At 39.5% G+C, this 132,208-nt stretch overlaps 2 protein-coding genes across 3 annotated transcripts; one reads left to right on the top strand and one right to left on the bottom strand.

The window, feature by feature from the left end:
- Positions 1-43,693: 43,693 nt before the first annotated feature.
- On the bottom strand, positions 43,694-60,457 carry APIP (APAF1 interacting protein). The gene is made up of 8 exons (XM_074852576.1): positions 60,201-60,457; positions 54,569-54,669; positions 51,481-51,529; positions 50,073-50,190; positions 49,006-49,141; positions 46,280-46,447; positions 45,601-45,723; positions 43,694-44,438 (listed from the first exon to the last, which is right to left on the bottom strand). The coding sequence occupies exons 1-7, from the start codon at positions 60,234-60,236 to the stop codon at positions 45,624-45,626; spliced, it is 708 nt and encodes a 235-aa protein (XP_074708677.1). The 5' UTR covers positions 60,237-60,457; the 3' UTR covers positions 43,694-44,438; positions 45,601-45,623.
- A 165-nt stretch (positions 60,458-60,622) lies between these two features.
- PDHX (pyruvate dehydrogenase complex component X) lies at positions 60,623-128,015 on the top strand. Of its 2 annotated transcripts, none has more exons than XM_074852574.1 (11): positions 60,623-60,842; positions 70,728-70,811; positions 74,366-74,466; positions 84,921-85,126; positions 92,159-92,257; positions 97,399-97,582; positions 99,151-99,298; positions 107,574-107,632; positions 112,157-112,315; positions 115,853-115,917; positions 120,774-128,015. In XM_074852574.1, exons 1-11 carry the CDS (start codon positions 60,701-60,703, stop codon positions 121,036-121,038), a joined length of 1,512 nt encoding a protein of 503 aa, XP_074708675.1. In that variant the 5' UTR covers positions 60,623-60,700; the 3' UTR covers positions 121,039-128,015. The 2 variants fall into 2 exon arrangements, with proteins under 2 accessions (XP_074708675.1, XP_074708676.1); XM_074852575.1 differs by having other exon boundaries at positions 112,157-112,319; positions 120,774-121,031.
- The last annotated feature ends 4,193 nt before the right edge of the window (positions 128,016-132,208 follow it).

Below are 132,208 nucleotides of genomic sequence, written 5' to 3'. Positions count from 1 at the left end.
GTTATACACAGCAAATAAAGTCAAAAATCTGTTTGGTGTTTTTGAGATCCTTACGTACCTGTGTAGACTTGAGCTGAAGCAACTTCCTCAAAGTCATAGAAATAGAGTTCCTGAATGCGAATGCATCTGCCAGATACAGGCAGCTGCCCTGCCCTGGGATTGTTCTTTCCTTTGATTTGGCTGTCATGAAGCACTAAACTGCCTAGTGGAGGCACTCTCATTTCTAGTGAAACGCTTTTGTTTTTCCTGGAAATCTTAAAAAAAAAAAAAATAAGGTTTGATTACTTTTGTTTGTTTGTTTAAAAAAACAAAAATTCTTATGAAAACTTGACAGTTTGTACAAAATGGACTGTGGTAAATGAACAGTGCAAGATTTTAGCAAAATAATAATAAAAAAAATTTGACAAAACTTGAGAAATGCGAAGTAACATAGACATTTCCAATTTGACAGAAGAACCCATCCATCCAGTTAATCAGCCTGCCAAGTGGGCTTTTTTTTCACAGAAAATTAAAACTTTTAGCCAATCCCATTCTTCTTGTTGACCAGTGAGAGACAAAGGAGTTCCAGTGGAAGGTGGATATGTGGAAGAAAGAGTTTCAGAAGAAACAGAACAAGCTAAAGGAGTTTATGCTATTTTTTTCCTTTCACATACCATGTCCATATCATCTCTTTTGCAACACTCTTTCATTCTCTGGTTTCATTCTGTAGTTTCAGTCTTCAGTGGCGTTCTTAATAAGTAACTAAAGAGAAAAGAAGCTGAGAAATCTTACCCACCACTGATCTTCCATATCACTATCAACAAAGCACCAAGAAAAGGAGACCTAGCCATCCAGAATGCAGCTGATACAAAGAAAATACATTAGCATCGTTTGAGCTAAGTAACACATGGTAGGAAGGTAGTAACAATTTAGGAAGGCAGTAACAAAAGGATGGCTGCAGCCTGCTAAGACTAATCATCTGAAGATCATCTGTAGTCAATGAGAATTTTTTGTGTTTGCATTTGGTTTTGGGACATGCAGGATATGTGATGCCTGTGTTGAGAGAGCCAGCAGACAAACTTATCACAGGTAAGTGGCACACTCTGCACAGCACGCCAGGAGGAGTACAAAACCTATGCAAAACCTATGCTGGCTCCTCTGTCAGACCAGATCAGTTTGTAGCAACTATAGAGAAGTGTTAATGACTAATTTACTTAGTACTACTGAGTTAGTCCTACTACTTAGGACGAACCTCTCTCTACCTTGGTGTTTGGAGACTTTCAGCACAAAATCAAGAGAGAGGATGACCCAAGAGTTAACAAGATGTAAACGTTTTACCGAACTTGCCAGACCACAACAAAAAGGGGTTTGGATATCTAGAATGACTTGGCACCTGGTACTGTCATCCTCAGGCACATGGAATGATGTGGGATTTGGATGTGTCAGGAAAGAAGAAGTGAGCCTCCCGCTGCTATCTTCTCAAAATAACTTGCTCTCTTCCTGATGCCTAATAGGAACTGGGATATGCCTAATCAGACCAAACAAAAGATGTAGAGATTAAACTGCACCATGCAGTAATGAGATGACTGGAGAAGATCTCTCACATGCAACAGCTTCATTTCCATGCTTAAATGATTTACTTCTTTATTAAGTCACTTGAATCAGCATTTCATCCAAGGAAATTAAATGTATGTGGAAGAACAGTTGGCATCTTGACCACAAGCTATGCTATGGATGTGGATTTAAATACACAAACCTGCAGAGTTAGATATTACTAATGAATTAAGTAGAGCAGAAAAACTGTTTGCATATGCTTACTCTTGCTAAAAATGTTACAGAAATCCTGAAAGGTAAATGAAAAGTATTTAAAAGATGTAAGAAAGCAGAGCAATCACCAAATATAATTTCTCACAACACTGCTGTTTCACTTCACAAGTAGACTATTGATTTCAGCAATGTAGGAAAGGTGGCAGAATTATCTGCTTATAATTATGATCCTTGCAGCTTTAAGACTTTGCTATTTATTACCTGTCATTCTGGAAAAAAAATTTATAGCTTGTGAATATCCCTGCCCTTCCCTGCTCCAGACCAGAAGCAGTCATGATATTTTGGCATGAAAAGTTCTATTTCTAGAAACTTCTAAGGTGAAATTTTGCTTATGATTTCTCTACAGATTTCATTACTATTTTAAAATCAGCTCCTGCCTCACCCCTCCTCAACCACAGGAGACAGGAGGAAGGCTGGAGACACTGTGCTGGAGATGGCAGCAGCCCTGTTAGGCCCCACCTTGGCACACCAGGGATGATGGCACCGCACTGGCACCGTCCGGCGAGAAGTTTCAGTCATCCCTAACATGGGCTGTGAATTGGAGTTGACTGCTGCAGATGAAAGACTCCGCATCCCAGTTACTCACTGCTCAGCTATCCAACACACCCAAGGTTTCAGATTTGTAATAAAACCACATTTTGATCTTGGTTCTCTGGAAAGAGGGCAATTTGTTAACCATGAACTGATAGGATTGCTTCTCGTCATACCAAATCATTCAGCTGTGTTTTGAGTTTTGTAAATTCACCGTGGCACAGAAACGGGAAACTTCTCCAGATTAGAGTTTTCCCTTGCATTGACAGGGGAGACACATGGAATCTAAGATGTGATGTAACTTTTCAGCACAGATTTCAGTTGAATTGTCAGTGAAATGAAGTTGTTAGGAAAAATAATAATTAAGAGGCATTTCAAGTTGGTTATGGGAGAAATCTTCACAAACAGCTATTTGCATTTCTATGAAGCGTTTCAGATTAATATGAATTTAATTATGAACTGATAACAGATTTACTTTGCTGTTGTAAAATGAGGTTGTAGAGGTACACGGAGAATCAGTCATCACAACCAGCTGAGAAACCTTAAACCCTTCACAGAAACTGTCAAGAAGGGGCACACAGAAATGCCAGATGATGTGCTTTGATACTTGAACTTAAAGCAAACACTCTGAAATGAGCCTTACAGTTGGGATCTGAGCACCTCACAGCTGTCAGCACAGCACCCGTCACCCAGATCTGCACATTTGCACAGGGGAAGACCGGGGCTGTCCCAGGACACGCAGGCAGTGCTGGGGTGAGGACATTCCTGTGGCTTGTTTCTGTTAATTCGATACATTTCTGTTCATCATATGGAAGAATACAGTCTAAACAAAAAACCTGGCAGATGGGCAGATTTTATGAGGTAGTTCAAACTAGCAGTGGAAGAATTCTATAAATAAGCTCAGGTGATCAAACATTTTCACAAGAAAATATCAACAAACCACTATTTTTTAAATGCCAGGAGGAAAGATTTGGCAAAGCAAGTGCAGGTCACTGGGGAGCTGCCCAGGAACAACACATGTATCTCTGTGGCCTTTCAGATGCCTCTGAACAAAACCCCAGCAGTGAGGGAGTGCCTGGTGGAGGCTGGGTGCTTGCTGGTACCGTGGCATTTGCTGCAGAGTCCCTGCAGCTCACACAAGCCACCCACCTCCCCTGGTGCTTGTTCAGCAATGCCACAGTCACCTTGGAATCAGGTAGTCGAAAACAGCTGGAGTTTTTTCCTGAGGTGACTTTGTTTCTCTTGGTTTACAGGCTGTGGTCACACGTGCTCTTGGCGGTGACAAGGCACAGCTTTGTGCAGAAGGCGCAGCTGATGGCTTTGCCTTCTTGGTCCTTCGTGTTCAGACCCTGCATCTCCTTCCCAAGGAAGGAAAGCTGCAAAATGTTTGGCTGCTCTATTGGTGGCTGGTGGCATAACCCAATGGTTACCTTGAAATGTGGGTGCCAAACCAAACTCCTGGGAGGTAAACTCTGTCCCCTAGTAACTGTCCCCTCTAGTTTCTGTATATAAAAAGGTAATTTTCTCTATATCTGTCATTTTCTTGTCTCTTTATGTTACACATGGTGATGTCAGAGCAAACTTAATGAGGAGATGGTGAAGTTGCAAAAGGAAACAGTTTATCTGATTGTATTTGTTTTCCCTCACGGTTCTTTCAAAAATAATTATATGTGATTTGTAATATTTGCTATAGCTTGGCAGTACGTATAGCAGCAACAGATCAGATTCAATCTCAGATGAAGCCATCATCCTCAGCTACTGTGTGTGGGAGAGTCATGCAGACAACATTTTCAGCCCATTTATTCAGTTATGTAATGGACTTTTAAATATTTTCCATTTACTGTCTCTGTTTAATTTACTCTAAGTCACAATGGCTTAATGTAAACCCAAGCCATAACATATACCAGACAGCTCAACCATAAATCAGACCAACCTTTGGTCTTCGTGCATTTCTTCTTTAACGAAATAACAAAATGTCCGTTACCTGCCCTTTAAAATGAGACTTGAGAAAATAAATCATTTGGGTTACTGCGTAGAACAAACCAGTTCAGGGAGAGTAGGTCTTTGCCCATAACAAATGCAATAAAGGTTTAGAGACTCTTCCTTTTAAAAATGTTTGCACTCACCTTTTGTTATCTGGCTTCAGTCATGATTGAAAGAGAAAACATGGTGGGGAAAATCACTTTTGCAGTATAACTTTCAAGCAGGAGCACTGGAAGGTTCTTTTTGAACAATTTCCATATGTCTCATTAATGAGATTGGGATTGGTATTTAAATCAGGATATTTACTGAACTAAGCAAAACCTTGGCTCTACTGTAAACCAGTCATAGCATGAGTTCCAGCAGTGTGTGCTTCCTCATTTATTTTCACTTCTCTGCTCAGCTTTTCCATTCACCGTGTGCCTAACACACCAACTGAGGATTTACCTTTTTTTGTTAAACGTGTCACAGGTGAGTTACATTACCTGGGCTCCAGCCTTGGGAGTCAATGGTTTTCCTTCCATCCCCCCTCCCTCTAGGTCCTGCACTGGAGGCACAGAAGGCAAACCACAAAGTTGGGGCTCTAGGGAACGTAACCCAAACCCCGTAGCTTCCACTGAAGAGCAGCATAGCCCAGCGCAGACTGTGCCGGGTTATGCAGCGCAGTCCGGCCCCTCTGCAACACGCACCCATACATGTCCCCCAGTCCTGAGCAGAAGAAGCGACCAAGGAACCTGGTGATGCCAGTAAGAGCTGTGTTTTTAAGCAAAGCGTCGTGGTGCACCAAGGCTTCCCCTGTGCCGGAGCCAGCAGGCTCAGCTTGGGGGCAGCTCGGGGCAGGGTGCAGCGCTGGGGTGCCCTGGGTCACTGTGAGCAGCAGGCTGGGTGCTGGAAGCAGGCTAACCACAAAATTAGCACAGACCCTCTGCACACAGCACCTGGTGCAACACAAATGTGTCCCAGGTGGTTTTACCTTTGCTGTCAAGGGTTGTTGTAGCTCCTTAATTGTCAGGGCTTATCTCTCACACTGCGAAGCGTATTGCTGCTCTAACACTGATGTTGTTTCTGGTGTCTGGATTGGCTTGCACACTTTTGCGTGGTGCTGCCCGGCACTCAGACAGACTGATTCATCTGGTCAGATCTTTTGTCCCAGTAATGGGAAGATGAAAGGCACATGGACAATTACTCCCCTAACTGGTCAGTGTAGACAACCCTGTCGTAACCGAATATGTCAGCTGGGCCCAAGGTAGCTTTCATTTAGCCTGCTCAGGTACTGGTGGCACTTCAACTGGGAGTGTGTGGCCAACAGTCAAACCTGCCTAGGAAATGGGGTAAACCACTGGGCAATTAGCCCACGTAGCACTCCGTGCAACCTCAGCTAGACCTGCAAGCTCCGAGTGAAAGCAGCTGGGGTCCATCTCCACCGTGCTGCCTGCTGTACGCCCTCGGGATGCGCCCTCAGTGCTCTTGGTGCTAACACCCACGGCAGGAAGGTGAGGGATGGCTATGGCACTGGCAAGCCACCTTGCTTCAACACCAATGGCCAGAGCTCAGACCAGCCCCCTACAACTGCTCTCCAGACTTTCCCTGCGGTGCACCCCACACTCTTCTTTAACATATTTCTTCCTCATTAGAAAGCCCACATTAAACTGCGCTAAGCCATACAGCAGACAAAGCCTCTGCCAGCTAACTGATCATCCATGGGGGTGCCTCCCTTTTAGCTGCAGGCAGACTTGGGGACACAGGTCAGTCCCCTGCTGAAGGTCTCCAGAGAGCTGCTCCCAAGAAACCAAGACGCTGCATGGTCCTTCTGCCTGGGGGAGAAGTTGGGCAAGTTCCTTCCATCCCATTTCTGAGGGCCGTGTGCTCTAGTGAGAAAAAGCACAGATGTTTAAACTCCAAGCTCCCTATATTTCAGCCCAAGAGGCTGACCCCAAGTCTGTTGGGTTACGAGTACAGTGCAGAGGGAGAGTGGAAGTGCTGGGCCTATTTCTGTGTTAAGGAAGACAGACTGTACCCTATATTTCTTCTCTGTATTGACTTTATCAGATTGAAATCTGATGGGTCTGGTATATTTGCAAGAGCCTTGTGTGCATTGTTCTGCTGTTTGGTTTTGATAAAATGTGGTATTGTACTTGATGTTCTTTAGCTACGTCAAACCTTGCTTCATGGCTAATGCATGGCATTAGTCCATACCACAAGTTGTGCAACACTTTGCAGCAAAAATATTGATGCTTCTTGGGGATTAAGAGTGTCATTTCAGTGTGAATTTAATGAAAGAAAGGAAGGCAGAATTGAAGGGAGAATAATTTCACTGCAAAATGAATTTTGGCAAGTTGATTACAAGGAAAAAGCCTCTCTTTCTTTGCCCGCTCAAGCATTATGCATTCATCTGTTTCTAGAAGCAAACCTTTTTTTTTTTTGTTTTTAACTTTTATTTTCAGTTTTAATTTCAAACTGAAGCAAAACAGTGATGAGAAAAAAGCAAATACTTTTGGCTGGAAGCCCTTCAGAAAGCACAACTAACCAGATCTAGAGACAGTAGCTGGTCCCTCTCCCAGTGGGTATTTTCAGTAAAGTCTCAAGAATTGGGACAGTTCGAATCAGCATGAACTGTGCAGTGTTTTTCTCACCTGACCAAATTCCTAGAATTCTGCTGAAATAAATGGGGTGACAGTGGAGATGGATTTGGTCCGTTCTGCACAGAGCTGACACTCTTGGGTAACAAAACCTGCTGGCACTTGGGCACCCCAGCCTGAAGGCTGCGTGTTTCGCTGAGCCCCTGGTGAGCTCGCAGTACTGGGGTTTTGGCCTTTATGGCCAGAACATGAGGTTTGTTTCCCCTGTAAAGTGCAAAGCTCCTTCCTGCCTTTAGCAGTGCTGGATTTATTCTGCTCCTTGTATTTCCTCGCCAAGGAGGCCCCCACGTTCTGGAGGGCAAGGACCAACACAGGTGGAATGGACCTGCTTACGGGAGAAATGCTGCCTCCACGTCTCTAGGCAGCAGCAAGGTACTGCTCTCGCATCCACCATTCAGACTCTGATTCACGAGCTCTACCCTTTCGTGCTGGGCTGATCAAAGAGATTAGCAGCATCATGGGCTACCACACCCGTCTGCCAGAGGTTATTGCCCTGCAAGGGGGTGAGGGCAAGGCAGAGTATCAGCTTCTGGTGCTCTCTAGGTCATAGGCTGATACATGCACACAAATTACCCTTTTGACTTTGGTTTGTGTTGTGGCAGTGTGTGGCACTGATTCACGACCCCTCAGCTGCAACTAAATAAAATCTGAAATTTTATTTCCAATGTAAGTTCTTTGAGACTGATTCTGGCTTTTATTTATTTTTTTTCACAAAGCCCAGTCGCTACTGAGGCTGGTAGCTGCTACTCTGATATTAGCACTACTACTATTAACCACAACAGTACTAACAGCAGTGAGTACCTACATGAACCAGACAATGAGTTTATTAGATGCCACAAACACTTTTTATCATGCAATGCCAATGCTTATGTCATAAAGCCTAAATGCCTTGACTCCGGCTAAAAACCGGACTACTGGCTTTTTTCCAGAGAATTTCTGAGTATCCCCAGAATAGCTTCGGGGTCAGAGCGTCGCATGGCAGCCCAGAGCTGGGCTGTCCGAATCTAGCAGGTCAAAGAGGGATGTTCCACACTTACGCAAGAATTTATTCCAGCGAGATCACTCCATCTCACTCTAAAACCAACCCTCATACATACTGGAGGAATCTCTACCCACTAGAGTTTGCATGTGGTGTTTCTGCTCATTTAAATTCCCGAGTCCTCGGGTCATCATTTGCATTGTGTATCTTCCTCTCTTGGTCTGACAATGTTGCAGTATGAAAACACTGAGGCTAATTGTTCTGCTATTACAAAGGCCTCTTAAAACAAAGCAGGTTTGGAGGATAATTCAGAGCAGGTGCTCAGCGTACAGGAAGTTCAGTTGTCTGAGTAACAGATACCACATGAGGTTACTGGCTCTGCTGTTGGTTATGTTAGTCTCTAGATGTTTCAAGCCTTCATAAATAGAGACACAGCTTAGACAATCCCATGAGTATCTTCCATATCTAATGCTGTGAGCATATAATTAATTTATATTTTGCATAACTATGCATGTTTTTCTGGAAGTAGGTCTTCCATTATTTTATTGATACTGCTTTACAGCTGTTGGTATCTTTAGGGACTTCAAAACTGTGTTTAAACACTGTGGATAAATTGTGTTGAAAAGATGGAGAAAACCCTTCAAAGTCCAATAAAAATCTTTTCAAGTCATACATAAACACTTATTTTTTGATGATGTAATCCATCTACTGAATTTAAAAGAACAATATTGCTGTGGCAGAGCTTCATTGATTTTTTTAAGTTTTTAACAGAAATGTTAGTCATGAAATTCTACAGAATTTCCAGGAGGAAAATGAAATTATATGCTTTTATTATGACGATTTATCCCCAGGCTGTAGTAAAAGAAACAAAAACGTTCGCCAGTGAAAGGAGAGAAAGCTGAACATCTCATTGCAGATTCCTTGCAATATCTGTCCTTTTCCTTTAGCTGCAGCTGTTAATTGGTGGCAAAGAAAAGCAAGCAAGGCTGCAGGGGAGTCAGATACAGCAGCAACCATATAAAGGGCCACTGCATTTTTAAATGTAACTTTTTTATTCATATGACATTAAGGATTTTTAAATCTAAGCTTTGATTTTTTCCAGGAAACTTTGTAGTTGCAATCAGAACAAATCTAGGAATGTCAGAAATATTGCTATAAATTATTCAAGAAATACTGAAGCTAAACAAGATGGAAAATAATGGTAGAAATCAATATTAAGGGGTTTTATAGGGTGGTTTTTTGTGCTTACATACATTAAAAATATCTTTTCTTCTTCAATAAAATGCCAGTAAAATAGGACAAAGGAAAACCTGACTATGACGCGGCAAGTGCAAAACAGATCCTCTAGAAGTTGTGCTGTGATTTTACCCTGAAAAAAAGGCTGGAATATTCATGTTTAAACTAGTCTGTGAAATTTAATGTTTGATTCAGCTGGACATTCCAGGAAAATTACTTCCACATAATACCTGAACATTCAACTACAAATGCACTGGCAACTGTAGCAATATCCAGTTACAGCATTCGATAGTCAAGCAACATTGCTTTATGGTAATTACCTTTGATAACAATTCCTTAGTGTTTGTTTTATGTTTACTTTAAAGTAGGCTTATAATAAAGCATGCTCATAATGGCATAACTTTATATATATTTACATACTGTACCTCGTGAATGCAAAAAAAAAAAAACCAACAAAACAAGAAAAATAGTCATACTTAGCAGCAGAAAGGGTAGGGGAAATTTTTTTTTTAAAAAAAAAAAGTAACAAAACCCCCAGATCACATGGAAACGAACACTTATCTCTCTTCCTGCTGTGATGTTCAGATGAATAAACAAGAATTACTTTCCATTTTTTTCATTAACAGATCACTTTGCAGAATTATATATGTCTGGTTCATTACCGAATTGAGCTGTAATTAGGGATTTCCTAGGTGCTGTGCAATGACCTGCTAATTCATAGTGTTACAGTGGCTCTCCCATTAACCCCCCCCCACTTACACCCTCTTGAAGTGCAGGCAGTGTTAGCACCTAACTGATGGAGTAAATGAGTTGCAATTACTGCATGTGAAGAGTTGTTAACACACTCTGCAGTCCTCATTTAGTGTAATGTACCTGTAAGGAGATTTCAGCCCTACCAGAGGATAATTTTGTGGATGATTTCTCTTTTTTAAAGGCCTGCTAGTTTAGCATTCCTTAGTTGATAGAGTTGATCTCCATAAAAATACATGGTACAAATTTGGTAGAAATGATAACTAATGGAGTAATGCTTTTGGAATGTGCATTTATATTGTATAAATCGGTGCCTACTTGCTAACTGCCAGTTAGGAAATATATGGATGTATATATATGTGCATTATGTGAATAGGTGTATTTATTCATGTTTTTAAGAAAGTTTTTAACAAGGAATTCACATATTTATACTAGTTTTAGGAGCATCATAAAGTTACATTTCTTAATAAATAACTTGTTTTCTTCCTAGATGTTATGAATCACATTTTATGTTTCTTAACTACCTAGGAGTAGTTCATGAATAATCAGGCATGCAAAGCTGTCACACTTGGTTAAATAGCTCAGTCCTGTTTTTACTGCTCCAGTCCTTTATATCTTTAATTACCTTTATTTAGCTGATATAAATCACCCTAGAACACATGCTCTCCTAAGGAGACTTATTTCTGCGTGTGTTCTGCAAAGTACCGACTGCACTTTTGGCTGAAGCGCAAAGCGCAACAACTGTGTCTCTTTTTCTTCGGAAATCTTTTCCATACTTAATCCTTTTATCTAGAAAGAACTCATTCTTCCCCCCCCCCCCCCCCCCCCGCTCTTTCTTAGACATATCTCATTGCATTGGTATTCTTGCTCCATTGCCTTCTCATATAGGTACAGACATTTTTGTTTTATGTAAAGTCCCCTGTAAGAACAAGTCATCTTCTACAGCACTTTCACTACTGGAACAAACTTCCTTGGATATGCAGCACAAACTGTGTTAATGAATTCTTCTCCCCTGTTTGCAATCGGATCTGCACTCCTCCACGCCTGAAGAGCTTTGACCCAAAACTGCCCCACGCAGCCAGTCTCTAGCTGACAGCAAGTCGCTCTGTATTTAAGCAAGCAATTCACTCAGAAGGGGGTTGATAACTTCAAACACAAACAACATCACTGTCATAATAAATGCCTGGAAAAGCCATTTGGCAACCCAACCTACTCAACTGGGTAGTTGTAATGAAAAAGTGATGATGGGTTAAAGTCACAGTGACTAGAAAAGCCAGCCGGTTGCTGCCAAAAATACTCTGAGGCTAATGTGAATGTCACTTTCCATTTATTTTCTCATAATCTATCCGTCACAGTGGACAGCCAGGTTTGCTGTAATGGCTAGTGCCTGCAGAGCAAATGTGATTAATTCTGCAAAATGAAAGGAGTGCATCTTCTGCAAAAAGTTAATTAGGCTCTAAAAACTGTCTTGCAACTCTCCAAAGGAAAGACAGACAAAAATACAAAGGAGATAAACTAGCCAGATTATTTCAGGATGGTAATTTAGTCAGATCTATTACTTCAAGTTCTCTCCTCTTTTTTTGCATGTGTTTTAACTTCTGTTCAAGGACTACAGCTGATTATGTATATATGAATATTAAAAAAAATGACTGTAACTGAGAAGATTAAGTCAGGTGTCCTGTATTTCTGATTCTGTAACAGACTTGTGACGAAGAACAAGGTATTTGATGTTTCTGTGTTTTGGACTAAATATACGAAAGGATTCAGAGAAGCTTTCTCTCTCACCTCTTCCCTGTCCCCTCAAGCTGTCATCCTCTTTTCAAAATTTTCCCTTGACACTTCCAGCTCCTGAGTAATATAGCAACATCTAGAAAAACAATATCTACCGTGAAAATATCTGCGAAGGGATAGCTGCGTTATGTCAAACACATCAACAACTCATTAGCACCCTAAGCTTCTGATGCATCATCCGACAGCAGCGGTGCCTGCAATCAGACTGGCAGAGGCTGCTGTTCTGGCTGGGCTTGCTTGTTCAAATTCCTCTTTGCATGTTCACTGCCAACTGTACAAAACTGATACGCCTTTTTGATGAAACAAAGGAAATATTATTGGACAAGCTGCTGATAACCGTGTGTTGTTATTTGCATATCTAAATGCTGGGTTGTGAGTAAGCGCTGTAGGCCTGGGAATGGGTGGGTTTCTGTTGGAGTGACTCAGACTGCACCTTTGCCTAGTATGGGAGCTTTAGTGAATAATAATCACCAAGTATCCTCCCATTGTATGTACACAGAAAGGTAGGAGACACTCTTTCCAGTCCAGGGAAACCTTCATCACTGAGTATATATAAGAAAAAGCAAGCTTTTGCTGTAAAGTGAATTTTTCTTGGTGTTCTGTGAAAACATCAGTAATTTTCATCGCAGAAAGCTCCATTAAATTTTCACAGAGGATTTTAACCAGGTCTGAAGTTTCTGATACCCAAAATTGTTGATACTTATGACCCCACTTGAGTCCACTTCTTTGATTTTTCTAATGCAAACGCGTCTTTTCCAGGCCTCAGACAATGCAGCTAACAAGATCATTCGTGCCCCAACCTGAATACTCTACCCCTTTAACTGGGATCTAGTTCCAATGTTTTCCCCTTCTTTCTCTTCTCTACCTATCTACTTACCTTACCTACCTTTTATAGCATTGCCCCTCCACTTTTTTGGTGATAAATATCAATGTCCCCTGCAGCTCCCCTCCCCCAGCTGCTGTTGTGCTTCCAACATTTGATCTCTTTTGCTAACGAGTTGATAAAGCTGCTCTCTTGCACATTATGCTGAGTACACCAGTGCTAATAGTGCAGGTGTTATACACCTACTGTTTATTTATTCCCTCCAAACTAAAGCACGCACTTGGGAGTCAGCCTGGGTAGAAGAGCTCCAGGTACCACCCTTTGAAGGGAAAATCCCACGTAAAAATCAAAATGCCACAAACTCTTAATGACCTGTAGACCTGTTCCTTGTATAACAGGTGTTTCCGACACTGGAACTTCAGGTGTTTTTTGCACTGCTCCAGGCTTTGGAGATGGTCCAAAGCTGCGCTTGGAAGACCCTGGTGAGACATAGGTGTACTTTGCATGCAATGAGCCATCATGTCACTTGTCCGCGGCCTGTCTAACTCCATCATTTGCTGAAAAAAGGGGTGTTTCCTTCCAAGTCCTCTAATGGATGAAGACCTTTCTCAAGACATTACAGCTCTCCAATCACAGAAGAAATTAATTTGGAAAATGTAGGCAGTGAGGCATGAGAGAAAACTCTCCTGCCCTGCATTCAGCTGAGGAGCAGGTGCTCCCTGTGCCATGGCTGGGCACAGACAGGGCAACACGAGTCCCGTGGCCCCATCACAGCCACACCACTCCCTGGTTGTGGGACTGGGACATGGTGGTGATGCAGGGGGCAGCACGTACCTGGGTTTCACCCTGGTGAGAATTTGTGTGTGTAGCAGTGTCTGTAATCAGATTTGAGGGCTCAGAAGCTCCCTGACTCCCAGTTTGTATGTGCATGCTTTATCTCCAGCTAAGCTGTCCAAGAGTGATGTTATTAAGGAATCCTGGGACAGTGGGGGTTGTGCTCATGGTGGTGAATACCAAGCCATGGAGATGGCCCACCTGGGACTTTTTAGGAAGCACTAGAACCAAGAGAGAAAGGGATAAATAAAGAATGGCAGTAAAGCAGCTGTGTGCAAATACTCAAGCCAGTGGCTGACCTTCTCCCCTGTGTTTGTAGTTCATGCAACACCCAGATCTTTCCACTGGCACGCTGACTGTAAGAGCACTAGTGCAAAAATGGGAGCTGGCTTGTTGTATGAGTGCTGCATGGTAGACACGTTTATGACAAATCTGTGGGAGATGATTCCTGCCCTCAGTGTAACACAGCTAATCATCTTCTCATGGTCTATTCAGCACTTTGTCTTTCCAAATTGCCAGGGCAATTTGGAAAAGTTGTTATGTGAGCACTTTTACCCTACAAAGAAGTTAGAGTCTTAGGCAGTTGATTGACATCTCTGTTTAGTAGTGCCATTTTTAAGAGATAGTTGAGAGGGAGCTGCTGTGCAGGGGTGGTTGCAAAGCAGATGATAGCTCTAACCAGGGCTGAATTCTCCCTGCTGTGTGCCAGAGTAGACCATTTTCATGGTGCCCTGCAGGTCCCCTCTGCTAGGGCTGTGGGAACAACTGGAAAGCTAAGTTTTCAGAGCTCTGCAGAGGGCAATCTTACAGGCAGCAGCGTAGGTGCACCCATGCTGTTGCCTGGTGAGCTTCTGGAGGGTATGAACGCTCTGACCTGGTCTGCAGGAAAGACCGAGTAGGTGATGATGCCCTCTAGTGACTTCCCAGAGAGAAAATAGGATGGTGCAACTAACCAGGGCAGGTTTTTGGTCTAGTATAAGACCTATGATGATAAAGAATTCAGGTCCTCGGTGTTTCATTTTTCTGTCTGACTGAACGCAATTATTGTATTTATTGCCAGCTGCATGTTAAATTTTTCCATCATAACAAGAGTTTTGTGAAATATTTGGCTTGGTACAGTAGGAGTTTTATCTCTCAAGCCTTTTTGTAAAAGAATTCTGACCTACTAGAGTAGGGTTTGCATAAAAGAAAACACACAGCTATACTAGTCCTCTTTAAATAAGGAAATACCTTTTTATAATAATTCAAGGACTATGTTTTCATACAAACCTGCTTAGTCATACTATGGCTGTTTCCTTGCCATGGGAAAACTTGAAATTCAGGTTAAAAAATATAGTAACTGAATTTGTTCCCTGCACTCACTTAGTGGACCTTGCTTAACTTTTTGGGATGCCTTCACAATTTCTTTATTTTTTCCAGCTGAGTTAGGTGGAATTTGAATCAGACGTTTTGTAAGAATAGCATCAGTTACACAGGCAGTGTTTTCTGAATGGATGAGTCACTTGTGAGCAGTGCAGGAATGGTGGATATAAAAGGTTGACAATCACCAGGTTTACATTCAAAGGAGCTCTGATCCACTCACCCCCTGACTTTACTATGCCCTTAGCTTTTCATGAATCCATCCATTCTGCAGAGATGATCTTTGGTCCCACAGTCCCGTGTCTGTGAAACTTTTCTTCTTTCCCCCATAAATGAGCATTACGATTTTTAACACACTGCTTCCACTCACTTACTACCTCTAAAAGAGCCTCTTCTATGAGATCTATCACACATACATGCACTAGTTAACTATAATACTTGGACTACAATGAGTCTTGCTGTTTGGTATCCCTTCTCTTGGGAAGAGAGCTCTTTGGCAGAAGGACTTTTTTTTTTGGTAATGTGCTCTTATTACTGAAAATATGTCAACAGTAAATAAAAATTTCCAGATCATCTAAGTCCAAAAGCTCTAGTAGTTTTCCTGGTTGTTTCATCACAGTTGTTCATGGGTTTGTTTAGCCTCAGTCTGAGGTGAAGGAGTAGGACAATGAAGAGGGGAAAACATATCCCATTTGTGTTTGGCAAAGGAGCCACCAACCTACATCTTCAGTGCCTCTTAGTCGTTCTCAGAATGCATGAAAGTGGCCAAACATATAGTGAACATAAATATTTTACCTTGTACCAAATCTACATCCTCCTTGTTTGCTTCACTCCTTGTGTCTTCAAGTACTTAGTCTGCAAGATCTCTAGGCAAGGACTGTCCTCCTGCTCCATGGGCTATACCCAGCCCAGCGTGGTCCTCAGCCCTAGCCCTAACCTCTAGATCAACACCGTGCCACTGGGTGGTGGATGAGTTTGTGAGGGCTGCATAAAAAGCCTACAGGCAAAGTGAGGAGCAGGTAGTATTGGAGATGGGAGAGGTGAGAAGGGGTGTAAAAGGGGAAGGGACACAGAGAACAGAGGAAATGGATTGAAAAACGTAGGGAAAAGAGAGAGATACATTGGGCTTCCAATTCAGTGGGTTCTTTGTATCTCAATACTTCTCCCAAAAGCTGGGAAGAAGAGGCACCATGTTTGCAAGGACTGAACAGTAAGGAGGGAGATAAAGGAGTGGAAAAACAGAACAAAGAAAAATATGTTGGAAATGGGGCAGACAAAAAACAGGTATGTGTCACAAGATACCCAAGCATTTTATCTTTGCTGTCACTTGCCAAGTGACAATCTGAAATAACCAGAGGGTATTAATTAGATTAGCAGCAAGAATTCAGTGGGTGGAAAAGTGGGACAATCTGCTTATATTTTGCATGTCAGCAAGTATGACTTCTGTGCTAATTCAAGGCATCTGTTTTGCCAGTCCCGGGCGTTCCTTCAAGCTGACAGAAGAGTGCTTTGGGTGGAAACAGATATACTTAATTAGGAGCAACACCAATCTGCATTTTACTACTTACAGATCTCAATTAGAAGAGGGTTAAAAATGTGCTATGAGGTCCTGTATGAACAGGGCATCATGCCTGCAGAACCTCCCCTCTGGCAGGATGAAGTGAGGAGTGAAACATGGGGAGGTGTCTCTATTTATTTGATGTTTGGTGTCCTCAAGTAAGACTGTCAATTATCAAAGTTAGTCTTATGCTTTGATCATACTTTTTTTTGGTGTAGGGACTGTCTCTTTATTATGTACACAAATCCTTTAAAAAACTAAGGCCCTACCTTGTTGATACTACTATAATTCAATTTTTTTTTTATTAGTAGCTTTTTGTGCACAGGTTATTTTTATATAATGTGTCTGAAAAATGGAGTGAGTTCATGCAGTACTGGAGCAGGAGAAAGCAAGCCTCTGCTAATGAGCTTGAATGAGCACATCTTTTTAGGACGCCACTGCACAAGATTAAGATTGTATTATATGGTCTTACTGGCCTTTCTGTCTGTGCTTGTGGACATTCCTTCAGCAATCGCTCTGCCCAATTCCCTCTATGGAAAAACACTCCTTAAGGGTGTGCCTTGCCATCAGTAGAGGACTGTTTCAATACATTTGTTGTTTTTCCACTATACACAGTTATTAAAAAGGGTTCAGGTGCAGGACCCTACACCTGTATATGCCCACAGGGGATAAGGAAGAAAAAGAAAGATTTTCTCCTTTTCAGATGGGGTGATGCAGAAGCAGAAAGACTTTCCTAGATACAGGCTAATTACTGGAGCAGGGATTCATAATAGGATTGGGGAATGCCTCACTGCTGTGTTCTTTTTGTCCAGTGGGGGAAAAAACATCATTGAATGAATTAGTAATTGATTTCTATTAGGAATTGTTGGGGCAGGTGTTATTCGTTTAACTTATCCCAGCATAAGGGCTTACTGTGGACCTGAAAAATTTTGTTTCTGAGTGCTCACAGTCCTCGTGTGTTGATGTGGTGGGGTTTTTGTTTGTTTGTGATTTTTTAGTATGAAGTAGTCATCTCTGAAAATCAAGTCTTTAAAGTATCTCAGTGCAGGTATTCAAATCACAGGGTTTCCAGGTTCCCTGTTTTTCCTTAGTTTTCTTTGGTTCCTGAATGTTGTGGTTGGCTCAAAATCAACCCCCAGGTTTTCTTAAAGGCCATCCTACACTGCCTCAGTTAAGTTTTAACTAAAAATGCTGCTCACTGCAATACTTAGTGATCAACTAAGAACCACTCCCATCTCAGTTATGACTTACTGTTCTGAAATATCCAACAAAAATACTGTAAACTCAACAGATACTGCAAAACAGAACTATAACCCCTGCTGTTCTTCGCATTGGACTTATCAGAAGTTCAGTCCCTGCGTTACCAGTACAGAACCCAGTCAGCTTCTTTTAATAAGGTTTTTATTTTTTCCTTCCTTTGGTCCTTTAAATGGCAGGAAAGTACCTGGTTTTTGCATTATAGTGACTATTTAATACCAGTTCTTCACAACTGCATCTTTTCCCTTATTGTCTATATTGGGAGTATTTTGACTTGCTTTGCTTTTTGGGTCTTTGCTACTTCCTATACAGGGTGACTTTGACATCTGTTTTAATCTTTAGCATTTTATACTTTCAGATCTACAGTTACTTTTATCAGTTAAAGTTCCTTTGTTTGTTTCAGCCAAGTGTTGCACTCTGCCAAGGTAAAAAAATATAGAGAATAGAATTTTGGAAGCTAAGAAAAGCCCAGCTGTCCATATTATTTATGTAATACTCTACTTTTTCAGGATACACTTCACATACCAACTAGTCTTTCAAATACTTCTGTTTAAAAAAACTCCACATTGTTTTTTACTCTTCTTGCTCTGGTTATAATGATGGAGATATGACGGTGCTTGCACTAGGGAGTTTATATTCTAAGCCTGAGATAAGAAACGCCAGTGGGTCAGAGACGAAGAAAATCACAAGATGCCAGCAACGTAAAGATTGTGTTCTGCAGTAGGGTCTGCAGGTAAGGAAGATAAATGGAACTTTTGTGAATGAATGCTTTTTATTATTTATGCTTTTTCTTCATGCTGTATCCGAAAAAGCAGAATAGATAAGAGAAAGTTATCACCTTTCCAAGGGAATCAACACTCAGGAATGGATGGCTCCTCCATTTAAGCAAGTTGTTTTTTGCCTGTTGTTGATATATCACAGAAAGATTGAAAGGAATAGGTCTGTGCAGGTAGAACTGGGAGCAGAGTTTGGCTGCGAAGCCTTGATGACTGGTGAGGGTACACAGAAGGGCAAGGGCCTGTGTTGTATTTGCATAACTGACAGCTGAAAAAACCACTTTCAATTATAAACTAAAAAGTGCACAAGAAACACTGAGATAGTGATTCCTTTAATCCTACACTTTCAGTCACATGATGGCACAGGACCACACTTTGAGGCAATCTGATTTTCTTCCCATAGATTTAGGATTCTGCCACAATTCCCTAATTGCTGTGGAATGTTGATAATAACAAGCAGGGCATTATCACTCCATCTGGATTGTACAGTACTAGAATACTTTGCATTTCTTTAGTCTCATTTACCATGGGGAATTTAGATGTAACCTGACTGGTGAATTTACATGACTAATATTCCCTTTTTAGGAGGGCAGAAATTGAGATAAACACTGCTGGTATTTTTTTCCCTCCATGTTGTACAGACTAAGAAAGCCCGAGATTGGGACAGGGTCTTCAAATCCTTAAAGAGTTTAATTTAATACTTAAAGGGATTAATTTCTTTAACCCCTAAACAACATGTACAGCTTGCACAAAGATCTTCATTCTCACCTTCAGTGTCTTGGGCATACTCTGGGGAAATTCATAGTAGAAACTTCTTTAACGGTGTAACACAGAACAAATTTTCCTAGGCTTTCAAAATACATTACATTTTTAAGACATATGTAAGAATTTGTATGAATACTGAGAACATACATAACCTCCTATTCCTGAGACCTGCTTTGTGAATACGTTATCTGAGTGGTCAGTTTGTGGTTCTACCATTACTTTTTGGGTCTACTTCTGTAACACACAGAATTCACATGCTGCTTAGCTGATGGTTTTGACCACACTGTGAGACAGCAAAACATTTGAACCGAGGATTGTTTGAACCAAGTCAAACTTTTAATGCTATACCACACAGATTATTTCTAAATACCATTTGAGCAAAATATAGAAGGATCCTTACAACTAAATGCAGCATTTCAATTTTTCAGAACTAAGATTTGAGAAAGGTATTGGCTTTTCTGCTGACGGGTGGGATTTACAATTTAAGTGAAAGTGTGTCATGCTGACTACTTTTGAAGGCTTTATTATTTATATATATATTTTTTTCCATTCACAACAGAGAAATACATGGAATGCAGCAGAGTGGTATGGATGGTGATTACCAGACAGTGTCAGAGAAAGAACTGAACATATTAAAGACAAGAGAACCGTGTGTGCGTGTGCTGGTGTTGGCTGGGATAGAGTTAATTTTCTTCATCACAGCTCGTATGGGGCTGTGTTTTGGGTTTGTGCTGGAAACAGCGCTGATACCAGAGGGCTGGTTTCGTTACTGCGGAGCCGTGCTTACACAGAGCCAAGGCCTGTCCTGCTCCTCACCCCACCCCACCAGGAGCTGGGAGGGGACACAGCCGGGACAGCTGACCCCGACTGACCCCAGGGGGGTCCCAGCCCATATGGCGTCATGCTCAGCACATAGAGCTGGGGGAGAAGGACGAAGAGGGGGATGTTGGGAGCGATGGCGTTTGTCTTCCCAAGTCACCGTTAGGTGTGATGGAGCCCGGCTGTGCTGGGGATGGCTGAGCACCTGCCTGCCCCTGGCAAGGGCTGAAGGGATTCCTTGGTTTGCTTTGCCTGCCTGCACAGCTTTAGCTTTACCTATTAAACTGTCTTTATCTCAACCCACGAGCTTTCTCACTTTCACCCTTCTGATTCTCCCCCCCACCCCACCGGCGGGGAGTGGGCGAGCGGCTGCGTGGGGCTCAGTTGCTGACTGGGGTTAAACCACGACAGTCTGGCTTGAACTCTCTCCATGAAATGATCTTACCATGTAAAGGTGAAAGGCACGGGAAGCAAAATGACAGTCTCTCCCTTGCATACAAGTGTACAAACAACTACATACCCTGTGCTTAGGAGGAGAAAATTTTGTAATTACAGGGGTATTCTGTTTCCCTGTAGCACAGTTACCAGTACTTTCAATAGCACATTATACACTGTGACCCTAAAAGTGTGAAATCAGACTCACAAAGAAGTAGCTTTTTGTCTGAATTAGCTGGTGAGAGCTCAGGACCCTGGAGGTGCCTGTATTTTGTATCCCCCTCTCCCCTCCTTCTTATTCCAAAGGATGTGTGCTGGAATGACCAGCTCTTTTCCCACAGTCTATCAGCCAGCTGACGACTGCTACTGACCTTGACCAGACTGGAATGATTATTTATCCATGTAGCTGTGGGAGATAACGTTAGTCCAAGTTCTTGGCCATACTTCATCAGTTTCCAGGCTAATGCATGTAGGCATGATGAACCTATCACAGCTGTGGTTTAATGGGTATAAACAATTAAGTAATTATAAATCAATGAGCTTTGTAACTCTGGTATTATAATAATTACATTTTAAAAGGCACTACTTAGTTACAACTCAGGGATTATTTACAGGCAATAATTAAGGTCAAACTGACTTCCTCCTGTTACAGAGAGTATTTGTATGAGCAGCATGCCAAACATTAATTAATTTAAGGCAAGCCTAATTGCCTAGTGTACTGAAGTGTGTCATTATCCTAGAGAATATGGTCTTGGGTCTACAACTGGTTATATTTTAAAGAGAAAAGATGTCTTTTTTTTTTTTTTAAATAAAAATGCAAATTGTCTTAATGTGTTACTTTTCAGTTAGAATGGTATCATTTCCTTCAGGGTTTTTTCACTCAGCCCACAGGAAAGGGAATAAAGTAACAGGAAAAAGAGTATGGCACATTCCATGTATGAAGCAATCCTATGAAGAAAGAATAGATGGGAAAAATTAGTGCAATCGTTTTACAGGATTATTCCCTACAATATATTTCCCAGTGCTTTGTCTGGTCTAGTTTGCAAAGATGCAAATTATGTCGTTTTTATTGCTTCCCTTAGGGGAGATTATTCCAGTCTAATAACACTCACAGTTAGGAAATTTTACTGATGTTCAAACTGTTTTTCTTTACCTGACTTTACCCCATTGCTCCCAGTTGTAAACTCCCGCAGGCAATTCGGAATAGTTCCTCTCCTTCCTGGGTTTTCGGAGCCAAGCAATACACAAGTATTTCTTTTAATCTTTCATCGAAGTCTATATAAATTGATGGACGTTTGGGCCTTGGAGAGCCTCCAAGTTTGAACACAGCCTCTGATGACTGCCCTGTGTCCACATGTATGCCTGTGCATGGATACACTCGTGTGCAGAGACACGTGTACTCATCACTTGATTACCCCAGACAACGCCCCCACGGTACCCACTGACCGATGAAGCATTCTCTTGCAAATGGATTTCTTTTTCACTTAGAAGAAAAGTCACCTCCAAAGCTCATAGCCTTGAGGAAAAGTGAATTCATAGGGTCAGCACAGAGTCATAATGGTGGGAAGGGACCCCAGGAGATGTCTGGTGTGAGCCACATCACAGAGAAAGGCGAACTATGAATGCAGACCATGTTGTACAGGGCTTAGCCCAGTTGGGTGTCAAAAGCCCTCAAGGACACACGTTCTCCAACTTTCTTTGTGACCTATTTGAACAATCCATTTTCTCACTGAAATATTTTTTCCTTTATACCCAGACAGAAACTAATCTTGTACTTGGTAGTCTTCTGGGATCCACTGTACACTTCTCAGCAGAAACAGCAACTGTGAAAGGTGGCAGTATGAAAAGTGTCTCATGAGCTTTGAAAGGCAGCACAGACTCTCCAGTTTCAGGTCAGAAGAACATTGTCAAGTTACCTTCCCTCTCTGGGTTTTTCTTTCTTGTCTACTCTTAATTTGTTTAAATGATAAACCTGAAAAAAAAAAAATAGTCTTTGGAGTAACATCTTGAGAATGTATGCTTAAAATGCGCTTGTGTTAAAATCCTTTAGAATTTAGTTGTGAGAACCATTTCCTAAAATGTTGAAAAGTTTCTGCTGTTTGATGAAACACCTAATATTACATGATTGTTGGTAGTCACACTGTGCACCCCTTCTGCATTACCTGTATGAAAAGTGGCATCTTTCACAGGAAATACCCTTCCTCCTGGTTCGTGATGCCTACATCAGATCACCTGAGGGACATCTCCTAAGGGGATTCACTTTCAGACTCTGGTGGTACAACTAACTCTGTCACCATGCTTCACTCCTGCTCAGTGCTCCTCTCTTTAATCTGCACTGCTACTGCTGGACAGGCATCCAGCCTTCCCCCGCTCCACCTCGCTAGTGTAAACCTTCTCCTTTTTCATCTCCATTGGCACTGAATAATTCAGTCACCTACTGGTGCCTCTCCCTCAAATACATCAATATATCTCACAGTTCTGGCAGACTTGATTATCACCTTGGACTTGCACTCCTCCTAGATGGAGGTGTCACTGATAAAGATATAATACCTGTCATTTTTGCAACAGCAAGTGTCATGAACATTTTCTTTTTTTTTTTTTTTTTTTAGCTAATAAGCTCTAGTTCTTGCAGTCTTTTGAAGACCCCTGCTCCTTTTTGCTCTCTTCTATGTCACTTCCAGATGCCACATTTGTTGAAGTGCGGTTCCCAGTCCTAGGGTCAGTATTCCAGCTAAAGTCTTACACTAACACTGAAAACAGATATTTCATGTGTCTGACAGGCTGTGCTCTGCTTTACACATCCAAGGGTGACATTAGCCTTTCCCATTTTTTTGTTGTGGCTGCATAATATTTACTCAAGTGCAGCCTGCGCTCACATAGATCTCCTGCCTCCATGTACTCAAAACTATTTTCTGGACAGTCATTCCCCATTCTGTTTTTGTACAGTTGAACACATCTGTGTAAGTGTAGCATCTTCCGCTTGGCCCTGTTATTTTTATTTTTCTTCCAGTTTCTTGATATTTTTATTGATAACTACAACAGTCAGCACGGTTTTCTGAGGCTGTTGTCCATATTTTATTCAGAAGTGTTTATTAAAATGTAGTCGCAGTACTCCAAAAACCATCAGAACAACTTGATTAACACATGTCAGATGTAATTCTGTTTTGTAAAAGTCACAGTATTTGTAGTGGGGGAAAATAGTTTAGGAAGAGATATATGTGTAAAGGGAACAAAATAGAATGCCTGCTTTATAAATAGATGCAATGGAAAAATTACATGTCCTCGTGATATAAAGTTTCCAAAAAAAAAAGGATGAAATATTTCACATAAAGGATGCTTAAGAAGTCATTTCAAAAATGACAAAATGAAAGAGTTATGTTCCAAAGTGACTGCATTTGTTTTTCATTTAACAAAAAAATCGAGTTTACAGTAAGACTCTTTTGTAGAGATCTACAGATACATGTAGAACTTAAAATAATAACTGAGGAATACTGTAATATCCTTTAGCAGAAATATTTCAAAGGGGACAGGCTTTCCAAAATGCTTGGCTTCTTTTTAAGAACCAAAACAACTAGCAGCATTCTTAGAGACTTTTAGCACACATGGCTTTGAGCGCTTCTGAAAATTTGCCTATAGAGGTGGATGCCGAGCACTTGAAAAAAATTATCCTTGAGCTCTTTGGAAAATCTGGCTACATTTTAGACAAATGCCTGTTCTATGATCTCTTGCCCTTTGATATACCAAAGCTTCACATTGCTATTTGATGAACTGCTTGTTGACAGATATTTATCAGTTTTTAGCTGGCTTAAAAAAAAAATAAGGGGGGAGGGGAATCTTGGATTTTGTAGACATGTAGGTAAACTTTATATTTAGAGGGAAAGTCAAACAGCCAGCCAAGCAATCAATCAAATTTCTCAGTCCCTTGAGAGGACCTGGAGCGTACAGTCCAAGTGCAGGCCTGGAGAGTCTTTCTTGCACTCCAACCCTTAGTTACATCAAGGCTTCATGATTTTACTAATGTTATTGAGAAATGTTTGTACGTATTTTTCCACCACCAAATGGGGAGAAAATACAGCAACCGTTTATGCTGATACAGAGAATGATCAGCCAGTTGGGAAAGTACATTATGGGTAAGTACCATAATTAATCTCACTGCAGAATAAATTGTTACTAATAAAAGAAATAGTAAGAGTATGTATACTGAGATGTATTCAATATTTCATAAAGAGCTGCTTTTTAAATATCGCAGACAATTGCTATATTAATCTAAGTTTAGTGTAGCACCCATTTACTAAGGTTTCTGGATCGCATTCATGTTTTTCAGGAATACATTTTGACACAATACATCATTCCTATTTTCAGTCCTGCCAGTGCTAATGTTAACCTGGGAGTTCTTTTCCAGTTTCCCACCCTCTGAAGAGCATCTAAAGTCAACGCAAAGAACACACGTTCCTGGAAAACGCCTTGTGTATTTAATTGACAATTAAAATCTTGTCGTGGCTTTCCTGCATTTCTGAATGTAGACAAAATGCAATCTCATCCAAATCCGGACTGGATCAGCAGGAATATCTTGGCCAGCCTGAAAGTGTCTGAGATTAAGCTGTAAGGCTACCTGTTGAATTACACCCCCAACTGTTACATGGGCAGTGGTCAATGCCTGGCAGACTACCTGGAAGAACACTGTTGCATCCTTTTTCATCCATGTGTATAAAAATGGCCCAGATTTTTGAACATACGCCTCTCTTGCTGTATTCATGGATGTTAAATTTACAAGAGTAGTAATTATTTACGGCACTAGGTGGTTAAACTGTTCTTGTATCAACTACCAGTCCTATCCTGATTAATCAGTATTTAATTCAACATTCCATATCTCTGTTGACCTTTAAAAATATTTTTTGCTACCTATCAGACAATTGTATATAGTAGGAATTATTTTAGATCTTATTTGGATGATTAATTCTTTGTTTTTCAACTTGGTGGGAAGGGTAGACTTGTTGAATGCATTTATCAAAATTACATGAAAGTAGTTTCTGAGCAATAGAAGCAGCAGAACTGTGCCATGGGTGCAGTAATCTGGGCTTCATGATAGAAGAAGACATTAATTCTTCTTTTTAGAAGTTATTTGTTTACTTATTCCCCATAGCTTCTTTCCAAAGATTGTACAAGAGATGGTTAGCTATAGCAGCAAGGTAAAGATATGATTGCCTAATAGATATGGTTTAGGATGAGTTTTAATCTTTACTGAATCGTCTCACTAAATAGTGAATGATATGTAGCTGATGGAAGAGATACAGGAGAGAAAGAGCAGCTGGTGTTTTGACTGATTCTATGATATTGTAATTATGTTTCTAAACCCGTGCCAGGTGCTTTAACAACTCTAGCTAAGTTTTATTTTATGTGGATGTAAATAAATAAAGATTGTGGTTAATTTTCCTGTTTCCTGAAATAAGACTTTATAGGTGTCAGTGAAAACAATGTAATTGAGGCCTAGAAAAAATAGGAGACTTAATTATTGGAACTGTGCAACTAAAGTAATGGGGTGCTTGAGAGGTTGACTGGGTAGCTAGGGAGGATGTGATTTAGCAGGCCATTTATAGCTCATCAAAGGGTCTGTATTTGTCTTTTAATAAGGACATGAAAGCCAGAAAATGACCGAATATAGCCTTTGAATACTGATGCCATGAACACATGGTGCAGAGAATGATTGGGGCTAGCATGGGTGCATGTTGTATGGGTAAGTCATGAATCAATTGAAAATAAGTTGCAGATTGATGACAGAAGCTAAGCAGTAGGAAATGGCAGAATGTAAAAGGGAACAGATTAGATGTAAATAAAAGAGGGGGAGAGAAGGGATTTGCACACAAATTTTTTGACTCAGCTGCTGGAAAGCTTGACCGGCATCATGCTCCATTACTTACTGTGCCACGTCCGTAAAGAGAACCTGAGCAACAAATGTGGTCTGGATTTAAACATGTGGTTAAAGGCGACTCGGTGAGTGAGGGTTCCTGACTGGGGGGAGAGCAAGACTCCTGACAGGGATGCAGGGTTAGTGCAGGCACAGTCAAACCTGGAATAGCATCCAGGGGCCCTGGAGAGTCAGTGGGAGTGGGGCACAGAGGGGGAGAAAGGATTTGCAGCTGACAACGGCACACATATCAATTGTAGAAAATATTTATTATTATATTCTTAAGAGTTTAACTTGATTTAAATTCAGATGTTTATTTTAGTGCAACATAAATCAGATAACACTAACGATAATATGGTATTACCAGCTCCCAAATAACTGTATTTATCACTGACTGCAATTGTCTCCACTGAAAGCATAAAAGTAAGTGGGAAGGAAGCAATCTTGTTCAATCCACAATGGAAAAGACTTGATATTTTTGTTAAATGCAGTTATATTTTCTATTTCACAAAATATTTTTTCATAGAATCATAGAGTGGTTTGGGCTGGAAGGGACCTTAAAGACCATCTAGTTCCAACCCCCCTGCCATGGGCAGGGACACCTTCCCCTAGCCCATGTTGCCCGAAGTCCCATTCAATATATCATTTTAAACCAAGTACAAATTTTTGTATTTAAACCAAGAAATACAACTTCTTTTTTTTTGTATTTGTTGGTTTAAAATGTCCTGTAAAGCCATATGAAATTATAACAGATCTCATAATTTTCCCTTTAAGTCTCTATGATGATGATTATTGTGCAATTTGCATTTCAACATACAGTTATGCTTTCTGGACTCCAGCCCTGCTGAAGCACAATCAACTTCAGGATAAACAGCAAAGAGAGGATATAATTATATGTACTCAGAGGAGATGAAAATTAAAACTGTTTTCCAGTTTATAGATGTTAAATGGGTTTGAGTCAATTAGCAAAATTATCTTTCACCATAGGTTAGAGCAATTAATTTATTGAGGTGAGGAGTGGTCACCTAGTGCAACTTCTTCAGCAGCTGTGCTTCTTTCAGTGATAGTCAGACATCTTAAATCTTTCCTCTGCTGCAGAACCCAGCAGCGGAAACTGGTCCTTGCCAAAATCTATAAAGCTGATGCCTTATTCTCCTCTAAATCCCTTCTCAAAACCCTTTTCTGCTGTGATGCTTGCGAACCGCTCCCATCGGTTAGGCAAGTAGTGAGCTGTAGTGAAGTCTGTTTGTTTTACAGTTATTCAGTCTTTCCAATCCACTCCCACCTTGCGGTTTATCTGTTCCATCCGTCACTTTTATCCTGGCTGATAAAAATGCTGTTAGATCTCTGATGCAGGAACTCTTTCTTATTATTGTTTGCAAGACACCTAACTAAATTAAATCCTTTCACTTGGGGTTTCTAGGTGCAACTATAATACAAATAGTAAATAATAACCCTGTAAGATTAGAATTATCTCTAACCCAAAAATCTGAAAATTACTTCAGTGGTGGGTGATTTGCAGTGCACTGGAGGAACTAAGCAGCAGAGAAGGCACCGGGGTGCCACAACAGAATCTTGTCACCAGACAAATCCTGTCCAGTAATATGAAGGAGCACTAATAGATTTGGGGAACTGTGCAGGTGTAAACCTACACAGCTTGCTCTCAAAACATCATCCAGACTAGAAAGTTAGAACAAAAAGTATTTCCATTGTAAGATGGTTTTTAGTCCAGAGCAAATTAATTTCTCCACACTTAGATCTGATTTATCGGTTGTTACTACCCTCTGTCTGACCACCAGTACAAAAAGCTTCCCACATTAATGGAGTTAGGAACCAAATGTAACCTAGGAGTCCTCGTGTCTGAACCACAGTAACATATCTTGTCCTGCAGCGACAAGTGTTTCATCACAGAAGTGAAGATCCATAGTTAAACCTTACAGGAGAGGTTACGGGTGAAAGTCCTGGGTCATAACCTCATTGTGACTTGGCTTTTAGCATGTCACCTTGGCTGTGGTATCGATAATTGGGTCAAAACCAGCAATAAAAAAGAATACACATGCATCACTAAGCCAGGAGGAGAACACGATGTCTTTGGAGCCCTCTGTGTAACTGGTCATACCTGTTCTAAAATGAGTACACTCTCTGAGATGCATTAAAGGGAACTGACCTTACCTTAGTGTCTAATCATAATAAATGACAGGCTGGGTTAATTATAACTTGGTAATTCTTTAGTTAAACTTTGTACTAAGATTCATTTGCAGTGTATTCTTTCATGCAGAACATAAAAGATGTAATTGTGTGCAGAGTGGGCGTGGTGTTTCCCTAGGTCAGGTGAGGAATGATTTGTTCATATACTTGCCCTGTATGAAAAATCCATGCATGCTGTATATGAATATCCCGGTTTATAGGACTGTTTCTACTAGTTCTTTGCACATTTGTGAGGACACTCACTTTCTTAATGCTTGGGGGTCATTCTTCTTCCTAGCCTGATATAAGGTAGCAAGATAAAGTTGTGTTTGCACAGCGCAGCAACTCCTTAATAAAACCTTCCAGACCCAGTCTAGATGTTCATCCTTCCCCACTCCATACATCAGTATTTCTAAATTAGCTGGCCTGATTACTTCATCTTGTAGTCTTGTAGGACTTGTTTATAAGTCAGGGCCCAGACTTTGCTTCCAGGCTGTTGATTAGCCATGTCAGGGATGAAATAAAGTGATTTGTACTGAACCTTTTTTCACTCAGCTGACTGAAGCTGGTCTTCTGCCTTCAAGAAATCTGTTATAGAGAGTACCTCACTGGATCACTTTTTTGAACCAAAACATACGTGCAGCTTTTGTATGTGCTTCACATGTATGGTTGTTTGGTTGTTGCACCAAGGACTTTGTGTGAATTAACAGAGGCGCTGGGCATGTGAAATGAGACGTGGGCAGGTAAAAGTAGAAGTCACTTTGGAAAACATCAGTATCATTTTTACAGAATAATGCAGTATCCTGAGAAAGGGGGAATACTAGCTAGTCCTCAAGGGTTTTGCTTATTCTTCTGCAAAATAAGATTCTTCTTTTTATTTAACTCCCCCCTGCAAAAAAAACCAAAACACAATCAAGCTCCCCCCCCACCCCCCCAAAAAAAAAAAAAAAGTCCCCACAACAACCCTCTAAAAGATTCTGAACCTGACTTCCTTGGATTGCTGTCATCAAAAACAACAAGATCCTGTTGAGATTGAGATAATTCAGTGTCAAAATTGTAGCTCATTCCCAGCCAGGCATGAAAGACTTCTTCCAGCAGATTGCTCCTCACAGCTGCTGCTCTTTCTGCTAAAACCGGCTCTTCTATTTGTTCTCTCTTCCTACAGCTCTCACAGATTTTTTGATCTGGAAGCCCCTGGTTGTTCCCTACCTCAAGAACTGGTGACAAACCAGTACCATCTCCCTGTGCTTATTCTGGATTTTTTAGAATAACATGACTCTCCCAGTGCATGAAGGAGGGAGGATGAACGAGCTGAGTCAACATCAACACAAAGGTTAAGAATGAAAGCCAAAACTAATCGCTTCAATCGCTGCTGGCTGATGTTTGTTAGTAGTATCTGGGCCAGTACAGGTGAAGAAAAAAAGACCAACAAAAGCCTAAACTCCATTGAACTAGTAGCTTCAGAAGTTTCCATAGAGAGGGAAAAGGAAGAAAAGTAATTACCTTTGCTCCAGGGGATCAGGAATGATGTGCTAGCTGCACCACATACACAGAAACAAACTGTAAAAGTCATCTCTGACCATCCTGTGGAAGACTGGAACCACACTTTTCAAAGCTGCTAATCAGCCACTTTAATTAGTGTTAAACTTACTCGCCCTCAAGGCAACTTTCTTTATTAGTAACACTTCTCTGCAAGTATTTTGAGTTCACAGGCACTTACTCTGCTCTTTGGGGATCTCTGCACTGAGGTCTCATTATCTCAGAAGGGTCCAGGCTGTTTGGCTGCACCACAGAGAAATGCAAGCAATTACAGAGGGAAGAAACTTGTTCTTCCAGCAAGGGGAAAATGGATGGACTGCCACAGGGTGCTCACTCTTTCATGAGACAGCCACTGGTTTTTCTGTTATCAGCCATATTTAGAAAGTAAATGTTTTTCTAAGCTCTGCTATTTTTCTGCCCTTTAGATACTCTTATTCTAAGTCCTTTGTCCTGTATTTTTTTCTAATGTTTTCTTTTTTTGTGTGTGTCTTGATGTCCCCTTGATATCTTTAAGTTTTTGTCATGTTTGACTTTTTCAATAAGTTTCCTTTTTAATTTCCTTTCTTTCCTTTATTATCTTCTGCATATTCCTCCCCCTCTTCCCCAATATTATATTTATTTATTAACTGCACTTAAACAGTCTCAATTGAGCATGAGATCCTATTATGTTGATCACAATCTACAAAGCATAGCAGAAAGGAATTTTATCCTTTCACAGATAAGGAAAACATGGCTCTGGCCAGTCAGTCACTTGACCTAACCCGTGTGTGGAAGCCAGATGCTTCCAGGCTTGAGACCGTATAGAATAGAATAGAACAGAATAGAATAGAATAGAATCATTCAGGTGGAAGGGACCTACAACGATCATCTAGTCCAACTGCCTGACCATTTTAGGGCTGACCAAAAGTTAAAGCATGTTATTTAAGAGCATTGTCCAAATGCCTCTTAAACACTGACAGGCTTGGGGCATTGACCAGCTCTCCAGGAAGCCCGTTCCAGTGTTTGACTGCCCTCTTGGTAAAGAAATGCTTCCTAATGTCAGGTCAGGGTTTATCTCCCCTGACGCAGCTTTGAACCATTCCCATAGGTCCTGTCCCTGGATCCCAGCAGGATCAGCACCTCCCTCTCCATGTCCCCTCCTCAGGAAGTCATAGAGAGCCATGAGGTCACCCCTCAGCATCCTTTTCTCCAAACTAGACAAACCCAAAGTCCCCAGCTGCTCCCCATAGGACATGCCTTCCAGCCCTGTCACCAGCTTTGTTACCTTCCTCTGGACACATTCAAGGACTTTCACATCCTTCTTAAATTGTGGGGCCCAGCACTGCACACAGTACTCCAGGTGAGGCCACACCAAGGCTGAATACAGTGGGACAATCCCCTCTCTTGACCAGCTGGTTCCGCTGTGTTTGATGCTCCCTGGGATGTGGTTTGCCCTCTTGACTGCCAGAGCACACTGCTGCCTCCTATTGAGCTGCTGCTGACCAGCTCTCCCAGATCCTCTCCTGCAGGGCTGCTCTCCAGCCACTCCTCTCCCAGTTTATACTTGTGACTGCGGTTACTCCATCCTAGGAGAAGAATCTGTCATTTGGACTTCATAAATTTCATGCCCAGTTCTCCAGTCTATCTAGATCCCTCTGCAAGGCCTCTTGTCCCTCAAGAGAGTCAACAGCACCTCCCAGTTTGGTCTTGTAATGGTGCATTCAACTCCTGCATCCAGATTATTGGTAAATATATTGAAGAGAACCGGCCCTAGGACTGAGCCCTGGGGAACACCGCTGGTGACCAGCCAGATGTAACCCCATTCACCACAACCCTTCGAGCCCTGCCCTCCAGACAGTTCCTCACCCAGCACACAGTGTACCTGCTCATCTCACAGACGGACAACTTGTCCAGAAGGATGCTGTGAGGGACAGTATCAAAACCTTATCAAAATCTAGAAAAACTGGAGTTTTCATGAGTCTACTGATACAAGGCTATCAGTCATATCCTTTTTTTTTTTTTCTTTTTTTTTAACACACATTTCCTTCTCTGTGCTCTCTCTTTTCTCTTTTGTTTTGTACTTTTCCAGAGAGAACAGTTTATTCTCTATGGTTACCAACCCTTGTCCAGTTTGCTGAGTGGATATCTTTTCACCCAAATCAGTGGCAATGATCTCAGGTTACAGGATGTTTCATCAACTACAGAACACCTGTATTGCATAACTCAAGTGAGTTGAACAGTACACCCATCTTGAAATAACACTAGGCACACAAGTTAATTGCATAGTTACTGTGGGAAAAAAAAAAAAAAACAACAACATAAAAATTAATTATTTGGTGGTAACTATTAAGTGACTCTATCAGCAATGGCAGTAACCTGCTTGTTTAACTTAAGATAACACTTTCAGTGCTTGCGATTTTCCAGTAATCATTTAATTGACTGGTGTGCAAACAAAATGACATTTTGGAAAAATGCTTGCACATAAAATCCCAAGCTAACTCAGCAAGAAAAGGTTGCTCCTACTATCTCCATAAGCATTACTGACAACAGTTACCACAGCTTATTCAAAAATAAATGGGGAAAAGTAAAGTAAGAACTTTCATTGAATTCCACCCATGTTCTGCTGCAGGGCAATGGGGAAAGATGCACAACTGGGGGAGAAGGAGGAAGAGGTACTTGATTGGCATGTATAAATGAAGATCAAATAGTCTTTTTGGTTTTGTTGTCCTCCTCTGCAGTAAATGATTTGGGTGAGGGAAGGTTGTTTGGGTTACATGGTGAAACATATGCTTAGGTCTACTGTATTTACAAAGGAAAAGGACCAGTGTCCTGTCACTTCGAGTTATTACTACGTCTAACTCTCCAAACCTAAACTTCTTATTTGAGAGCAAGATAGAATCAGCTTCTATTAATGGGAGTGGAAATTAGACTCCAAGTTTTTAACATGGAAATGAATATTTGGATGTTAAAAGAGAAAACTGAACTTTAGACTTTCTAAATATTAGAAGAAGAACCATTTTTTGGTCAATTTTCTTGAAAGCAGTTTTGAATCAATAGATTTTTCCAATGGATTTTAGCACCCATGCTTGCACGTGGACAGAAGGAACCTCAGTCGATCTACATAAGGATCAACATCAAAATAAAGCAGGAATGAATAAGAGGTTATGTATTCAAGTCTTTAAGTGGATACTCCTATTCTAAGATAAAAACTTATCAGAGTTAAGCCACTTCTTTAGACTAGAAGGCTCCACCAGTTACAGTGATGCTGTTACATGGGTACAACAAACGCCCTTCCTCTGATACAACACACGCAAAGGCCCTTTTTCTGCTTTTCTTTCATTTGAGCTTAACCCCTTTCTAGTCAGAACAATGTAGTATTTAACACAGTAACATTATCTTATTCACAAAGGCACGGTATATCTCTGTTACTGTAGAAATCGCATTTACTCATTTCTATATGTCAGCATTTGAACCGGGCCTGTTATCGTTTTTCCTGGGTGTCTGGAAAATTGGAATGCAGTGTCTTGAGTGCTAACACATTACAAAGATCTTGCAGAAATAGTACCTACTAGAAGTTCACAGCAGCTGTTCTGTCTGTATTTCGTTAAGGTACTTCATTATTAATGGAAATTCTAAGGGAGTTATTATCCCATAGTAACACATAACAAGAGATTTCAATCTATCATTGAGTCATAATAGCTACTGGCATGGTGCTTTTTTTCAGCAGTAACTGGTTGGAGAGCAACCTTTGGACATGTTCCTGCAGCAACACCCACTCTTCTAGGGAAAAGGATTATCAATGCAAATTACAGGGGTGTGTTTATTAAAGGTTACTAATTTGAAAAATGAAAAATTTGCCAAGATGAATGATTGGTAAAAGCATCTATCATCCATTTCAGGACCAAAAGAAGATTATAAGAATCATGGAAAGCAAAAGATGTTTTGTTAAAAGGGAGGCCTGGAAGCTGTAATTGCTCAATTCTTTAGATTTGTTCCAAAGCACCTATTCAAGCCTGCATTTCAAACATCAAGGACTATTCTCAAGCATCTTAAGTATTTCTATTAGAGGTATCTAATCCACAGGTTTTTCCCTTGTCATCTAAATTTCGCCTAGAATTGTGTACAGTCACCAAAAGCCTCAAGTAACCAAGCAACCACATCAAACCTAAACCTTTTCAGGAACCAGAGCCTTGATATATCTTTGGAGGGTGTGAGCACATCTGGCTCAGGCTCTGAATAAAATATTTTTCACAGCTAAGTGACCTAGAAAAGTAGCTTTTTATGTCTCATGCTATATAAATGACACTCATTCAAAAATCTCCAATACACTTGAACTCCTTCTGCTGAAGGGTCTTCATATCTGCGTCTTCCATGATGGAAGCTTTGCTGAGTGACCGTATTTTAACTTCCTTCTGCTGACTCATCTTTCTCTAGTTCAAGCTAAAAAAGAGTGGGACAGAGATTCAAGCATAGATCTATAAATTAAACATAGATCAGAATTCAAGACTCCCCTTCCCCACGTGAATGATCTGTTCATTGCTTGAGGACTCGTAGGTGCCCACTGCTGTCTCTTTCTGAGCCAGTGAATAGTTTCACAGCATCTTCAGCAAGAAGGAATGAGAATACTCCCTCCAAATTTAGAATAACTGAAGTTTTAGCTCTCTTCATGGAGATGGGAGAAACTTGGTTGCAAGTCCTCATTACGAAAAGGTACCAGGTTTTCCTCATTCTGAATGAGACCATTAACTGCCTGAGTACAATTTGAAAGAGCTGCTACTTCCTTCTCCTCAGGAATAAATTAATAATCCTGCTTACATTTTTCTCAAAGACAGTACTTAGACATCCATCTTGAGGGATGCATTCCAGGCTGAGATTTCTCAAACAGGAGGAGGCTGCTCTCTGCTGTGTTCAAAGATACGGCTTAAGATTAAAGACCTACTCTTCATGTTGTTTGCTGCTGGTTGCTTATTTTACCTCACATACAGCTTGTATTTTAAAAATGTAAATCTTATTATACCTTTGAATAGAAATGCTTGTACAGGGAAGTCCATTACAAGTATCAGAAATCTACCTCCATTTTTTGGATGACACTTTCAAGCTGTTACTGCTTGAAAGATGCATAAGGAAGTACAAAGCCTTTACAGAGCTTACGTGTATCATAGATGAGTCAAAGTCCTGATATTACTTCTCTGAACAGGAATTGATATTTACCCAACTAGGAAATCCACCTTTATCCTCTATGAACTCGACCATGGAAGTCATAGTTTGGGCAAGGATTCACTTGAAGCTGAACTTACCAAATAGGATATTTCAGATAGTCACAAGGGACTGTTTGGGCTAAAGAAGCTCTTTCCCAACCACATCTACAAATCCTGAGAAAGTGTTGTACCCTCTGCTCCTGAAATGATTGTCCTATGCTCAGCCCTTAACAGAGAGCTAGCAAGAGTTCTGCAAGGAAAGCTTCAGTTGCTTACACTATTCTCCATCCTTTTGACATTTTAGTCTTTCTACCCAATGTAAAGAGCATAGAAGACCGTGAGAATTTCCTCTACAGACATGAGTTATATTGAACAGTGCAATTTCAGTGCACAGCTGACAAGGTGAGGAAATACAACTCATGAAACTATCCTGACTTTAACCTCTCCTGGCTAACAGCATTTCCGTGATCCCTGCTGTACTTCGGCTGTCTGACTTTTGTTCATTTCTTTGAAAACAAGTTTCTTCTCTTATTTGCAGAATTTGAGCTCTCTTATTTGCAGAATTTGAGCTCTCTCATTTCTGACATCTGTCACAGGTGACATCTGTAGCACCAGTCTAAGTCTGGCCACTTAAGCTATTTAATTTTGTCATCTTCATGACACTTCTCCTAAGCTCTTCGTGGCTGCTTTTCTCTAACATTTTTATGATTATCATTATTATGATTATTTTTATGTTACATTCCCTACTGTATTACTTTGAATTTCTGGGATTTTAACACGCATTCCCTATGGCTTTTAGCTTTCTCCTTCCTGTATTCCTTTGCACTGTATTCCTTTGTTCTGGAATCCTGTGCTCATTCCTTGTGCTCATGATGGAAACTTTTTACTGCATATGAATATTCTGTTGTACTTCTTTCATCCTGAAGCAGTTCTCATGTATGGACACTTCTTCTGTGGGGAAATATTTGTAAAACAATCCCCTGTGTTGTTAGGATCGATTTTTAATACGATATGAGGAAAAAAAAAATCAAGGAGCTGTAAGGCAGCTAGGAACATTGCAGAGATTTATTTACAGAGCGTTGGAGGATTTCTGGAGGTGAAGCTATGAATGGCCTGTCATTGATAATAAAGGAAGTAAGCAAAGTAGGTTTGGGAATTATTTTTTTTTTTCAGATGGTAAGCCTCCTGATGAATTTCTTCATAGAGATTTCTGCATAGATTTCCACATACACAGAAACATGATTAGGGAAAGCTCATAACTTGGGTAATGCTGTTGTATGGCATAATGCCACAACTTCGGTCTCAGTGTTGCAGCCTGGGAACTTTTATCAAGTCAGAGTTGAACATATATATTATGGAGAGACGTTAAACTTAAATACAGCTGGGATGACTGTCTCCCATCTTTTGTCTCCCTGTGGGAACAGCTTGCAATGTATTGTCATTTCATTTTATTTGGTAATTTCGGGTTACACTAAGTTATCTAAGTTATTGTCTACTTGATCAGCCATTGTTCTTTTTCTGTTCTATTTAGAATTAGTTCCTCATCTTCAGTATGTGATAGATTCCTCCTGAATTTTGGAAATGTTAAAACCAAAACTGTGTTGTATTAATTACTTAAAATGTCTAGACCTTCCCTTTCAAATATAGCAGTCTTCCTTATTGAGGACTAGAAATTTCAAACAGGAATACATCTTAACGTAGGTTAGCAGATGACTTTTTTATTAATAATACTGGACTAACTATTCAGGCTACTAGGATTGCGCTGTTTTAATCATAGTTAAAGATAGGAAGACATAGTACTGTTTTCTAGTAGAGTGAAAGTGTTTTATTAGTGCTTCAACTGCAGCAGACAGTGGTCATCACCCTATTTGTTTAACTGTGCTTATCTACTAATGTTGCTACCATTGCTACTAAATGCTTTCTTATTTAGGTGTCTGAGGCCTTAATTATATTCTCTCTCCTTGCCTTTACTACAATTAAATAATTTGTTATCATAATGTTTGCCCTTCCCTCCGCTGAAACATTATTCCCCTCTTATGCAGTGGCTTGAGGCTTGATAGACTGAGCTGTCACTGAAATGCTATTGAATGGGTTCTCCTCCCTCTATTGCTTTTCAGAAACAGCAGCTGCCCTCTTCCTACTCCTACACATCTCTCTGTATCCCCATTTGTTTTAACCATGGCAAGCAAGCATGACAGTAGCCTTGGGTTTTGGTTTTTGTGGTTTGTGTTTTTTGTTTTTTTTTTTTTTTCTTTTTTTCTGGAAACTGGACTTTTGGGTTCATCCAAATTGAGTAAAAAATAAATAACCTTTCAGACACCTCTACAGCACCCCAGCTGTAAGCCTCTAAGCGTGTTTACATGGAGGAATTATCAGGTTACAAGTGTGAGAAATTCTTTACTTTGGCAATGGGATTCTCCTAATAAAAATGTAAAGCATGCAACTGGATTTAAAATGGAAGTCAGGGACCTCCAGCTCTGACTAAGTATTAATCTGTCCAGAAACATTTAAGTGCCTTGATTTTCAATTGCTAATGTACTTTCTCTTGAGGCCCTTCTGCTAAACTTCTATGTGGACACTCCTTTATTTGTATACAAGCTGAAAAAATTACCTGCATTGTGACATGTCATTTGCTTTGGCTATGTTTTTTACAGGTGTAGTCCTGAACCCTTGTTTTTGTGGCGCATGTGATATTTCAGAAGTTACCATAACCTGAAGATGAGGGCAATAAATAAAACAATGACCCAAGATGATGGGGTAGTTTGATTTTGAATATGTGACACAAGTCATGAAAGGAGTAATTTTTTATTGTATGAACTAAGTTACAGGGGGAGTAATTTTTTATTGTATGAACTAAGTTGCAGGGACTGTTAAGTTAAACTTAAAATAACCCTTTTAAAAGTTGTTGAGGATAATGAATTAGCCAGGAGGAGTTAGAGCCTGCTGCTGTCAACTAAAGTGCTTGGGGACTTGAGATAGAAGTGAACGATAAGAAGCAGCTTTCATGCATTCAAATAAATTACATGTTGGGCTTGGCTTAATCTTGGCATCAGAATGATCTCTGGGGTTTTCCCTACATTATCTTAGTCTATGATTATGCAAATATCCTTTTAATGTAGCGACTGCTTAACAGGAAATTAGTCTCATACTTGCTTATATGCTCTTGCAACCAACAAACATTTGCTTGCAAAATCCTCGTGTGTCTGAGGCACAAAAGGCACATTAACCCTTTAAGGTCCAAAATGTTGCAAACATGCAAATAAGAGGACATGCTCGGATATGTCAGGGATGTAGCAAATGAATCAGGGAAGAGATAGGTTTCCTAACACAAAAATATTTCTGGGTTTGAAAGTTCAACCAGAACGCAAATGGTATTAAGTTTACATTTGGTTTCAAAGATCGCAAGGAAAACAGGGGAAGGGAGAAAAATCTTACAGAAAAGTAGGATTAAAACTGAATAAAACACGGAAACGAGACAAAGCATAAAGACAAAAGAAATTAAACATTAGTGTTAAATGCACAGCAACCTGCTGAGCCCAGGTAGTCTGCCATCACCATGCACACGTATAGACGTACTTCAATGTACTGCAGTGGTGTTGTTTTCAGGAACTGCACCCAAATGGGGACTGTGAGGGGAACCCGCTTTGTCTGGAGAACAGGAACTTTAGAATGGGAATCAGATGTCTCATCTGGAAAGCCAGATGGCTGGTATCCTTTGGGAGGGGTGGACTTGAAGTCACAAAAATTGTGTGGTGTTAGTTGTGGGTACATCTCTGAGTAAGCAGGAAAGCTCAGTTCTTGATTTCTTGTTTTTGTAAATCTCTGCTAGGTGAAATTGTCTTGAGTAACCTTATTTCTTAGACTAAGGGTTTCTAGTATAAGAGGTCATGTTTCTTTTTAGGAAAAAAGTACCAGTTAAGCATTTGATATTAATCTGGGCTACACTAGTGATAAATTGGGAGCTAGTACTCGATGTGTGTGTGTGTGTCCGTCCCCCACCCCGTTTTTTAACACCCCTGATTGAAACACAGAGAGCTAAATCCTCAGAGTTACGGGGGAGCCTGATGAAATTAAGCACCTAACTTTCCAATGGGATTGAGGGTAGTATCTGATTCATTCAAGCTCTTTTGAAACTCCCATCAAAGTGAACTGTTCAAGGCATGACCTTAAGGTAACACTTGAATCAGCCACAAAATCTAGACTTCCAGCTCTTTGCTTCAAATGTAAGACCTATTCTTTCTTCTATATCCAGTGTATTCTGTTTGTAATTATCAGAAATTACCATTAGAGAATTTGGAGCTAATCTAGGGCTCATTAAAGAGCAAGAATTTATACTTGACTATTTGAATAAATTCTTGTTGATCTGGTTTCTGGAGATTAAACTCTGTAATTTTATCTGTCATAGATGGGAGAAACTTGCTAGTACAATAGCACAGTAGAGTAAAAAACCCAACACACACTCGTAAGTACAGCGAGAGTGGGTGTTTGCAAATGCTATCCAGGCAACATGAATTTTCATGATTCCCCATTAAATCCCATCTAGTCAAACATGCTCAGTCCATTTTTGGCATTGAGCACTAGCCAGTCACTATTTTTTTCTGACTGCTGTAGCAAAATCTAGCAGATGAGAGATTAAGTCTGAAGACATATAGAAAAAAATTAAAATTTACTATTTGGAATTTATTTTGTTTTCAATAGATTAAAATCCTAAGAAATAGACAACTGTTGTGGTTCCCCTAAAGGTTTCACCTCCAAATAATTTTGCAATGGTGCACTTGCTATGCTGAACCACTAGCACTCAAACTGAGCAGAAACAGGTCTCTGTGCTAATGATGTCAGCCAAAAAATAGTGAGATTTTATTTGCCATCTGATTTATGTAGTGAATCCTTGGGTAATACCAGGATAAATGCCTGAGAGCTCTTTTTCAGACTCAGGGACTTAGAAATTTTCTCTTTTAAAAATCGTATCAGGTAGCACTCTTCTGGAGTAACATTAAGCTTTTGACATTAAGTTGACTTAAAATTAAACCAAACTTACAGATTCACTGACTTCTATGAAAGCTTTGATTAGCTGGTAGCAAAGCACAATCACAGGCACCTCTATATTCTGTTACAGAAGTCGATCTCAGCTCAGAGGGCTGTCCTTGGACATAACCTAGGTCTGTAAAGCACAACTTTTATTTCATTTTATATGTAGGGAAAGTAAGTAAAAACAAAGCCTGCAAGGGTTTACCTCCCCTTACAACAAAAGGGAACTACAAAGTGGCTTCAAAAATGAAGCATTCTCCCAGTTTCTTTATTGCTTATGAATCTGTAGAGTACATGACTGATAACTCCCTTCAACAGGGATACCTTAACTCATATCAGCTCAGAGGTTTTTTGACCTTAATTTTGAAATTAAGCAGCATTAATATCAAACTACACATTTTCTTCTGTTCCTTGATACAGAATCCCTCTAAAGTGCTCCAGGTTTCTTTTGCCAATTTGTCATCCTCTGTACAACGGCAAAATATTGTTACAGAAATATTTGCAAAAAGTCTGGCAAAAAATAATTTAGAGGAAGGCTACTGGTTTATTTGTACTTTTCCGCTATTCAGTGGGCTTTTTCAGATGTTAATTTTTAAATTACGATTCCAGAGTTAAAGGAAATAGGATGCCAGTTGTTCTGCGGTGTAGATGCTGTGTTCTGCAGTTTTATTTCCTTCTTGGAAAGCAAGTAGGATGTCTGCTAGGGAACTACTTTTATTGGGAAACACTAGAACTTAATTAGTTTTTTGGATGACCCACTTGAAATGGGAATTATGTCATTTTTACATAAGCCTATCTGGTGATACTAAACCTAGATAATCGGCTTCGATGGAGATCAAGTCTTTGCTGTACACATAAAAATATCTAGCTGGCTTATTAGCCTACAATTCACATCAGAAAATGATCTAGACTGAGAAATGATGGGAGTTGAGAAGCTTTAAATCCTATAGGAATTTTTCATATTTTTGTTCTACATAATTGGAGCTGAACTTTAAGAGCTTTCTGAACACTTTGGGAAACCGTAATCATTTCACAGGTTTATGAAGCCACCTAAGCTGTGAAGTCATTGATTTCTTTGTTGAGAGTTCACACACAAACAGATGTAAGAAGAGTGTATTTAGCTCATTTCCATACCACTGAATGGGACTCTGAGCATCCTGGCATTCTATATGAAAGAACTTTATACTACTATAGAAATTTGATATTTCACACAGATTTTAGAAAGGTCAGAGTGGCAAATTGTAGCTGGATAAGTGAACATTTGCAATTAACATGACCTGAGAAGAATATATTTCACAAAAAATACCTTTCCTTGTGAGTGTTCTTTTGTAGTTTGTCACTATACATGCAGAACAAAACAACACCTAGTGTAAAATCTTCTTAATCCTTACAAAACATCAGTATTATAGAATGATACAATTACGGCCTATTCTGAGAGCATCATCAGAATACCACAGGAATTTACTTTTTGCAGAATCTAGCAGTTTGAATAAAGAATTAAAGGTCACAATCAATAGATGGCAACTAGATTCGAAGACTAAGTAGTATTTTCATTAGCATGCCCATAGGGAAGACAAGCTAAGGGAAATACTATCTTCTGTCCCTTCATGTCAGCTGCACCTCTGAAGTCTTGAAAATACTTAGAGATGTGTTTTGTGCTTAAGTGGAGTACAGGATTATGCAGCCTGTCCAAAGTCACTCTCTGATCTAAAAAATAACATTTTTCATCAAAGTTCTTACTGCAATCCACATACACTCACAAGATGTGGAGTCACTGTCAAATATTTGTCACTGACAAACAAGTGCCTAATAATGAAAAAATGATGAATAAACATATAGTCAACAACCTGCAGTAACTTAGTGATAACCACTATTCCACATTAATAATGATGGTCACCCTCCCCCTAAGGTTTAAAGGTTGCACACTGCGGGTACAGCATTACGTAGTCAGGAAGGACAAACGTGCCTACGGGTCACAAGTCACCAATCTTAATGAAACCTCTCAGTCTGTCAGCACAGTGCCACTACCCTTTATGAATTTTAAGAATCAGGTAGCACAAGCATTTGGGAAAAAAGTTCAGAAATAAACTTCAGAAAAGTTCAGTGGCATAAACCAAAAAACAGTCAATGCGATACTTGTGTTCCTAAAACGCGTAAGGAAATCCAGAAAAGAGTGAAACGTGGTTATTCCTTTGATGTAAGAATAGAATGGCAAAGATTTTGTTCAATTAAATTCACTGTAATCAATGCTGGTGAGTCCTACAGCCCAATCATCAGGGGAAAAAACCAAAAAGGCCTATCTGAACTATATGGCAATTCTTCTAACAACTCCTTAGTTGATTTCAGACTGATGGGGATGGAAAAATTTGAAAGCAAAGTTTAGGTATTTCCTGTTTAGAAAATCTGAAGCATCCCAGAGAGGTGAGGATATGTTATCTTGGTAGATGAGTACTCAGCAAGTTTCTGATGGCAGATCATTCTATAATAAATCATTCCTGTGGGGTGGTAACTTCATCAGTTGAGGTCTTGATGTCATCTCTGACAGCTGCTGTTGGTCTGGTGGCAGCAGGTGCTGAACATGCTCTCTTGTACAGCACAGAAAGACAGGCTGTAGCTGCTACAAGGATGGGGAGATAAGAGGGATCTGGATGCTGGCAAACTGGCAGCATAGCAGCAACTCTGGTGGCTCCACCAGCCTGTCATGGCACAAGTGATGACATCTTACTGCTTAGAAACAGCCAGTACCCAGCAGGTTGGATCAGGTCAGCAGGCACTTGGCTTGTACCAGATTTTGTCAGAGACCAACGACAGACTGTTATGTGGGGACACGAATACCCACCAAGCCAAAGCAGGATGTTTTTTGTGTAAGAAGTTCAGCACAAAGCAATTACAGTAACTAGAGAGACCAATGGCATATGCTGTGCTATAATCAGTAGTCTGACATACATAGCTAGAGAAAAGTCAGTGCTCATTAACAGGGGAAAAGTATGTTTCTTCCTGACTTCTTGGTTTAGCAGAATACTTTCCACAGATTTCAGTTCTTTCTGAATTTGCCAGAACATCCGCAGCAAATGCCCGTCCACAAGTAGCCAAGTAAGTCTGAACAGTCATCCCCATGAAACGGGGGAAGCAGTGTCTGCCATTTCTGGCTTCAGTCACCTCCTCTTTTGCCCCAGCCCTGGTTCTCTTTGGACCCACCTCCAAGTTGATTCAACATTTCACCAGTGGTTTATTAGGAAACAATATTTTCTTCCCTTGACTCCTGCAGTAGCTTTCTCTTAGGTTGAAGAGCTAATTCACCCCACAGAAGCTCAAAAAAGTGCCAGAGATGATGCAAGGGGAAGTGGTGAAATGCATGGCCCATAGCAGAAAAAAAGGTCAATTGGTGCTTACCCTGTCTCAATTCACCGTTGGGACTAGAGTCTCGATACTCAATCAGAAAGTTGGTCAATCAAGGCTTAGATTGGTGCCACTGGGGGGCCATTCAAGATTTTGAAAGAAGACAATAAGATACATAAATATGTGAGACTATATTTTAATGAGCAGTATGATTAAATCTATCTTAGGCTGGCTAATTATAGGTCATAAAAAGCTGTTTTAAAGTTGTAATAAACATAACCTTATTGGAAGTGAATGAATTTAAAGAGGTAAAAACCAGACAAGACCCAGAGCAGTCTCTCAGTAACAACTTCTAAATGCACACTATAAAATTATGTTTCCTACTCATTATAATGACAATTAAGAGAATTTAAAAAATACATATGCTACAGGCTTAATTTAAAAAAACCCCTATTAACACGGCATGAATGAATCAACAGTTCAAACAATGCTTTAAACTTTATACTTAACTTCTAATTAGGGGTTGTCCTCACTTTTTTCCCCAAGAATAAAGGCTACTGTAACTTTCAGAAATGGAGACCTAGAAGTTAAATGATGTAGCAGTAGAGCAGTATCAACAAATGCAGGTTGTTGAAATATGAACTTTTAAAGCACGCAAACAAAATGCTGCATTAGTTCTCCGTAGCTTTTTTCAAAGTCTTTTTTTTGCATCTGAATCTTCATTCCCCCTACTGTAGCGTTTGACAGGATTCATAAATAGCAATGATTGTTCAGCTTTTTTTGTTTAACTTCTTTTTCTTCTTGGATGTGTTTCACAGTCAAAACTGACTGCTAACATCTGTCAGTCAGCCAAGTATAACTGCACCCCCTTCTGGTTTTAACAGCGTGAGGTAGAATCTGGAATTTCCATCATCATGTAAGAAACCTGTACAGGAGAAACAAAAGTGAAAATATTCTAAAACTAGGTATTTAGTCATAAGACATAGGCAGAGGAGTATTAATGCCACTGTGTTAGCCCAACCTATGCAACTGCAGGGGCCGAGGGGCAATTTTAGAATGGTTCTTGTGGGCCGTGAGGTAGCTCTGTGCAGGTGTGGTAGCCAGTGTCTCCAAATACCTGTTCATGCAGAGACTCACTTGACAGAAAGCCTCCTGTCCCACTGCGTCCTACTCTAGTGTGGGCATAAAGGCTACTGATCCAAGCACCTGTCTGTTCTGGGGTCAGGCTGCCCGAGCAGCCACTTGTCATCTTTTCCGATGCAAACGTGGTGGGTGGAGATTATCTGATGGGCCAACTCTGTGCAACAAGTTAGCCTATCCTGTTTCATCAGAACACCACTTTGGGTTAGCAACTCCTTTATATTCTCAGTACTGGTATCTTTACACTTGCTTAGATTTTCAGCAAGAAGCGTCCCAGACCCTGAAATGTTACGCTACCACTGTGTTTTGCCATACCGAGCTGTACACTGCTTACCTGAGAATTGTTTCAGGGACCCTTCATGTAAAGTACTGCCTGATCACACTATCTATGTGCTTTTACTTTAAAGTGTTCGTTAGGAAAACTTTCAAAACATTGATCATTGCTACATTAGAAAACAAAGTGTCATGGAAATTTGCCGTATGAGGTAAACAGGTGACAATAATCAATAAAACTTAATCAAATTGCAACCAGACATTTCTGCTGAAGGAAAAGTAATACCACTGAGATGGACTGAAAGCAGACTTGATCCTGCAAGCTGAAGAACAAAAGTAGGTGTTCAGGCACCTCTGTATAGATTAGCTTACTAGACTAAGGTCTTTTTTCTCCATTGGCTTTTTCTAGTAATGCTTGATACAATTTAGTCTTAAAAAGCAATTGCACTCCATGATGTACATAGGTGCTAAAATATGGACAGGACATACTTAACTATTAATACGTATCTTTTTGTTGCATTGTGTGGTAAAGGAGCACACTTCAGGCATAGATACAATTGCAGTGGTAATGGGGCGGAGCAGGGGAGATGTGCAATACTGAAGCAGACTGAAGCGATGGTGTCATCTGTAAGTCTCTCCCTCCAAACAGATCATCTCTACAGATAAATTCACACCTGAACATCAATGTTGCTGTCATTTACAAGATCCCATTTTCTCCTGCTGGATGTTTGGAAGGATCTAGCCCATGCTGCTTCATCTGCACTGCGATATCAAACAAGTAATCGTAACACTCACACCTAAAATTAAAAGGAAAAAAAAGTGAAATGTAAAGTAGGGCTCAAGTTTTACCATGTTTTATGGAAATTAATATTTTTCTTCCTTGAGCTTTACATCACCAATGTGATGGTCTGACTGGACAGTTCTATTATCATTTATTCACATTACTGCGGTATGGAAAGTCCCAGCACTTTTGCTATGTGATCTGGATTTGCTGCATTTCCATCAGCAAATGAAGAAGTAAATTCCAATAAATGGCACTAGGGAAGACTACAGAAACAGTATTGGCAGGTGTCATGTAGAGGCAAGAGATTGCCTGCAGGTTTCATATGAGGAGAGACTTGTCCATATGAAAGGAAAATGCTGGCAACCCTATCAGCCGGCACTGATATGAGAGGAAAACCAAGCGGTGGAATCACAGATTAACCCATTCCCAAAAGCTCCCTACATATTCAGTGAGGCCAGAATTTAATGTTCTGAATCATTTTCCATGGGTTGGAAACACACATGACATCAAGGGCATTAAGATTTTGAGGTATAATGGCAAAAGATACCATATTCCTAAATTGTACTCACATCGTTTTGGCTTTTTCCCATGTTTCTCCCCATACGTAAACTCCGTGACGTCTGACCAATACAGCACAAGAGTCTGGGTATTTTTCCAGTGCACGTGCCATTCTTTCCTTGAGATCCTTCTCTTCTGGTGTATTCTCAATAATGGGAACCACTAGTGTATCATCATACCTAAAAGAAAAAGGAATGCATTTAAAAAACCGCTGTGTTTGGATGTATGGAAGCTTTTCCCTAAGCAAGAGGCTGTGTAAAGATGTAAAGATTCTCAACGCTAGTGATTTTATGCTCTTCCCTTGTGAGTCATGCTGTAACATAAGAACTCTCAGGAACATCTCTCACTCCAAAATGTGTTCTCTGTTGGCAATACCTGAGCTACACTTGAGGCACAAAAAGAAAATAACACTTTGATGTATTAGGTGTAGCTGTTTGTTCATATATCACTTTGTAGTTGGGTCCCTTTACAACTTTTTCAGACTCTCATCATCCTGTATTGGCATCACCTACAAGCTTTATCTCAGATTAAATTATTTAAAAGAATCACATCATGAAGAAGGAAATGAAGCTGTTTGCTGGAGAGCAGAAAAAAAAATAGTTTAGGTAGTCCAAAAAGCCCCTGGAAATAAGATTGTCCTGCTAAGGCATATAAATAGAAAGTAGAGTCAACACATGAAAAATAAATTCTCTGTGATGGAGTCATTGGTGGGCTATATGTGATCTTAAGAGAGCCTGAGAACCCCAGTTCCAAAGACAAGATGATGCATGTTACACAGTGGAACTTGCCTAAGAGTTTCTTCTGAAGGAGGACTGGGATATTTGGCATTGTCTGAACTTTAATTAACACTGGCAGAAACTTGTTTAAATAGTTTTAATAAGTCCCCAGTTCAGGTTCAGATTTATCATTGAGATCACATAGATATTTCATGAGTGGATGCTAGTAGTACTTTTATAAAACACAGAGAGAAAGTAATGGTAAAAATAATACCAAAAAAAAAAGTCTCATCCCTTACACAGTTTTCAATGCTGATGCTTTCCCAAGGAAGTCTATAAAAATAGCGAATGAAGAAAATTAAGTGGTTTTGTAGGTTTACTTCGACTCTTACATATTCTGATCATGAAAATTAGATTTGGAGTGTTTACTACTAGTGAGGCCAAATGAGCCAAGGGATTGGTTTCCTAGGTTCTGCTTTCTACTTGGACATGAGTTTGGAAGCAGGTATAAATACCGTAACTGATTCCTAATCATAACCGTAAGCTTTTTATCAAGAACTAGTATCTAGAAAACCCCCAAAAGACTCTGAATGAGTTAATTACTTGGTATCTCTTTAGTTTCACTGAAATATAAGCAGCCTCCATTTAGTCAAACCTTCATATAAAATATCTCGGGACAGTCTGAGACTTTCAAAGCTATTTGCTACAGATCTAGTTCTCCTTCTGCTGAAGTCAAAGATAAAACTGTTCTGGCACCAGTGGGATCATATTTAGGCCAACAAATACTTCTGATCATCTCATCTGTACCATTTTCCCGAAGAGCTTCCAGAAAAGGTCTGTGTAATTAGAAATAATACACTGTCAATCCCTTTTCTGCAAGGTTCCATTCTGCACTATCAAATTTCTTTTGAATTCAATGGGGAGCCTTGTGTGAGGCAAGACAATGGAATCAGTCTAGTATGGACAAATACATACTTAGGAACCATGTAGTCTGGAGCTTTGATTTCTTTAGTTTTTCTGGTAAATTAACAGGATGACACCAGACAACTCAGAGATATATACAATGAATGATAAATACAACGTCTCCTGACTAACAACTAGGAATGTTTGAAAATTCAACGTGCATATTCAATAAAGAAAACTCCTGTGTTTTTTTTCTAAAACCAGTGTTGATAGACAATTCAATATAAGGGGTGTCTTTTGCCACATTAAAAATACAAATTGACAAGAAGGTAAACCTGGCAAGTCAACCAACACTGATTAAAATATACCTGGGCATAAAATCACACACCAGACATAAGGCGTGCTCCCTTGTCAAAGGGCAATAGTTACAAAAATTAACATCAAAAAGTGGGAAGAATTTAGCATTTCAATTTGTCATCTAATTGTCACATATTATATAAATATTGTTTGCAGATCCCAATTCAACACTCTGTGGGTGGAGTCCTCAAAACAAGCCATCACACATACTTTGGAATAACTCAGCACTTACCTCAGAGCTCATCCTTGAAAAGTAATAACATTATCTTTAATGAGCTGTTTATTCTGAATTTTCTTTCAAAGTCTGTCAAGTAAAATCTGAAACCCTCTACTCTCTTAACATGCCCTAAACTAGCACAGGCAGTGATATGTGAAGCCCACCCAAATGTAGTTTGTACATTATCAATCCAACCTAATTTTGGTTGGCTCCAGTTTCAGCTTAACGCTGTATAGATGCGTTAACATCTCTGTTCGTGAGATATTTGTCAAGACATAGCTCTTTATTTGGTTTGTTTCTGTAGCTCAACAGACCACAGTTGCCTTGACATTACAAGATTTTATCTCACATCTCTTCCATAGGCTTGAGACCTTCTTACAGAAAGCCAGTCTCTGATTTATTACAGAGGTATTTTTACTTCTTATTCCTAACACTTTATATTACACACTTTAACACACGTAACTCAAATGACTTGTCATTTATTTATATTGCTGAAAACAAATGATCACACAGCATGCCTCTTTTTTTAAATATAGAGAAGTACCGGTAATAGCCTCCTGAGGTACACTTCTGGATTCCTTTTATCATCTCCTGGTGAGTAATACTGAACTCACTCCCTGGGTAAAGAAGGGTAGCCATAACAGCAGCCTTGGAATGAGTATGGATCACTGCGCCTGCCCCTAAGAACAGCAAAAGAAGAAAAAAATATATTTTTGGAATTCATTTTAAAATATGTCTATTAAGAAAATGTTTTTCACTTATTTGATTCAATTTCTTTGCCTAGGCATCTTAGCAAATGGTGCTCTACTGCATTAGAGGAAAAAATATACAGCAACCTAAATGAAGCTATGATACAATTACTCATCTACAAAGGATAATTATGGATTGTCTCAGCACACCAGTGTTCATTTTCAGTTAGCGACAAATTCCAGGAGAAAAACTACTTGCACAAATTCAAGGAGAAACACTACTTGTACATCTCTTTACATACTGCAATGACTGAATCACTATTAATTTTATCAGAGTTCGGAGATTCTAAAGAACTCCCAAACTTATTTGAGAGACAAAAATTTGAAGACCTTTACTTTCTTTTTAGGCTAGTACTCTACTTCGATTATGCACTGGTTCTCTAAAAAAATATTTAACGTTATCTTACTGTGTCATGATGGAAAGATAGGTAGACAATAATTATAATTTACTCATAAAGTTGCAATGTTGCCAAAAACATGAAATGAGTTTTCCTCTGGTACATGTGTAAGCTTCTTGTGCAGGAAGATCAGAAGACTCCCTAAATCCTTTCTAAAGTTACAGATGTAAATCCCCCAGCTCCTCCTGCAACCTGCGAATATACTGCATTAAAAATTAGTGCTGAAAAGATGATCACAGGTATAGATAACTACATGAGAAGATTAAAATGTGAATGACTCATAGGATGTTACCACAGATTACCTTCCACTGTACATATTTCTTTGCAAAACAATTTATTCTATAGTGTCATATTTACTTCACTGTAACTTCCACGTATGAAGAATATGGTACTGAATATCGACTTTGTGGATGTGTATATACAGTGTTTCAGTCGTTGCTGAACTGAAAACATTTGCTACACACCTCTCATAGTGTAGGCATTCATAAAAAGAGGCGTGCACTGGCTTTTCTTTAGTTTCTTGTGTGGTGGAGGACCACTGATGTCCTGTTCGTTCATGTCACAAACAAACATATCTTCTGGCTGTAAGAAAGAAGAAACTATTTTGACCTGTGATGACCTGAATAGTTTAGTTTTCCTTCTAGGGAGACAAATATAAACACCACATATTTAATACAGAAAGTGATTCTAACTTTGTAAAAGTGCTGTAACACACCGCATTTATTCTAGCTTCTAATACTACTTACTGACATTGTGTAATGCGAATTAGTATTAGGTAGTCTTTTTATTCAGACTGCTGCCAAGCAGATACTTGTAAAACTAACATTTTCTCAGAAAGGAGACAGCCTGTATCTAATTACAGACAATAGATCAAAAGGAAAAGTAGTAACTGATTCAAAAAATAATGTAGATGTACTTTTCCTTCTCCCTTAAAGAGCCAACAAAGGTCATGAATTAAACCTACATATATTTAACTTGTCGAATTATGTTTTTAAACCTTGTTTTTAGTAGCTTTACATGAATGTTACCTTTGCATCAATCGGCTACTCATAATAGTCCAAAGAATTGTTCAGGGCAGTAATCAAACTTTCTTCTTTAATGTTATTTTAAAAAATCAGCGGGAAATAGCTTTGCAAGAGATTTCCTTACTCACTGTACTCAATCCACTGCTACTGCTAGCAAAGACCAGGCCATCACAATCTTCCCATGTTACCCCTTTGCCTGACCTCACTGCTACCATCCCCAGGGATCACTGCTGTGAAACCCCAAGTTTCTATCAGCGAAGGGATTCCTTTCACTTCTCATTGTATTTACCCTCAGACCTATAAAACAACAAATCCTTTACATATATTCTATTGTGGGGGAGTTTCTGCTGTCATAAAATAGTTATTTACCATTCTTCCCTCTGCTTATATTTTGGGTTTTTTTTGGAAAGGAGACAGATAGACAAGGTCACCTTTTCATTGGGAGAGCCCATCTATTTACTGAGAATATCAAGACAAAGATTTATAACCACTCAAATGAAAATAGAGATGAGGTGTTAATGCTTAATTATGTATGTACCACAGTAACTTGAAACTGTAGCCAGACAGCTATAAAGCCATTCAAGCTTGACAAACAATAAAGCTGGACTTGAGTCTCTCACAGTCTTCTGTGTTACTTTAAAACAAAGAGATCATAAAAACTGGCCACTGAAACACACGTTGGCTTGCTATGCTAGTGGAGTACCGAGTGAAATCCTCAGTTGTTTCAATAAGGCAGTCAACAGTATAACAAGTTTCTAACTTTACATAAGGAAAAATGAAACTCTAAACAAAGGTACTTCCATCCATCTCAAGATGAACTCTGAGGTAAAAATACAGTTCAACATACCTGTATTCTTTCCTTTTGGACTCCTGAAGGAGCGATGTAGATCTCATTCCTAAGAAAAGTTACAGACAGGGAAAACTGGTAAACACAGAGTTGTTGAACTGCACAAGCATTAGAGCTCTCCATCCACTGAGAAGGAAATAGCAAATCTAGCCTCTCATAATTTCATAACTTTCTTGCTCCTTTCATAGACTGACATGTAGATGTTTTCAAAATCGAACTGAATCATACATGGGCATATGAAATCTCTAACTTACAGGGGTACAAAACTCTACTTTCAACTTGACGAGAGATCGAAAACACACATAGGAAGTGCAGCCTTATTTTTCCTACAAAGAAAACCACAAAGCTTCCCGCTGCAATAATTCCAAATTCAGATTCCCAGAATTCAGAATAAAAATGGAATAAGAGAAATTGCAAGCAGATACTGGTCTATGACAAAACAGGTGACAAAACTATTACTAGAAAATCCACAGACTACCTATAACCAATATTAAATATCTGTAGTATTCTACAATGTAAATACTTTTGGTTTTTGTTATAACTATGTAGTTTAGTTTTTTAATGCCTTTATACATTTATTTGCATTGATAAAAAGATAACACTAATTCAATGCAATTAAACAACTGGAATTCAAGTGCATCACTTTTTGTAAGGTTTACATGAAGAAAGAAGATGAAAAATTGATTTAAATTAAAATGATTTTAAGATGGTATCTGAAATAATTTTAATGATAGCAAAAACAAACCCCAGATTATCTCTCTCCATTGTAATCACTATTTGGTTTCAACAGTAACATACTAAATTTAGGAGCACAGAGACATCTAGTGAATAATTAGTCAAGTTACAGATACATTTCCTAAGGACCACAAGATGTTTATATTTCTGGACAAGAGAAGTTAGAAGAGCAACAAAGCTGGTGAAGGATCTGGAGCACAAGTTTTACGAGGAGCGACTGAGGGAACTGGGGCTGTTTAGTCTGGAGAAGAGGAGGCTGCGGGGAGACCTGGTTGGTCTCTAAAATTATCTGAAAGGAGGCTGTAGCGAGGTGGATGTTGGTCTGTTTTCCCAAGTAATAAGTGATAGGACAAGAGGAAATGGCCTCAAGTTGCACCAGGAGAGGCTTAGACTGGATATTAGGAAAAATTTCTTCACCAAAAGAGTTGTTGAGGATTGTAACAGGCTGCCCAAGGAAGTGGTTGAGTCACCATCCCTGGAGGTATTTAAAAGATGTGTAGACGTGGTACACAGGGACATGGTTTAGTGGTGGAGTTGGTAGTGTTAGGTTTATAGCTGGAGTCGCGATCTTAAGGGTCTTTTCCAACCTAAATGATTCTATGATTCTAACTCTTCCAAAAATAAAATGATATAATCTTCACAGTGTTAAAATGGCTTTATCACATTTGTGCTTTTTAACATTCATGAATTAACACTGCTAACATTGCATTAATTTAGTCTTAATTCCTTTGCATGAGCAAGATGATTCAGAGTGCAACACATTGAGAAATCAAGGGGTAATTCAGTTACTAATGGAAGACATGCATTTTTCCTTAATTTTTTTTTTTTTTTTTTTTTAAGAAATTAATCACAAAGGGAAAACCTGATGATAGAATACAGCCTTTAAAACACATGATACCTGAAAAAGAATTCTAGATCCACTTTAAATATTCAATCCCATGTACAAATTGGCATTTTTATTCTGAGTAGCTGACACGAACTGCACACTGAGTAATGCTGATTAGGATTAGCTGGTAAGACCAGTTGTTAGAACTTCAATCAAATTTCAATTGTTCTTTCACTGTTTCCTATGTAACAATTCTAAACTAGTCTGATCTCTGCCTCATAACTATTAATTTTGAAACACAGCTACTGTTACTCTAGGTATAAACCAGTACAGTCACATAGATTACTATTCCTAGACCATGTACAATATTGGTACCAACTCGAATATGTATTTTGGTGTAGTCTGAGCAACCAAGTTCTATAACTGCTGAGGAAAACTGTACTACTATGTTAGTGTAATCTCTGTTGACACCATTTGTCTTGCCACAGCCAACATGAATTGCACTGAAATGATGAACAGGCCATATTTAGCTACTGCTGAGAAATTAGTGCTAGAAAGATCTTTCCACAGATGAAGAGCTTCAAAAACAAGAACTAATCCTCTTATCATTCCTCTCATTATTATTATTGCTGTTGCTTCTCTTGCAAAATCAAGCAGGGAAGTGAAATAACCTGCATAAAGCAATTAGAACAGCACAAATGTTAGCATTTAGAGCCTTTACTTCAGATATATAGCTCTCATATATTTGAGTAGCAATGGCTGTGTCTGCGTGCGAGTGTATGTCAGAAAAATGAGTGAGAGGTCAGACACTTTCAAGTTAGAGAGTCAAAACACCCTGTGACTGGGGACAGAATATCAGGCACTGTGCAAGGTGTTTTGCAGAATGAGGACTTCTGTTTTTTCAGTGGCCACTGAGAGGAGCTCTGTCTCCATTAAAAGCTTGGAAAGTATGAATGGGGAGAGACAACCAAATTAAAAAGTAAAGTGGTGCTCCTTAGTAGTGGATACACACCAAAAAATGTTTTGCTGTTACCTGTCCTGCTTTAATTATATGTTAAAAATATCTCCTTAGAAATTATCTCAGAAGAACAGTAATTTCCTTTCTTAAAGGTAATGTCTTGCCTGCAAAATGTGTAGGGTGGGATTCATGTCATCTAAACACAGGCATGTGAAAGCCCTGTGCCTAGTGTAACCCACTCTAAATTCAATAGTCAGTGAAATGAAAAAGGAGGAATGCACTGTTCCTTATAGACAATTCATCTACCTTAAAAAAAGACAGGAAAAGGACAGAAAAAAGGCACTCTCTGAAGTTGGCTCTCTCCACTGAAGGGACTGCAATGATTAATTCAGACCAGCCACCTCCCTTCTACATGGTTGAGTATAGCGTACTGTTCATTTCCTTCTCTACCTTCTTGCTCACTTGACTTTCAAAGATTTTTCATGGGACTGAAATGCCCTCACCAACTACTAAACACAGTCCCTCTCTCTCTCTAACCATCACATTCTTTCTCGTCCATCTCTACTTACCCATGTTTCAAGCTGATTCCTCCACCAGTTCCTGTTACCCAGCCCAAACCATAAAACAGTCTACAAAGCTCTGGGATAAGATTTCTTGGGTGTAACTTCTCCTAAAAATAAATTAAAGAAATAGATTAAAAATCATCAGAAACATCACAAACCTAAGGATTTCAATTCTGACATTGAGTTTAAAGGGGTAGTACTTTCATACTGCAGTCTATACGATCTTCAGTTACAAACTGACTGCGTGTTTGCACAATGCCCTTTACACTTTGCAGGCACCATTCACATCTCGAAAGGAACAAACAAACCCCCCAGATAAAATGCATGTCTGATTATCCTTTACAGGAAAGGTCTCATCTCACATTTATTTGAGTGCAGTGGCCCAGAGGTATTACACTAGCGAGATTAAGTCATAGATTATTGCCATAAAAAAAGAAAAATAAATGCATCTAACCTGATCCATTTTGAAAAGCTCAACTAATAACTTTTCCCATTGAATCAGTTTTCTGTAGGTTTATTTTGCTTGATTGACAAATTTCAGTAGAACAGCCTTTATTAGTTCTGTTATACAATATTTTTACATAGCAGTCAAAAATACCATAGAAAACATAGTCAAATTATTTGATGAACTTCACATTCCCATATTTTTACAACGTGAGGTTACTTCACAAGCAGGTTGGCTAGAAGGCAAATTGCCCTATTTTAATATTTCTTTCAGAAGGAAAAAAAGTTCTTAAATTTTTCCATATTCCATTGTTTGTTACATCAATAAACATATTTATATTTATCTATTCGGTATCTGTAGTATCAGAGATTCATTCATAGTTAATCTAAACCAGAGTGGCTTTACAGTACAGGCTAAAACTATTTATTGGAAATCCTAAACATTGCTCTGCACTGAACATATAAAACTAAGCAAGCTGTACCTAACAGCAGTCTTTGATAAGCGAGTACTAATCTGGAAAATTAAAAATGTTGAATGATGGAATCATTTACATGAGAAATACAACCAGAATACACAGAGACAACTGTGAGATGCTACTTTAATTCATGCTGTGTGCTTGAATTTATTCATTTGGATGTTGTCTTGAGGATTTCTTTTAGCTTATCTGAAAGAATAAAAAGCCAAAGTCTTCCCCCATTTACCAGTGTAAAAATAAAAATCATATGTGCTTTCACAAAGATCCCGATACAACTGAACCCATCAAATAAGGAACTAAACAGTAGAGAAACAGAGCAATCATTCTATTTACGTCAATTTATCTCCCTGGGATGGGGTGAGATTTCCACCTACATTACCACAGTAATACAGCTGGGTTTGTTTCTTATATGGGTGTGTGACAGAAATCAGCAATTAAGCGCAATAGATGTGCTCCTTGCATTGTTTTCAGGAGAAAAATGTATTAGTTTTAGGAAGGCTAAACACTTAGGTCACCAAATACAGTCCCCTGCTACTGCAGTCATCTCTTACATGATTCTTTTTATATATGCATGAAGCCTGATCAGGACTTCAAACTTCAACTTAACACTGTAGCACCATATTCTTCAGTGGCGCTTGCTTCTGAAGTGATTATATTAAAAAATCATCTGTTCGTTCAAGTGACAGAAACAAGACTCTAACCAGCACTGCTCGAAACTTGTGTAAGAAGATTTTTAAAGCACTGTGAACCTCCACGAGTTCACATTACCTGAAAAAACAGAACAGAATATACAAGAGTACATGAAGGAAAAAGACCCCAAGCCAAACACAAACTCCTATGTTTACATTGAAAAAAATCTGAAGTCTTCCCCATTCACCCAGCTGAAAATAAAAGCCCTCTTTCCCAGCTCCTTTCCACTGAAGACAGTAATACACATCAAGTATACTCTAACCAAACATTCCTCAAATACTAACGACTCTGAAATGTACTGTGAATCTGAAAATATTAATGCATGTGTCGCATGTTTACAAACACAAACCAGGCCCATAGTATGTGTAAATTATGGGTCCCTGGTTTGTTGTTCTGGTTTACTTATACAAAATTAATGGCTGTACATAACTTTTATCTATTTGCCTGTCACAAAACTGAGTCCCACAGTATCTTGTTCTGACTCTTACTCAAAATGACATCACTGTCACTGTAGTACCTAGTAGCACCTACAGCAGTATTTTCGATTTCAAAGAAAAATTATGTCTCTTCTACTTTTGATGGAATAAGCTTATATTAAACAGGTTTACACTGCTATTATTTATTGAATGTACACAGCCATAAAAAACCTATAACACTCCTACAGTTGTTTTGTACCTTCCCTCTTTGATGAAGCCAGACATTTACTGCAAAATTCATATTCATGGGAGAACATGAGTGCTTTTCACCACTGTGAATCATTAAAAATAATCTTTTAAAGTTCAAATTCAGAAGCTACTTTCATCAAGAACATATGAAATAAATATAACCAAGGAATTTTGACTATTTTTCTGAAGAGTTCCAGGATTATAAATCAATCTTCAGAGTTTAACAGCATCTTTCCAGGATCAGTGAATACTGATTATAACCATAAACTATCTAAAGAAAAATATTATTGTATTTCATGTTTAAAATTACTGATAATAAAAATGACAGTTCTTTCCATAACTAAAAAAGGGCACTTGCTGTAATAAACCTGGGAGTAAACATGTGTGAAAGCAGTAGGCAACTCAACAGGATTACTTTCTGTCAAATCTCAATTAGCAGTACTTTTAAATTTGATTTTTAAGTTGAAGTATGGATGCCAGTGGTTATCTCTTCCTTCACATCTTCAACTCAGGATCTGGCCCACTAGTTTTCTGATACAGCTAACACGAACAATTTCGCTTCTTTGCTGCTATGCTGCTACCATCTTAGCCTCAGTTACTACATGCTGTTAGGTATGAAGGAAAATGCCACAAATTTCTATGAACTAAAAGATGTAACTAATTTTTCAATCCATTAAATTATTATTTTGAAAACAAACTTGCTGGCAAATTTCTAAACAGAAAGTGACTGAAAGTACTCACTGAAAATTCAGAATATTTCCATTTTCAAAAAACTATTATTTTATTCTGCAAGACTGTGGTTGCTCAAGGAAAATTAGCTTTTCCTTTTTTAATCCAAATTACTGTACCTAATACAATTTAAAAACCAAAACAAACCCAACCTCCCAACCCAAAAACCCAGAAAATGATGTGGATCTAAGACAATGGAAACCAAGGTGGATCCAGGCTACTTGTGGAACAGACACATCTGTAAAGGTTTTGGGGATAATTTTAAAAAGATGTAAAACTGAACTCCAAAGTGGATGTTTTAAGATATTATAGTAAATAAGCAGTGCCTGAAATACGTACCTCCCTTTCATAAATTGCTTAGAAATCATGTATTTTCCACAGAAATAAGCACAGCCTGCATAGATTAAATCATACCGTTGATATTTCATACTGACAGGTAGTAAACTATGATGAGGTTTCTCTGCATAGCCACGTCGTGGTAAGTTTGATGTGGTAAAACAGATTTGTGCTACACTGTATACAGAAAGTGAGAAAAGTACCCTTAATAAGCTGGTAGATCTCTGCTTAAAATCTGTCTTCAGCATCAAAATGGATCAAATAAACCAAAACGGCAAAAATATTGTCCTGATCCTTTTAAAAAGTTTATTTTCTACAACACCTTCAGGACCATACAAGGATTTTATAATGCAAAAGGGAGTTTTATTAAGTGAGAAAAGAAATAATTATAAGGAAGAGACAGGAAAGCAACGTGGTGAGGATTCCTACTCTGCTTGAAAGCCTCAAACTGTCAATTTTTGTAACAAGTACAGACCTCCAAGTGAAACTGATTATTCATCTTGTGCCTTTTTGGTTTTGAATTGTTTTTATTGCAGCAATTAGAAGCTTTAATAGTTTTTTAAAAAATGGTAAGTGATTACATGTTCTGCACTTAGCTTAGTCACTTATGCCCCATGAAAGGACATTTCCAAGAGAAACCTTTGTTCAGCAGCAGGAACTCACATGAAGGCAGGTATTCTGTTAACACCCACGGAATAAGACAACAAAAGCAAAAAATATGTAGCGTATTCCAAAACTAGTTACTTAGTACCAATACCTTTGCTGAAACATTAAGAAAAAAGTGCCGTTGTCTCTATTCTCTCCCCCCGTCCCAATACCACTGCGACTCTAAAGTTGAAGACCTGAGTGATCCTTGATGATCTAAAGTAAGACTGTCTTAAGCAAAGGGGAACTGGGATTTTGTGAGCCACTCGGATTGTCTCCTAGCCCACTCGGATTGTCTCCTAGCCCTTGGAATCACAGCAAAGCAGAGGCTTTGTTTAACGCAGCCCCTCTGGACAGCCAGCCAGCTTGCATCTCGTTGCAGATGCTACAGGAAAATGCTTCCCGTTGGTGTTGGACTTGCAGAACCAGGAGCGGGGAGGCAGCAGCACGGCAGGAACAGGCAGGGGTGCAAGGCAGCGTCTGAGGCAGGAGACAGGGAAGGTGAAGTGATGGAAACCGCAGCCTGGGGCAAGTCTGACAGGGTTTGGAAGCTCCTGCTTTAAGCTCATCTTTAAAACCTCCAACGACAGTGAGTCGCAAACTCCTTAGGCAATCTGTTTAACTGTCCCAGGTTAGAACTGTTTTCCTAATGTCTAACCTAAACCTTGCTTGCTGAAACTTAAGCTTGGTATCTCTTACCAAACAGTTACTAAACATAAAGAAAGCATTCTTCCCTTTCATCTCTGTGACAGCATTTTACTTATTAAGACAAGTCCATTTGCTCTTTTTTTTTTTTTTTTTTTTTTGGACTAAGATTCTTTCCCTCTTTCCTGACAGGCCACATTATCCAGCCTGTTGATGATTCTCATCTCCCTGCTGTCAGTCGCACACTGTTCCTGACACCCGGGCTGCTCTCTCGACCAGTTCCACATACAAACAGGAGAGGTATCTCAAGCTTCACTCAAGCTGATGCTCCCATACGGTCCAGCACGATGTTTGCTTTGTCCGATGAAGCACAGCACTGCTGACTCATGTTCGGGTTGTGATGACTTATAGTATAGACTTATAAAAAACCCCAATCAAAGACAGAAAAAAACCCCAAACAAATCTAAAAAACCCCGAGAGTTATCGTAAATAAATAAATGGGCCACAAGTCCTGTACCTGCAGCCTGTCAGCTGGCGTGTACCTGTCAGCTACCAACAGTTTGGGAAGCACAGTAAATTTCATAACGTCTCCATAGTCTCTGCTAATTAGTAACTACGAAGGCTACTAGCTAATTGTTAGAGTTAGAAGAATTGCCTCAAGAAGCGCAGTCGCGGGCTGCTCTCCTGCAGCGCCCGCTGAGGGGGCGGCGGGCCGAGCGCGGGGCCGCCCGCAGCGGCCGGGCCGGCACAGGGGGCCGCGGCCCGTTCGCTGTCCCGCCTCGGGACCCCGGCAGACGGTCTCTCCGCACCGGGGAAGGGCCCCGGCAGCGAGGGAGGGGGCGAGGGAGCGCCAGAGAGGGGCCCCCGGGGCGCTCGGCCCCACCTGCAAGCAGGGGGTGTCCAGCCCCGCATGGCGCGGCGCCGGGCTCCTTAAAGGGGACGCTGCCGGGACGAGACGCCCGCGTGCGGGCCCGCCCGCCGCCCCGCGCCCCTCAGGGCCCGCGTTACCTGCGCGGCGTCGCGGTCGTTGGCGGCGGCTGCCATGGCGCCGGCCGGTCGGCGAGGGCGGGGGGTCCTTGCGTGGGGACCCCGAGCGGTGCAGCCCTGTCCCCGCTCCCCGCCCAGGGCGGGAGGGAAGGCAGGAAAGGGCCGGTAGCGGGAGCAGCTGTAGAGCAGCCGCGGGCGCACCCCGAGGGCGGGTGGGCAGGGCCGGGAGAGGCGCGGGTGCGCCGGTGGGAGGTATTCGCTCGTACCTGGCGCGATAGAGGCAGTCAGGCCCGAGCAGGCGAGCGGCTGAGCGCCCGCGGCTGGTGCTGTGGGAGGGCTCGCCGCGGTGCCAGGCGCAGGCGGGGAGCCCGCGGCAGGGCAGGGACCGTTGGTGAAGGCGCTCCTCCGCGCTGAGGCGGCTTGGCCGAGGGGTAGAGGGGGGCGTGTCGCTTTTTTTCTGCTCAGGCAGTGAGAGAGGCAGCCCCGGCGCCGGGGAGGGCAGGGACGCGAGGAGAAGCAAGATGGCGGCTTCCTGGCGGCTGAGCTGTGGCGGCAAGGGGCTGGCGATGTTGCTGCTGGGGAGGGGGTCAGCTCTGGGCGCCGGCGTGTCTTTCCCCGCTCGAGGGGGCTGGAGGCGTCTGCACAGGACCCGAGAGCTGCTGGGTGAGTGATGGTCGGGATCCCGCACCTTTCGTTGTGCTGTGGGCCTGCTGCAGATCCGTGTGGAGGAGCTGCGGCCGTGAGTAAAGGATGAGGGTAGGTGGTGCTGGAAGAGAACTAAAGGCTGAGCAAGGTGGTGGGGAAGCGTGAGCACCTGGTGTTACCAGGTAGGTGTGTAGGGTGGCAAGGCCGAGCAGGGCCGTTGATGTACTGAGCAGGAGAAACTTCGTAGCAGCGACCAACTGGGGAGAGGATGAGAGGCTGTGGAGATGGATTAGCTTGGCAGGGTGCTGTTTGGTTTGGCCTCTGGAGGTACTGGAAGTACAGCAGGAAGGGTGTGGGCTGAGGGGAGAGAATTCGGAGAGAAGAGTGAGAATTACTGAAGAAACAAGCTCTTGCTAACCCTGTGTAATAAAACTATGTGCATTTTACAGTAAAACTCAGTAGTCGTTTAGACACTTGTTAATCATTGTGGTTTAAGTCTAAGTATACCCTTCTTTCCACCACTGGTTGACTTTGCTGCTTTGCAGTATAAAAATATTTTTCTTTGCAAAGCCTGCTGTGTATGATATGGGGAAGGCTAACCCTGTTCTTGAAACAAATGTTATTTATTCTCAATTTTTATTAGAAAAAATTTGCTTCATCATAAAATATGTTTGTCTTTTTGTCCAATGCAGGATTAGCTATCTCTACATTACTCTTATTGAAGATCTCTTGTCTACAGGCCTTCCAGGCAATCTATTGTAGTACTTCATATCTTTATGATGAGAAAGGCTTCATTGCATTTTTTTTTGGTTTGACAATGCTGTTTCCATATCAAAGGAGGTCAAAAAGATGCAATGAACCCGTGTTTTGTTGAGTAAGTTTAAATACAAAATTCACAGTCAGTGGGATTCTCAGATTGTAGTTAATAGGATATTACAGAGGTCTTCTGGTCTGCTCTTCTCTTAAACCCCTGCTTTTCAGTCTGTTTGATAGACAGCCTAAACATGCATTGAATCTCTTCATGGAGAAGGAAGGAGGCAAAAATCTCTGCCCAGACTCAACTTGATTCTTAAAATATGTCACCAAGAACAAATTCTCTTGGATTTTCTTTAAAATAGTAGCTACTGTTTATGTGAAGGTTTTTTTAAGTCTTCCTTCTTTTTTATTCAGAAAGTTGCTATGTAATAACAGTTACTGTTGATGGCAATAAAACTAATGGATGATGACAGGGAGTTCAGAAGTTTCATATGCTCATGGCTCTAATTTCTGTTATGCTGATGAGCTCTGTCTTTGAGATTCTGTGTGAATTGCCAGAACTTCTTCCTTATGCATAATGAAAAAGTAACAATATTTACTTCCCAGTGTACTTGTAAGGACTGCCTGTGCAGTAAAACTAACCTACATGAACGCAATGACTCCTTTTATTAGCATTTTAATTTAACAAGGGAGAATTCAATGAAGGGAATTGTTCATTGTAAGATTGCTTCATTTTTTTTTTTTTCAGACATACTTGAGCCTGTTTTTTGGATGTGTGTGGTCATTAACTGAAAAGTGACTAAAATAACTTTGAAAGGAGCCCATTGTTGTAGCTAGTGTTCTCGTGTATCTGTTGCTGAACAAGGCTCTTAATTGCAACACTACTGGACTTCTCTGAATGGAAGCATCTCTATGCATGAGCATTAAATGAATGCACAGGGGATGGGTAGGTTGGTGAGCTTGGAGGATGAGAAAGGAGTGGAGAAAATGGAGCTGAAGTGCACCTAATTTTTTCCTTTTCTTTGCATAAAAGTACTTGGATTGTAGTTTCACAGTTGCTTTAACTTAAATTCTATTCTGATTTCCACTGCCTATTTTGTGATGAGCCAGATCAGGAAGCTAACTTGACTGAAAGTGTTTTTGGTTTTGTGATCAGGTTGACTTCCAGCAAAATCCATTCCCCAGTCTGGGTAACTGGGTGGCCGCATGAGTATTAGAACTACTGGCAGTATGAATAAAGGTGTGAACCTGAACAACTGGAGCAGAAGACTAACCAGCTCCTTTTGGTTGCATCATGAACTTAAGTTAACATGGAACAAGAGGCAATCAGGCATGGCTTTTTCCCTGAATTGACCCCATTCAAAATGCAATCGTTGCCCCACCTTGCAAAATTAGATTTGTGATACAGCATAGGGAGAAGAAATGCTTTTCTTGTTTAAAAAGCACTTTGATTTTGTAGCTATGAAATTACTTTAAAGCATCCAAGTAATGTTAATAAATGTGTTCTCTTGGAAGTTTTTCAATGAACTTGCTGACTGCATCTGACCTCCAGACAACTGAAAGTAATTAGAAATGGGGTTTTAAAAATCAGTGCCGCAGAATTGCCAAGTCTGCTGAAATCTTCTTGTACATTAGTGTAATGGATGCTGTAACTATTATAATTTTGTTGTATAATTCTGCATAGTTCAGATCAGGCTGCATATATGTGAGGAGGAAAAAAGTTCTGTGCAAAGTAAAGTAATAGAAGTAAAGCAATTTGTTGGTATACTTTGTCCACTTTTTTTGCTGCCATGGTTTTCCATGTTATCAACATTATTTCTAAAGATAAAGTTCTTCCCTAGATAGCCCGATTTAAAAATTACTTGAGATAACACAACACTAAAAAAAGTAATAAGTTCTCTCAAGTCCTCTGTCTGCAAATTTCTTACAGAGTGTCAGGAATATTTTTCTTCGTTTGATATGCCAGCAAAAGCAGCCTAGAAATAGACTTTAAGTTTTGCTGGTGAGTAGAAGAGTTGGGAGAGAGGGGAAAAAAACCCAAACCCCTGCACGTGGTTTTCCAGTGTAGGGATAAATCGTATCAGCTCTCTGCTGATTCAGTTTCTATGTGTGGTTTTTTTCTGAACAACTTGCTGCAGGTGACTGGAGGTTTGCAATGATTTTCTAAATAATTCATATTAGCTTTATGCCGTATACCTTAGTTGCTATATAACAATCAGCATTCAGCTATAATTACCACAAACAATAAAATAGATTAAAAATGTATGTAACTCCCATGTGGGAGAATACAGCAGAATTTCAAATGCTAACACGTAGCAACTATAAGTAAACTGGTATTTTCTTTTTAAATTAAGATCTATGATGTATCTGTTAAATTCTTTTTTGTTTGAATCCATTTGGGAAGCAAAGTGTTTCCATATACAAATTATTTTGTAATTTAAGCAGTATGTTGCACTTCCAGTGAACAGTTTAAGGGAAAACATCTGTGACATCAGCAGTCATCTTGCAATATGTTTTAAGTCTGCAGGGACAATTCACGGAATTTTACAGCCAGATATTTCTTTTTCTGAATGAAATCACCACATAGTATAGTATATTTATATGTAATTATGTTTTGAAGTAAAATGTCAGCAGCCTTCCAGGTAGTAGTAAACTTTGTTACCCACAACTTGCAAGGTCTTGTGTTAGGCATCTTCAAAGAAAGTGGAGCATAGGGCTAGTTCTCAAACTTTATTTTTCTTACAGTTTCTAGATGTACTTGCAAATTTGTGAGGGTAGAATTACACTGAAGTGTCCAGAAGGGAAATAAGGTTATTTGAGTTATAATACTCTATTTACAGCATAAAACAGGAGACTAGAATAGAAAGGTGGATGTTCTTTTGTTTTGTGATGCAGAGTGAGCTATATGGAGATGATGTAAGCTCATTGAAAGGGTTTATATTCTCTTGCCTGCTGAAGCTGCTGAGTAGCCCTCAGCTCTCCATGTCTTCCCAAATAGGAGTAGCAGAACACTGTAGGTTTTTTTCCAAAAAAGAATTTTCATTTGAGCTATATAATGGTCTTTTTCCGGGAGCAGAAAAGTTTCCCTATGTACTAATAACAAGCCTTTACTAGTTGCTGGGATCTTGCAAGTCAAATATTCTGAGTACCTGGTGGAAAGCTGGAGAAGGATGAAAGAAAGAAATTTTTTTTAGTTACCATTATAAGTACTTGTCTGGTCTCCCACTTAATAGAGGTTTGGCAAAGTTTTTATCTAGTGATAAGTGTCTTTATTCAGTGTGGTGTGGTTGTGTTTTAGTGTGACCGTTAGTAATAAGTTAAGTGCCTGAGAAGACTGTTAGCCTACTGTATTGGCTGTTAAAGTCATCGTCATATACCTTGGAAGGTCAGTTTGAATGCTGTTCCTCAGTGACATTTACCATTCTTGCAGTGAGGCACTATAGTATAGAAAATGGCAGTTTCTCATTTTCAGGTTTGACATGTGCCTTGATTTTTGGATTCTTCATTCTGCTTTGAACCCTGTTTATTTTTTATACACACTTCACGTGTACTTGCTGCTGGATCTTCTCTCTTGATCAAAGGACCAGAATGCACTGCGTGTCTTGTGGTAGTTGCTCATAACACAAAAAGGAAAATGTTAGTGGCACAAACTCGCTGCTCAGTTTTGCTCCATACTTCGGCATACGTACATATTCTGGGAAATGGATCAAGTGACTTTACTGAAGTGAAACATGTGAACCACCATGTTAAAAAGTATTTTTTTCCTCATTAGAAATGTGGAATGCTTTTACTTTTTCAGTGAAGTATCTCCACTTGTTCTGGGTAGTCCTAGATATTTATGGGATATGACTTCAAAATCATGTTTCGATTGTCAGAGTTGACTTTGTCAACTTTCGACTGTCAAGTTAGACAAATGAAACAGAAAACACTTACTTGTATCCTGTAACATATTTTCTACATGCTGTTATCTGTAAATATTTTTTCTGGGTGAACATGTATAGTGTAAAGAAAGTTGTGAAATTATGTTTTAATTTGTAGTATTTGACAAATGATCATGGACAGAACATGATTTGGTAGATGAACACAGATAGGCATTCACAGAATAATACACATTAACATAGTTTGTTTTTCTGTGTATTGGTCCAAGATGAGAGGTTGCAAGAAAAAACTGTTTAAAGAAAATCCTTGGAGGTAATTTGGATGGGAATTGCCAGTGTTACAAGGAACATTGTCTGGATATGTTTCTAAGCTTTACAGTAACGAGGAATACTAAACTAACAAGCATTTAAGTACCTTGGAAAGGCTGAGACAGATATGTGTGTTTCCTCATGCAGTCTTCTGGGAACATGAACCATGTGTACACCGGGCTCATTTCCTCAGTTCAGTGTTTTGGGGAGCGTGATCCTGATTCTGTTGCTCTCCTGGGGACTTTGGGGAGTAAAGAACTCACTTTCTGCTCTTGGTGGGTTTTAAAATGTCAGGATCATTGATGGCTACTAAGGTTATCAGAGGTTTGCGACAATGTTTCCATTTCACATTTGGGAAAAAAAAAATCATAGAATCCTAGAATGGTTTGGGTTAGAAGGGAACTTTAAAGCTCTTCTAGTCCAACCTCCCCTGCAATGAGCAGGGACATCTTCAACTAGATCAGGCTGCTCACAGCCCTGTCCAACCTGGCCTTGACTGTTCCAGGGATGGGACATCTACCACCTCTCTGGGCAACCTCTGCCAGTGTCTCACCACTCTCATAATAAAAAAAAATATTCCTTATCTAGTCTGAATCTACCCTATTGTACTTTAAAACCATTACCCCTTGTCCTATTGCTAAAAAGTTTGTCCCCATCTTCCTTATAAGCCCTTTTTAAGTATTGAAAGGCTGCAGTAACATCTCCCCAGAGCTTTCCCTTCCCCAGACTAAACTCCACCTCTCTCAGCCTGTCCTCACAGGGAAGATGTTCCATTCCTCTGGTTATTTTTGTGGCCTCCTCTGGACCTGGCCCAGCAGGGCCATGTCTTTCCTGTGCTGAGAACTCTGGAGCTGGACCCAGCACTGCAGGGGGGGGTCTCACGAGAGTGGAGCAGAGGGAGAGAATCCCCTCCCTCGACCTGCTGCCCACACTGCTCTGGATGCAGCCCAGCACACGGGTGGCTTTCTGGGCTGAGAGCGCACATTGCTGGCTCACAGTCAGTTTTCCATCTACTACTATTCCTAAGTCCTTTGCAGGCTGCTCTCAATCCACTCATCCCTCATCCTGTGTTTGTGCATGGAATTGCCCTGACCCATGTGCAGGACCATGCACTTGGCCTTGTTGAACTCCATGAGGTTTGCATGGGCCCACCTCTCCAGCCTGTCCAGGTCCCTCTGGATGGCACATCCCATCCCTCAGGTGTGTCAACCACACCACTCAGCTTGGGGTCATGTGCAAACTTGCTGAGGGTGCCTCGATCCCACTGTCTGTGTCACTGCTGAAGGTATTAAACAGTCCTGGTCCCAGTACAGACCCCTGAGGGACACCACTCATCACCAACCTCCATCTGGAGATTGAGCCGTTGACCACTACTCCCTGGATGTGACCATCCAGCCGATTCCTTATTCACCAAATACTCCACCCATCAGACCCATCTCTCTCCCATTTGGAGAGAAGGATGTTGAGGGGGACTGTGTCAAAGGCCTTTCAAAAGTCCAGATAGACGACATCTGTAGCTTTTCCCTTGTCCACTGATGTAGTCACTCCATCATAGGCCATTAGGTTGGTCAGGCAGGACTTGCCCTTGGTGAAGCCGTGCTGGCTGTCTCGAATCACCTCCCTGTGCTCCGTGTGCCTCAGCACAGCTTCTAGGAGGATCTGACCCATGATCTTCTCAGGCACAGAGGTGAGGCTGACAGGTCGCTAGTTCCCAGGGTCCTCCTTTCTACCCTTTTGAAAAATGGGTGCAGCGTTTCCATTTTTCCAGTCAGCAGGGCGTTCACCTGACTGCCATGACTCTTCAAATATCGTGGAGAGTGGTTTGGCAACTACATCAGCCAGTTTCCCCAGGACTCTGGGATGCACCTTGTCGGGTCCCATAGGCTTATGTATGTTCAGGTTCCTCAGGAGGTCACAAACCTGATCTTCTCTTGCAGTGGGAGGGACTTTGCTCCCCCAGATGGACCTTGAGGTCCATCTACCAGAGAGGTACAGGAAGAGACATTAAATAATAATGGAAATAATGGAAATGGAAATAATGGAAAAACTATGTAATGTTTTTAACTCTACCTAACCTCTGAAATATTTATGGTTCAATACCTACGTTCTTTTACAAGTGTAGTGTTTTATTCTTTCATAATCCTGTAGCAACGAGAAAGACAAGGTCGGATTTATTGGATGTATCAACATTAATGAATTACAGAACATGGGTGGACACTTTTAATTCCCTTAAATCATTGTGTATTAGTTAAAGTTTCACTTTTGTCTTCATCGTCTCTGAGATTGTAACCATGGTAGTTGTAAGGATGAGAAGCATTCTCACTGTAGGTGACACATGCTTTTCAGCTCAGAATTCTTCTAGTTTTTTTCATTGTCCTTTTTCTTCCAGATAATGAGAGGGAAAAAAGAAAGGATTATTTTTTATTTTTTTTAAAGCTGTTTAAGCTTACTCTGAGCAAATCAGCAACTGGAAGGAGTGTGGTGGTGTTTCCTGTGGAACAATAGTAAGCCTTAATGCTGGGTATTAGAAAAAAGGGAATATGAAGCAGAATCGATTCTTGCAATGTACTTTCTATGTGACTATTTCCCTCTCTAACTGAATATAGATTCAGATATAATTGTTTGAGAAAGAGCCTCAAAAATCAGTCAAGTACTGGAAAACTCTTACAAACTGTTATCTAAAAATATATTTATTTGGCCTCATAACTATCCTTGTAAGTTCAGAGAGATAGCAGCTGTATGTCAGAATACTACTACTGGATCAAATGACAAGAGGTGTAGTGTGCTACGAAGCCCAGGAATGTGCTGTATCATGAGCCCTGTCCTCGAAGAAGCCCGGTTACATGGCACACAGCTTGCTGCTGCGCAGTGACGCTTCTCCCTGTGTCGGGGTTTACAAAGCAGTCAGTGGGAGGCTGAAGCCGTCTGCTAGCTAGCTGTGTCTAGTAGGTGGTGTTGCAGGGCCAAGAGAGGTCGTGGTGTTGGGTTGCTTAAATACATTGGACTTTTCAGATCTTTTTATTTGGCTTGTGAAAGGAAAGAAAAGGCTAAGAATTTATCTGGTCTCTGTATATAGACCCCCATTAGAAGGATCTCTGTAATGAGAAATCTTTCAAGCTTTTTAACAGAGACATAAGATCCAATTACTGAAACTGGAAATTAGGCAATGTCAGTCTGTGAAGTAGATAGTTTCCTAGCAGAAAGGATAAATAAGGATTGGAAAAGGTTATCAGTGAAAGAGGTGGATCATAAGTGTCCGGAGTACTAGGATCAGGGGGGCTTTATTAATTTAAAAGATAAGCTTTAATCTGTCGTCTGGAAAAAAATCCACAGCCTGTGGCAAAGAGGAGGAGGGAAGGAGATAGCAAAATCCACCACAAACACTGCATCCTAAGACCAACAAAACTTCTGGTTTAGAAATTCAGGACTCTGAATGCCCATTTCTTTTTTTTCATGTTTGAACTTTGGGGGAATGGGATTACATGCTTTGCCTTGGTGTGCTCTGAATATTGCAGTTCAGCATTAAGACAGAGGTCATATTCAAGTTACAACCATCGAGCCTTTGGTTAAGGGTCAGAAAGGATCCTAACAATTGGCTAGATTTGTTCTGCACAGTTACTCCCCACTCTGTCCCCACACTTGCATGCCCATGACTAGAAGCCTGAGGATGGATAAGTAGTCTGAGACAGAAGAGAGGATGCCTGCCTGGCTGGTGCTCTGGTCAAGCATTCAGAACCATACTGCTGACATACTGCATAACTAGGAAGAAAAATTTTGTGAGGAAATTTTTCTGCATAACTAGGAAGAGGATTTTGTGAGTGGAGTTATGCTATCCTCTGTAGTAAGTCATGGTTCATCAGCAGGGAACATATCAATACCTCTCCCCCAATTTCTTGTGATTGCAGCAGTTTTGGCCTCTTGAGGAGGGAGATGTGTGTGCATGCATGTGTCTGTGTGTGTGTTCTCTCCTCTGGGCTTGCTTCTATCTGACAAATCTTATGTTCAGACTTCCTTTCCTGCCAAGCAAGCAGGAAATGAGAGGAGAAGTCTTGGAGATTTATCTCATTCACTTCTGTCCTGGAGTCAATGGAAGACTGTGGCACAGCATTTTAACCAAGGTTTTGCTCAAAGAGACCTTGGCAGAGGCAGAACTAAACAGATGCAGGGCCATGAGTGGAAAGCCCCCCAAAATGGAAATGTGGTTTGGTTTAATACATACTCCCCTGATACACAAGAGGCAGGGGGTATTAGCTGGGTCAACTTTGAAATTTATGGCATTTTGGGGGTGAGGGGTGAATAAAAAAAAATAATCACAGCTTCATGCTAGCTACTGATTTTTTTTTTCTAATGTCTGTTCCTATTTTATAGCTGCTTTTTCATTCTACACATGACAGCTTGTGTGTAGTTGGAGCTCTAAACAAACTGTAGATTTTTTTTTTTTTTTCTGTCTACATTTCTTTTGGACAAAAGTTATATAACCCTGTTTCACTTGCATCCACTGTAGGATTGTTCAGTAGGTCAGGCTGAACTGAGGGGCACTTGAACTACTAGTTTGTGTATTTTTAATAATGCAGTAAGACTTGGTTGTGAAGAAAGTTTCTATTAAAAATTGACTGAAAGATGAAGCAGCATGAGTATCTAAAGTTGTTTTAATCATATCCAAGGTTTCTAGATAATATTTTTACTTAAGACAGAGTTTAATTTGCATAATACTTTGTATTATTTATGACTTCATACTCAAGTTGGCCCTTGTTCTCTGTGAAACATAGATTCTGCACTTAGTGCCTTGTTTTTCTTGGTGCTCTTCGGAGTGCATGTTGGTATGTAAGCTTAAAAAAAGAGCATCATAGTGAACCTTTTGTTCAACTGTCTTTCAGACAGTTTGTGTTAAGCAGTTAACTGCGGAAATAATTATACTGAAAAAGTGTTTAGTCTAGATAATCATGTGCTTGTTTTACAGGTACGCCTGGTATTAAAGTGCTCATGCCTGCACTTTCTCCTACAATGGAAGAAGGAAACATTGTAAAATGGTTAAAAAAGGAAGGTAAGATAGCATTTTCTATGGCCACATTTGTTGTAATTCTTCAGTTATATAAATCTATCCTGTAAGAATAAGATCATTCTTTCTGGTTGTACCTTAATATTTTGAAGCAAAATGTTTGGTATATGGATGTTGTCTTCTTGGACAATACCTGCTTTGAAATTGTTGGTTCTGGAAACATTTTTCCTTTAGTTGTCTTCCAAAAGGTTGCATTGATCATATTTTTGAAAAATTTCCATAAGGCTCTTGCAGGGTGTGAGTGTGTGTGTTGTTTTTAATTCCCAGTGTTGTTGTGCTAATCAGCAACTTTGGAAGCCTTGAGAGCCTTTGACTTTGGGGAGGGTCTCTGTTTCATTACTTCACTGCATTATGAAATAACATGAAAGATACGGCATTTTTATAGTTGGTATTCAGGGCTTTTTTAATATCTAAATTATAGTCTACAATTAAAACTGATAGAAAAATTTAAATTACTTTCATAACCCAAATTCCAAATGGGGAAATCTCTTTCGAAAAAAACAAACCACCAACCCACAACCCAAACAAAAACCCAAACTATTCCTCTAAAAATGCAAAACTATTCCTCTAAAAATGCAAAACTATTCCTCTAAAAATAACAACCTTGGTTATCTTAGGTTCTCTGACAACTGAAATGTACTTCTGTTAAAATATGTTGGAGCAGCTAGATAAATAGTTTGAATGTATGCTTTGTTTTCACATAGGTTGTATGTAAATGCAAAATGATCTGCAGAAGAATGGGCAGTCCCTGTTCTGTCAGGACACCTTTCTCCACTCTCCTCCTACCATTTCCCCTCTCCAATTTGATATTAAAACTGGATTTTGACTGTAGTTTTGTAGCAGTTGTCCACTGGTATAGGATGCATTGCAGAGTTCTAGATGATTGTAGGGGTATATCTTGTTCTCAGACATTTTTAAATTTCCTGAAGAGATTAACACATTTGGAGAAAAGAAAATTCTTAAAGCATATTATTTTTGACAGACACAATATGGTGAGCTAAACGTGTGTGTTGTCTATTCTGCCTAGATAAGCCTTTTCCTTTGGCTTACCAACCTCCATCATTGTTACTGGAGCACTTTGCTTTTATACATTTTGAATATGTTTTGAGAGGTGGCCAGAAGGCAGCTTGTTGCTCTAGTAGTGGACATGACCTTTTGCTTGTAATACTTTTAGTAAGAATTTCTGCAGAATTTACTCGGAACAATGTGACAATCCATGTCTGTAAAAAGTAAATTGCACCAGTGTGCTTGAAGCTTCAGTTAGTGAAGTATCAAGTCCAAGATTATGCAGAAAGGAATGATCCAAAGTCCTTTTTCTAGTCATTGGTTGTCAATAACTGTAAGACATTAAAAATCAACAGTAGTATGTTTTACAATAAATATGGCATTCAAAATGGCTAGAGAAAACAAAGAAGAGAGCATGCTAGGAGTTGAAGTATATTCCAGTTTGCTCCACAACACAAATGAATGAGTTTTCCTCAGAAAAAGGTCTTAGGACACAACAGCTATACAACGTTTTTTTTTCAATCTTTCCACTACTCTTCCACCCCAACACTGAAGGAAAAAAAAGCTCCACACCTCTTCTAATTAAATTAAAATCAAATCTTAATTGATGGTTGGACTTTGAGAGAAAACTATTTTAGGATTTTTATTGCTCTACTTTCTATTTAGAAACAATCAAAACTGAATACAGTATATTGTGTTATTTCGTACATCTGAGACCATAATTAGTTCCTATGAGTATTTTTTTTCCTTTGACAGTCTGGAAAATAAACATAATGACAACATTAAGAAAAGTGAAGATAAATTTTGAAGAAAAAAGCGAAGTGATTTAATGCTTATACTCTTTCTGTCTGCAAGGAATGCTCATAACTACATAATCCTCCAATGAGTTGGCCATCTAAATGTAGTGGCATTGCTGAATATAAATGTTTGATAATCTCATATCCAAGAAAATAAATATTTTTAAAGCAATTGAAAGAAGAAAGCTGATGATTGCATTTGAGATGTTTTTCCCACTGTATGACCAGCAGGGGTCAGTAGAATACTCTTTTGATAATTTTTCTGCTCTTTGTGTAAATATCAAATGTTTTGATTTTATGGTTTCACAGGATGAATGGATGACTTCAGCACTGCAGAAGGAGAAATGCTGAATTTAACTGACAGCTTTACTATTTCTGTCTCATTGTTAATTCAGTGTCATACTGATTCCTGCGGCTAATAAAGTTGTTCTCATAAAAATAAAACTCTGTTTCTAAAAACTTGTACTTATTATGTATGAATGTAATGTTGATGAAAGATGATAGATTGACAGCCCAGGAGACCAAAATCCTTTTCTTATTGTGGGCAGGAAACAGAATAGGCAACAGTGCTAGCAATTTCTTTGTGCGGTGTAACTCTGCCGCCTTCTGAGACGTTGCCTCCAGGGACTTCAGTCTCTGTGCTCAGTCAGCTTTGATTTGATTTGCAAAGAGTTCATCAAGGAATGCAGTTTGTGTCTTGTGATTTGGATACTTGTCTGTCAGGGATTGAACAGAGCGCTGTAGGCTGTTGAATGCCAACTGGATCTGATCTCCTAGAGGGAAACTCAGCTTCAGTAGAGGTCCTAATCATTCAGCCTAGCTATAAGAACTTAATCATTTAAAAAAACCCAAAGAAACGCTACCCAAGATTTTTCAGGAGCATTATGAAATGAACTCTAGGAGAGTTGCCATTCAGGCAACTTCTGTTGAGCGTAAGAGAGAGATATGCTCTGTAAAAGTGTTCTTTCCAATCCTGTCTATTGGGAAAGCTGGTTGACATCAAAGTGGGCATTGATTAGGAGCTCTCACAAATTTTGCAATCTAATGAAAATAACTATGATCCTTTCTGCTGCACTTTGATACTGAAACACATGAGATTTTTGAATGCTGCTATGAAATATTCTTCTTAAAATGGCATTCAATCAATTGCCTTCCAAACTTATGACCAGTTCTTGGCTGCAGCAGTGAAAGGAAAATGAAAAGTAGAGGAAAAGTGGTTTGCCCAGTTCTCTGAAGACTTTTCCTCTTTCCTTCCCTGTGCGAGGGAATCCTTAGCTTTCTGTGAAGAGCCTCACGTACACGAGTTAAGAGATATGTCAATATGACAAACACGTGGATGGAGATACTTGCTTTGGCGAGCTTGCCCTGTTGGAGTTCCTGCCGTAGGTTGCTTAGGGCTGAGCTTTCTAATGGTGCAGAATGCTTATAGTCTGATTGCAGGTTGGGAGAAGAGAATAATTAAGATACGGAGTTAAGCCCCTTTCTGCTTGCCTATTTTGTCGCTGTTGGTTACAGAATTTGCCCAACAATTTGATTTCTTAACATCTATGAAGTAGTTGTCTAATGATCTGGTATATGGGCTGCTTGAATTAATGATCCAATGGAATTTTAACACCGGTATAGAGCTTGGCATTTTGACTTCTGTTATAAACTATTTATGCTCTAGTTATTGCATGGTTAAATAGATCTGAAAGGAAGTTTAGGCTAAGTATTCTGAAGTTCTGTTGTATTTTGCAGGTGAAACAGTGAATGCTGGAGATGCGTTGTGTGAAATCGAAACGGACAAAGCGGTGATTACCATGGAATCAAGTGATGATGGCATATTGGCTAAAATACTGGTAGGGATTCTGCCTTTCTGCATAGGATGATGTAACTTCAGGCTGTCGTTTAGCATATTGCCTCAAAACTAGTTTAGATATCTAAATTTCCTTCTGCTCAGGTTTCAGAATAATGCACTCATTTGCATTCCTAGTGAGAAATAATTTCTCTGTGTACCCGACTACTGGTACATGGTACATGATTCTATATATGTTTAATGGATTTTCTGTTCACCTGGTTGAATTATGTTGTTTTGTATGTTTTGTGCCTTATGAATTACGTCCATGAAATTTTGCAGTTTGTGACATTTCTTAACTCTGAGTTATAGAAAAACAAGTTACAATCAGTTAGTTGAAATATGGAATTTTGGATTGTACTTTACCCAGGAAATGTGATCTCCGTGCTAGAATATCTTGTGCTGGCCGTTGAAGATGGAACATCATACAAAATGGGCTGACCCAGAGGACAGTTCTTAGAATTATTAATTTCCTGTATTCTTAAAATTAGATTGATTAGGCTTAATATAAAGAATGAGAACTGGGAGGAAGCATCATCTCTGAGCATCATTTTGGAGTATTTGTTTGTATGTGCATGTATAACAGAGAGAATGCTCAGTTTGTTTGGGTTCCTTGTTTATGTTTGGCTTTAAATCCTGTTCTGTACCAAGATGGAAGCAATAACAACTGGACTACAGAGATGAGGATGAAGGACTTAGTTCTAACCCTGCATTGCTTAAGGTCTGCGTGCAAGTCCTGTGCTGTTCTTTACTTACTGTATTCTAAAAAGACAAGTCAAATTCTGTATCTTTTCCTTTCTTCTCCTCTTTTCTAATGTTTTTGAAAATTGTTTGCTATTTCAAGATGACCTGATGTTAATTCTTACCAGAAATTAGAAGGGTGGGGCTGTAATTCTGAGGCCTTCTGTTGCTGCTTCTGCGTAAAAATGACATTTTCTGAAAGCTCACATTTGATGCTTAAAAATTAAGGAAGACAAGATTTTTCTTGTCCGCTGAATATGTATAATGGGAAATGTATTTTAGACTTTCTTATCTTTAGGGTGGGGAATGAGAGTTGTTATTATGTGTAAGGAAGGGGAAAGGTTTTTCCCTCCCTTTCAGTGTTCACCACTCTTTTCTAAAAACACTTCCAACAAGAACACTGGTATCATTTCTTTTTCCCTTTTAAAAATTGGGTAGATAAACATGGATAATCTTAAATATGAATTTGCAATGTATTAGCAGTTTGGTTAAGATGAAACAACTTGTTCAATTAAAATTGTAGAAAATCTAGTTATAGGCAGCTAAATGGGGAAACAAGGTTCTGCAGCATAGTATTTCTCACATTTAATGCTTATACTGATATATAAAGTGTGTCTTACCACACTTAAACATCCTACCTGTGAGCTGGTGTCCCCAAGAAAAGTTATGAAACACTTAGTAATGTTCGAACCGTAGAATACTGAAGAAATCTACTTGAACCACTGTGCAGCTTAGCTTTTTTTGGTGGCAGACGTGTTAAAATGAGTATTAATCCTGTTATTTTGTTTTAACTCCTAGAGCGTTTAACAGACACTTTGGCTGTCTTGGTACACAGTATGTCAGATTTGGTTATTCCAGGGCTATTAATGTAGCTTGTATTCTTTCTGTCAAAGGATCCTTTGTGTCTTGAAGCGTTACTTAATAACTCAGGTTTCCAGCACCGTGGTATTTGCCTTTCTCTGGCTCCTTACCCTTGCATGCTTGGCCAACCCATTGCATCTACAAAGTGCTGTTGAACCTGGCGTGAAATGAGCACCGTGCACTAGGCATGGATATTTGCCTTTGCTTAGGTGCAGTCCAGCATGATTTGGTGCAGAGGGGGATGCATGACTGTGCAGCTGTGTGGTGCCACGCTTTTACCACCTTACAGTGAACAAAGAGTGCTTTTTTCTTAGTTGGGCTTTCTATTTAAATTCTGTTGCAGCTTCAGCTGCAAGTTTTCATACTTCAACTTGTACCTAAGAGTTTCAACTCCTGCATTCAAGGGAAAAGAATGTGCCATTAATGTTCATATGAAAAGTCTGGTTTTAAATGCCTTGGCCTATATTGTGTGGGAACTCGGTAATAGAAAGGACTAGATTTCAGTTTTCCTGGACAAGATTCAGTTGTCTTTGATGATATTTTCCTTTCAGTTCTTTGCCTCATTCCTTATATATCTTTTCTATCATTAAAAAAAAAAACCAACCATAAATGAAAGGCTGCAAAAAATGATGAAGCAGAAATGTCCTAGAGACGAAACTCCATCTCTTTGTACAATCTTGATACAGCTTCATAGAAAATGGAAGAAATACAAGTGAGCATGAGACTAAATGATGCCTATACAGAACTTGTACTGATTGAATGTTTGACTTTCCAGCAATACAATAATGATCTTTTACTGTTCTTGTGTGTGGAAACCATTCATAAAGCTGTAATAACTTTTTGTTGCAAATGACATCTTCCAAATTTTCATGGTGCTTATAGGCTGGTCTATGCCTCATTTGAAAGAAAAGAACTTACGTAAATTATAGTCTGTGTTCCTAACCCTCACAAGACTCCATCCTTGTGGTTTGCTTGGGAGGACTAAAATTTTGTTTCTTCATTCCTTATGCTTTTCTCTCCCAAATGCCTCACTTCTTGAAAATTTCAGCACAGTCTCATTTCCATTCTGGTGGAGTATTGCAGCTGTTTCTTCCCTCCCTCCAGAATAATTAAACAACGGGATGAATTGGAAGAACTTTGAATAAAATAAAAAATTATGAGAAATTATTTTGCTATATGTGTAATAGATTATGAAACCCTTTGTCAAAATGTTTAGTTCAAATTGGTATGTTAGGAGAGAAGGGAGTGGAAAAAATGTAGAGATTGAGAAGTAAAATGTAACAAGATGAGTGGAATGAACTTGAAAGGGAAAATTCTTGGCTGAACAGAGGTGGTGGTGGTTTAGAGTGAACATACTGCAGTTACAGAATTCTCCACTAGAACAGATCCAAACCCCAGTGAAAAGCTGTATTGAACGAAATCCTTTTTGTGATAGAAAGAAGGGGAGGAAAAAAAAAAAGAAACAAACTACAACCACCACCACCCCCCAAAACAGAACAAAAAAAAAAGAAACCCCTCTTGCATCAACAGTAAGAGCCATCTGAGAGATCCAGCCTTTAATATGAAACTTTAATGGACAAAAGTAAGTTTTATGAGGCTGTCAATAAAATGTAATTTACTATATAGGTTTTTATTAACTGAGTGCTCACTAACATGACCTGGGGAGACACTTTGTTGACTTTTCACTGAGATCCTTTATGGTCTATGGTAGAAATATTTTTGCCATTTTAAACTGGTAATATGAACTCTTAAAATGGTTATTTTTGGTTTGGATGATCTGTTTAAAGGGTTATTAGCTCATAATCTGCATACCAATTTTGTTAGTGTTTTCAGAACCTGTTGATAACTGGAAAATATGATTTCAACATTAAATGTGAGATTCCTTTTAAGCTATAGAATCTTTCCTCTTCCTAACATGCAGCGGTCAAATATCAGATTAGAAGTAGTTTGTAGACTGCAGTGCATCTGACATGCAGGAAGAAATAATAAAAATTCCACTGTGTTTAGGATGAAATGAAGTTAAAAGTATTTCTAGTTTTAGTATGCAAAGTTGTGTAAGAATAAAGTGATTGTATTTTGAAACTTAAATAAAGATTTCAACTATCAATACCTCTTCTGGAAAAAACAGTTGTTCTCTATCCATTTTAGCTCCATGTGATCATATCTTTTGATCAATAAATATTAAGAAGTCTGAAACTTTCCTAACTCTGCCCAGTACTCTAAATCCCTTTGTGAATATGATATCCACTATTTCAGTCATGCTTCTGAGCATGAATACTTATTTTAGCTCCATGGAGCTGTTGGACTTTATCTAAAAAATGCAACTGTTTTTGTAGTTCCACACTAAACAAAGCATATCAGATGCTGCCCTGCAAATGTTGCTTTATATAGATGAACTTGTTAATAATGAGATTATTTAAAGCTTAGTGGCATTCAGTCAAAATTGAAAAGGATTTATTGTCTGAAAAATGAAACAGGCGTGAAATTTAAATGTCTGTTTCCTTGATGTTTGCTATGTTCTATTGTTTCACTGTGTTTAATACAAACATTTCACAATCAGATTATGTAGAAAGTAGGAAGAAGAATTAAAACCTGGGGGGCTGGCTTTCCACAGAAGCCTTACTCTGTTTCTGAAGGCAGTAGTTACGAAAATTTGTTGTGACCACAAATGTCGCTAGTAAAATTTCCCTGGAAGATACTGCATTTTTTGGTCTTAACACTTCACTCTATTTGTAGTTCTAAAAAGGATGGATATTGACTTAATTAGTTAACTGCAAAAACCTGGAAGAGAATAGAGATGATGAGAATGTGATCAGAATGGATAAAAAGGGGTGACATTTGGCAGTGTAACGTGCAGTCAAAGAGCTATAGATAAGTAGGTTGGAAAAGGACAAGTCATTAATTACTGTGGCCTCCTGTACCCATAGCAGCTCAAATTTACCTCGACTGTTTGCTGACAGAGACTCTACATGCTATGACACCATTCTGGTTTTGCATTTCGGAAAAAGTATTTTCTCAGCCATCAAAAGTAAATCATTGTAAAAAGTAAAGTGGTTTTCTTATTTTCTTGACGCAGTGGCCACAAAATGCAGGTGGTATCTATTCCATTTATCACAGTAGTTTATGTACTGGAAGACTCTTAACATCTCTCTCCAAGGTATTCTCTTTTGCAAATATGAAAAAGATTGAGTCCTTCAACTTCCAAAGGATTGTTTTCAGAATTCTCTATTGTTCTGTTATAGTGCTTCAAGCTCTCTTTAATAACTTGTCTTGGAAGTGTGGTGCTCTAAACTGGCTTAAATATTCCATTTAAAGCCTCATCAGGACTTTATAGAGTGAAATACTTCTCGAGTATTTAATGAAACATTTCCCAAACGAAATATGCTATGCTTCTCTCACCCTTCCTTTTTTGCAGCAATGTCTATATTGACTCATGTTTAGCTAGTAATTCTTTGTAATCTTAGAGCCTTTCCTGCTTAACTAAACCAGTGTTATTGTACTAACAGTCCTACAGGCTTCAAGAACTAAGATTGCACTCTGAAAGAAAATGCTGTTGAAGGCAATCTTTTAGGTCAGGGAGGTCCCATCTAGGGAGGATCTACACAGCAGGTGAAGACTGCATAATTAGATACAAGCATACTGGTATTAGTTGCCATCTAGCTACTTGAGAATCAACAGAATGGGCGTAGCTACAAACTAGTTCCTGGATCCCTCCGCATGCAAGAGAAAATTCTACCCTACGCATGTTTCTGCTGCTATTGCAAAAGCTATTTGGGTTGGTATATTAGGTTGCATCTCTGCTACAGTTGCATTTTCTTAGAACAGCATGTATTTGCAGTTTTCCTTTGCAAAAAAAGGGAGAGTAGTTTCCTGTGTGGCAGCGTTTAAGAAGTGATTGTCTGTTTAGTGTCTTCCTTTTTTGTATAAGCAAAGGGAACATCCTTTGCAAAAATGAAAGCATCAGAATAGGTGGGGGACTGGGTGGGGAGGAGAGATGATGTAAAATGCAACTCAGCTGCAAGGGAAGTCTATCAGGACTTACAAGAAATTGTCATTGGTGTTTAATTTCTACAGGATAACTTGCATTTTAAACACAAGTTTATATAAGCAAATAAGTTTTGTAAATCTTTTCCTTCTTTTAATTTACATCATTAAATAGTAATTTTTCCCAGATGTTCAGTTTTTGTGTTCAGCTGTGGAGCAACACATCCAGTAAGTTTCAGCAAATCTGTTATATCCCAGGACAAAATCTGACATCAGATGTATTTTTAATGCTTTCACTATTTTTAATTCTCTCCTCTTCAATTTTACATGTTTCTGAAAATTATTTCGCATCTAATAGCCTTGACAAAAAATTGGGCAACCTCTTCATTTTTTTTAAATATGAAGTACCTATTTGGCATTTACAGATACTGCTTTGTTAGATTATGTGAAGGGGAGATACGGGGATTGTCTCTGTCTAAAGTATTAAAGAATGATTCCCAGAGAGACATTAAGAAGAGAATAGCAGAGTCCAATATTGATTTTTGAAGTTTCTTTAATAGTAATTCATGATGACTACAAGTAGCATCAGTATTTCAGAAGCTCTGTTTTTCCCGTTTCCTGCCTCGTATTCCAAATGCATTCCAAAAGTTCTTTGTGTTATTGCTGTTGTGACACGTTTTTTCACAGATCAAAACCAGACTCTCCAGCAGCTACATGACACCAATGTTGTGGAGCAGTGACACTCAGCCTTAGCCAAGATATCAACGTCATCCAATAACAGTCACACACCAAGAGCTGAGTCTGAGAAGGAGGTGCCAGGAGGTTGAAAATAACTATGTTGTCTTTCAGATTAAGGGAAGAGAGGCAGCTTTATTGGAGTAACATGGACAGAGTATTATGCAAATCCAATAGATTCTTTTAATCCCTCTTTTTAGAATCTAGAAATGGTGAGTTTAAATATTAGAGTACAGAATAGATACACAAACAGGCTTTTATTCCAGTCTCCTAAAAAGTACAGAACCAGCCTGATGTTTTGGAAACTGAAATGATAGGGGAGCAGTAAGATTGGAAGCTGATTGTTTTTTCCTAGCTCTAGTATGATGCTTAGTAGTCTTTCTTCAGTATCCTGAGGATATTTCTGCACTCTACTGGGTGTTCAGTAGATGTTTGTGTAAGGTTTATAACATTAAGATGTCTTAGGTTTGTGGATGGGAGACATTGCATATTGAAAACACTGTCCTTCCAAAGCCACTCAGAAGTTTCAAATGTGCTGTAGTTGATGGGAAATTAAGAATCTTTGATGCGTGTGAGCAATCAGCATCTGGCTGAAGTTTACTCGCTTCCTAAAAGAAATGAAGCAACAATGTTATTTTCTTTGATGCCAACTACAGTTCTACACCATCTTAACTGAGTTCAATATGGAAAACTGAGTCAAATAAACACACTATCTGACTAACACTTTGTTTCTTAGCGTAATTTAATTCAACTTCTGTAACATTTCCTGGGTTTTTTGACTGTATAATGTAAGTATGTATGGTTTAAGAAAGAACAGGCTAACAGTAAAACAGATACTCGTGCATATATTCCTTTTCTGTCTATTAATGATCACATCTGATTCAGTGTAAAATGCAGTAAAAGATTAAATGACTGAAAGTACTAAAAGGGTAATTTCAGAATGGTGATTATTCTTTCAGTAGAGTTGCTTCTGAAATTAACACTTTTTTTGCCTAAAATACTGATTAGCTCAATTTGGACCAAAACCAGATGATGAATGGTTAAGAACTGGATTTAATATCCATTACCATTTTCTCATTCATGACCTAAATGAGCCTTGGTATGAACTCAAAGTACTTTGTATAAAACTTCCACTGCAGAGTGAGCCATCCTAGGTTCTGTTCCCCTTTCCTCACAGTGTAGGAAATAAACCTACTTTGGTATATGTGTGTTAGTGACTAAAGCACTGCTGCAGTGGCAACAGCTCCGAGGGAACTTTATTCCTCTGTGCACTTAATCTCCTCCAATTTTTTCTCCCTGTCATGGCTCACCTGTGCTTTGTTGGTTTGTCAGCAAAGTTAGAATCTTTTTGACTCTTCTTGGCTACGCATACACACAGTAATAGAAGTATTGCAAAGCGACTGACTTCAGCTCTTTCTAAATAAGAGATTCTGGAGTTCATTGAGATTTATGCAGAGAGGTTTTCTGGTATTGTGAATTATGAAAATGTAGATGTGTCTCAAAAATCCAGGAGATGAAAAGTTAAGCAAAATAACAACAATTTTTCTGTCTACTCTAGTTCCGAGCTGCAAAGGCTGTGTGTTTAAAAACATGTTTTAAAAAAAAATACATGCGTACACTTTTAAAAAGTATAAACTCTGCATCATCTGGGCTGGAAATTTGCATTGGAAAATAAGGAATGCTGGAGTTTCCACATAACTGTCTTGAAGTGGTGAACGGGAAAAAACACAGTTGGCTTGCTCTGAAGAGTGAGAGTTGACAGCACTGATGGCTTTGAATGCTCGTGTAGTGCTGGGTTATAAACAAAGCCTAACTAGTGTAAGTGTTGTGTTATGTTTCTGAAGGCTTAACCATCCCTGCTGGATTTCTGCATGTGTTATCACAGCACCATTAAAGCACTCTGATACCAAAATTGTGGTCAGGACTGGACACCACAAGCATGTCCTAGTGCTCCTTAGTCTAGTCAGTTATGATATGTGGGCTGCTTATGTAAATAAGGGTCTCTGTTGTCTGTGCAAGCCTTTGTGAAGGAAAGAGAAGACATACCAACAATTTTGGTTTATTCTTATTTTGGGGGAAAAAAAGTTAACTGCTGCATATTAATGGGGAGTATTTTGAACTTGGACATACCTGTTTTGCTGTCTGTATTGGTATGGAGAAAACATCTGAGTATTATGCTGATAAACATAGTTTTCCTAACTACATTGTTCAGTGCTAAGTATGATAATGCTGTAAAATTCTTAGAGTGAATAACTTCAGTATTTTGTATGTTTATAGCTTTGTTTTCTTTTGTTTGTCCTAGTTTTTGTGTTTCGGTGACTACATTAAGTAGATTCTGTTTGTACTGGCTTCAGGCTGCTGTTGTGTTTGATTGTGAGTGGCAGTAACATTGCAATTATACATAATTTTACAATTTTGTTTATCAATGGGCCTTTCTGTGGTAGGATCTTTCAACCTTAGACAAATCAGTTCAGGACTTTGGGCATTCTGTCATCCCCAAGTACTTTAAAGTCATCTTAATAAAATAAAATATGATCAAGTCTTGATGGACTCTCCAGATTTGCTTCTCTCAAATTAAGCTTTTCAGAATATTAATGGAGAAGAATGTATCAAGAGCTCAGAACAAGAAATATTGAACTAAGTCTTAAATTTTTTCATGTAATAAATACTCTTAAAGAAGTATTACACTAGAATTTACCTAGTGGTCATGGGGAAAAAGAAGTGAACTGACAAAACTGTAAATGTGAGATGTTTTATCAGAACATACTGAGAACAAATTGTCTTTGCCATTCCTTCTTAAGTCTGTTGTTGGCCCTTCTAGCGAGGGAGCTGGGTAATCCTGTGAAATCTGATACGTTCTCTCAGTGGACTTAACAGTGTGCAGACAACAATTTTATCTGAGTAGTAACGTTCTAGTATTTGCATCTGCCTAGTACAGTCTCTACAGCATTCTGTTTTATTTATTAGTGTTTAAATGCCTAGAAAACCCACTTAAGGTAGAGTGTGATGCCTCATACAATGTATATTTTTATTTTGTGTGTCTGTCTCTGGGCTTTTCAAATGATAGTGATTTGCATTTTCTTGGGTAAAATGTCAGATACGTACCAGCTTCATGTGAGACAAATGAATGTGCAGTATGGGTTTCTGGTGCAAATATAACGTCCATTTTCCTTTGTTAGGAAATCAACTCCGTTTGGGCTGGTACAGTCTAAGTTGTATTTGACTAACTGTGGTCCTGTCTTTACATTTGGCCTGATACCCTGAAAATGTTACTGCTGTGGAGAACCTGAAGAGTTGCACTTCTGCAACCATTTCAGAGGCTGTAGGAGGAGCCCTTCATTAGTCACGACGTTAACATGACTGCCATGCCTTTATCTGCCAAAGCTTCAAAGAGGTGTTTCTCTATGATACGGATATCTTTTTGGTTTAAAAGGAACACCTGGAATAGATCAACCTTATGCAAACTACTTAGGTTATAATTAGATCAGATTAGATTTATCTTTCTATAAGACTTCTGTTCACATGTTCTTTGAAACAGTGTTTTACATAGCACGTAAGTGCTGTCGCTTGCTTGGTGGACAGACTTGTTATGTTAAAATAGACAAACTCAGAGGTGGAAGTTAGTGGAAAGCAAGTGTTATCTTTTTCAAAAAGAAGTAATGGGGCGCTGTTGTTGTTGCAGAGTTTCAGTCTCTTTCTGTTTCCTTAGCTTCTGAATTTACAAGCTTGGGTTTTAAAAAGTAACAGGGTAGATACCTCAAAGTACAACTGCTCAACGTGTCCCGCAAAATTTTCAGCCTCTGTTCGCAAAGATTAGGCATCCATATTTGTTTTCAGTAGCTAATGTGACTTTATCCTTGGAGGTACCCAGTAGTCTGTAACTTGCTTACTTTGATTTTTGAATGCTAACTTTGATGTATGGGATTTTGGGGCATAAGTTAATATTCCTTGCCTTATAATAGCAACTGTAATTAATTTCAGTCATGAGTCCTCTTATTAATGGTAGGAATAAAATGGGATATATTTTCTTGATGAAGTGTCATTAATATGCCTGAAATTTTCACATCTACCATCTTTAGTCATATTAGTCCAGACAGTACAATATGTAACTTAATGTTCTCATTGCCTTAAATTTAGATGGAAGAAGGAAGCAAAAATGTACTCTTGGGCTCACTAATAGCTCTGCTGGTAGAGGAAGGACAGGACTGGAAGCAAGTTGAAATACCAGCTGATGGTAGTGATCCATCCTCTCTGGCTCCACCAGCACCTGTGCTTACCTCAACTCCTGCAGGTCCTTCAGTTTCAGCCCCTCCTAAACTGGAACATCAACCTGGAAAATTGCAGTAAGTTTTTATGTTTGGTAGGAAACAGAACTCAGTTAGTTCAGTACAGCTGAACCAAGAAGAATCGTGTCTATTTTTACCTACTATTAATCTGTTAATTTAAGAGAGTGTTTTAGTATGTGTGAGGTAATAAAGTTTGCCTGCCCAGAATATTTCTTTGCTTGTAAGCAATTTGAAAAACATAGTTTTATTAGAACACCTTCTATGGATGTGCTTTTCTTCTAACATACAATTGCTTTGTGAGGGATTCTAAGCTTAGATTAGGAAGAAGTTGTGTTTATATATGATGGACACTAATGCTGATGCATCAGATACTCAGTTTACCTATAACTTGTTTTCTATTTCTTTTTTAGGAGAAAAAATAAACAAACAAATGGCACACTCCAAAACTCTTCCAAGCTCTTGCGTGTTTGATATTAGAAATTTTTAAATTTTATTTTCATAACAGTGAAGTGCAAAAAACTCAGAACTGTGGGTTTACATGCTCTTTGCTTTGTTTTGATCTGTTAGGGTGCTCTAAGCATTGCAAACATCTTAGGGGGTGAGTAAATTAACCCCAAAGTGTTAGTTAGGTAATAGTAATCTGTAAATCACTGGTTTGTGTCACAGGATGTACCTTATTTGGAGGTATCACTCCTTATTTGGAGTGAATTGTGATAACACAAAAGCTGTAAAATTACAGCCTATTAAAGAAAAGAATAGAAAACTAATTTTGGTATCATGTGCTATGCAAACTGTTTGGTTTTGGTTGTTTTGGGGTTTGTCTGATTTGAGCCCAGAGGGCAACTGAGCTCCAGGCAGCTGTTCCCCCTCAGGGATGGGGAGGAGAAAATACAACAAAAGACTCGGGAATTGAGACAAGGACAGGGAGGGATGACTCACGAATTATGGTCACGAGCAAAAGACAGACTCCTTAGGGGAAGAAAAAGAATATCACTTTAATTTGAACACCACCACTACTTAATTTACCAATCAAACAGAGTAAGACAGTGAGAAATACAACCACATATTAAAAACACCTTTCCCCCACCCATTCCTTCTTCCCAGGCTCACCTTTACTCCCGGTTTCTCTCCCTCCTCCACCCGGGTGGCACAGTGGGGCAGGGAATGGGGGTTGCAGTCAGTTCATCACCTGTTGTCTCTGCTGCTCCTTCTTCCTCAGGGGGAGAATTCCTCGTGCTCTTCCCCTGCTCCAGGGTGGGGTCCCTTTCACAGGAGGCAGTCCTCCACAAACTTTCTCCAACATGAGTCCTTCCCACGGGCTGCAGCTCTTCCCAGACTGCTCCAGCGTGGGCCCCTTCCATGGGTCACAATCCTCCCAGCAATGGACTGCCCCAGTGTGGGCTTCCCTCAGAGTCCCAGCCTCCTCCGGGCACAGCCCCTGCTCCAGCGTGGGGTCCTCCACAGATTGCAGGAGGGCATCTGCTCCCCCCATCACCTCCACGGGTGCAGGGCACAGCCTGCCCTCCCACCATGGGCTGCAGGGGAGTCTCTGCTCTGGCGCACCTCCGCCTTCCTCCTCCTTTCTTCCACTGACCTTGGTGTTCGCAGAGGTGTCTCCCAGGTTCCTTGTCTTAAATACATTATCGCAGAGGTGCAGCCATAGTCAGTAATTGGCTCAGCCTTGGCGCAGAGGCAGGTCTGACTTGGAGCCGGGGGAGCTTCAAGAAGCTTCTCACAGGGGTCACCACTGTAGCTCCCTCCCTTGCTGCCAAAACCCTGCCACACACAAAACCAACACAGTGGGGTTTTTTTGGTTTTCTGGTTTGGTTTGGGTTTTTTTCCCAAGGCTGTTTACTTTTCTGTCTGGTTTGCTATGTTTACTTTTGCTGTCAGCATTTAGGCTCTTCTCATGCAAGTGGAAGATGACTAATTGAGGTCATTGCCCAAACCTTACCTGTGGTAGGGGGATGATCCAAGTAAAGGCTTGAAAGGATTAAGTCTTGCATTTTGGTACCAAAGAACATCAGAAGTGCATCTCTTTCACTGCAGCTGTTAATTAGAGATGTATCAGCTTCTTTGGAATCAAGTGATCATTGATGACATCAGTTTTTTGTCAAGGGCTTATGGATAGTTCTTAAAACTCGATGTGGTGCAAATACAGTCTCCTTTAGGAAATAACAAACTGGAGATTTTGTGGAAAGACTTGAAACCAAGTATTCTTTTATGAAAGTGTTGCTGCTTTTGTATCTAAGAATTCTCCAATCACTTTTCTACATGTTGTGTTTTTCCTCATTTTGGAAAGCAAATCATGCTAAGGTGCACTGGGTGCTCTGTAGCTATGTCCTGTGCTTTGTAGTTGATCACTGCTTCTGTTTCCAAGCAGAAATGTTACTACTGGGCGTACCCCATCTAGGCCAAGATGGCAGGTACAGGTTTACTAGTGTTATAGTATATCTTAGGTATATGCTGATTAAAATGTTTGAGTGTGGGAGGGCTTAGTATTTAGTCTTCTAAAGCACATACTGAATTATGCAACTACATCTATTTGGCTTTTGCTTTCTGAAAAAGTTGCCATTTCATTAAATCAATTCTATAAAATAAAATTGAAGCTAGGGTGAAGATAGTGTTATAATTAGAATAAAGCTGCGTAAATGATGCAATTACAGCTAGCTAAACAAATAATAGAGATGAACAAACCTCTTGTCTGCGCTCCTAAACCCCGTTTTTTAATATTACTACAACAAGCTGGTCTTAAAAAAAGTATTTGGTTCTTCAGTAATGACCCTTTTCTGGAAGAGTCCACAAGTATATTGCATCGCTGCTGTAAAAGGGAAGTTTGGAGATGAGTTTTCCTCTCTTCATTTTGATCCCTTTAAGGTCATTGCTGTGTTTTTAAATTCAACCTTGCAGTAAAGCTTGATGAAGGGGCACAGTCTGACTTCAGTGTTACTCACCTTTGTACATGTCCTGGTTTTGGCTGAGGTAGAGTTCATTTTCTTCCTAGTAGCTGGTACAGTGCTGTGTTTTGGAAGTCGTATGAGAATAATGTTGATCTCACACTGATGTTTTAGTTGTTGCTAAGTAGTGCTTATCCTAAGTCAAGGACTACTCAGTTTCCCATGCTCTGCCAGTGGGGAGGTGCACAAGAAGCTTGAGAGGGCACAGCCAGGAAAGCTGCCCTGAACTAGCCAAAGGGGTATTTCATACCATAGGGTGTTACGCTCAGTGTATAAACTGGGGGGAGATGGCTGGGGGGGGGGATCACTGCTCGGGGAATGGCTGAGCATTGGTCAGCAGGTGGTGAGCAATCACATTGTGCATCACTTGTCTTTTCTTGGGGTTCATGTCTCTCTCTTTTTGTTATCTATCTTCCTTTTCATTATTATATTTTACCTCAGTTATTAAACTGTTCTTTATATCAACCCATGAGATCTACTTTTTTCAGTTCTCTTCCCCATCCCACCAGGGACAGGGAGGATTGAGCAAGCAGGTGTGTGATGCTTAGTTGCCAGTTGGGATTAAACCACAACAGTCCTTTTTGGTGCCCAACATGGGGCATGACGGGTTGAGATAACAACCAATGTGACTGGGATGCGTTAGAACAGATTTGTTATAAGCATTCATTATATTGGTTCAATAGTCGCTGGTCACAATGTTTATTTATTTGCTCTCAAACTTGGTGTGCTTGTTCCTGAAGTCGCGTTATGTAATACCATACTCACAGTATATGCTCCATGTTGTGCTGTTTCTTCGTATTCCCCTTCTCCTCCAGGGTAATCACAATAGCTCTTGAGGATTTTTAATATCCTTGGGATGTTCAAACTAGCATGTTCCTATTGCTGTGTCTCTTGAATGTGTTCCAGGTCTTGTTTAAGGTTAAGAGATCTGCCCTGAGGCCAGATAATTATGAGTGACAGGGTGTGTGGGATCGCATGAGCAAGTACCTAGGACAGTGGGCACCTCCGGTGATTTGGAACTTTACGCAGGAAAAGTGCAGAATCTGGAAAAACTAGTAAAATATTTGGAAAAAGTATGCTGTCACCCTGGCAGTTCCAGAGATGCAAATCACTGCAATGTGCTGGGGCCTGGCCCATGCCTATCAAGCCTTGTCCAAAACAATTCAGTACCCTCAAGGGGAAGAGAAGTTCTCTAGATCTGACGACAAAGCAACAGGCACTGTGGCTACTCCAACCCCCATGACAGGCACTGCAGCTGAACCAGAGAACCAACCAGTGGCAGTGTCGGTTGTCCCTATGCACAATAAGAAATGGACATGAAAGTCATCTCGTTTAGTAAAGGAGGGTGAAGCAGGACCATCACAGGAACAGGAGGAGGAGGCAGAAGAAGAGGTAATCGCCTGATCCCTATCCCTGAGTGAGCTGTGGGGTATGTGAAAAGATTTCAGCTGTGGTCAAGTGAGCACATTATCACCTGGCTGCTCCAGTGCTGGGATAATGGGGCTAGTAGCCTGGAATTAGAGGGTAGGGAAGCCAGTCAGCTGGGCTCACTTTCTAGGGAAGGGGCCATTGACAAGGTCATTGGAAGAGACATAAGTCCTCAGCCTCTTGAGGCGACTCCTGTCAAGTGCGAAGGAAAGGTGTCCTTTCAAGGAAGATGTTATGTGTCACCCAAGGAAGTGGACGACCATGGAGAGAGGTATCTAGTACCTGAGGGAATTAGCCATGTTAGAGATGATTTGTTATGACTGGGACAACACAGTTATCCACAGATCCAGACCAGTAGAAAGTTATACAGAGCACACCATCGTCATACGCCAAGTCATTGTCAGTCATGAAATGGAGAGATGAAGAGGTGCTGATGGTGGGTGATGTGGCTTGCCAACTCTGGGAATGCAAAGAAAATCTCTCTGCGGGACTGCGTCTTGGCTGTGGAAAAACTGAAAAGTGTGAAAATCTGTTCCAGGAGTTCCAGCAGTGGAAAGAGGATAGGTCCTACTTCCCACCTGTACAGACCAGGATCTCGGCTATTAAGAGCAAGCGTTACTCTGCTCAAGAGAGAGGATATAGAGGGTACATACACATCATGGGGTACCCTCTGGTTCTACCTGCAGGACATGAGGAAGTGGGATGGAAAATCCACCTCAACCCTAGAGGCATGGGTATGTGAATTGCAGGGAAAAACAACCACAAATGGGTGTTCTTCCAGGAAAATTGCTGCTCTGGTCTCCAGTGGGCAGTTCCCCAGATAGAGTGGAAGGGCTGATCTTACTCCTGATCCCATGGAAAGGAATTCTAATCCATTTTTACAAGAAGTGAGTAACAATTCCTATGACCAGGACTAGAGGGGCCCTGCTTCCAGCCAGATGGAGGAGAGGGACAACTGGATTTATTGGACTGTGTGGATTCAGTGGCCTGGCATATCAGACCCACAGGCTCTGATGGACACTGATGCAGTGTACAACAACAGCATCAAGTTATAAAGGGGCAGAACTCACCTGTATTTCTGGAGTGTCAGGGGGATTCCAACAGCTAACTGTATTGGAGGCTGAAAGAAGCCTAACTGGGAATGAGTGGCGTAAACACCCCATTGTGACTGGCCCAGAGGCTCCGTGCATCTTTGGCATAGACTATCTCAGGAGAGGGTATTTTAAGGACCCAAAAAGGGTACTGGTGGGCTTTTGGTATAGCTGCCTTGGAGGTGGAGGAAATCAAAGAGCTGTCAACAGTGTCAGGTCTCTCAAAAGACCCTTCTGCTGTGGGATTGCTGCAGGTTGAAGAACAACAGGTGCCAATTGCTACTACAACAGTGCACCAGTGGCAGTACCTCACCAACTGAGACTTCCCAGATTCCCATCCATAAGCTGATTCGTCGACTGGAGAGTCAAGGGGTGATGAGCAGGGCTTGCTCACCCTTTAACAGCCCAATAGAGCCAGTGTGAAAGTCTAATGGGGAGCAGAGACTAACAGTAGACTATCATGGCCTGAATGAAATCGCGTCACCGCTGAGTGCTGCTGTGACAGACGTGCTAGAGCTTCAATATGAATTGGAGCCAAAGGCAGCCATGTAGTATGCCACAGCTGGTATTGCTGATGTGTTTTTCTCCATCCCTTTGGCAGCAGAGTGCAGGCCACGGTTTGCTTTCACTTGGAGGGTTGTCCAGTACACTTGGAATCAACTGCCCCAGGGGCAGAAACACAGCCCCACCATTTGCCATGGACTGATCCACACTGCAGTGGTACCGGGTGAAGCTCCAGAACACCTGCAGGACATTGGTGACATCATTGTATGGGTGGCAGCACAGCAGAAGAAGTTTTTGAGAAAGGGAAGAAAATAATCCAAATCCTTCTGAAAGCCGATTTTGCCATAAACCAAAATAAGGTCAAGGGACCTGCTCAGGAGATCCAGTTTGTAGGAATAAAAAGGCAAGATGGGCATTGTCAGAACCCAGTGGGTGTGATCAACGAAATAGCAGCTATGTCTCCACCAACTAATAAAAAGGAAACACAAGCTTTCTTAGGCATTGTGGGTTTTTGGAGAACGTACGTTCCAAATTACAGTCTGATTGTAAGCTCTCTCTATCAGGTGACCCAGAAAAAGAATGACCTATGTGTATGTATGTCAAGAGACAGGAAAGGTGGTGGTGATTAATTGGAATGTTTTGGAAGATGGGACCTGGGCATGGCATGAATGGTATAGAGTAAGGAGTGGGTGTTGTTCTGGTTTTGGCTGGGATGGAGTGGTATCTTCCTAGTAGCTGGTACAGGGCTGTGTTTTGGATGCACAATTTTGCATTGTGCATCACTTGTCTTTCTTGGGTATTACTTCTGGTTTTGTTATCTTCCTGTCCATTACTATTATTATATTTCAGTTATTAAACTGTTCTTATTTCAGCCCATGAGTTTTACTTTTTTCAGTTCTGCCCCCCATCCTAGCAGGGGGAGGAGACAGCGAGCAGCTGCATGATGCTTAGTTGCCGACTGGGGTTGAACTAAGACAGTACAGAACTCTGTTTTCTTCCCTAGCTGTTGCTTCTGAAATAGAGCATATATTGTGTAGTTTCTCTTGATATACATTAAATGAAATAAGTTAATCTTATTAAATAGTTTATTTTTCTTCTCATTTCTTTAGGGTTCGCTTAAGTCCTGCAGCTCGCAACATTCTGGAGACACATGGACTAGATCCAAGCAATGTTACACCTTCTGGACCTCGAGGAATCTTCACTAAAGAGTCTGTATATATTTCAGTAAAGCTAGAACCTCGTATTCCTTATTTCTCCCTTTGAATCTAGAGCAATCTCCGTGAACTTGACAAGTCCATTTATTTAAAAAGCCAACTTTTTGTTCTAGTTTTTTTGGGGGGGGAAATGGCTTTGTTAAATTTGAAAAACCTGTTGAGAAGATATGGAGAAGAGGTCAGGAAATATTGTAAGAAGCCTTTAATTAAAATTTTTTTTTTTTTTTATATGCTATCTGAGCTGCATGGTACTGCTGTCACATTTCCTGCAGCTCAGCCTAATGGTGGCTATCAACTCCTAGGCACCACTGTTAGCTACCATTGTAGATCTCAAGAATTTTGCTACTCAGAAATCTATTCAGTGCCAAAATAAAATACCAGTGGCCTGTTTTCTTCAACTCCTTCTCTGGGGAGTTCAGATCTTTTGCTTCTTTCACTGAAGTTCAGTTACGAAGTCTCTCAGGATTTAATTTGTTCCATTTTTTTATTAGGCTGGGGAGAGCAATGAAGTGTAGTGGTAAGAAATCCAGAGTTCTGTTTTTCTCCCATATTTGTTTTTTTCCCTGTCTTTGATTTAAAGAACGTTTGTTTACAAACCTGTGGTTTGTTATGATCAGGCTTCTAGTATTTTCCTATACTTTTTGAGTATTCTGATGTAATAATTGGCACTTAAGCCTTGGAAGGAGGAACCCGTGTACAAAAATGTGTTGTGGTAGATCCAGAGCCCTTAGCCTTGAAATGGTGCATTATCTACACATTAGTGTGTGTGTAAGTGGAGGTGAGGATTTTGACAGAAGTACTTATTTTTGTTCTCAATTAAATTATTCCTTTTGACAAATGCCATCATTCACCTACACAGACCTTGTTAGCTGCTGTAATTTTAGTTCCATTCAAAGACAACCAGGTCAGCATAACTTGGAGTTGAACCCAGAGAAGCAGACAGTGGAAGCCTGCTGTTTTTTCAAAAGTCTTTTTCATATGGTCTTTGGCTGAGTTGAGATAAATTATGGAGCTGAATAGATATAATATCCTATGTAACAGCAAATTGTCAGAGATAGTTTTTTCTTAATTATGTACGTGTAATGGTATTTTATGGTGTGCTACTAGGCTATGGCAGGTGGAAACCCTCTAGGACTTTTAGCTACCTAATTAACATTCACTAGTTGTCACGGAGATGTAGCAAAGACTTTTCTGTAGCTATGAGAATTACCTGACAAAACCTTCTTTTTTCAAAACTGCTTTCTTCCATATAAAAGATTCAACTTTTAAATATCATTTTAAGATACAGACTGTCTGGGGTTTTTTTAACCATTCTTCTGAAATGGTGTTAATCTTGCAGATGCCTACAGGCTCTGCTATTATATTCAGTTGGAAATTAAATGTTCGTAGATTTTTATAGAGAGCTGCTACAGATATTCAGGGAAATATTTCTTTTCCTAACTCGAGATTACTGTTAAAATTCATGCCATGCTTTATAGCAGAGTGACTCATGGTCTCTTTTCCAAGTAGACTAGTGATTGATTCTTTGAGGGGGTGTTGCAAGTTCACTTTTCACTTCTAAACTCTGAATTTCCTTATTGAACAGGGCTCACACTCACTAGATTACAAGAAACAAAGAAAGATAGTGAGTTACGTAAGCAAGCAAGATTCTTTCCCCCCAACCTTCTATCTTTAAATTCAGTTCACTTTTAACAGCAATAGGAGCTTTCACTTAATGGTTTCCTGTCATAATCTGCTCCCTTAGTAGGCTGATACTTCATTTCTCTTACATATCTGTGCAAGGCTTAATTACTGTTGTCATCTTCGTGCTTGTTTTTGTTTTATGGAATGGCAACTTTTTTTTATCTTTCAGCAATATCCTCTGCTTTCTTCAGAAATACACTAGCAAATTGATGTGTCAGTACCGAGTAACTCCCAACTTCCGTCAAAGATTGCACCATGTTCCTATTCATCAGCTCAGACACTGTGTTTGGAAGAGCAATGTTAAAATTGTTGGTTGTTTCAGACTACTTCTGCCCTTTCTCATCCTATTTACTAGTGATCTAGGGATTTATAAATGCAACCTTAAAAAGGTGGGGGGGGGTAGTTACCAATAATAACTGGTTTTCTGAGGCCATGTTCCTCCCAGCTGTACCTTCCTACCAGCTGTCACTAAGTGTGATTTGGGATCTCAGAGCTGCTGAGGCATTTGCATTTTCAGCTTGCAAATAAGGCACAGGCACACATGTAGTTTTCCAGAGAGTAATTTCATGTGCATGTCTTGAGCACAGATTTACAGTGGGATCTGTGCTGCATGCAATTTGTCAGCTGCCATTATGGAGCAATGAGTTGTTCCTATAATGTTGATAGTGCAGTAAGTCTGAGACCTAGAAGTTTCTGATGTGTAACATTCTCTGCTCACCTTTTTCCTTCCTCCATGACATCTTCTATGAATTGAGTAATTGGATATTCAGATGAAAGGGGATTGGGACAATTTAGTAACAGTAACTGCCACCAGAGGGAAGCTAGTGTCAATCCGTGCATCTCCTGTTGCACCACTTGGTGACTTTTAGGTGTGTGTATAGTCCCTGACTTGTGTGTTTCAAAGTATATTTTGAGCACAAAATAGTTTTCTTTCACCATTCTTTGAGTTTTGGCTAACACAAAGTGGAAAGACTACACGCTTCTGTAGTAGTGGAAATCTCAAGTGTAACAGAGTTGCCAGAGTCTGCATAATAATAACAGTTTGGTAAGGCATATTTCTGTTTAACAAATGTTTACCAAGCTCTGGTATCCTTTCTGCTTAGCAGACAGCTCTCTTTCATGTTTGTTACCTCTCTCTCTCTCATCTTTCTCCATTACTATCCTGTGTTGATGGAGGCTGATAGAGTAGTTAGATGTGTCCTTTTCCAGTTCTGATAAAATATTTGCCTGACTTGTACTGAAATCGGTTTAATTTGATTTGCTTTGGTGGTTCCTCCAACTCTACTCGTACGCAGGCTCGCAGTCTTGCACCCATGACAGTCATAACATTGATGTATATATTTTTCTTATTCAGTTAAATCATGTGGAATTGGTGGTGGTGAAATTATTTTTATATGTATGTATTGAATATATAATATGTAAAATATGAATACATATGAAAGATGATTTCTATATATGTATTTTTTTATATATTTATATCTCATATCATACATGAGTTTCAAAAACCCCTGAGTGAATCTTCTAATCTAAAAATAAACTAAATTTGGGCAATGCATTTTTCAGTTAACACACTGAAAGCCACCAAAATTATTAAAGCATTTTGACGTGACTATGATAGGTAGGACCATCTGGTTTTTGTCATTTGCATAATGTATGGAAGTAATTTTAAAGCATTTCCTTAACTCTAAAAAATTTATGAGAAGCTATAAAAGCTTTATTTTATGTATTATGGAATATAATGAGCAGATGGTCTGTCTTATGCCTGCCAAGTTAAAACAGTTAAGTAATTTTTGATAGCTTCTAGTATGTTAACTAGGAAAGTTACATTATATCATGCAGTTACTTTTTTTGTCTTAAATTGTAATGATGGGATAATTTTTGTTCAATGAAATTAATTTTTTTTCCCCAATATAGCAGTTATGTTAAATACTAAACACTTATTTTTAAAAGAAATTTTGGCTAACATGTTAATTTGGAAAAAGAAGGAACAACTTTAATAATGACAAATTTACGTCCTGACCTTAGTCATTTTTTAATTTTTAATATCATTTGCTGAAGTAGGTACTGAAGCTAAAGCTAAATTGAAGCAAGTCAGCAGTCAGTAGAAGGCATTCTGTAGAACGTACAGAGCTTTTCAGTTTTCAGTTTTTGGTTCTGGAGTGCTACTTTGTTAGGAAGAACTAAGAATGCATGATGTTCTGAGATTTTGTCCTTTCTGCAAAGATTAAATAACACAGAAACTGTTGACTGTCACTCAAGAATAGACTCTCACTCAAGCAGTAATCTAATGAAATTGGATAGCTTTGATGTTTAGTATTTACGGCTTATGTTTCAAAGCCATGGTATGGTTCTAAGTAGTCTGATTTTCACATTTATTTTTAATTTCCTCTGCCAGTTTATGTAATAAAACTGTGTACGTAAACCTTCGTGTACGTGCTGTGGTGACGTCTTCATGAACTGATAGAGATTTACCTGGGGGGTGTGATACAGACTTGTGATCAGATCTGGAGCATAAAAAAAGGAGATCTATGACTGATACAACTCTTCTAACAAGTCGCTAGGATAGGTGCAGTTACAACTGCAAACCAGAAGTTTTGCTTACATCCCTTGCAGCTGGGAAGGGAAGTGGTGGTGGAAATGCAGTCTCTTGTGTTTAGCCTCATAGGTGCTAATCCTTTTCTATGTTGCTTTATAAACACAATGCACCTACGGTAGATGTAGTGTTGTAGCTTAAAGATGGTAGTTTACTTATGTCTGTCATACTGTGCCCACAAGAGGGAAGTGTTGTGGTGGTAGCTGTATCAGTATAAATATTCTCCCAGGGTCTTTATAGGGTAGATGAGGTTCAGCCACACCTGGGACTGGTAGATGTTACTCTCTTTTTGGCTTTGGTTCTCTAGTGTTGTGCTGTCTTTCAAATTGCTTATAAAGTATTAACTTGTATACTATCTACACCTGTTTGTGCGTATTTATGTCAGAAAGGTACAGAGAAAGGAATGATAAATGTACTACTCAATTTTCTGTGAGTACTAATTAATTACATTAAATTCAAATGATTACAGATATAGCACATGAAACAGCTTATATTTGAGACTCTGTAGCCTAAGTGTACTGTAAATCTTATTTAGAAGAATTGTTAGTGCAATTCACAAATTACCTTGTATACTCACTAGTGATGATGAATGTTACACTTCTCTAACACAAATGTTTTCTGTTACTGCATATTCAGATCCTTTTATTCACAGAAGTTAATGAGAATTTGATAAAAAGATATGACAAGAGAGACACAAAATTCCTATCAGTTAATAATAATCACCTTCTTAATGTTTGGTTTGACAACAGAAATTTAAATGCACAGAAGTGACTAATTAATTAAGTGATGGAATAGCAATACTTTGGGAATTTTGAGATCGTTTCTTTGTGGTCAGTATTTCACTGTGTTTAATCACCAGGGATGCTCTCAAACTTCTGCAAGAGAAGCAGAAGGGCAAGCCCAGTGAATTGAAACCTGTGATTTCTCCAGCTCCTCCTCAGCCTACTGCAGTGCCTTCTGCTTCGCAAGCAGCAGCTGTGACTTCTGCTTATCCAAGGCCAGCAGTTCCACCAGTTTCCACACCAGGACAACCTGCTGCACTGGTAATACTTCTGTTAAGTTCTCAACATTTCTACATTAAATATTGCCATAGCCACTTAAGTAGCTATATGAGATTTCCAGAACTGGAGAGACAAAGGAAACTAAGGCCACCCAGATGCCAAGCCCGGTCATGTGCAGTTCTCAGTATGTTGAGTGAATCTAAAGCATTGTAATTCAAACTGCAGAGCTCTTGAAACTCTGGTCTGCACACTACTTTATGTAACTTGCAATTTGAACTCATGAAAAAATTGACATTGCAAGCCTTGGAAAGGGGAAAGTCAGAGACAGCAGTTTTGTTTCAGTCCCCAAACAAGAAGATGCCACTAGCTTGGAAATCAACAATACAACCTTTCTCTCAATCCCTGCGGGATCAATACGTCAGCGTGTATTTCCAAACTCAGATAAACTTGAATCCTGATTTAATTTTAGTGTACTACATTTGTTTGCTTTCCTGCAATATAAGTATATGTAAATGTCCGCTGATGAGTTGTGAAGAAGCAAGTAAGGAAAGAACTTAGTGGGTGCTTTGAAGAGCAAACTCTAGCACCTAAATACAGTTTCTATGTTAATTTGAAATATTAGATATACCAGAAATTATTTTTTAAGAGTAAATGCCCGTGCTGAAATGTACATTAGTAGAAATTGAAAAGCTTTTATGGAAAATGGAGGGGAAAACCTTTGTGGTCTAGAACTAAATTTGAAGTATCTTTACAGGCTGAAGTTTACAATGTAGTTACAGTTCATAACATTCAGAAAGTGCTGCTTTCTTTTGCACTGTAGAAAGAAGCAAATAGCACACAGAAAACTCAAACTTAGATATTTTTCCATTACAGAAAAAAAATCTTTCTGTGATTGCACCATAATACACATACTGCGATTTGTTGTGTGTTGAGTACTACTCAGTATGAAGTATAGGTACTATAGGTTAGGTATACAAAATAATGTTTTACAAAATCACTTATTTCCTTGCTTTCTGTAGTCACTGATACTTTAAGAGATTCCTTGAAAGTTGACTCGCTTCTGTGAAGAAGCTGGAAAAACTTCTACATTGAAACATTACTGAATATGTCTGGAAGGAGAGAGAACAACAAAAGATGCACAGTAAAGCCTTTCTTAAGGAGCAACTCAGGGAACTGAAAAAGCAGTAGCTTACTGAGTAAATATTCTATTATCATTTGAATGGAACAAAGCATGTCCTGAGCAATATGCCAGCTCCGGCAGATGGAACAGTGCTTATGTACTCTGAGAATTAATGCCTGAATATTTGAAATATTTTTACTAAGCAGTCTGCTAGAATAGTAAGATTAGTTCTATACTGTAAAGTGAAACTGTCCTTACTCTGTAAAACCTGTTGTGTTGATCCAAGTTAAGTGGAATACACTAAAACGCTCAATGGTCTTTATTGTATTAATTTAAGTAGTTGGAATGTATCACTTTTTGATATCTAGGGGATATTTGAAGTGAGCAGGAGTCACTGATGATAACACATCAGTGCTAGAGTCCTGTTTCAACAAAGGGGAAGTATGTTTGCACTCTTGATAATTAATATGCAGCATATGATTTCTTTCAGGGCACATTCACAGAAATCCCAGCTAGCAACATCCGAAGAGTTATTGCTAAGAGATTAACAGAGTCTAAAACTACTATACCTCATGCATATGCTGCTGCTGACTGTGACATTGAAGCTATTTTGAAATTAAGAAAAGAATTGGCCAAAGGTTAGTGATTAAAATGATTTACTATAACGTGGTACTAATGCATAGTTTATCTTGTTTACATAATCTTGCCCAGAAGTGTAGATTTTTGTATAGGCAGAACACTATGCAGTCAAACAATCTTTTTCAGTATTCTGTATGTTGGACTCAAGATGTAGTTCCCTGTGATTATTGAATTGGACAATTCACCAAGATATAAGAAGACAGGTGTTACTTTGCCAACTAACAAAACACTCTGTACACAACTGCAGTTTAACCCAGGACTACACATTGTCCAGTAGGTTTTTGTTTCCTTCCATCCAGATGCAGCAATATTTAGCTTCTTGATGGTTACAGTCTCAAAGTATTCATGTGAAAGGTAATACAGAAAGCTTCAAATTAAAATATGCAAGGTTGGACCAGATGATCCTTGGGGTCCCTTCCAACCTGGTGTTCGTTGATTCTATAATTCTGTCCTTCTTGGTACAATGTTAAAATTTAGTTTTGCTGGCCTCTTTGTTGCATTTACTGGAAAAGGAAAGCTAATGCAACTTCTCAAATTCTGAGTGAGAATGACTTTACCCATGGCGAGGAAAGAAGGTTTAGCACATGTCAGCCAATGCATGGTAAATTCCTCTCAAAGGCAAAGTAATGGTATTAATGTGAAGGAGGCTTACTGAAATTTGTATATATGTTTAAAGCTATGTTAAGCTGTTGGAATAGAAATCTGTCCCACAGAAAACTGGATCATTTTAAAATGTACATTGAGTTTTGGGTTAAAAGTTATAAATCTCAATGTGTGTATATATGTGTAAACGCCAGTTTTCATGTGTCCACTGTGTCTTATTTAAATTTTTCCCTTTTTGTCTCAACTTGTATTCACTTGAAGTGACTTATTTAGAGAAAGTTCTTGAAGTTTAAGGTCATAATCAAAGATTGCTTTGTTTTTGCTAAAACTGTTTGGTTTTGCTAAAATCAGCTGAGGATACTGTGCAACAGGATGTTTTAATCATTTCAAAATTAACTATGCAGACTGGAATCTTCTTTCCAAAATCTCAGTTCAACAAAGTATATATGACATGCATTTAAAAAAACAAGATGATTTTTCAATAGAACATTCTTCAGGCAAGTACTTAATTTTCATGCAAAATATCAAAAGTGTTGTTTGCTTGGTGTCTTTTTGTTTAAAGACTTCTACTTAGTTGGTGTAAAAAAACCTGAGTGAAAGTGTTTTTATTACTTTAACATCATAATCTTCTTAATGTAAATAAATTCTATTATATTTAGAAATATTTGGTCAATATACTGACTTTAATGTTGTCTACAGGAAGTGGCTTCAGTTTCATAATTCATGAAGGTCTTAAACCAAAACCTGTGGAAACTTTAGGAAAACATTGTTTTATATTATGTCAGCTCTTGCAATTGCCTGCAGTTACTAGCATTTTCATTTTTCCTTTTTTTTTTTTTTTTTTAATTTGGTATTTGGTTTAATATTCTGTTAAGAGGACACCCACACAGTGCAATCAGTTTCTAAATACCAGTGTCAAAAATATGGAAACAAATGTTTTCATAAAGCTTTGACATCTGTATGTTAATTTGTTGAAGCCAGATTTACAGCTGAGTAGATTAGATTTGTATTAATCTAGGTCATCCTTCTCGTCAGCGGCCCACCTTAAGTTAGAGGATTTTCTAAAAATTCGATCTTTTGACGCAGAGATAGTTAAGCCTGAGAAAAAATTAATTTTGTAATGTTATGATTCTTTTTTCCATCATTCTTAAGGATATTTTCCATTAAATACACATCTTGAACAAGAATTTAAAGGTCTGTAATGGAATCAGATGAGAGAGAGATTTGTTGAGCAGTTGCAATGTAAGATGTATTTTTCTCAGCAAAGTCATATCTCTGTCACCAATGTGGAAAAAAATAATGAATGAATTCACTGTCCTTTTTCAGTCACATCTTCCATCTTCACTTACCTCCTAAGCTACTTGCAGAGGTTATAGGTTTTTTTGAGATATTCTTCTTCGCAGAAAAGCTGGATTAAACAGCTGAAAACATATGCTGCATGTTTCTGCCTCTGTACTATCTTCATTCCCTCTGATGCCAAAACTTGAGTTATTTTAAGTTGTCCCAACCCACTGACACATTTTGGCATCAGACCTGTCAAAGTTATACAAGCACAATTGAGGTGATGTTGCAAAGTAGGAAGCAGTAGCTGACAGTAAGGGAGACGTGCCTAGGTGGGGGCAATGCCTGTCTTCAATTCACTGCTCGTCCCTGGAGCTCTGACTAATTCTAATACACTGAGAAATGAGGTTTGACTGCAGCCGGCCTGGAACAGCAGCCTTCTCAGGAAATCGATCTGATTTTAAGGCAGAACTTGGTAAATGAGTCAAGATCATGTAGTATGATTGACAGTAACATCTGTAAGTGATTCTTCTGGTCTTAAGTTTCCATAAAATGTGGAATATTCTTCATAAAGAATAACATTTATTTCTAGTGTCTGAGGTTAGCACTATTTTATTATTGAATTGACAATATCTTATCTCTGCCTAAAATGACATCTGTTGTGTTTTATCTGCTGGAAATCAGTTGAGATCTGTTGATGTCTACTTTATCAGTTGCAGTCAAACTAATTAGGCTTTTAAAATTAATTTTCATTCTTTTAGAGGAGAGATCCCTTTTCAAATTAAATTGGGAAAATACTGATTACTTTTGATAAGTTTCGCTAATTATGCTGGTGAAAGAATAATTTATGTGTTTACAAAACTTGACTCTTCAATACCCACAAAGTTTGGATACTATTCCAGGTATGCAGATTAATCTCTGCCACTTCATAAATTTAATTTTCATCATTCATTCCATTTTATGAAATCTCATTTTCCATGCTATTCGGGCTGCATATGCAAGTAGTGAGGTCCTTTTTGCTGAAGGAGACATGCACACATACACCTCATAGCCTGGTACTAAGTCTGTTACTTGGGTAAAAAATTCAGAAGGCCTGTTATTTTATAATGAGGAGAAACGGTGTTTTTTTTTTTAAATTTCCTACTAATACTTTTTTTTAAAGACCAAAGTTGCTTTCTAAAGAGTAAGGACATTCGTGGGAGAATACAGGTGTCTACACAAGAGGAAGGTACATAAAAAAATCTCACATAGTTTCTTTTTGATGTTGTTCAATTAGTACTTTTTTCTGGTATCATTTAAATCATTTAGTCTCAATAGTTCAGCTTTTAGATGTGTAACCTCAGTGTTACACAAAGTAGTAGAAATAGAATTAACAGTGTGAGCTGTTGTAGACATTACAACAATATTGAAAAGTGAATATTTATAGGTCTAAGGCACGTGACACCAACTTTTGTTCTAAAGCTTTATCATTGCTATCATGGTTTGAAAGCTTATAGGTTCAGGTTCAAATGATCGTTTTTCTGGAGCCACGTCAACTCTGCATTCAGTATAGCATAGCAGGATAATTTTAATTTACATTTTTATTGCTGTACTGATTGAGAAACTGAGTGCTTTCTTCTCCTTTATTGAAGCATTTAGAGAAGAGCCTGAAAGCTGGGGCCACCTATTGCTGACATTGCTGTGACTTTCTTTAGCCTGCACAAATTAGGTCCAGTTTCAAGAAATACTGCATGTTTAACTGGAGTCTGAAACCTAAAGACTTCTACTCACAGAATCAGGCCACAAATAACCTTCACACTCGTACAAGCCAGTTAGAGGGGTCTGAACAGTAGCTGAGAAAACTGACCCCAAATCACAAGGATTGTTAGGCTGTAGAAAGAGAAGCACTGTTAATCATTAATTATTGCACCTTCATTCAATTTCAGTCATTACTTTTTCCATAACAATTTTTTCAGAGGCTGCATGTTACACTAATACTAAGGAAAAATCTAAATTACCTTCAGTATTTATGCCAGTTTTGAGACTAGTTATCATCAGTCAGTTACTGCTTTCAACGTAAAATATAGTAATGACTTTGAAAAGTCATGAAAAAGTAAGAGGACCTCTTTAAGTTAAAGTTTTCTAGGTAAGTAAGTAGAACTATGTTTAAGCAAAGCTTCTGAAAGGATGTAGAACCTAATAATCCAAGATTACAAGGAAAAGAGCTTGGAAGATTGACAGGGGAGGAAATACGAGTTGTTACAGTGTATTGCTGTATATCTGAAGGCTGCATGTCTTGAAAATAAGAATGAGGAAATAAGACTAAAGGAAGAAAAGATGTCAGCTTGGAGGGCTCTCGATGTAAGCAGTTCTGGAGTTAGGAGAGTGAATTTGATGGGTCCCACAGTCAGTTTTCAAGGTCTGTTCTAGAGGGTGGTCCCCGTGAGGTGTGATTCTGTCAAATTGCAGTAGCTAAGCAACATCTTGCAGAAACCTTAAATCACAGCCTGGAAAAAATGTGTATCATGTATATTTAAAATTTCATAGGGGTTTTTTTACACTAAGCTTATTCTTTTATACGTAATTGGAAACACAGTATTTCAATCAATATGATTTGTAAAAATAAACCTTGTTCTTCATTTGCAGCTTTACTGGTAATTGAAATGGATTAAAGCAAATCTGAAAAAAGACATGTTGGTTTTCTTTCAGAAATACAGAAATGATGAGTGCACATAGTGCTTCAGGTGATCTTTTGGGGTATCTGCAACTTGAAATATATTTGAGCATCCTAGAGGTAGAAGATTCAGTTTGGACTGATGTCAAATAAGAGAAGAAAGGGAGGGGGTGGGGTTTTTTTCTAGCTAGCAATGAGCAGTAATAAAGCAGTTTGTGCTTTTGTGAATACATGTCCTGATGTCACATCCCTTTTCAGTTCCTGAAAGAGAAGAACTGGGGGCCGAACCTTGGAAAATAGATGGGGGTGGATCTTTCATTGATAAGGCACTTGTACCAATGCACAGAGGGGTAAAAGTTGTCATTTCTTGGTATCCCAGGGAGATAAACACTTCCATGTGCCCCTTTATTCTTAGGTGCAAAGTACACATTGCACAATGTGCATTAAATAACTGCGCTAATAAATAATTTCGTAGAGAGCAAAATATGGTTTTCTGTCACTCAGGAGACAACTGTCAGTTTTAAGTCAACAAAATACAGACCCAAAAGTCACATAAATACTTCTGACCGGTGATACATTGTGAACTGGTAATCTTAAAGTAACATTTTTATTACTGTAGTAATTATTACTGGGTGTTTTTATTATTTATTACTGGGTGTTGATCCACTATTGGTTATTCTTCAAGCAAGTGATGACAAAATCTTTCACTGAGTTAACCAAAACTTTCCTGGTGCTATTTACTTGTCTTTATTTCTTCTTACGAGTTTTGTTTGTTTGTTTGTTGGCGTTTTTCTAGAATGATGAAGGGGAAAAAGAATAGAACAAGAGTTGAAAGATATCTTTAGCCTCTGTGGTTTTTGTGGGGTGTTTTTTGTTTGTTTGTTTTCCAAAAGAAATGGTAGTTGCCCTAGACAGAGTGCCTACGTCTTCAGAAGCTTTCTTGGTCTCATCTGTAAATGTTTTGTATGACAAGACCGACATAACTCAAAGGAGTAATTTTCTTGTCTTCAGGGAAAGGCAGGCATGTTAGTAATCCAATATTCACTGTATATTATCCCAGGTAGAGCTGTAGGTAGGTGGGGGGTTTTTTGTTGTTGCCCCACACCCCTCCACCCCAGAATGATACTATAGCTTTTATATGTGGTATCTCTTCCATCTTAAATCTTTAGTAGGGTTCCACCACGTAGGTCATTTAGATACTAGTGCTCAGCCGTAGAAGGATTTTTGATTTACTGAAGGTTTGGCTCTGGTGCCAGGTTAAAAACCACCTTTGTTATCACAGGGTAACATCAGAAAATATCTTCAAGGTCCAAGTTAACTTTCTTTACATGAATGTGTTATCACGTGGGTATGTTAGAAAAGGGTTTTCAAGATTAATCTAACAAAGTTAGCCTTGAAACGCTCCATACACAGAGGCACCAGCTAGATTTAGACACAGACATGTGTTCATGGGGTGATATGTCTGTCTGTCAAAGAGGTGGATGCTCTTTTCTCTCTCCTTGACCCATGTTTTTGTTGATATAACAAAAGATCTGCTTGCAACCAGATCTAGCAATTTAGACTGTTTTGTTTTTCCTGGGGGTATCCCAACATAGAGATCTTTTGATGTGTCATTATAGCACAAGACGTAAGTCCTCCAGGAGTCTTGTTTGCTGTTCCTGAGACTTTACCCTGTGAGTGGATTTTTCTCTCAGCGTAGTGTCACCGAGCTGTACACGTAGGAAGTAGAATGCTGGCATTGAAGGGCTAATGTTATGTACTGGTGACTAGCCCATGCTTGTCTATCCATTTGTGAGGTCCTAAATTAAATTAGACTGGTATATTCAGATTTTCTAGATGATGGTACAGGAGCTGCCTCTCCTTTCACTGAAGTTTCGAATGACTACTTTTTAATGCAAAAGTACCCAAGTCGTTTTTCTACATGTTTTTTTTGTTTGTTTTAATGCTATCTTATTCACAAGTTAATGTCAAAGACAATTTATGAGGTTGATATTTTCTTTTAAACAGCAGCAGGTCAGAAGAACTTAAGTAAAAAATTGTCTTAGGAATGCTCACTTAAAATTTTTCACGTCTCTCCTGCTGTTGTGGATTCTGAACGAATATTTTTAAAAAATGTAGTGGTGAGAAAGAGCCATATGTCATTGCATAAAACTGAGTTGCAGAGATGGCCCTGGTAGATTTTTTATTTTTTTTTTCCTGATGGAAATGATGGTGGTTTCTACTACATGGTGAGTCGTAATATGGAAGGTTTGTGCAGCGTGTACTGTAAGCTGCTTTGTCTTGGGGGTAAAATATAGCAATTTTCCCTACTGTAAACTTCAGTGATTGAGGGTAAAATATTATCAGACATATTTTATTTAACCATACTCCTATATTTTCACAGTATTCCTGCCCTCTTAGTACGGACAGTGACGTTTTTGGCAAGAGTTAGGAATGTAATATAGAAATCAAAATATAAAATACCGAAATATGTTTGATGACCAACGTACAGGTTTGTCTGATGTGAAATTCTGTCAATGCAACACAGTACTTGCAAATTCCATTGTGTTACATTAGAATTCTGGTTCTCTTCTCATACATAGATTGCTAATTGTGGCAAATGTTGCAGGTCAGTTACGTGGTAAGTGGATACTTGGTTCATTCCTCCAAATTTATGATCACTTAATATAATTTTCCCTTTACAAAAGCATTTCTAAAGTGTGTGTATTACATGCCGTAAAGCAGACTCAAAAATGAAGTAGTTTTACTTCTTGATCTGTTGAGCTGACAGCAGTGCTGATGGTAGCAGAGTAATGTAGTTTTATTGGGAGAATGATGCATTTAATATTGTGTCAATATGATGCATCTTCAGGATAATCTTGTAGCACCTGTGGCATATCCTGCATTGTATCTGTAGTCTTTGCTTCTGCTGCCAGTCCTGATTTTAGTTAGTGCTTTGGTCTCCTAACACTTGGAAAAAAATAATACAGAGCAAATACAGCTGTTGTTTCCATCCGTCCTTTCTCCCGAGCTTTTGAGGAAAGGAAGCAAATGTACTAAGTGTTATGCAGTATTTCTTAGGCTCACACTGAAAAAATCCAGTCCTCTCAAGGTTATTTTATCTGCTTCTGGCCAATGCTGCCTTTTTTGTGTGTAGCTTTGCTTTTAATTTAAAAACTTTGTCACTCTCCTATTATTTTGCAGCCTGCTTTATAATATATTTGCCTATTTTAAAGATTGACAGATGCCTTCACCTTGCTAATCCTTGCATTATAAGACCCCAAAGGTCACTGGAGAATAACATACTTATGATTTACAGCTGAATAAAAGCTGATGTTTGCAGTTATTCCAGTTAATGCATCACGTTACATAAAGAATAGTAGTCTCCAGTATTGTCTCTGTGTATTTAAATCCTACAATAGATTTCTACATAGACAATAAATATATAAAGCATAAAACATATATGGGCTGCTACTTATAGTAATACCCAAGTTTGCAGCTTTTTTGACCTTCTAGTAACAGCTAGCAAGAATGTCTCTGCTCAGGAGACTTTTCTTTGATGATTCCTCTCCTTTTGTCCCAAGGGAGAGAAAAGTTTTCTTGCTTTTATGATTGTAGTCTGAAGATGAGTTACTTCCCGGCAATGTTTCAAAGAAGCAAACCTGCTGAATCACTGGAAGATCTTGTCATTGAACAAATGCTGATAAACAAATCTTATGAGCAATGATTGTTGTCTTTTTTTTTTTTTCTTTTTGCAGATGACATTAAAGTATCTGTAAATGATTTTATTATCAAGGCAACTGCAGTTACTCTGAAGGTAAGTGAATAATTGACTTTGAAAAAATATGTTTTATCATAAACCGCCAAGGAGACAAGAAGTATTTTGTGAGCCTATACGGAGATATGAATGTGATCATAGCAAAGCTTGTAATTTATCACTTATTGTCAAGAGGTTTTTTTAAGCTCTCCAGGTAGAACTCTCTACATTGTCTATGCTGTGGACTGTAAAAATGAGAACTTCTTACTGAAGATCCAGTTACTATAGTTATCATCCGCAGATAACGGTAGATGCTTTGTCAGCAGACTAAAGCAGTTGGCAAGATAAGTCTTCTATTCCTTGTTGTTGCATCTTATTTTCTCTTACAGTTATAAACAAATATTCATCCAAGTCTTATACCAACCTTGTGTATTACCTCAGATGTATTCTGATGGCCTACTCAGTGACTTCTGCTTTGAATTAAAAATTCCTCAGGCAGCCCATCTTTGCTCATTGCAAAGAATTGTCATTGTTCCCTTTGTCAATGTAAAACTTAAACAATTGCAATACATCCTGAAGTTAAGATCTTAAATTTAATTAGGGTCTACTTATTCCATGCTAAACTACAGAGGCTTTCCAGTCTGCATAAGCTATTTGCATGTTCTCTAGGTGAAACTGGATACATTGCCTTCCAATTTGTGTCGATTGCTCTGCTTGGAAAACACTCCCAGTGCCACTTAATTTTTTGAAACTAAAAGGTATCAGAGATCTTTCTTTAGGAGAAATCCCACGCTTTGGAACTGTCTCCTCTTAGTCCAGAGTGTCTCAAATATAATCACTTGGAAAACATAATGTGAAATTGATCTTATTTCCAAACTTGTGACAACACAGAACTGTGATGGTTTCACTTAGATGTGGAGTGGCTTTGGTTTAAATTCAGTTTGCACTTAATTTTAGAATAAGTCATAGGTGGGAGCTCTGACAAGCCTGAAGGCCAGTATTTTTAAGGTTCAGGAGGAAATGGTGTCTTTTAGTGATCACTGACAGCTGGAAAAGATCTCTGGGGGACACACGCTTGATCCTGAAATTATCCTGTGGGGTTTGCCCTTGTCATCAAGGCAATGTACTTATGTGTGACAATGAGTGAATGCATATTCTGAAGCAGTTTGGTATTGCCGTGGGTTTGTTATCTGTACCTTCTTGATTGCACAGGAATCACACCTAGCTATATGGTAAATGACTAGAAAAACTAAACTTTTCTGATATCATTGCATTGTTTGAGCAGCAGGATCTAAAAGCTACAGACAAGATAAAGCAGAACAAGGATCCACCCTAGTTGCATTACCTCACAACAACATAAAAACGTCAGAAAAAGAGTGAGAGCCATTTTTGTCATTTACAAGGATTATTTTAACTATTCAAAAGCTGAAGGAGGAAGTTACATTTAAATTGGGGAACTATTCCCCTGGATGTGTGGAATTAAGAAAGAACGCTGCAGTGGAATGGACTTGGGAAATTTCTAGCTAAACATGATCTAAATATTAATATATAGCTATAGAATTTGACAGAAAATAGACAGGATTCTAGGCAGTTTCATAAGCAAGTGCCTGAGAGAAATTCTGGGCATTGTATAGATTGGAAAAAATTTCCTAAGTTGTTCTTTACCAGAAATAGAAGGAAGAGATCTATATGCTTGCTATGCATTTGTTAGATGTGAACATAGCAAGAAGCTTCTTTTTGTGGTCTAATGAGACCTTATGCAAGGAAATGGTGACATCCAAAAATTACTGTGAACTGCTAGCTGTGAGCGTGGGATGACAAATCTCTGCACCAGAGAGTAGATGAAAGGAACAGGAGACAGAGAGAGGAGTGAAAGATTAGGTTTTGTGGTTTTGTTGTCTACACAAAAAAGGCCAGCCAAGAAAGATAAGGGATGTAATCCTAGTTTACAGTTTGTCTATATGTGAGGGAATGACTGGGATTCTGTAATACGATCATTCAATGTACTTTTTTGTTACTCCTGCTTATATAATAAGTTTTTTGTTTGTCATTTGTGATTTTTTTTTTTTAGATTACTGTCTGAAACTTAAAAGATGAGTAGCTTCCTGTCCATTTAACTGTTATGCTGCTTTACTGTACTTTGAAGGAACATACATGTGGATTGTGCATGTTGTTCATTGCCATTATCTAGAACAAGATTTCCTTCTCTGCCATCATAAAATGACCTCACCAATGAATTCCATAAATATGATTTTCTGATATACAAAAAAAAAAATACTTGTCTGTGATTAGATTTGTATTCTTTTTCCTAGTATTTTCAGCTGACACTTATAATAGAGCATTAGAATCTTGAACCTAAGGATTAGAGAGTTCTATGCTGCACACACGAGAAAGTCATCTGGGGCGTGTCAATAGGCAAACCAAGTAAATGATAACGCATACAGCTTTGTAAAGTCATGCATCTTTGGTTATAAATTAGTTGGTGTTCCAGGTCTCATTCTGAGAAGCTGGAGTTCTTGTGCATTGGGTTAGAAGAAATTGAGGTGTTTTTTCTGAGTTTTCGGGTTTTGAGGCTTTTTTTAAATATTGTGTTTATATGGAAGTAATCATTAAACTGTCTGTCCTATCCTATCGCTTTGTTAGAAATATATGCTAACATTTGTTTGACTATTAAAATAATAGATTAAAACAAAAAATCAACCAGATTTAACTCAGTACGCCAGGAAATAAGTTCATGATCAAGCTCATGTCTCAACTACTTTCTGTCAGTGTTTCAGGAAAACATGTGACTACTAGTTTAAAAAAGAAACCCCACCTCTGCGTCCTCCTCCCTACTTACATTCAAGACAGTTTTATTGCCTCTTTTCTGGGCACTGTTCAAATCATATTTTGTTAATATTTTCTTTATGAACAATGCAAGACATGCTCTTCTAGCTTGAATGAACTGACAGCGGCTGGTTTGACAGTTTCTGATTGGTTGGCAAACACCTCAAGACACTGTTTGTATCAGTTCTTTAACATGCTAAATTTCTCTTTCATAGTTCTTAGGATCCCCAAATCTACTTTTCAGCTTGGTCTTGCTATTTGACAGCCAGAGTTTTGTGAATGTGTCAGTGGGCTCATCAGATGATAGCCCGTTAGCTTTCTGGAACAATGAGGGAGGAGTAAGGCTGGAGGAAGGGATAAAAGCTTCGGGCTGATATCCAGAAGTGGTTGGGCTTAGTAACAACAGCCAGTATAGCAGCTGGCCTTAAAAAATAAACAATTTTTCATTGCTGAAGTGATGGGAGAAATAATACTATCTGGTCTACATCAAAATCAAGACTGTTCTAATGATATAAAATTTGATAGGAGAAACTCCTTGTCCCTAACCATCTCTTTTGGATACCTTATATAGAGTCATACTTGCACAACACCTACTTGGAGGCATCTTACAACTGTGTAACTGTGGGATTTTCCTGAAGGTTATTTAACTTGCAAAGAGGTGTACTCCCATCTTATCTTTCTTTTTTTTTTAATGTACATTTTGGTGTTGAAGAATAGGAACTGAGAATATAGTTACACTGCTTCTTCTAGGAGTGGAGTTAGTTTAGATAGAGAGTAGATAGATAGACAGTGGAGTGAGTTAGATAGAGATAATGTATCCCTCATGTACTTTTTTCTGGAATACTTTCTCCACTATGAAGTCAACTTCCTAATTCCTAATTTCATTAAGGTCACTAAATACTAATCTTGGATTTATTGGAAATAGTACCTTCACAGTATCTATCTGTGACCAGTTACCTGACACTTCACCTGTATTTTGGGGTATTTTTTCCCCTATGCTGTTTCAGCTTTATATGATAAAACTCAAAAACCTCACTGAAACTATCAGTAAACATTATCTCAATTTTAATTGAGTCCACACACACACAAAAAAAATCTGATACATTTTAGGAGAGCCTTATCTGAATAATAGTGAGTGTACCTGCAGCATATTCTATTTGTAGTTTACTCTGTTGAGAGTCATGCTGGAGACATGAGTGGAAAACAGTACATGGGCATGTATAGTAGGATGTCCATTTCCATGCTTTTTAAATCATTACCCTGTGATTTATTTTGGGGGAGAAATGACACTGCTTTGTAACTTTGCTTGCTGGGCATCCCTATGGTGGTATCGGTGACTCCTGAAGGAATTTGTAGGCTTTTGTTAATTTTTTTGCCAGCAGCACCAAAAAAATTCCTGGCTGCCCTGCCATTTTCAGTTCCTGGAGCATACATTCATGCTTTTTGACAAAGTAAGTTTAAATAAAATAAAATAAATGCAAACTAATCATATACATCTATTCTTAGACACCCCCCCCCCACAGTGATTTGGTTTTTGATTTTTTTTTTTTTTTTTTTGTCTTGCTTATGGCAGTCCCCATGACAGATGTGATCTGTTCTTTTGCCTTAATTTACAGACTGCAGTCTGTGATGCACTAATTAATTTGGTGAATGCCTGTATGTAGCTGTGTGTCTTAAAGGATTTTCCTTTTTCTTGATAATTGATTGCACCATTGTTCTTCTAACAGATGTCTTTTCTACTCTCTCTCTCTCTTCTAGCAAATGCCAGATGTGAATGTAACCTGGGATGGAGAAGTCTGCAGGCAGCTGCAGTCCATTGACATTTCTATTGCTGTGGCAACAGACCGAGGTCTCATTACACCAATCATAAAAGATGTTGCTGCCAAGGGAATAAGGGAAATTGCTGCCTCTGCAAAGGTAGGTCAGTACAGTACAGCAGGCTGAGGAATATAGTAGCTGTATAGATTTTTGTAGCAGAAAATGTAGCATGACCTAGATACACATCAGTAATAATAGAGGCAGTTTCAAAACGGATCTAAAGCAGTTTCAGCATTCCTTAGACTTCAAAATTACTATTAATTTTGCAACTCTGTTAATTTTTAGTTCACAATAACTTAGCCATCATGTTATTTAGTTGAATGCTGGCTAGACTGAAACATAAACTTGTACAGACTGCTGCAATTCAGTATGTTTCTTTATCTAGCTTTCTCATGAGGATTAATGTTAATTTGTTTAGTATTTCCAGTCTTCGGGTTTGAGATCTTGTTTGGGAGGTTTTTTCCCCTTTTGTTACTCTCTGTGCAGACTTATTTCTGTCTGCATTTTTTCAATATGCAGTTCAGTTGAGAATGTCACCCAAAAGGTAACAAATTCCTCAGACTAGTGAGCAGCATTTTGCATAGGCTAGGTGCCAGTTAAAGTGACTTCGATCTGTGGCAGTTGTTATAACCACAGAAGTAGTATTTTGTGGCAGGTAAAACACAATGAATGATGAAATGCCCCAACACAAGCCTTTTTTTGGCACTTAATGAGTGCTGAGGCCTACAGGATCTGAGGAATGCAATGGAAGTAGTTGCTAGGACATAAAACTGTCCCAAAACTAGACACAAGCTGCACTTCCTAAATTTTTGTCTTTTACTAAAAACTACAAAAATCGTAATAGTCTGTGATGGTGGAGGGGAACAACCAACAAAGCCGTAGCAGAAAAAAGCATGTCATGCCCCAAAACATTCATAATTGGATGGTGTTAAGATTTTTCCGGTCCATATTGCTTACTTCATGTTGAATGTGTTGTGAAAGCAAATCCTTTCACTAATACAATAGCCAACCAAGGAGGAAGATCTGCTGAGATTGCCACATTATTCTGTGATTAGAGATAGAATGACAAGAAGACAAACACTGAGAAGTGAAGTATAGGCTGTGCTTTCATTACCATTCCCAATAGCTGTGATACTGATGCAGTATTACAAACCTCTCTTACCATAAATTAGTGCCCTGCAGTTCCCATCACGGGAATGTGCGTTATGTTTAATAGGGCTATGGTAAAGTAAGCATTCCCTTTTCATTTCAAATGCAATGTATGTAATGTAGGTCACACTACTCAGTATGAAAGTCAGTGGGTCACGTAGATTGCAGGTGTCCACACCAACATAATTTTGCTTTTTATTTTCTTCGTTGAACTATTGAAATAAATGGGTACCTGACATGCACATGTGGGAGGCACAAACTGAAGCTTCAGCTGCTTCTCTACCAGTCTCCCTGTAGTTTGGCAGGCACTTTCTTTCTGTACATTGCTTATATGTCCCCTTCTGCTGCACATTAATTTTAACTTCCTTCCAGGTCACGTGCATCCCAGCACCATATTTTCATCATTCAAATAATGCAATTGCACAGATGCATTATGCTCATATTGACCCTATTGTGTGAGTGCTGTTCCATGGGTATTGTCTTCTGGTTTACTAATTATCCAGAGATGAATAAAAACCTAAAAGAAAATTCAGTGTATCCTTTTAACTTCTAAATTCATAATAAGGGTGTCAAAGTTTTGTAAAACTTAGTGTAAACTGCATTTACTGGGTGATTCATTAGAATGAGATTCTCTTAAATTTCTTGGTGATTGTTCCTAAGCTGAAGTCATTGCAGTCATTAAACTATCATGGCCTTTCAGAACCCTTCCCTGAAAGATATTTAGAAATGTTTACAGGGAAGACAGTTGTTTACCATGACCAACAGTTATATTATGACGTGAAAGGGGATTAATCCATGTCACAACTATAACTGCTAACCAGTGTGGAAGTTTATCTGGTAATGACTCTACCTGCCCCCACAAGAAAACATAAAAAAGTCAATTCAGTCATAGTTTTCACTTACTGACTCTGGTCCTTAAAGGCAGGGGTGAGTTTTCATAGAAATTACCTCATGGTAGATCAAATCGAGTGCTTGACAGGACATTCATAGAAAGCATGTAGAAAATCCCTGGAAAGCAGAGCAGGCAATTCCTGGAAAGCAATCTAGAAATAACAAAAAAAAAAAAAAAAAAAAAAAGGGTGGGGGGTCGGGGGTGGAACAGGTCAATTCCTAGAAAGAACATTGGAAAAAACCTAGAAAACAGTGGTAGAATTCCTAAAAAGGGAGTGAAAAATTCCTAGAAAACGGAGGAGATTCATGGAAAAAATCTTCTCCAAGAAATTTTCACAAATGTGAGGTATTACTTTTTTCATGTTGTGATAAAGTAGGGGTTTTTTTGTTTTTTATTCTCTTCCACCAAAATTTCCCTAACATAATAAATTGTTGGAAACTATCATTAGTTTTATTCTTTTTACCAGAAGAAGGAAAATACAAACAGACTGTGTTGCTTTTATCAGTCTTCCCAGAAGCTATTTCCCTGACTGTGCTTTTGGAAACAGCTATTTTTGTCTTAAATTGTCATAATGCTGCAGTTGTCACAACGTCACATTTTCCATGTGCTTTTCCACCTGTGGAATAAATATGATACAAGCCAGAAACACTAAATGTATTCTGTATGAATAGGATAGATCATCTCTCCTGCGGATATTCCCACTTCAGTCTCTGCTGTCAGTTGAAGAGCTCCTGATTTTGAAAAGGTTGCTACTAATGGAGAAGTCATCTGACACATTTCCAGTCACCACCTTTCCCACTGGGTACTCACAGGGTGTGAGGATGGGTTGGTGGCTGAATTAACTGGCTCTTGACCCACCAGTGAGTGCTGTTTCTCTTGAGGTCCACACAGTCCTTTCTTCATTATGTGACAACTACTGTAAGAATTATCCATCCTGATTCTCACTGCTTCCATCCAAGGAGATCTCTGAGTTAGAATCATCTGAGGTGGGGATAAGGTTCTTTTTCTCTGTGATTTTATCTTAGAACATAGCGTGAACTTCTTGGGCTGTATTTTGAATGAAATATTTGTGGACAGTTTCTTCTGTTCTATTTAGAAGTAGGAAAGTCTCATGAACGAAAATGAGGTCACAGGAAGGCTGGTCTTTAAGGTAGTTGAATGCTTAACTGGAAGAAATACATTCTCTCAATCTGCTAGAAGGTTCTGAAGTGGTACAAGGCAGTTTCTTTAAACAAATATGTTAATAATACTGTGAATTTGTCATCAGTATTTTGCTAGATATTTTTATCATGTAAAAACACCAGGGAGAATGGTGGTTCCATTGTGAAAACTAGAGCAAGGTTTGTAAGGTGAGAGAACAGCTCTTACTGAACAGCCAGTATCACTGGAAAAACGAAGTTTTGTGTCCTGGTGTCTTTGCCAAATCATTGCAGCTACAACAACAATGTTGCTGAGGTGCTTCCCTAAATCAAAAAGCAGGTTACTTTTTAATCACTGTGTTGTACTTATCATGTCTTACTGAAGTAAAAAGAATCAGTCTATTACAACACTTCAATTTATTTCCACTCTCCTTTTTCTTCTTTCACTTTCCTTAGGCTCTAGCAAAGAAAGCAAGAGATGGAAAACTGTTACCAGAAGAGTACCAGGGAGGATCTTTTAGGTAAAACTCTCTAACAGCATTTAATACATTCAGTGTGGGTTCAGAACTGGTTTATCCTCAGCTATTCCACTGTGTGTTAATGCATTGCCTTTTAAAATCTTGCTCCATGTAGGGTGAAACTCCACGTGATGGTTCTGAGGGCCAAGCTTAGGCTGAGTGTCCTGTATTGAGGGAAACAATTATCTTGGTACAGGTTTATTTCATCTGATCCTGGTGTGAAATTCATGGTTTTTATACCGAGACTGATCTGACTTTTATTTTTGCACCTAATTTTTTCCAACTGCAAAAGAATGGGGTTTTTGCTTTTTTTTTTTTTTTTTTTTTAAATGCATTCTGTAGTTAGGAAAACCCATTGATAATAGTTTTAAAATAAGTATTTTAAAAGGAGTTGTTTGACAGAGGTATCGCAGCAGACGGTGATGTCCAGTTTGTCAATTCACCCTTCAGAGTAATGTCTGTAGAGGGGCAAAAAAATGTTACAGCAAAGTTGTGGTGTTAACTCTTATAGTTTACTTTTAACTGAAACATGAAAAACTGAGTAGATCAATTTTAAATAGTAGCATATATTTAGTAAACATTTTCCTATGAAATGTACTCTTCAAAATGAGCTAGTGAGCTCAGTGATGAGAAAGAAATGACATGTAAAGCACTAGCATAAATGTAGTGACACAGTTCCACAGTTAATTTCTCAGTTGACTTTTTATACTCCCCAAGTTTCTAAAACTTTTAATGTATTGTATTTTATGACACAGTATCACAAAGCAGCATTTTTGGTTATGTAAACTTTAGTCTAGCTCACTTTTGTAAATCTTTTAAAGCTAATTCTGAATACTTTGGTTAAATCATATCTTCTAGAATAGATAATTTGTGATGAGAATAATACTACAGGCTTCTGCAGAAATATTGCTATTTTTACCATAAAAGCCAGCAGAGGAACTCTCTCAGACTCGTTTTGGAGTGTTAGAAAGCAGCATTCTTTATTGCAGCGCTGGGTGCACACATGTGAATAGCATGAGCGCGCCCCAGATCCGTAAGCGGCAGCTAATATACAGTGAGATCATGCATACTCATAACTGTTCTGAGAAATGAGATACATATGCATTAGAGTTCCCAGAACCAATTACAATATCTGCATCCTAATTACGCATGCGCTTTCTTGCTGGGTGGTGGTCCCTGGTGGTCTTTGTTAGTCTTCCTCACCGTGTCTGCTGGTTGACCCCCGTGCTCACGCATGCTCACAAAGGTCTGTTCGGGAGGTGTTGTGCAGCTGGGTTGTGTCTGGAGCTGGTTTGTTTTAGTTTGTCCTGTCCTTGTTCCTGTTATTTTCAAGAATAGGCCTCAACTGTCTTATTTATTACTGCTTACATTCAAACCCTTTTCTTCTTCACAAAAGCACCGTCAGCTGTGTCTGCACATTCCAGAAGCTACATTGACACTGACCTAATTTATTCTCAGTAAAAAATATTTAGCAAGACGAAAAGCAAGACAGAGGGAAAAAAAAAATGTTAGCAAGATGTTTTGGCTTACACTGTAATGTATATTAATGTGCCTGGGTTGCAACTGTCTGGTGTATGTGGCTCTCATGCTAGAGGAGTGATCAAAAAAGCCTCTAGGCCTTTCAGCAGAAAAAAAACATATGGAAATGCAGCAGACCTGGATGTCTTCATCAACACAAATGGCCCCTGAGTGAGAATAACTGTGGCAGTAGTGAGAAGAGCTGGGTGGGGTGTGACCAGGTGGATGATCTGCTCAGCCTGGTGGCAGAGCTACAAGAGGAAGTAGAAAAGTAAGGAGCATCAGGGAGTCTGAGAAAAACATGGACTGGTGGAACCATGCTCTGCCCTCCTTCGGACAGGAACAGGAACAGGCACCAGAAGAAAATGAAGATCAAGGGGATCCTGTATCCTCTCCCCATCAGGCTGAAGGCAGTAGCTTAAAGGAAAGGAGTGAATGGAGGCAAGTCCACACTCAGGGCAGCAGGTGAACCCCCCTCCTTGCCCACCTCACCTTTCCAGGTGCTTCTATACAACAGGTATGAGGCTCTGGATGTGGAAGGCCAGTCAATGGATGATTTGGTGACAGTCCATCTACAACATAGGTGTTGCCAAGATCAGAAAGGCGTACCCTCCCTGTATCACGATGACCTCCACGAGGAAGAAAAGATGGGTTAGAGTTGTAGGTGACCCCCTTCTGAGGGGAACAGAGGGTCTAATATGCCAGACAGACCCTCCTCTCAGGGAAGTCTGCTGCCTCCCTGGGGCCCAGGTTAAGGACATCACCGGGAAACTTCCTAGGCTGGAACGGCCTTTGGACTAGTACCCATTATTGCTCTTCCATGTGGGTGGTGATGAAGCCACAACACATAATCCAAGGACGATCAAAAGAGACTTCAGCGCCTTGGGACGGTTGGTAAGGGAATCTGGAGCAATCTTCCAGTTGTGGGCAGTGACACTGGAAGAAACGGACGCACCCAGTGTATTAATACATGGCTCCGTGTCTGGTGTCACTGCCACAGTTCAGGGTTTTTCAATAATGCGATGGCCTACACGGCACCAGGCTTGCTGGCATCAGATGGGATTCCCCTTTCTCAAAGGGAGAAGGTGGTATTTGCTCACGAGCTATTGGGGCTCACTAGCAGAGCTTTAAACTAGACTTGAAGGGGGAAGGGGATAATACCAGGCTTGTCTGTGACCAGCTGTGGGATGGCACGCCAAGGTTAGAGGGATGGGGTGCTAGCAAGGGCCCTCAGCCTGTTGCTCCAAGACCTGATGGCTCAGGAGCACTCCTGAAGTCTTATGGAGACGAGTCAGGGGCTCCTGAGGTAATAGGAGCCGACAGGAAAACAGCAGTGAAATACCTCAAAGGAATTAAGGGATGTTCCTCTGAGGAGGTGACACGGCCGACAGCCCAGCTGAAGTGTCTCTGCACCAATGCACGCAGCGTGGGCAACAAACGGGAGCAGTTGGAAGCCACCGTGCTGCTAGAAAGTTATGACCTAGTGGCCATTACTGAAAGTTGATGGAATGAATCCCATGACGGGAGTGCAGCTGTCGATGGCTACAGCCTGTTCAGAAGGGACAGGTGATCTACATCAAGAAATGGATGGAGTGTGAAGAGCTCTCTCTGAAGAATGTCCATGGGCAGGTTGAAAGCTTATGGGTAAGAATGAGAGACTGAGGCAACAAAGGGAACCTTGTGGTTGGTGCCTATCACAGGCCGCCCGATCAAGGGAAGCCAATTGACGAAGCCTTTGTGCTCCAGCTGCAGGAGGCATCACGCTCACAGGCTCTTGTCCTGCTGGGGCACTTCAACCACCCCAGCATCTGCTGGAAAAGTAGCACAGCGAGCTGTAGGCAATCCAGGAGACTCCTGGAGTGCATCGAGGATGACATCTTGGGCCAGGTAACAGACAGCCCTCCCAGAGGGGATGTGATACTGGACCTGATGGTCACCATCGCAAGTGAGCTGATTGGTGGCATCAAGAGTGGAGGTAGCCTGGGCTGCAGTGATCATGCACTGGTGGAGTTCGCAGTCCTGAGGGGTATGCAAAGAGTAAAGTCAGGACCCTGAATTTTAGGGAAGCAAACTGCCAGCTGTTTGAAATCAGGAAAGGAAGGCAAGAGACTGGCATGGCTGAGTTGAGACCTGCTGGTGAAACAAAAGGGCAAGAAGGAAATGCCCAGGCAGTGGAAGCAGAGACAGGCATCCTGGGAAGAGTACAGGAACACTGCCCGGTTGTGCAGGGATGGGGTCAGGAAGGACAAGGCGCGGCTGGAGCTGAACTTGGCAAGGGACACGGAGAATAAGAAGAAGGGCTTCTGCAGGTATGTCAGCCAGAAAAGGAAAGCAAAGAAAGCGTAACCCCACCCTGATGAGCAAGACTGGCAAACTGGTAACAACGGATGATGAGAAGGCTGAGGTACTCAACAACATTTCTGCCTCAGTCTTCACAGGCAGCCTCTCTTCCCACACCTCTGGAGTGGATGGACTGCAAGATGGGGTGTGGGGGAGAAAAATCCCTCCCACGGCAAGAGAAGATCAGGTTTGTGACCTCCTGAGGAACCTGAACATACATAAGCCTATGGGACCCGACAAGGTGCATCCCAGAGTCCTGGGGAAATTGGCTGATGTAGTTGCCAAACCACTCTCCACAATATTTGAAGAGTCATGGCAGTCAGGTGAACGCCCTGCTGACTGGAAAAATGGAAACGCTGCACCCATTTTTCAAAAGGGTAGAAAGGAGGACCCTGGGAACTAGCGACCTGTCAGCCTCACCTCTGTGCCTGAGAAGATCATGGGTCAGATCCTCCTAGAAGCTGTGCTGAGGCACACGGAGCACAGGGAGGTGATTCGAGACAGCCAGCACGGCTTCACCAAGGGCAAGTCCCTGCTGTGGCAGGGGGGTTGGAACTAGATGATCTTTAAGGTCCCTTCCAACCCAAACCATTCTGTGATTCTGTGTTCAAGGGAGGAAGACATGATGAGGCTTTCCTATGCCTGAGTGATATCTAAATGCCCAAGTTGTATCACTCACTTATCAGCAGCCATTGTAACTTAAAAGTTGTAAAGTTCAATCTAAAAGACATTTGACTCAGAACAGGGATAAGCAAAGTTTATTTGAAGATACCAATTTCCTGTCCTACTTTCTGCCTTTAGTTTGTGCAATGCAGGGATATGTTACTGTAAAGCCTTGAGATTCTGAATGTGCTCAACTGAAATCCAGTTCAGATCTATTTCAAAGTTAATGGGGTTAGCCTTGGGAGATAATTAGATCATAGTGGTCACTGAATATAGATTATTTCTTCTAGGTGATACATAATTTCTGACATCACTGGTAACTCTTCTCTTTCATTTAGCATCTCCAATCTGGGCATGTTTGGCATCAATGATTTCACTGCAGTCATAAACCCTCCACAAGCCTGCATCCTAGCTGTTGGACGAGCAAGACCAGAGCTCAAGATTGTGGAAGATGAAGAAGGAAATGAGAAACTTAAGCAGCATCAACTCATGACAGTGACTCTTTCAAGTGATGGTCGGGTGGTAGATGATGAACTGGCTTCAAAGTTTCTGGAGACCTTGAAAGCCAACTTAGAGAATCCAATACGACTTGCCTTGTGTTAAACTCTGTGAAGATGGCTTCTTGGTTTGACAGCATATAGAACTGTTATGTACTTGGGGTTGTTTTTCTGTATAGAGGAGTAAATAGTTACTCTGAGATGGACAGTTAAAATATTTATTAAATTAACATGAAAAACTATTAATTTTCATGCTTTTAGTCTTTTGCAATGATCAGGTTTTATACTGTAAAGCTAAAAGACTTTAACATATTACATTTCTTTAAACAAATGGCACATAACATTTTCATAGAAAAGTCACTCTCTTCTGTAAAGGAAAATTCAAGAGAACTCTATGAAATTTAGGAGGGAATCATAGAAGAGTTTGGGTTGGAACAGACCTTTAAAGGTCATCTAGTCCAACCGCCCTGCAATGAGAAGGGACACCTTCCAGTAGATCAGGTTGCTCAGAGCCCTGTCCAACCTGACGTTGAACGTTTCCAGGGATGGGCCATCTGCCACCTCTCCAGGCAACCTGTGCCAGTGTTTCACCACCCTCATTGTTAAAAAATTTCTTCCTTATATCTAGTCTGAATCTACCCTCTTTCAGCTTAAAGCCATTACCTCTTGTCCTATTGCAACAGGCCCTGCTAAAAAGTCTGTCCCCATCTTTCCCGTAGCCCCTTTAAGTATTGAAAGGCTGCAACAAAGTCTCCCCAGAGCCTTCCTTTCTCCAGACTGAACAGCCCCAACTCTCTCAGCCTGTCCTGGTAGGAGAGGCACTCCAGCCCTTTGATCGTTTTTGTGGCCTCCTTTGGACCTGCTCAACCAGGTCCATGACTTTTTACTGTGCTGAGGACTCCAGAGCTGGATGCAGTACTACAGGTGGGGTCTTTCCTGTGCTGAGATGGGATGCTTTACTTAAGGGATCAATATCTAGCTTTGAAAGTGAGGAAAGCAAGAATCATAATTGAGCAAAGTGCTGTTATGAGTCCTGGTCAATACCTAGATAACTGAATAGCTAAATTATATGCTGCAGTAGGAAGTCTTTCAGTTTTCAGAAGGCTTCTCTGGCATGTTGTGCCATCCAAATTAGATTGAAATAAGGTTTATAAGATTTTGACAGATATTTCAATGGCTTCCTACAGAAGAGCAAACCAAAAAAGTTTTGGTTTAACTTCATTTACATCAGAGATTTTACACTTCTTTATCTTCCCCTTTACTATAACCTCCACTGAAGAAAACAAGATGACTGTGGAGATGAACGGGGAAAAGAAAGAACAGGAAATTCTGAGAGACTAAATTAGATCAGAGATAAAAAAGTAATTTCTCAAAATATTAAGTAATCTGTTGAAATCCACAGCTTCTTTCATATAATTAGAACTCATCAAAGCACATTTAAACTGTAGGTGCATCTATTTTTTCCAGTATTTTAAGATGACTGCATAATCTAATGCCTTGCAGAGGGGTAGAGAGGAGAATAAACTTGTCTGAATAAATTTATTCTCCATGAATGATGGAATCCCAGTGTTGTTGATTTTTAGTTTTTGATGGAACCACCATCTAGTGAAAACGTTCTGTGTAAAAACATTAATAATAGGTTTTCTTTGACTTTATTTGGGGACAAGTACGCTTTTTTAATTTAGAAGTTGCCCCAACTCATATATCTTCTTCAGTACCACAAAATATAAAAAAATTTTTTTGAGGTGCTCTGTGATATATTGTGGTTAACGTAAAACACAAGATAATTGTGCCAGCAGTATTGTGATGAAAAACTAGCTCTGATCTCTTAATCTCATAGAGGTTCCAGTATGAAAGGTCAAATTTTGCACACTGAATATTTGCTGATTAATGCTCTTCTTTGCATGGATAGAATGAAGATGTAAGTAGAAAGTGTTTCATCGTCAGTGTATATTGAATTATAACTCAGAGACTTAAGTGCATTGGCCTGAAGTTTAAATTAACACTAGATTGGTTTTTTTCTTATATGTAAATGTAGAACCATGTATTGTATGTGTTTGTAATGAAATAACCACATTTACAGGACCTGGTGAAAATATAAATTGTGAGTAGAAGTCAGAGATATTCTGGTTTATGCAAGTACTTTTTTTAAATATTTGGAGGACTTGTTTGAGCTGTTGCCATAATTAAGAAGCTAATTGCAAGACAAAACCTTTAGTTAACACTAAGTTGAGAGTTTTTGCTAAATAAGTTTTCTTCTTTGGCTTGTTCTGTTACCATAAACTGTTAATCTAACAGTAGGGAGAGATTTTGATTACCAGTCTCGTTTACCGTGCAATAATGGACATATCCATTCTCTATTTCCAGGAGTGTCTCACTGATACATTATATTCAAGATTGGGTGCTGAAGATTAGTTTGCAATTTTAAATGTTTAACCATGAATTCTTCCAAAGTTGTTTCTCAGTCCCATATTACTTTGAAGGTAAAAACCCCACCAATTTATACATTGTCCTTAATATTGTACAAGAAGCTCTCAGTGTTCACACAGCAAGATCTGCTCTGTCCCAGAGAATTTTAAAATCTGATACATGTTGTTCTTCTTGTACTTGGTGGTCTAGTGTTCTGTGCTCCCCAGGATTTGTACATTCTGCTCTTTAGCTGGCCACGGAGAAGGACTGCCTGACAGATGTGTACAGCTGTAGTTTTGCGTGGATGTGTGTTCAGGTGGTACGAGTCACACTGGTTTCCTTTTGCCTTTGGAGGCACTGGCAGGTGCTGCTGTATGTCAGTATAGAATGTTTATCGTGTCTCAGTCAGGTGGGTACTAATACATCCATTATACTTCCCCTGTTCAACACAAGCACGTGAAGACAATGCAACTCCTTCTCCAGGTTAAATAAACCTTTACAACTTTTGAACTAGGCAAATCTCAGTAAGGCTAATACAGGTTTTAATTCCAGTTTCTTTATACCCGCCTGGTTGCCAGCATTATCATTTGACACAAAGATGGATGTATGTGATTTGTCAGCCATCAGCCCGTGAAGGAAATCTCAGGAATTGCGAGATGTGATAGCAGTCAGATCTCCTTAACTCAGAGTGACTGGACCCTTTGGCAACATCTACCACTTTGGTAGAAGTGAGACAACAAATAGTTGCCCATACAGATTAAAAATTTAATATCTTCCTGAAGATTTTAGGGATTTGGGGATGGGGACAATAGATAAAATGGCCCAGAAAGTGAACCATATGAAATGGTTATGCTTACATTTGAAGGAAATTTGCCTTGAAATAAAAATTTCACAGACGAAAAATATAATTTTTCATGTGCTATTCTTTCAGATGTCTTCTGTCAACATCTTTTTTACATACCTAAGCAAGAAATACCATGCAGGCATCTACCTTCTTGCAGAATTAAAAAAAACAAAAATAAAAATTTAAGGATATGCTTGGGGAAAACTACTTTCTTGGTATCATTTTCCTTTGCAAGAGGCATAGCTAGAAAAAAATAAAAGGTAGCTATTTGAGACTTTGTAATTGTTGACAAGGATTGAACCATGTGTCATAATTTAATCCCTAATAATGCTGTCAGAATATTTGACTTTTTTGGATTGTTCTTCCTGCAATGTATTCCTTATGAAATAAAAGTTCCATAATTAATATTCCTACATGGAATCCCTGAAAGAACCTCACTCCTGCCAAGTGAATGCTCAGTGCTGTTTTCACCTGATCCTTTTGTCCACATGCTCATTTCCATTCATACAAAATACAGTAGACACTCTTTATTTCAACTAATGATTAGTCCCTTTGGATTCAAAAGAATTTTAAAGTTGAGTAGAAAGCCACAAATCGGATGAATGATCCAAGAAACAAAGTCTGAACACCTGCTTTGAGGTGCTGTGTTTTACAGAAAGTTCCGTATTGATTGCATTAGAGTACCTGCAATTACAGAGCGCATTAGGGGAAACCAAGAAGTGTTGGAACTAAGGGTCATGCTTGATGTCTTTCATATGCAATAATTTGTGCCATAAGGTGACAGAAAATAAAGAAAAAGGTGCCATTAGGATTGGCTGTGTAATAGTCTTAAGGTGGTGACTGGTAGGTTTGAAACGGATTTTATTTTTTAATATTTTTTACTTTCTTGGCGTTCTTGTATGACTTTTCATTTTTCCACTGAATTTTTCTCCTGGATTACATCAGATCATAACAAATACTTTTTCCTCCCTCAAACCCACTGAAAATATTGTGCATTATTATATTTTCTTTGAAAGCAGTGTAAATAAAGCACATAGTAAATAATGGTTGCACAGTGACCTTTGCCAGCTGGTCAGAAGGGTCAGTCTCCTCCTGTCAGGAGTGCTCCTTGCAAGCCCCTTTCGGTGCCACTCCGTTAATCCTGGCAGTTTCAGATACGGGTTAATAGGAGTAAGGTTAATCTATTTGTATGGTAACCAAAACCAGGCAGGACCAGGAGCAGCCACCAGGAAGCTTGATTTCTATATTTTGTGCTATAGACTCCTATAGAGAAGAATTTTTATCTCACAGGTGGACAATCCAGTATCTTTCACAACCACTCTGCTTCAAGGGTATGAAAAGCTTGTAGTATAGAATTAAAAACTGCATAGGAAAAGGCACAGCTCAGCTCTGGCAAACCTGACAGCATACACATTTAAAAGCTTTGGTGACTGAAGAGCTGAAAAGTATCCCAATGTCTTTTGTCAGAAGAAGCCATGTTACAAGGAGTCCTCTTGCCAAGCCAGCAGTTATCCATAAGCAGGCAGGTTACATGACACCAGGGTCAGGGCAACCCCTGGTATCGACACAGGCTGGGTGAGGAGTGGATGGAGAGCAGCCCCAAGGAGAAGGACTTGGGGTGTCAGTAGATGGAAAACTGACTGTGAGCCAGCAATGTGCGCTCACAGCCCAGAAAGCCACCCGTGTGCTGGGCTGCATCCAGAGCAGTGTGGGCAGCAGGGTGAGGGGGGGATTCTCCCCCTCTGCTCCGCTCTGTGAGACCCCCCTGCAGTGCTGGGTCCAGCTCTGGGGGCACCAACATCAGAAGGACACGGACCTGCTCGAGCGGGGCCAGAGGAGGCCACAAAGATGCTCGGGGGGCTGGAGCACCCCCCTGTGAGGACAGGCTGAGAGAGTTGGGGGGGTTCAGCTGGAGAAGAGAAGGCTCCGGGGAGACCTTAGAGCGGCCTCCCAGTGCTTAAAGGGGCTACAGGAAACATGGGGAGGTACTCTTGATCAACGGAGTGTGGGGATAGGACGAGGAGTCACAGTTTTAAACTGACAGAGGATAGATTTAGATAAGATACAGGGAAGAAATTCTCCCCTGTGAGGGTGGTGAGGCCCTGGCACAGGTTGCCCAGAGAAGCTGTGGCTGCCCCCTCCCTGGAAGGGTTCAAGGCCAGGTTGGACGGGGCTTTGGGCAACCTGGGCTAGTGGAAGGGGTCCCTGCCTGGGGCAGGGGGGTCGGAACTAGATGATTTTTAAGGTCCCTTCCAACCCAAACCATTCTATGGTTCTATGATTCTGTGATTATTCTAGTGATGAGTGTAACTTCTGCTGCCTTTTGTGTAGGTAATATTTCAACTTATATCTGTACCACCTTCATGTTGTGGAAAAGCTCTAGGCTCTTTTTCAGCCCTCGGTTTGTGGCTGATTTGCCTTAACTGCTAAATTCATGCTATATTGTTCTTGAAATTAGCAATTTTTTTTCCTCCCCGAAGGCTTTGATATAAAATATCCCTCTGCTTCTTATAAAGTACTGCAGCACAACTAATAAAATTTAACTAGCCATCCAACCATTCTTACTGTTTTTCTGAGTTTTCCAGATCAGAAGAGGTTCTCATCTAGTACTATAATGCATCGAGGATTAGAAATAAATAGCTATTATTTCCTTCACCCTAAATGTTGCTAATAAGTGATCATAATTTTAATTTAAGAAGTGTCCTGGCACCTACAGTTTCCTGTTCCCCAATACCTGTTTGCAGACTGCCGTTTGCATTTCCTTCTTTTTTGTTTGAAGAGGTACTGGATTACATGTGAGTAGTCACAGTGCTTTGTAAGAAAGATGGAAAAATATGGTTGTTCAGTGAATGTTCTTGTTTGTATGCTTATGATGATGGTGGTTTTTCGTTTCCAACTATTAGCTAAATGATAGTCCAATAAAATGAGATTAATGTTGTGATAACCTTTCCTAAGTAATTTAAATGTTCTGATTCTTCCCTTTTAGAGTTTGTATACGAGGTTTAGTTTTAGAAACTTCTAATTTATGAATGTTTCCTGGTTTAGTTCAGCCAAATGACAGAGTTGAGTGGAGATTTCTCTGTTGCTTTTAAGAAACAAGGTCAAACCCTTTGAGAATGTGTCATTTAAATTAAAGTCCTAGCAATCATTTAAAAAATATTCTGGGTAGATACGGATCTTGCAGAAGAAGAAATGTATCTAAGATGAGCAGGACATTGATCTCATGATGCAAGGAAGATGAGCATTGCTGCTGTAGCTTTAAAGGATGTTAGCACACTGAAGAAGTACCTCCAGTATGTGTCCTACCAGTTTCTTTTCTATCATAATGTAGCATGAAAAATGAAACGTTGTTCTACAGGAAAGTGCAAGAAGTGTGTTCTTTTCTTTCGCTGTATTTTGTAAATTACCGGAAATATATGCATATCTATCCAAAAATTGTTTCCAAGGAAGTGTATTAATCAGCCTATTAATCTCTACACATAGAGCTTTCGCTGAATCATTCTTCAGAAACGAGAATCAAGGTACTGATGTACTCCTCACCGCTGGATTTGTTTGGTATAAGCCCTGGTGGTGCCACTGTTTTCAATCATTTCAGTCAATGAAAGACTTGTTTTACAGGGGACATGGAAATGCAGAAAGGCCAGCAGATGGCAGACTGAGCAGTCGGGTTTTCTGACTTTCTGGCTCTCTTGAAGTGTAAATATAGTCACCGAGCTATTTTAGTATGTAGATATTCTTGAATTTAAACTATAGCTTGATGGTTTGGTATTTGGTTTTGAAGTGTTTCAGAAAACGCCTGACATGAATAAAGAAGGAATAGTAAACACTAACTTGCCTTCATCTGTTGAAATTAGGATCAGATGGAAACCTTGGTCATTGTATGGCACTTCCTGCAGAACTGGATTGTATAATCATAGAAAATCTGAAGTTGGAACGGACCTATAAGAATCATTGAGTCCAACTCCCTGCTCCTCTCAGAATTACCTAAAATTAAACTATATGACTAAGAGCTTTGTCCAGATGCTCCTTGACAGGCTTGGTGCTTCCCTGGGGAGCCTGTTCCAGTGTCTGACCACCCTCTCAGTGAAGAACCTTTTCTTAATGTCCAACCTGAACTTCCCCTGATAAAGCTTCATTCAGTTTCCTCGTGTCCTATCACTGGTCATGAGAGAGGAGATTAACACCTCCCCCTCCACTGCACACCTTGAGGAGGTTGTAGACTGCGATGGGGTCACCCCTCAGCCTTTTTTTCTCTAAGCTGAACAAACAAAGCGACCTCAGCCTCTCCTCATAAGTCTTACCCTCAAGACCTTTCACCATCTTGGTCGCCCTCCTCTGGACACACTCAGTGTGTCCTTCTTATACCAGGGGGCACCCAAAACTGCACACAGTACTAGAGGTGGGGCTGCACCAGTGCAGTGTAGACTGGGACAACCAGTTCCCTTGACTGGCTAACTGTGCTGTGCTTGGTGCACCCCAGGATGTGGTTGGCCCTTTTGGCTGCCAGGGCATGCTACTGACTCATGTTCAATAATGTTTTATTCCATTTGTCCCTAAAATGTTGAGGGCATAGAGAGCAGCTAAGTCAGAATGGCAATTACATCTGTAATAGAGTAAACAGAGAAAAAACTGATCAGTTGGAATTACCTTTCAATATGTTCTTAGTTAAGTTTTAAACAGAGCTTCCTGTAATTTCTTTCTTTGTAATCATGCTTGAGTAAAGCAGGAGCATGTTCATGGTAGCCTGCTGGAGATTTGTAGAAACATGCTAACCAGTAAATGTTCCAAGAAACACAGAAACTTAGGATTAGGGTGAAGACCCATGTGTTGACTACACCGGGGTGCAAAACATTTACTGGAAGCTTGACTGGCTACTTTGCGTGGTTACTTCATAAAATCTGCCTAACCTGTGCCCGTGAAAAGCCGCCGCTGTTTGCTAGAATTCAGTTTGCACTCCTTCCCTTTGACGTCAGTTTTGCTTTGACTTGTAGGTATCACACTAGATAATTATTCAGATACAATAACCATATTGTTCTTCCCTCTCTCCACAATAATTGTCCTACCTGGCACGTTAAACATTTGTGTCATTATGAGAAATAACTAGCTGGAAAATGACAGACTTTTCTGTTTGTTCATTACCTCTTCTAAGGAAAATGACTCATGCTGTGTTAATGAATACCACTGTTTATCTCCTTAAAGATTAGAGTTCAAGAGAAGATTCTGGTTTATACCTTAAAAGTTCCTCTCATGTGGCCTAGACCTCGATAGGAAGAAATACTGTTGTATTTCTTCATACTGTTGTATGAAGTATATACCGAATTGTTAGTGCAGCAGATTTTCTCTCTCCTACGGTTCCATGATTGTGCATTGTCCACGTAACACTCATTACAACGTGCTGTTCTTCACTTTGCAGGGATCCAACCAATTGAACCTTGTAGGACACTCTCTATTGACCTAGTTTTCAACCAATTCCTATTTCTGAAGAAAAAAATGTGTAATTATGTTTCATTTTGCAACTTTGGTGCCCTTTTAATTGCTTCCCTGCCAAATAAATTATAAGCTTAAATATCCGCAGAGGTTGTTTGCTTGTGCAGATGTTTATACTTGCTGTGTCATGTCCCAGTCTCCGTTAGCAGCAGGCACTGAGTTTCTCTAGGTTTCAGCAGACAGCATCACGCTGTTTCCTCTTCTTCGCGTGGAAAATAGGAACAGTAACGGATCTCTTGGTTGATCAAGAAATAAACTCTTCTTAAATGTGAGACTTCTGGCTTACAGTGCAAATTTCAACCAAATATTCTGAGTGTAATACATGGCTTACTCGTTCATTTTGGCAAGGATTCTAGAGCACCTTTACTATTCACTTTATAGTACAAATAATACACAGATTCAAATGAAAATAATATTCACACTTTTTTTTTTTTTTTTTTTCCCAAGAGTATTTAGAGAGACAAGTTATGTACAGAATTATTTTGGAGTCAACTCACAAATGAATTGGTTGTGCCTACAGAAATTTATCAGATGTTAGAATACCTTGTATTTCCCTGTTGACAAGCAGAGAAGAGCTGCAGCTTTTTCAGGCAGATAGGAGTCCTTCCACTGTCCATTCCTGTTTGGAACTTAATCTAGCTATCATAGTCTTCAGAGCAGGTGATGTCTTACCCAAGCTCCTAACAAGGGCTAATGATTCAGAGTGACTCCCAGCCTGGAGCAGAAGAGACATTTTGGAATGTGCTAAATTATCCTAAACAATGCTCCGAGGCACCTTCAGGGCTGCTTTTCCTATATATTTGTATGCTATCTGGCTTCAGCCACTCTGACAGCTGCCAAGGAAGGCCACAAACAGAGGGTCTAGGCCCTCTTGTTGAAATGGTTAATACTAATAAAGGAGAAGAAATCTGATTATTGGCTCATTTTCACAAGTTTATCGTTAATAACGCCATTCCAATGCGTTTGGCCCCACTGCAGCTAGTTTCATTGACTGTAAATCAAAGGAAAGGGTTGCAGCTTTACCACAACAGAACTACCACTGTGTTAATACTTTTGTTTTCAAACAAGACAGCTTTTCCCTGCTGAGTGTTGACATAATGACTGTGTTAATCATTAGTCTCTGACACCCTTAGCTGTGTTAGGAGGGAAGAACATTGCTTGTGAAGGTCAATACTCACTGTTTACTTTGAGATTAGCAATTGCACTTTTACCAGTATCACTGATGCCGCTACACACTCATGAAACTAAATTGACCTATCACGAGTGTCTTAAATATTATTCACATTGACTTAAATATTAAGTGATACCTAGCCAAGAGACAGAGGTATTTGGGCCAAAGACTACTTTTCAGCAATTGCAGGAAGACATCTTTATTTTGGAAGACAATCCCTACTGTGCAGGGTAGAAGAGATGAAAGAAAGTCAAAAGAAAGTGTCTTTTTCGTCTGTACTTGAACATCTTTATATAGCATTATATCTGTTTTTTTTGATTATCAAGCAATGCCTGGATATTTCTTTTAAGCCATAAAGTATATACATATGGCACAAGCCATAAAGTATATATGTATAGATATATATAAAATGATCTCTGTCCGTGTAATTGACTTAAGCAAACTCTGAAGGAAATAATACTTCAAAACTTTAATATTCCGTAACACATTTAAGAAAGGGAATTTTACTTCTTGGACCTCCTTTTAAAGCGTGTGTGCATACTTTGCACGTGTGCCAATGCACATGTACATCTCTGTACGTGCTGAGATGGACTGGGAAGGAGAGTCAGCTCCTATTTCAAGGACATTTGTTAAAGCCTTTCAGATTCGGGCTACAGGATTAGCAGAGAGACAGGCTTCGGAGTTTGCCTGCTGAGACTTCAACATTCCTGCTTTAACGAACGTGTGTCAGTGTATCTGTGTATAATAGGTACAACATTGGGGGAGGCCCAGGAGAAACCTGCCCTCATTACATTTGAAGAAAGTAATTGCAGCACTGCATGTGTTGCTCAAACACAAGTGATGAGGCAGTTGAAACGACAGCTAGGAGCAAATACTCTTGGCTAAGGGAGAATCTATGAAGCAATCTGTGTGAGAAGGCAGCTTTCCCTTATACATACCTCATCACAGTATTCTGGGGGGGTGTGGTGATGGAAAGAGTTGTCCTCTGTGTGAGAATAATGTGTCTAGTGCTCTTGGAGAGGTTTTAAACATTTATTTTTGTTCAAAAATAAAATGACAATCAACTAACCAAGCAAAACCTGCAACTGTTGCGGAGTACTTTATTAAGTTTGTTGATAAATCTATGAATCCAGAAAGGGATATTCTAGAAATCACATGGTTATTAGGACTGATTTAGGCATAGGCTACACCGTGATTTTCTTTGCACTTTCCTAAACCTCAGTCCTATTTAGTTTTTAAGCTGTTTCATGTGGTGATTCTCTGCTTGTGGATGTGCATTATATCCAACCCAGCAGTGTGTGTGTATACCATTTGTATCAAAGTAACTAGTCATGGATGGTAATTACCAATTTGCTTTTAATTTCA

Source organism: Strix uralensis, chromosome 29 (genome assembly GCF_047716275.1).
Source record: "Strix uralensis isolate ZFMK-TIS-50842 chromosome 29, bStrUra1, whole genome shotgun sequence".
NCBI lineage: Eukaryota > Metazoa > Chordata > Aves > Strigiformes > Strigidae > Strix > Strix uralensis.
This window is presented reverse-complemented; position numbering and strand designations above follow the sequence as displayed.

Coding starts and splice junctions, on each gene's coding strand:
- APIP (XM_074852576.1), bottom strand. CDS start 60,236: ATGGCAGCCGCCGCCAACGACCGCGACGCCGCGCAG. Junction 49,142..50,072: donor GAATGCCTACACTATGAGAG/GTGTGTAGCAAA, acceptor TGCTGTTCTTAG/GGGCAGGCGCAGTGATCCAT. Junction 46,448..49,005: donor ACCTCAGGAGGCTATTACCG/GTACTTCTCTAT, acceptor TTTTTCTTTTAG/GTATGATGATACACTAGTGG.
- PDHX (XM_074852574.1), top strand. CDS start 60,701: ATGGCGGCTTCCTGGCGGCTGAGCTGTGGCGGCAAGGGGCTGGCGATG. Junction 70,812..74,365: donor AAAATGGTTAAAAAAGGAAG/GTAAGATAGCAT, acceptor TGTATTTTGCAG/GTGAAACAGTGAATGCTGGA. Junction 112,316..115,852: donor AAATTGCTGCCTCTGCAAAG/GTAGGTCAGTAC, acceptor CACTTTCCTTAG/GCTCTAGCAAAGAAAGCAAG.